This window comes from Mercenaria mercenaria, chromosome 15 (genome assembly GCF_021730395.1).
Source record: "Mercenaria mercenaria strain notata chromosome 15, MADL_Memer_1, whole genome shotgun sequence".
Classification (NCBI taxonomy): Eukaryota; Metazoa; Mollusca; class Bivalvia; order Venerida; family Veneridae; genus Mercenaria; species Mercenaria mercenaria.
Window position 1 is genome coordinate 54,331,827 of NC_069375.1, and position 121,025 is coordinate 54,452,851.

General features: G+C 35.7%; 3 protein-coding genes across 9 annotated transcripts; 2 read left to right on the top strand and 1 right to left on the bottom strand.

Annotated features, from left to right (window-relative positions):
* Positions 1 to 1,670: 1,670 nt before the first annotated feature.
* LOC123554892 (protein-associating with the carboxyl-terminal domain of ezrin-like) lies at positions 1,671 to 28,684 on the top strand. 2 transcript variants are annotated; one of them, XM_045345310.2, is made up of 13 exons: positions 1,671 to 1,934; positions 3,299 to 3,484; positions 7,000 to 7,170; positions 7,756 to 7,855; positions 8,655 to 8,760; positions 10,587 to 10,664; positions 11,268 to 11,407; positions 13,592 to 13,782; positions 14,942 to 15,082; positions 16,411 to 16,508; positions 18,138 to 18,268; positions 22,471 to 23,165; positions 26,269 to 28,684. In XM_045345310.2, the coding sequence occupies exons 1-13, from the start codon at positions 1,767 to 1,769 to the stop codon at positions 26,308 to 26,310; spliced, it is 2,247 nt and encodes a 748-aa protein (XP_045201245.2). In that variant the 5' UTR covers positions 1,671 to 1,766; the 3' UTR covers positions 26,311 to 28,684. The 2 variants fall into 2 exon arrangements, with proteins under 2 accessions (XP_045201245.2, XP_045201253.2); XM_045345318.2 differs by having other exon boundaries at positions 18,141 to 18,268.
* Positions 28,685 to 31,214: 2,530 nt separating this feature from the next.
* LOC123554905 (probable ATP-dependent RNA helicase DDX31) lies at positions 31,215 to 52,722 on the bottom strand. Of its 2 annotated transcripts, XM_053525298.1 has the most exons (19): positions 52,551 to 52,722; positions 48,544 to 48,651; positions 47,768 to 47,919; positions 47,321 to 47,451; positions 46,773 to 46,848; positions 45,034 to 45,145; positions 44,380 to 44,489; positions 43,980 to 44,021; positions 43,278 to 43,342; positions 42,825 to 42,944; positions 42,477 to 42,583; positions 40,884 to 41,140; positions 39,832 to 40,011; positions 39,275 to 39,423; positions 38,324 to 38,425; positions 37,346 to 37,427; positions 35,242 to 35,344; positions 34,613 to 34,802; positions 31,215 to 31,798 (listed from the first exon to the last, which is right to left on the bottom strand). In XM_053525298.1, exons 5-19 carry the CDS (start codon positions 46,773 to 46,775, stop codon positions 31,678 to 31,680), a joined length of 1,743 nt encoding a protein of 580 aa, XP_053381273.1. In that variant the 5' UTR covers positions 46,776 to 46,848; positions 47,321 to 47,451; positions 47,768 to 47,919; positions 48,544 to 48,651; positions 52,551 to 52,722; the 3' UTR covers positions 31,215 to 31,677. The 2 variants fall into 2 exon arrangements, with proteins under 2 accessions (XP_053381273.1, XP_053381272.1); XM_053525297.1 differs by lacking the exon at positions 47,768 to 47,919.
* An 11-nt stretch (positions 52,723 to 52,733) lies between these two features.
* Positions 52,734 to 104,346, top strand: LOC123564877 (uncharacterized). Of its 5 annotated transcripts, none has more exons than XM_053525290.1 (25): positions 52,734 to 53,093; positions 54,176 to 54,356; positions 56,102 to 56,232; positions 59,144 to 59,244; positions 60,683 to 60,777; positions 61,357 to 61,553; positions 62,552 to 62,630; positions 63,112 to 63,217; positions 69,680 to 69,763; positions 70,086 to 70,235; positions 70,779 to 70,895; positions 71,911 to 71,990; positions 72,611 to 72,677; positions 73,445 to 73,641; positions 75,237 to 75,306; positions 77,882 to 78,024; positions 78,477 to 78,546; positions 83,685 to 83,776; positions 84,330 to 84,987; positions 85,348 to 85,501; positions 88,235 to 88,360; positions 92,343 to 92,456; positions 96,726 to 96,952; positions 99,686 to 99,827; positions 100,900 to 104,346. In XM_053525290.1, the coding sequence occupies exons 1-25, from the start codon at positions 52,897 to 52,899 to the stop codon at positions 101,060 to 101,062; spliced, it is 3,741 nt and encodes a 1,246-aa protein (XP_053381265.1). In that variant the 5' UTR covers positions 52,734 to 52,896; the 3' UTR covers positions 101,063 to 104,346. The 5 variants fall into 5 exon arrangements, with proteins under 5 accessions (XP_053381265.1, XP_053381266.1, XP_053381268.1 ...); XM_053525291.1 differs by lacking the exon at positions 92,343 to 92,456 and adding an exon at positions 93,388 to 93,435; XM_053525292.1 differs by lacking the exon at positions 92,343 to 92,456 and having other exon boundaries at positions 52,735 to 53,093.
* Positions 104,347 to 121,025: the final 16,679 nt, after the last annotated feature.

Below are 121,025 nucleotides of genomic sequence, written 5' to 3' on the forward strand. Positions count from 1 at the left end.
CATCGCATGTATGAACATTAATTAATTAAACATACAGATCAAGTTTGTTGATCCATCAAGCTCACAGAAAGGTCATTTACATTTTTATATATTTTAGCTGTAAAACATTCCCCATTTGAAATATTTTACAATGATGCTAGTTTGTGGAAGATCCATTGAGCGGTGCATTAGCAGAAGTTGTTTAACGGTTTTTCTAGTTTTAGTTCAAGAGGCAAGTTAAAGGGTCCGAGCACCCCCGTTTGATTGAAATTGGTAGCTGATTTTACAGTGACAGTACAGACCCAAGTTTGATGGAGGTCCATCAAGCAGTTCTTGACAATCTGTTCATTTTTTTTCATCTCTGTAGTGACCCCTCAAAGGGGCAGATTGACCTATTTAGAAGAAATGTTAGAGAGGACGTTACAGTTATGCTACAAACCAAGTTTGATGAAGATTCAACAAGTTGTTCATGAGAAGAAGATGTTAAAAGAATTTTCTATTATCTCGGGTTTTCCCTTAAAGGGTCAAAGCACTTCCATTTGCGGGAGGAGCCTACAGTGATGCTACCGACCAAGTTTAATGAAGATCAATCAAGTGATTAATGTGGAGAAGTCGATCAATATATTTGTTTTCTATCTGTAGCACTAGTGACCACTAAAATGGTCCAAGCACTCCCTTTGAATAAATCTGGAGAGGATCTTACTGTGATACTACCGACCATGTTTGATGAAGTTCCATAGAGCGATTCACAAGAAATTGTGTAATAATCGTTGGTAAAGGTAAAAGGTAAAGGTAAAGGTAAGCTTTATTTAACATCGCATATAATCCAACATATAACATGAGCTACAAAGCTCTTGTGCGACAAACTAGGTATCCAGTAACAGATACTTACCTGTGCTTATTTTACCTCCTGGTACAACCTTTCAATGCTGAGTGTCAAGCAAGGGAGCTACCAGTACCATTTTTCACATCTTTGGTATGACGTGGACGAGGAAAAAAACCCCAGACCTCCCTCACTTAAAGCAGACACTCTACCACTAGGCTATTGAGGTGAATTGGGTTTTCACACAGCCATATCAGAGTTATGGTCCTCAATGACCTAGTCAAAAAACCTGCATAAAAAGTGCACAGAAGTTTTTGTCGCATGTGTCTCTAAACTTGTTTGACCAAGTATCATGAAATTTTATAGGAATATTATTCAACTTCACATACATTCAACATGTGAAGTTGTGCACCTGGGGTTTTGTTTGAGATTTTGTTCAGTCAAACCAGATTTATGGCCACTGACAGTCAAAACTATGCAGCCCACAAATTTGTGTTAGTTGTATCTCAAATAGTATTTAACCTGAGTGTTGAAATGTTACAATATTGTTATTCAGTATGAGAAACTGTGTTCCTGTGGTTTTGTTAGGGATTTCACTCAGTCAAACTAGACTTATGGCGCTTGATCTTAATATTTGACTTGGAGCCATGCCACTCTGCAGTGAAACTGTGCACCTGGGGTATTTATTTGGGATTTTCCCTAGTTCTTCTCCCATCACATCCCATCCCCACAACAAATTGAACCACATGATCTGATTAAACTATATGACCAGTGTGACTGTAGAGAAAGTAAAAAAAAAAAGCAATATTGGCATCTGCGACCTCAGTTCACCAGCCCACCGATTCCGGGTTCCGATTCCGGGATTTAGTCATCGCCAAACGGTGTGCTGGCTGGCTGTTAATTTTCTATTTGTTGACGTTTGGACAGATCATTTGTAACACTTCAAAAGAAGAATGTAGAAAAAATGGGAGCAGAGAGCAGTATATTAGAAGGCTGTGAGTGGGAAGAAACGTCAACGGATGGTCTTTGGTCATTGACACACGGACATCTTGCTGACGGGACAGAAATCAGCCGTTTTGCAGTTGCAAAAAACGACAGAAATCATCAAAATATTTTAAGAAATTTGATTAAGGTACAAGTACGTTTTGACTGAGATAAAAGAAAAATTATATAATGTATGATATTTCAAAAGCCAGTACCTAGCATTAAGACCCCTTTAATATAACAGAAGTCCTTATTTAAATAGTCCCAACAAATTTGACGCAATCCTAGGAAATATTGCGTAATGTTTTTAGGCTTTTTTTTATGGCAGTGGCTATGAGTCAGATAACTGGACCAGTATACCTGGAGGTCCGATGATCGAACCTCTGGACAATCTGTGTGAGCCTGTCTAGAAGTCCGGTAATCAGTATGAATATTGAGAACGGTAGCCTAGCTATTTACAGAGAGGAAGCTATATTTATCTTTTGAAACAGGAAATTATTTTGGAAGTTTGCGCTTGTTCTTTCGTCATTTTAGATACGTTGTAAATGACAGGAAATGGAAGTATTTATAATTATTTAATCCTGAGAAAAATATGATCGCAAATTCCATAAATTATTGACATTAAGTAGCATTTTGTATGCCGCAGTCAGTTCTAAGCTTTTATCCATTTTGTGTTTTTCTCCCAAATGAAGAATTAAAATGTTTTCTTTCATGATTTTTACATTGATTGTGTGCATAAATTGTTGAATTGGTTTTCCTACTTGAGTAGATAATGATATGCAACTGGAAATTGCTGTTAAAATTTCAAATTCAACATGACTCCAACCTGAGTGAGTGCTATTTATAAATAAAGTATTTACAAAAAAGAATGTGTAATATAATGGCAACTTTATTCACAAGCACAATCCATGTCTTAAATACTAAAGAATACATTAACTTTATCATTTTAATTCATCAGTACCGAGAAAAACAAGAATTTAAATTATTATTATACCAGATTTGTTGAGCGCCCTTTTCATATGGAATATACGTTCAAAGGCGCTAAAATTAATAAAATTAATAAAATTAATAAATTAATAAAAGCCAATTACGGTGTACAAATTGCTATTTAATATTTATCGAATTTGCGATCATACTTTTCCTGGAGTTATAAATACTTCTGTTTCCTGTCACTTAATTACAATGTATTTGAAATGAAGAAAAAAATTCGAGAGCAATTAAATTTTGATATCATCTTTTGTTTTCAAAGATAAAATATAGTCTCTTCCTTGTAAACACTGTTCTCTGTATTCATATTGATTACCGGACCTTTAGACAGCCCACGTCTACACTGCAATATGCGCAAGCGGTAAAACCAATAACTACATGCAAGGTTGGCAAATTATTTCCCGGGGTGGTATTTTCCAAAATAGCAGAAATGGGAAATACTGGGAAATATATACATCACCTTCCCTTTCAAATATAGCAGTATTTGGAAACGTATGCTTTTACCAAAAACAATTTCTATTTCAGAATCTCAGAACTATTCGTCATCCATCGGTTTTGTCGTATGCATGTTCAGAGGAAGGTAGCAGTGGTCCACAACTAGTAACAGAGAAGGCATTACCTCTAGAGACAGTTCTACCATCCTTGTCATCTACTGAGATCTGTGCAGGACTACATACTGTCCTTGAAGTTCTCCAGTTCCTGCATGAAAATGTAGGTCATTTGATGAAATAAGGTTGAATTGTGGGTGTATTGTTAGCTCAGCTGCCATTTTGTTTTATGACCTCTTGACTTGGGCAATTTAGAGGATCTTTAAGAGAATAAGAGGGAGAAAGAATAAAAAAAAACATGTTTTATTGAATAAGTTAATTCAGTTGTAAAGTAAGACTTTTTTGCTCATCAGTTTCTTTAAAATTTTATGGTCTTAGTAATGTAACTGCTTAAGATAACATTAGGGTTTTCCCATTCTATTTTATTCCCAGTTTAACTTTGTTCAGGTTGAGTTATTAGAATATGTGGAGTGTCTAGCATCCATCAATTGCCATTTACTTTTACACCTTTTTCTCTGAAACTAATGGTCAGAATTACATCAAGCGTGGTCTGTAGCATCCTGGCATGGACCATTCTCCCAATTTATATAAATGATTCATCTCCTGGAGATAAAAATACAATTTTTTTTTTTTAACTTCTTCTCAAGAACCACTTTACCACTTACTTTGTTTTCACCAAACTTAGTTTACAGCATCCTTCTATGGATGTCTTTCAAGTTTTTGTTAATCCCCTGCCACGAGTGGTGTGTGTGGGTGGGGTTATAGGAATGGTATCTGTCTGTCCGTAACAATTGTGTTTGCTCCATATAACCTAAACCTCTTGGGTGATTTTCGTGAAACTTGGGTCATATGATCGTCTCTTCAAGACGATATGCAGAACTCATGAGTCAGCCATGTTGACTCAAGGTCAGAACTCAAGGTCAGATGTTTGAGCCTTCCATTTTGTGTCCGCTTTGTATATCCTAAACCCCTTGAAGGATTTTAATATGACTTGGCTGTATTATATATAAAATATATTTAACAACATCAATGCTTCGACCCAATACGTAGATGTCAAAGATTTTATGTTGTTAGCTCACCTGTCACAAAGTGACAAGGTGAGCTTTTGTGATCGTGCGGTGTCTGTCGTCCGTCCGTGCGTCCGTAAACTTTTGCTAGAGGTCACATTTTTCATGGGATCTTTATGAAATTTGGTCAGAATGTTCACCTTGATGATATCTAGGTCAGTTTCGAAACTGGGTCACGTGCCATCAAAAACTAGGTCAGTAGGTCTGAAAATAGAAAAACCTTGTGACCTCTCTAGAGGCCATAATTTTCAATGGATCTTCATGAAAATTGGTCAGAATGTTCATCTTGATGATATCTAGGTTAAGTTCGAAACTGGGTCACGTGCCTTCAAAAACTAGCTCAGTAGGTCTAAAAATAGAAAAACCTTGTGACCTCTCTAGGGGCCATATATTTCACAAGATCTTCATGAAAATTGGTCAGAACGTTCACCTTGATGATATCTAGGTCAAGTTTGAAACTGGGTCACGTGCCTTCAAAAACTAGGTCAGTAGGTCAAATAATAGAAAAACCTTGTGACCTCTCTAAAGGCCATATTTTTCATGGGATCTGTATGAAAGTTGGTCAGAATGTTCATCTTGATGATATCTAGGTCAAGTTTGAAACTGGATCATGTGCGGTCAAAAACTAGGTCAGTAGGTCAAAAAATAGAAAAACCTTGTGACCTATCTAGAGGCCATATATTTCACAAGATCTTCATGAAAATTGGTCAGAACGTTCACCTTGATGATATCTAGGTCAAGTTCGAAAGTGGGTCACGTGCCATCAAAAACTAGGTCAGTAGGTCAAATAATAGAAAAACCTTGTGACTTCTCTAAAGGCCATATTTTTCATGGGATCTGTATGAAAGTTGGTCTGAATGTTCATCTTGATGATATCTAGGTCAAGTTCGAAACTGGGTCATGTGCTGTCAAAAACTAGGTCAGTAGGTCAAATAATAGAAAAACCTTGTGACCTCTCTAAAGGCCATATTTTTCATGGGATCTGTATGAAAGTTGGTCTGAATGTTCATCTTGATGATATCTAGGTCAAGTTCGAAACTGGGTCACGTGCTGTCAAAAACTAGGTCAGTAGGTCTAAAAATAGAAAAACTTTGTGACCTCTCTAGAGGCCATATATTTCATGAAATCTTCATGAAAATTGGTCAGAATGTTCACCTTGATGATATCTAAGTCAAGTTCGAAAGTGGGTCACGTGCCTTTAAAAACTAGGTCAGTAGGTCAAATAATAGAAAAACCTTGTGACCTCCCTAGAGGCCATATTTTCCATGGGATCTGTATGAAAGTTGGTCTGAATGTTCATCTTGAAGATATCTAGGTCAAGTTCAAAAGTGGGTCACATGCGGTAAAAAACTAGGTCAGTAGGTCAAATAATAGAAAACCCTTGTGACCTCTCTAAAGGCCATATTTTCAATGGATCTTCATGAAAGTTGGTCTGAATGTTCATCTTGATGGTATCTAGGTCAAGTTTGAAACAGGTTCATGTGTGGTCAAAAACTAGGTCAGTAGGTCTAAAAATAGAAAAACTTTGTGACCTCTCTAGAGGCCATACTTGTGAATGGATCTCCATAAAAATTGGTCAGAATGTTCATCTTGATGATATCTAGGTCAAGGTCGAAAGTGGGTCACATGCCTTCAAAAACTAGGTCAGTAGGTCAAATAATGAAAAAACGTTGTGATCTCTCGAGGCTATATTTTTCATGGGATCTGTATGAAAGTTGGTCTGAATGTTCATCTTGATGATATCTAGGTCAAGTTTGAAACTGGGTCAACTGCAATCAAAAACTAGGTCAGTAGGTCTTGAAATAGAAAAACCTTGTGACCTCTCTAGAGGCCATACCCTTGAATGGATCTTCATGAAAATTGGTCAGAATGTTCACCTTGATGATATCTAGGTCAAGTTTGAAACTTGGTCACGTGCCTTAAAAAACTAGGTCAATAGGTCAAATAATAGAAAAACCTTGTGACCTCTCTAGAGACCATATTTTTCAATTGATCTTCATGAAAATTGGTCAGAATTTTTATCTTGATAATATCTAGGTCAAGTTCAAAACTGGGTCACATGAGCTCAAAAACTAGGTCACTATGTCAAATAATAGAAAAAACGATGTCATACTCAAAACTGGATCATGTGGGAAGAGGTGAGCGATTCAGGACCATCATGGTCCTCTTGTTTTTCTTGTTTGGTCAGTAAGTTTTATATGCATAGAATTATATTCAAATAACTTACTACAAACTTTCACCTTAAGAAGATTATGTAATATAATATCTAATCATTTAAAGGGGAAAAAATGTATAGGGTCACATTTCTTTTCAAGTCAATAACTTCAGTATAAACCTTCTTACATGTCTTACTGGCAAATGTTGTTGCACTTCCTGTGTCCAGGATATTTTCACTGAGCATACATCAGTGTACTGGTAGCTCATGTTTTGTGAAACTCTTGTTAGCAATATATGGTCATCATGGCCCTTTAGTTTTATTTTGGCTGTTGCATTTGCAACTTTTGGTCAGGCTGGGTTTCTGTAAATTTCAGACCCCAACAATTAAAGTAACGTATGCAAATTAAAGCAACATATGCAAATTCAAGTAACATTTGCAAATGATATTATACAGGTTGGTGCTAGCCATAACAACATGCATATAGGGGCTGTATATGTGACAGCAGATGGAAGCTGGAGGTTAGGTGGATTGGAACATTTGTGCAAATTCTCAGAGGTAACAGACACCTTCCTAGAATCCAGCAAAGCTTACAGACATGAATCTACTTTCGCACCTGAAGAAAAGGTAAATAATTCTATGAATTTGTTTTTTTTTTTTGGTTTTGACCATCATTTGTCGTTTGTCTTCTGCTGTTACATTTTCACCTTTAAAACTAGGTCACTAGGTCACATCTTATAAAGGCTTTGTTAACACTCAAGTGGCCATATATTCTATCTTATCTTCATGAGACTTGGTCAGAATGTTTGTCTTTTTAAAATCTAGGATAATTTGTAATATTGTCACTTGGGAAAAACTAGGTCATTAGGTCAAACCACAGAAATCTTTGTTATCACTTTAGAGGCCTCTTTTTCAACTTGATTATCTTAAATCCTTGTTAGAATGTATGTATAGAATCTAGGTTAAAAGAGGGGTGCCTCATGTCAAAAGAGATTCTTTATTAAAACTGTCTTGATCTATCATGTGTGTGTCGGCTATAGCCTTTATAAAAACCTGGTAATACATATCAGTCGGGCTGATATTTCTGATCACAGGACACTATTAATGTAGATGCCAGACATAACTAATGGTGTTCTAAAGGTTGTTAGTTCAGCTGTTACCACTGAATCCTGAAACAGTCCTCTTCAAGTACGTTTTCAATTTAAATTGCAGGGAGGCAAAATATGTACGGACACCTCATTAGGACATGCGAGGGACATCTATGCTTTCGCTGTCATGACAGAATCTCTTCTAGAACACATGCAGGACTTAGGTACTTTATATCACAAATCCTTTTGAAACATTTTGTGTATGTTATGTCCCCAAATAAAACCCTTGTAATTCTAATTTCTTTATCTGTATTTGATTTAAACTTGTAATATCTATTCATCTTCCACATCATCACCCACATCATATGACACAAGAGCCATATCTCTTGCACTAATATATTATGAATTATGCCCCCTTTTTACATAAAATTTCAGGTTAAAGTTTTGATGCACTTTCACTCTATATTTGTTATTACCAAATGGACTTGATTCAAACTTAAATAGTTGTAGCACATCATAACCCACATCATATGACACAAGGGCCATAAATCTGGCACCAGTAATAGAGCCTTGATATTTGGTATTTGATACCAGGGTTTGACTGTCTACCACAATTGTTCAAAGTATTGCCCTAGGTTCAGAAAAAATGGCTACGCCCCTGAGCGTGACATATATATAGAATAGGTTTATATAAAGTCTTCTTCCCTGAAGCTATAAAGCTAGAGCCTTGATATATAGCATGTGATATAAGGGTTTGACACTCTACTTTAATTGTTCAAGTTATTGCCCTTGGTTCAGAAATGGCTACACCCCTAAGTGTGACATGTAACTCTGCAGTTGTACATTTATGTAATAAAATTGCTCTTGAAGCCTTTTACACAGGTGAGCGCTTTAGGGTCAGTGACCCTCTCGTTTACTATCAGAGTTGCTACATTTTAATTGGTGTACTTACTTCTTGTTGCGGACAGATTCCACACATTTTAAAAGAAACCATTGATTCATATTACATGTGTTTTCTTACAGGGGATCTAACAAAGACATTTGAGCTTAGAATACAGGACGAGTGCCTTCATAGTGACCCTAGGAACAGACCCAAAGCGTGTTCATTACTAACCGATAGACTTTTTAAGTACGTACTTATAAATTATACAGTTTTCTAAGTTTCAAGTTGAAAACAATACATTGTAGCAGTTTTTGTGATAAGACTGTTCAGTACATGTTGTTTTCCATAACAGTGTATATTGTCTTACAGTCCTGTAAAAACATTTTATACTCTGTTTGTTGCCTAGATGTTACCCTTCTGACAGAATTTATTTTTTACAAAGTCAGCAGATCAGATTGTATAATTCTTTGATACCAGTAATAGTTCAAGTTATTATTCTTCATTATGCTTCTCAAAGGGGAAGCATATAGTCGCTGCATTGTTCGTCTATTTGTCTGTCCCTCATGCATTTCTTGTCCCCAGTATTTCTCAGCAATCACTTGTTGAATTTAGCAACCTATAGGAAGCTTCACTTTTAAGAGGACATGACTGTGTACATTTTCTTCATATTCAGGATGGATGATTTTTCACTGAGTTATTGCCCTTTTAGTATTCAACATAGTATACTATAGTAGCATTTCTTCTCTGGAGTATTCATCTGCAACTGCTAGCTAAGCTTCATCAAAATTTCATAGGAAGCTTAACAATGCGCATATTGTCTTCATGTTCTGTTTGGATTATTTTTCACTGAGTTAATGCCCTTTAATTATGTATATTTAATTATTCAACATAAGTATATTTGATTATTCAACGTAAGTATGTAGTACCATTTTTTGTCTGGAGTATTTCTCAGCAACCATCGGATGGAATTCATCAAAACTTTATGGGAAGCTTCTCGCTTAAGAGGAAATTTGCATGTTTTCTTCATGTCCTGGTTGAATGATTTTTCACTGGATTATTGCCCTTTGATTATTCAACATTAGTATACTATAGTACCATTTCTTGCCCGCAGTATTCCTTGGCAACCACTGGCTGGAATTCATATAAAATTCATAGGTTGCTTCACTCCAAGTAGTTCTAGTTTTAATAGTCAGTTACCGGTATCTCACCAGAGAGGACTTATGGTTCACTCGTAGCCACCAGAGATCAGTTTGACATATAAAGTTGGATAGTGTGATAACTTTAAAGATTTTTAATGTACATGGATAGATGGCAAATCATTCAATTGAATATCAAGTGATTCCTTTGGCAGCAAATTCTAGTATAATAACAGATGCTTATGTAGTTGGTTACTTTTATTGCTGGGCTGTAGTTTTGTTTCTGATGAAATAAATGTTAGGTGTTCTCATGTATATGAGACAAGAACTGTTTCTTTTCTCACATAAACTAATGGTTCAGAGTGAGCTGTTTTAGCAGATGATCAAATGTCAGTTGTCCATCATCTTTCATCCACTGTTAATACTTTGGAGGTAACAAAATTGGCAAAATCTGAAACTTGGTCACTATCGAGCTTTGGACAAGATTAATTTGGTAACGGCTTGTTAAAAACTATCGCAAGAGGAAATATGCATATCTTGTACACTCTTTTTCTCAACAACTACATGCTGAAGTCTGTAGAAACTTCTTTTGAATCTTCTCCACAAAGACTATGTATGTGCCCAGTCAGTGAATTCCACTTTAAAATTTATACTTTTATAATGCAATAATCGTATTTTTGGGAGGATCCAGCGATTTTACCAATATTTTGTAGTAGTGTTATCCCTTTTCCACTGTAAGCGCAGGTTTTTTCTTCTTTTAATTCAAATATCAGAAAGGTTTCTTAGCAGATGCTCATTCTATATGGATTCAGCCACTTAATTTACTGATTTTCACTGCTGCTTTAACCTTTAACACTGAAGCATCATTATCGGTGTTATTAGATGAAGATAGTGACATTTATATCCAATGACTATATTTCTAGTTGTTTCTTGCAGCACAGCATTTTTAGAGATAGCCCTGTTTTTGAAGAATATCACATTGAAGAGTGAGGAAGAAAGAACCACATTTTTCAGGTATGTTGCATGTTATCTGGTTTGTATTAACAGTATTGCTGGCTGCCAGCTAAATGTTTAAATTGACAGTGTCCACTCTTTCATATGAGCATTTCAGCGCACATGGTTCATGAATCTACTTTGCATCTTTACAAAATACAAAACAGAGTCATGGAACGTGTACAGTGCATGTCAGCTCACCACAGTTGACAAGTGTGTGAAGTTTCAATCCATTCTCATTAGTTGGTACTGAGCTACCAGAAGTGTACCAAACATTGACAAGCCAAAAATGGGGCATAATTTTGACTTTAGAAAGATAGTTACATTGCCATTGTAATAGATTTACTCATGGGTTGCCATTAATTCATAAAATGATTTTCATTTCCGTACGCCAAATCCAGGCTTTATTCTACATTATTCAAATAAATGACATTACCCCATCACTTCTGGTTTATCAAACGTGCAGAACTACCTTAATAGCTGAACTTTAATATGTGTACATTTCACTGTTTTTTAAAATATTTCTTCTTCTTGGTCACCTTTTACTGGAAATATTTGATTAAGCATCGGAATAGATCTTGTATTGAAATATGTTGACTATTTTGTTGTTCTTTTATGTTGTAGAAAACTGTTGCCAATGCTGCGCAGTCTACCAGAAGAGTTGGTGGCTCGTCGGCTGGTGCCAGGACTACTGTCAAGGTTTGTGTTCATGGACCAGGCTGCTGTTGAAAATGTACTGCCAAGTCTTCTCACACCACGTAAAGGTAAGACAGTCAGTGATAAATCATGTAGAATATCATAAATGTAGGTAATAATGAAGTTTCTTGACCACTTCCTGCAAAATTTGAGAGGGTTGGCACTTACTTGTCCATCTGTCTGTCCTCTTGTCCGTCTGATTTTGTACAGATCTTAAAAAGTGTTTGACCTGGAGTAAAAAAAAACATCAAGGGATTGTCATTCAGCATGTTAGGTTGTGCACCTGATGTTTTAATTGGGATTTCCCCAGAGTTATGGCCCTTGACTTACTTGGAAATATACATAAAGTTTGTGTCATGTGTCTCAAAAATTATTTGACCTAGGATTAAACATTTTAGGAATGTTATTCAGCATATTAAAGTGTTTTTGAGATATCACTCAGCCAGGCCAGAGTTATGGCCCCTGACTTAGCCAAAAAATAGGCATAAAGGGGCATAAAGGTTTATGTCACCTGCATGTCAAAAAGTATTTGACAGTAATATTTGGGATCAGTAAGTGAAAGGTCATCTTGATATCTTGGAAATCAACAATTTTGTGTCCGTATGAAATAGTTGTTTTGGCAGAAACTTCAAAATAGTGCTAAGGAAAATTATTGATTAAACAGTAATACAGTGTTTTAAGTAAAAAAAACTGTTAAAAATTGTAAGTTTTTACAGTGATAACACATTTGGCAGAAATTAAGTGTTTAGCAAATGTATTCTTACTGTGTTTTTAGCTCACCTGTCACAAAGTGACAAGGTGAGCTTTTGTGATCGCACGGTGTCCGTCGTCCGTCCGTGCGTGCGTCCGTGCGTGCGTCCGTAAACTTTTGCTTGTGACCACTCTAGAGGTCACATTTTTCATGGGATCTGTATGAAAGTTGGTCAGAATGTTCATCTTGATGATATCTAGGTCAAGTTCGAAACTGGGTCACGTGCCTTCAAAAACTAGGTCAGTAGGTCTAAAAATAGAAAAACCTTGTGACCTCTCTAGAGGCCATATATTTCACAAGATCTTCATGAAACTTGGTCAGAATGTTCACCTTGATGATATCTAGGTCAAGTTCGAAACTGGGTCACGTGCCATCAAAAACTAGGTCAGTAGGTCTAAAAATAGAAAAACCTTGTGACCTCTCTAGAGGCCATATATTTCACAAGATCTTCATGAAAATTAGTGAGAACGTTCACCTTGATAATATCTAGGTCAAGTTCGAAACTGGGTCACGTGCCATCAAAAACTAGGTCAGTAGGCCAAATAATAGAAAAACCTTGTGACCTCTCTAGAGGCCATATTTTTCATGGGATATGTATGAAAGTTGGTCTGAGTGTTCATCTTGATGATATCTAGGTCAAGTTCGAAACTGGGTCATGTGCGGTCAAAAACTAGGTCAGTAGGTCTAAAAATTGAAAAACCTTGTGACCTCTCTAGAGGCCATATATTTCATGAGATCTTCATGAAAATTAGTCAGAATGTTCACCTTGATGATATCTAGGCCAAGTTCGAAAGTGGGTCATGTGCGATCAAAAACTAGGTCAGTAGGTCAAATAATAGAAAAACCTTGTGACCTCTCTAAAGGCCATATTTTTCATGGGATCTGTATGAAAATTGGTCTGAATGTTCATCTTGATGATATCTAGGTCCAGTTCGAAACAGGGTCATGTGCGGTCAAAAACTAGGTCATTAGGTCTAAAAATAGAAAAACCTTGTGACCTCTCTAGAGACCATACTTGTGAATGGATCTCCATAAAAATTGGTCAGAATGTTCATCTTGATGATATCTAGGTCAAGTTTGAAACTGGATCACATGCCATAAAAAACTAGGTCAGTAGGTCAAATAATAAAAAAACCTTGTGACCTCTCTAGAGGCCATACTTTTCATGGGATCTGTATGAAAGTTGGTCTGAATGTTCATCTTGATGATATCTAAATCAAATTTGAAACTGGGTCAACTGCGGTCAAAAACTAGGTCAGTAGGTCTAAAATTATTAAAATCTTTTGACCTCTCTAGAGACCATATTTTTCAATGGATCTTCATGAAACTGGTCAGAATTTTTATCTTGATAATATCTAGGTCAAGTTCAAAACTGGGTCACATGAGCTCAAAAACTAGGTCACTATGTCAGATAATAGAAAAAATGAAGTCATACTCAAAACTGGGTCATATGGGAAGAGGTGAGCGATTCAGGACCATCATGGTCCTCTTGTTATTACAGATGAGAGCCATCCACGAGAAGAAATCCAGCCATTGTTTTCAGAAAAATTGTTTAAAATGTATGTTGTGCCAAAATTAGTGAAGATTCTGAGTGTACATGACTACCATATTCATATTCTTCTGCTGCAATATTTTCCATACTTCGTGCATCTGATTGACAAGGAAGATCTGGAGTTTGATGTGTTCCCTCAGGTATTGTCATTATAGAAATAATGTCTCCCTTAATAATTGGGAAGAGATATATTGTTCCTTAGTCTAGACAACTACTCGATATGGGTTTGAGCCTTGTTTGGGGACCTTCAGTTCTCCATGTGAGGAAGCCATCCAGCTTAAATCAGTAGTTCTACCATGGTGTTCACTGGTGAACAAATAATGCATGGAGGGGCACCTGGGTTCCTCCTCCACCATTAAAAGATGGAAAAATCGCCATATGACCTATTATTGTTCCACTGGTGTGATGTTAAACTCAACAAAAACAAAAATGTATGTAATATAGGCTATTTAAAAACTGGATTACCCGAGGTAAAAAACTAGGTCAGTAGGTCAGAACCTAGAAAAACCTTGTTAACACTCTAGAGGCCACATTTTCCATCTGATCATGAAAAAAATAGGTTAAATTCAAATCTAATTTAAGTGAGGTTTTAAACTAGGTCACTCAGTACCTTAATTGGCAACATTGACCAACACGGTGCTTGCAGGCACTTATTTGCCCCAAGGTAAACACTTGAGCCAGATAGTGGTATGCATTGGCTATTTTAATTAATTGATGGAAGACTGTATAGTAATAAGGCAGCTCCTAGTAAATATCTGAGTGACATGTAAAATTGCTGCATAAAAGAATGCCCCTTACTTACTTTTTGCTCTCTCTCAGTTATAACTAAATGGATTTGATTGAAACTTAAAATGGTTGTTCCACATTATTAGCCATATGATATGACACATGGTAGAAATACTCCATGAATTATGTCAGATTTATACTTAGTTAATGTAGTAATACACTTTCACTCTATCTCTCTTATTACTTAAAATACATTTGACTCAGATTTAAACTATTGTCCAATATCATCATCCACATTAGAGTCATTAAATCTGTAATAGCAATAGCTTCCTGGGATGTGTCATGTTTCATTATCTAGCCCCGAAATAGTAGAGCATGCTGCCACCTGTAACACCTCTTGTTTTTGTAGTGATTCTACTGATTGTCAGCATTAATCAATGTGTGTTGGCACTACATTCTCAGGCAAACAATTGAATAGGTTCCTTGTGTTTATATTTAAAGGTAATAATAATAATAACTTCCACAATTTACAGTAACATCCCAGCAACATAATTTTCTGATTAAATGTTTCAGGTGCTACTAGGCTTAAGAGATTGTAGTGAGCAGATAGCGTCCCTAAGTTTACACGCTCTTGCTGAAATGGTTCCTGTACTGGGTAGAGATGTAGTGATTGGTGGAAAGTCTAAGAATTATTTCAAAGAAGGAAGACCCAAGGTATGTGTAAAATTGATGAACAACCTTGCAGGTAACTATGAAAAATACCATAATTGCGCAGAAAATGAAGTCATTGAGAAATATGCAAGGAAATATTTATTTTTTTATTTATTTATTGAATGTGTACTTCATTACTAGTCATTTCACCCTGTATCTGAGGCATGATATTAGCAGATGTTAGTGTTAAGTTTCTTTGCCCTAGAATAGGGAAAAAATTACAGTGAAAACGGGTTGACAGTGAAGTGTAATAATTTAAATCATTGAGTATAGCTGGAACTCTATAGACTGCTCCACATGACTGAACCTCTGTAGACTGCTCCATCTGACTGGATCTCTATAAACTGCTCCACATGACTGGATGCCTGTGGACAGCCGAGGACCTCTGTAGACTGCTCGGCTGTCCTACGGGAAACTGGTTCGTGTTTAGACTCCAGTAGTTATAGTTTCTAAAAAAACTTAGGGAAACTAGAGATCTACTTCAGCTTAACAGTTAAAAGACACAAGAAGTGACTTCTAGAAGTTTAGTATAATTCAGCTCATCTAAACTAAAGTTTCATTGTGAGCTATTTGTAAAGGTGGATGGACCAGCATCCGTCATCCTTCATCAAACATATTACATATACATCTCCTCTGAAACTGTCAGAATAACACAAAACATTGTTTGTAGCTTCTGTCCGTATTGTTTAAATGGCTCCAGTTGACTCCACTAGAGCTAAAAATAGAACAACATTTAAACAACTGCTTCAAATGAACTGCTTGGTGGACCTTCCTTAGAGTTGGTCTTTAGCATCATTATAAGGTCCTGTCTCAATTCTGTTCAGTTGGGGACATTTTATAAAATGTTTAAGAAGACGATTATTTCATCCCCATTATCATGACACTGGAGAAAATAGTTACAGCATCTTTCAGTACTGGGACAATGATCATCCAAGATGAGTTTAAATACCAAAAAACATGACTTTATAATATTAAAATTCTGGGATATATGATATTTTTGATAGCAGTTTCTGAATATTAGAACATAATTATTAAAACCTGTGAATATTTTTGCACCATTTTTGCACTCTTGTTTTGAGGGCATTTGGTCAAAGGTCAAGGTTACAGCTTTTAAATTACATACCCACATGTCTCTGACAAGCTGTCACGGCGGTATACATGATTCACAAACAGCCCTTGTTTAGCTATTTGTAATAACAGTAGGATTATTCTTGCAAATTTTCATCACAGTATGTGACCCAAATGTTAACCTGTACACTAGGTCACTGTCTGCTCAACTGGACAATGGTGTATATTTTATTGCAATTATTACACTTTTCCTTTTTTTCCAGACTCACAATCATGATGTGTCTCCTGCACTGAACAATAAACAATCCAATGTTCATGGTGTCTTTGGAAAGATGAAACTTATAGACCTAGTCAAACAAAGGTATCTATAAATTTTTGTAGTTGGTACTCTTCTGTCTGTTTATTAAATGATTCTGCTTGGCTCAATTTAGGGCACACCAGAGCTAAAAATTGCTATATATGACTTCTTTTCTTCACCTGATAGATATTGACCTTATTTGGTCTGTAGCATCCTTGGATAGACATTTCTTAAAGTTCTTCAGATTGTCACACCTAATTGTATTTTTGGTGCCAGAACTAAAAATAAAAAAAGCCATTAAAAGACTATATATATTTAAAGATGTGATAGAACTTTCCATTCTCCAAGTCATTGTTGGTGTTGCACATTGGTTCAAATCTCAATAACCATTGCATGCATTAGATTGAAACTATATAATAGGCTCTTGTCATTAAACTTGCTAAAATAACCAAGGTAGATAACTCTTCATTGAATTCAGTTCAAATTATGCGATTTTTTTACACCTGTTTTGGAAAAACAGACATATTCTATGATGGCATGTGCATCTGTCTGTCTGTCTGTCTGTCTGACATATTTCATGTCCAGAACATAACTATAACAATTCCATATATTGACTTTAATCTTGGGGTATTGATGATTAATTGTATGAAGCAGGTCGGTAGGTTAAAGGTCAAGGTCACAAGAGGAGTTCTTGTCCGGAGCATAACTGAATAACCATTCAAATATTGACTTTTAACTTGGCGTATAGGTAGGTGGCAGCGAGAAGTTGTGCAGAGAGTATGACCCAGATTGGTAGGTTAAAGGTCAAGGTCATACATCAAGTTCCTTAATATTTTGTGTCCAGAGCAAAATTCAATAATCATTCAAGGTATTGATTTCATTCTAGGCATATGGGTAGGCAGGGATGAGATAATGTGCATAGCATATGAACCACATCAATAGGCCAAAGGTCACAGTATGGTCATATCTGTCTCATATTTTGTATTTTATATCTGAAGCACAGCTTCAAAACTGTTCAAGTTATTTACCTTAAACTTGTAACATAGGTGGGTAATGATATGACAATCTGCATTACTCCCAATTCATTCACATTAACCCCCGCCGCCCACCCCCCTCCCCCATCCCAACCTCAACCTAAAAAAATCATTTAAGTTCCTTGTGCTTATATATTCTATCACCGCTGATGTGCAACCCATTCCACACCCCAGCCCCTTACTGCCACATTACATCGACCCTCTGACACACACACACAAATTCTTAAAATTTTACTACCTTCTCTGAAGTAGTGCTTTGGGAGTATATAAGCTCTTGTTGACTTAGGGTTTGCTAAGTTTCTGTGTGTAACTAACTGTTAAGCTGTATCTCAGTAACAACTGTATATATTGGATTTAAGCTTCACACAATGCTTGCAAGTCCTCAAACCTATTGAAATAATATGTTTGTCATGTTAACCTTTACCATGCTAAATTTCTAAAATGGACTGGTCCATCATTCAATTTGGGCAGTACCACTTGTTATTCAAAGGGATGTCACTAAAAATTTACTAAATGAATAATGAACAGTGCAGATCAAGATCAGCTGCACGGATGTACAGGCTGATCTTGGTCTGCACTGGCCACAAAGGTAGAACCCTCAGCCACACCAGGCTAAAGGTTAAAGAAAATGGCATCTAAAAATTTCACGTATTTTCAGCAGCAAAAGCATTACTTCTGAGAAAAAAAATGATGATGCTTCTGATAGAAAGTGGAAAGAAAAGGAACAAAGAAGAGAAGAAATGAGAAGAAGAAGAGAAGAAAGAAAATTAAGCAGGGAGAAAGCTAAAAGTAAATAGAATTTGTATAGAAAACTGAACACCATTAAAAATGCAAGTTTAATATGATGTTGTTTCAGTTAAGTAAAATGTGTTTGATATTTAAATCAGTTTTGAAAAAATACGAGGAGTGTTCGATATGAATTGCTTATTGTCCTCTAGCTCGATATCCACGTGGGGCACGATAAAAACCAATACCTACCTGTATAGGGTTATTCAATACCTACACAACGGTGTATAAATGTACATGTTAGACTAAGTGTAAGACATAAAATTTGCCATTTGAATACACGCAATCATTGACCACTGTAGTAAAAATGGTTGGTAGAAGCGTCGACAAGAAAGATGAAATACGGGCTTACATCAAAGCTCGCTCAAAACTTGGTTGTTCTTTGAAGCAGCTGATGACTGAACTTTCTACTGCTTATGGACCTTCTTGTGTGTCTTATGACACAGTTCAGCGGTGGAAAAAGAAATTTGAGTCTGGTGTAGAGTCCATCAAAAATGCACCGAAATCAGGTAGGCCAAAATCTGCATCTCGTAAAGAAATCGTTTCCAAAATAAAGGAATCATTGAAGGAGATGCCAGATTTACAGTTCGTGATATTGCACGAAAGGTAGGCATATCACTATCAACGGTTCACCTATTTTGAAGAAGCATTTGAAAGTCAGAAAGATTTCTGCTAGATGGGTGCCATATCTGTTGACTGATGAGCAAAAGAGTCAACGGGTTAAAGTGGCCAAAAAGCTGCTTCAAATGTTTCCAAAATATGACAAAAAGCAGTTTGCCAATGTTGTCACAGGTGATGAAACCTGGGTCCATTATTTTGAGCCCGTCAGAAAGGTTAGCAATAAGATCTGGGCCACTAAACACAGCAAACGCCCAATAATTGCCAAACGTTCTTTGAGTGCAAAGAAGGTTTTGTATGCAATCTTCTTCTCTGGTGAAGGAGTCGCAATAAAAGTGCCGGTGAAAAAGGACAAAAGCATCACAGGAAAGTACTACAAAGACGTAGTACTGAAGAAACTGAAAAAGTATTATCAGAAACGACGCCCTGCCACTGCTTTTAAACATGTCCGGTCTTCTACATGACAATGCCCCCGCTCATACCTCCGCAATAGTTATGGCGTTTTTGAAGAAAGAAAAAGTAACTGTTTTGCCTCACCCCCCTTATTCCCCAGACCTTGCCCCATGTGATTAGCCCACCATCATCAGATGGTGGGCTATTAAAATCACTGCATTCCCTCCGTCCGTTAACAATTTCTCGTTATCGCATCTCCTCAGAAACTACTGGGGGGATTTTGACCAAACTTTGTCAGAATGATGTACTGGTACCCTAGTTGTGTCCCTCTGAAAGTCAGACTGGTTCAACAATTTATGAGTGAGTTATTGCCCTTTGTTTATTTCTATAATTTACATAGATTTATATAGGGAAAAACTTTGAAAACCTTCTTGTCCAAAACCACAGAGCCTAGGGCTTTGATATTTGGTATGAAGTATTATCTAGTGGTCCTCTACCAAGATGATTCAAATTATTTCTCTGGGGTCAAATGTGGCCCCGCCCTGGGGGTCACATGGTTTATATAGACTTGTATAGAGAAAAACTTTGAAAAACCTCTTGTCCAAAACTACAGGGCCTAGGGCTTTGATATTTTGTATGTGACATCATCTAGTGGTCTTCAACTAAGATAGTTCAAATTATACCCCTAGGGTCAAATATGGCCCCACCCTGGGGGTCATATGGTTTACATAGGGAAAAACTTTGAAAATCTTCTTGTCAAACCACAAAGCCTAGGGCTTTGATACTTGTAATGTAGCATCATCTAGTGGTTCTCTACCAAGTTTGTTCGAATTATCCCCCTAGGGTCAAATATGGCCCCGCCCCGGAAGTCACATTGTTCATATAGACTTATATAGGGAAAAGCTTTTAAAATCTTCTTGTCAATAACTACAACATTCAAATTTGGACATGTATATTTTTGAGTGGCAAGATGAACCTTGACATGAGTTGACCTTGATTTTGACCTAGTGACCTACTTTCACATTTCTGTAGCTACAGCCTTCAAATTTGGACCACATGCATAGTTTTGTGCACTTGAAAAAACTTTGACCTTGATTTTGACCTAGTGACCTACTTTCACATTTTTGATGGTACAGGTATCAAATTTGGACCATATGCATAGTTCCGTGTTTCAAAATGAAATTTGAGATTGATTTTGACCTAGTGACCTACTTTCACATTTTTGAAGGTACAGTCTTCAAATTTGGACCACATGCATAGTTTTGTGTTCTGAAATGAAATTTGACCTTGATTTTGACCCAGTGACCTACTTTCTCATTTCTCAAGCTACAGCCTTCAAATTTGGACCACATACATGGTTTTATGTACCGAAACAAACTTTGACCTTTACATTGACCTAGTGACCTACTTTCACATTTTTGAAGTTACAAGCTTCAAATTTGGACCACATGCATAGTTCTGTATTCTGAAATAAAATTTGACCTTGATTTTGACCTAGTGACCTACTTTCACATTTCTCAAGCTACAGCCTTCAAATTTGGACCACATGCATAGTTTTGTGTACCGAAATGAACTTTGACCTTAAGATTGACCTAGTGACCTACTTTCACATTTCTGTAGCTACAGGCTTCAAATTTAGACCACATGCATAGGATTGTGTACCAAAACAAACTTTGACCTTGACATTGACCTTGTGACCTACTTTCACATTTTTGAAGGTACAGGCTTCAGATTTGGACCACATGCATAGATTTGTGTTCTGAAGTGAAATTTGACCCTTGATTTTGACCTAGTGACCTACTTGCACATTTCTCAAGCTAAGCCTTCAAATTTGGACCACTTGCATAGTTTTGTTTACCAAATTAAACTTTGACCTTAAGATTGATCTAGTGACCTACTTTCACATTTCTCAAGCTACAGCTTTCGAATTTGGACCACATGCACAGTGTTGTGTACGGAAATGAAATTTGACCTTGAGCTAGTCAGTAAGTCTTGAAATTTGGAACACTCCAAAATGGCACATTGGTGGGCGCCAAGATCACTCTGTGATCTCTTGTTTCTTTTTGTTTTCGAAATTGAAATCATTCCTTGCTGGGCGGAAATACCAGTCCCGACAGGCACTTGAATCTGCCATTCATCAGTACCTTATTACTGTGCCCAAATCAGCGTACCGTGAAGAAGTGGATACATCGGCTGAAACTTTGCATTTCTAGCCACGGGGAGTACTTCAAGGGGATGAAATGAGCCCTTTTGGGCTAACTTGAAATTTGAAGTCTCCAGATAGAAATAAGCAATTCATTTCGAACATCCCTCGTAACAGCAAGATACTGTCTGAATTTACATTAACAATTCGAGAGCCATTGGTGATAATTATTTTGTAGTACAGTAAGTACAGTGTATATGTCACATTGTCTTATAGTTTAACCATTGTGAGCCTCTACCATGAGTATCTAAAATGATGACGTAGATTGGAAATGGTGTTTGTCAGATGGCTGTTTGATCCTGACATGAAGGTTCTGAAAGTCTCATTATATCAGTTACTTAAATTTAAATGAAAATATGCAGTTAATACCTATATGTAAGCACGCATGTGATTTTCACTTCATGCATGTTATGTTTCAATTGTTCAATAAAAAAATGTTTTGGATTGCATAAATGATTCTTTGAAAGATTTCTTACGGATGAATAACAATGAAAATAAATTTAATATATATGGAAGGGAAAAATGAAGAAGTGGAAAAAAACTTGTGTTTATACTATTTTGTGCCCATCCCCAGCTTTATGTAAAACTTGATTTGAAGGATTCCGATAAAACATTGTTATAATGTTAACTGTTGTTAGGAAATGTTAGCCTTAGTACTTACATAATCTTTATTTTGTAGGATGTTTGTTTGCAAATGGCAAAGATCCATTTTATCCCCTCCCCCACCACCACTTCATGTGGTATATAGTAATGGCAGTGTCAGTCTGTCAGTTTGTTAGTTCATTAGTCCCTGTTTCATGTCTGGTCTGTAACTTTGTCATTCATGGATGGATTTCAAAAAGACATTACACAAATGATCAGTATGACATGACAACCGGACCTGTCACAAGCAGGAACCTTAAATAATTTCCTTTTACTTTTTGAATGTCTCCATTTTGTAACATTTCTGTTCTGATTTATGTTTTTGTAAAGTTTGTTTTTTGTATTATAGAGATGCATAAAGAAGAAGTTGAGGAGACAGTTTCTGAGGTGGCAGCTGAAACATCAGTTAGCTTACAATCTGTAAAAACACCAGATATTATACACACAACTGATGAAAGGATTGGAAAATTGTCTGATATTATTAAAGATTCCACTAACTCAGATGGTTCAACAACAAATTGTAATTTAGAAGAGGATGCAGTAGTGGAGACAGCTGGTTGGTCGGGTTGGAGTGAGGAGGAGGGCCATTCTGACTTTAGTGAAGAAATTGAGAGGGAATTAGCAAACATGGATTCTTCTTTATCACCGAGTAAAAACGATCATCCGAAAATTTCAACACATTCCGAGGGTAACACCATGAACATAGTGACAGATCAGCATTTACAAGCTCTGTCTGTAAATGGTAACAAGTTTGATGGTGATGAACTTGCTAAAGTCACAAAACATGTCACATTGAGCTCAAAAGGAAACAATTATGCCAAAAGTCAGAAAAAATTGGGTGCTGAATTTGATATCATGGATCTTGACATAAAAGTTTCTAAGAAAAATGAGGATCCTTTAGATTTTTTTGCAGACATGGCTCCTAAAATAGAAACAACAAAGGCAATTTCATTGAATAATTTGGCTGATGGTGATGTTAGAAGCAATGCACGTTCAACAGAAGTGAAACAGTTAAGTCTAGAAGTGAAAGAAACAGATACAGTAGTAAGTATATATTAACCTTTAGCATGCTAAATAAATTGTCGTCTGCTGGAAATTTCGTCTGCTAAAATTGTAAAGTTCATTCAATTTGCACCAAAATTGGAAGAAATATTGTCAGAGTAGCAAACAGCTTGGAACCTGCTGATCTGGTTCCAAGCTGTTTGCAAAGGCTGTTAAATTCGCCAGCAGCAGGCTAAGGGTTAAGATAGTGTGTTCCAGGTTGTAATGCATGTTTGGTAATCAGTTAATCTTCTTTCTCCATTTAACCAAGAGTAAAATGTAGATCTAGATTATTGAAACATTGTTTGTGTGTGATTGGATGATCCAGCATCCATTGTACTGAGTCAACTTTTTTTATGCCCCACAAAATTGTGTGTGTGAGGAGGGGGGAGGGGCACTTAGGCTTGCCCTTGTCCATCCATCTGTCTATCCAAATTTGTGTTGTTCATATCTCAAAAAGTATTTGACCCGAAGTCATCAAACTTTACTTGGTTGTTATTCAGCATGGAAAGTTGTGCACCAGGGATTTTAATTTGAGTCTCACACAGCCAGACCAGAGTTATGGCTCTTGACTTAGTCAAAAATATGCATAAATAGGGCCTAAGTTTGTGTCGCATGTATCTCAAAAAGTATTTGTCACTTGGATTTTGAGAGAGATATACATTTCTTGGTTTTCAGGGGAAGGGGTAGTTATCCTGATATAGGTACATGAAATTTTTTTAAAATCTCTGAAATTACTTGCTCTGTTTCAAAAAAGTTTCACAGCAAAGTTCCTTAGGTGACCCTCTACTGAATGCATTAAAATCATTCTTTTTCTTTAAAAACATGGCTGACAAGTCTAGTTTTCTCTATATGACTATATTGAAAATTTTCTTTAGTTTAACCTCTAGTCAAATTTCAAAATAATTTCAAAGAAGTGTTTCACGGGTGACACATTACCAAATTCCTTTAAGCCATGGTCCTCTTTCAAAGTTTCACACTCCAGCCTGTTTAAGCTAATATTATGAAACCGAAGCGATTGATCCAGGGCCATGATATCTAGGACCATCATGGCCCTCTTGTTTCTTGTTTCCTAGTCTTCATAGAATGGCTTCCTGTAGACAGTACCTGTGATAGGCTAACATGGCAGGCATGAGCAGTTTAACAAACAGCTCTTGTTTTACTTCAAGTATAATTCTACTAAACACGAGGACCATGATGGTCCTGAATCGCTCACCTATCCCCACATGACCCAGTGTTGAACTGAGTATGACGTCGTTATTTCTATTATTTGACATAGTGACCTAGTTTTTGAGCACATGACCTAGATATCATCAAGATAAAAAATTTCGACCAATTTTCATGAAGATCCATTGAAAAATATGACCTCTAGAGGTCACAAGGTTTTTCTATTATTTGACCGAACGACCTAGTTTTTGAAAGCATGTGACCCACTTTTGAACTTGACCTAGATATCATCAAGGTGAACATTCTCACCAATTTTCATGAAGATCTCATGAAAAATATGGCCTCTAGAGAGGTCACAAGGTTTTTCTATTTTTCGACCTACTGACCTAGTTTTTGACTGCACATGACCCACTTTCGAACTTGACCTAGATGTCATCAAGCTGAACACTCTCACCAATTTTCATGAAGATCCATTGAGAAATATGGCCTCTAGAGAGGTCACAAGGTTTTTCTATTTTTAGACCTACTGACCTAGTTTTTTACCGCACGTGACCCAGTTTCGAACTTGACCTAGATATCATCAAGATAAACGTTCTGATCAATTTTCATGAAGATCTCTTGAAAAATATGGCCTGTAGAGAGGTCACAAGGTTTTTCTATTTTTAGATCTACTGACCTAGTTATTGACCGCACATGACCCAGTTTTGAACTTGACCTAAATATCATCAAGTTGAACATTCTGACTAATTTTCATAAAGATCCCATGAAAAATATGGCCTCTAGAGAGGTCAAAGTTTTTCTATTTTCAGACCTACTGACCTAGTTTTTGACCGCACGTGACCCAGTTTCGAACTTGACCTAGATATCATCAAGGTGAACATTCTGACCAATTTTCATGAAGATCCATTGAGAAATATGGCCTCTAGAGAGGTCACAAGGTTTTTCTATTTTTAGACCTACTGACCTAGTTTTTGACCGCATGTGACCCAGTTTCGAACTTGACCTAGATATCATCAAGGTGAACATTCTGACCAATTTTCATGAAGATCAATTAAGAAATATGGCCTCTAGAGAGGTCACAAGGTTTTTCTATTTTTAGACCTACTGACCTAGTTTTTGACCCCACGTGACCCAGTTTCAAACTTGCCCTAGATATCATCAAGGTGAACATTCTGACTAATTTTCATGAAGATCTCATGAAAAATATGGCCTTTAGAGAGGTCACAAGGTTTTTCTATTTTCAGACCTACTGACCTAGAGTTTGACCGCATGTGACCCAGTTTTGAATTTGATCTAGATATCATCAAGATGAACCTTCTGACTAATTTTCATGAAGATCCATTTAAAAATATGGCCTCTAGAGAGGTCACAAGGTTTTTCTATTTTTTAACCTACTGACCTAGTTTTTGACCCCACGTGACCCAGTTTCAAACGTGACCTAGATATCATCAAGGTGAACATTCTGACCAATTTTCATGAAGATCCAATGAGAAATATGGCCTCTAGAGAGGTCACAAGGTTTTTCTATTTTTAGACCTACTGACTTAGTTTTTGACCCCATGTGACCCAGTTTTGAACTTGACCTAGATATCATCAAGGTGAACATTCTGACAAATTTTCATGAAGATCTCATGAAAAATATGGCCTCTAGAGAGGTCACAAGGTTTTTCTATTTTTAGACCTACTGACCTAGTTTTTGACCACATGTGACCCAGTTTCAAACTTGACCGAGATATCATCATTATGAACATTCTGACCAACTTTCATAAAGATCCCATGAAAAATGTGACCTCTAGAGTGGTCACAAGCAAAAGTTTACGCACGGACTGACGGACACACGCACGGACGACGGACGCCACGCGATCACAAAAGCTCACCTTGTCACTTTGTGACAGGTGAGCTAAAAAAATGAACATGTCTGTTATCTGATGTATTTCAGGATGTAGATGATGGTGGTGGTTGGGCTGAAGATGACTGGTAATAACCTCTCCACATCAGCAACACTTTCATCCCTTGTACCAGAATCTCCTAGATGCTAGTTACCATCTTGAAGGATACTTGTAAAGACATAAATAACCTCGACATTTTCATGCTCATGTAAATTTAGATGACTTGTAGCAACATGTATCATTTGTAGATTTAATCTTTAGATTTTGTCAGAAGAGATTGAAGCAGACTTTTTAGCTCACCTGAGCAGGAAGTGCTGCTCATGGTGAGCTTCTAAGATCGTTGAATGTTAATTTATGCTTCCCCATTCTTGGAGCATTTAAATACTTTCACAGACTTCTTCCTTGGGTCATTCTCTACCAAATTCCTTCCTATAATTTTTTTCAGTGTTGTGTACAAAATTCTTTCAGTTTATTCTGTTTCATAGGAAAAAATGGCTGCCAGGAGGCAGGGCTATGTTTCCTAATATGGCTATATTGGAAACTCAAAGTCTTCTACATTGAAACTGCTGGCTCAGTTTTAAAATAATTTCACAGCAATTTTTTTTGGGTGACCCTCAACTAAATTCCTGCTAATCATTCTGTTTAATTAAAAAATATGGCTGTTGGGGGTCATGGCATGCTTTCTTCATATGGTTTTATAGTGAAGTTTGTAAATATTCTCATGTGAAACCTGCTATGCGTGACCTTTACCTTGGACCTAGTGACATGATATACACATCATCTTGATGAGGTTAACATTTTATGAAAATTATTGTAAAGTAGATACTTAGCAGACTTGATGGACAGATGCACCAACAGAGGGATATCCGTAACTCAGATATAGACCCCGTACTGTTTGTGTCTGCGGATGTAATATAATTGCACAGAAATATTTTTTGGGCGACCTTCTGTCAAAACTGTTCCAATTATATTATATTATATTATACTATTCTTGTTTTGGAAATAGTCATGGCTGAGGGTTAAAAACAATAAAACCATCAAACCCCATCTTCTTCCATAGCACTGGTCCAATTGTGAAATGGTTTCACTGAAATATTTTTGATAATCTACTGTAACGTTAAACCCTATCAAAATAATTCAAAAGAAAAGTTTTTTTGTAAGATTCTCTGCCAATATTATTACCTGTTTAGTTGTGCTGGTGTCAAAGATTTCAAATGTCTGCATAGGATGCATATGTGTCTTTTAATATATGTACATATAAAAAAATCATGTACCTCTTTATTTTATCTCCGCATTTATCCTAATGATTATTAGGTCTATGAAGACAAATTGAATGTTTATGAAGGGAAAACTATTATACTGCACTATTTTATTTATGCTATCTCGCAACAGGTTTATTACATTGAAGCAGGTCTGTATAAACATGTTTATTATTTGATAATTGATATATATATGAACTTTTGTTCAAACAATGATCTGTCAGTAAATGAATATAAATATCTTGTAAACACGGCATTCAGGTTCACTGTATTAAATATCAGATATGTTTATTATATTTGTGGGGCGTTATGTTAAAAAAAATTTATTGTTAATCATTGTTGTAGATTTTTATTGCCCTACTGGTTGAAAACTAGTTTTAGGGACAAAAGATCTGCACCTCATCTGTCTCAGTCTCCCATTTCATTGCATTTTTGCTGGTGTAACTGTCTGACCTAGGGTCATGAAACATTCCAGCCCCCCCCCCCCCCCCGTCTTGCAAATCTTCACCCATCCTAGAAATTTAGCCTTCTTCTCATAGTATTTGACAATGCACGTCTGTTTATCTGTCTTTGACAACTATCCACTCCTACCCCCTTGCATCCACATTGCTACTTTGATCTTTGGAGTAGGCACTTTGGTTTGGTCTTGCACACAGAAATATTACTTTGTTCATCTCGAAGTTACTGTCAGGATCTGTAGCACCTTTACAAAGTTATTTCCATACTTATTCAGATGGTTCCGCTTGACTGATTTTAGGGGCTGCAAGATCTCAAAAAAAAAAAGAAAAAAAAAAAAGATGTTATAATGAATTAATTCCTAGATTATCATCCCTGACTGCCTGCCCCCACTTTTTTTTTTTAAAAGAAAAAGGAAATGTCCCAAAAATGGTTCCATATTTATGTGAAGGTGTCGCAAAATAAAGGTCTCGAGTTAAAACTCACGCCACTCTTCAAAATTGAGAGCATTGTTGCCACAAACTACTTTCATTATGGTTTTAGTAATTGCTGAGGTTTTTCAAAACTCTCTAACTTTCATATATACAGACAGTAGCATTAGACTATTAAGATGGTTGTTCAGAATTGCAGTCGCCTTACCAGTAGGAGGGCTTTATATTGTATTTGTTACTTAGGCAATAATACATGTTCCTTATTGTTCAGACAGCTGGGTAATTAAAATAAAGTATGCAATAAAGCTTAAAAAGTAAAACTAAGATTTCCTTTTTTTATGCCCACTGTGAGAAGGAACTATTGAAACAATTGCAGACTGTCATTCAAGGTCCCTCTTGTTTGGTTTAATTTACACCAACACAATTATAGGTCATATGACAACTTTCCTGCGTTTGATGGTGCAAGAAGATACCCTACGTGTATTATTTTATCACTGGCGGGCACCTGGGTAGAACCAACAACCTGTAAGACAACTGAGTATGCTTCCTCATATCAAGAATTCAATGTCCCAAGCAAGGTTCAAACCCACTTTGGTGAGAGGCAGGTTATTCAAGGAGGTAGTATACCTCGTCACCTGGGTAGATTCAAATAAACTGAACCTTAGCAATTCATTGTATTTAGTGTAATTAAATGTTTTATCTGCAACCTTCTCAAGTTAGTCTCTGTCCCTTCAAGTACAATTTTTATCCAGGTTTGAAGTACATGATCCACCAAAGGTATGTTATATTTAAAGAATTAAACACTTTTCAGTTAAAATTCCGATTCACTGTTGTCTGTACAAGTCTGCATAGTTGATTTTTTACCAGTATGTGCATTAGCTTTGTAATACAAGCTTGAAATGTATGTCGCAAGGTTTGTGTTACCAAGGTAATGCATTTTCTCTCATTTTAAAACAACTATGTATGACAAGCGTTTTAGGTTTTTTTTCGACGGCTTCAGTGCCATTCTGTCTCTGGCCAAAATGAAATATTAGGGTTATATAATAAGCTGAATACCAATCACTTGGCACGGTACCCTATTTATCTTGACATTTAAAGTAACCATGGCAACAGAGATGTTTAAAATATCTTGCTTTATAGACTTGTAAAATTATTTCTGCAAATAATGGCTATTTAAAAATAACAAATAAACAAGAGGGCCATGAAGGCCCTGTATCGCTCACCTGACCTATTGACCTAAAGATCATCAAGATTAACATTCTGACCAAGTTTCATCAAGATATGTTCATAAATGTGGCCTCTACAGTGTTAACTAGCTTTTCGTTTGATTTGACCCCGTGACCTAGTTTCTGACCCAACATGACCCAGATTCGAACTTGACCTAAAGATCATCAAGTTTAACATTCTAAGTTTCATGAAGATACAGTCATAAATGTGGCCTCTAGAGTGTTAACAAGCTTTTCCTTTGATTTGCCCCCATGACCTAATTCTTGACCCAACATGACCCAGAATCGAACTTGACCTAAAGATCATCAAGTTTAATATTCTGACTAAGTTTCATGAAGATATAGTCATAAATGTGGCCTCTACAGTGTTAACAAGCTTTTCCTTTGATTTAACCCAGTGACCTAGTTTTTGACCCCAGCTGACCCAGGTTTAAACTTGACCTAAAGAGCATCAAGATAAACATTCTGACCAAGTTTCATTAAGATATGGTCATAAATGTGGCCTCTACAGTGTTAACTAGCTTTTCCTTTGATTTGACCAGGTGACCTAGTTTTTAATCCTACATGACCCAGATTCAAACCGGACCTTAAGATCATCAATATTAACATTCTGACCAAGTTTCATGAAGATATAGTCATAAATGCGGCCTCTACAGTGTTAACAAGCTTTTCCTTTGATTTGACCTGGTGACCTAGTTTTTGACCCCAAATGACCCAATATCAAATTCGTCCAAGACTTTTTTAAGGATAACATTCTGACTAAGTTTCATTAAGATTGGGCCAAAACTGTGACCTCTAGAGTGTTAACAAGCTTTTCCTTTGATTTGACCTGGTGACCTAGTTTTTGACCCCAGATGAATCAATATCGAACTCGTCCAAGACTATGGAGGGTAACATTCTGACCAAGTTTCGTTAAGAATGGGTCAAAATTGTGACCTCTAGAGTGTTAACAAGCTTTTCCTTTGATTTGACCTGGTGACCTAGTTTTTGACCCCAGATGACCCAATATCGAACTCAGCCAAGATTTTATGAAGGGTAACATTCTGACCAAGTTTCATTAAGATTGGGCCAAAAATTTGACCTCTAGTGTTAACAGTCAAATTGTTGACGACGGCCGGACGCCGGACACAGGGTGATCACTAAAGCTCACCTTTGAGCACTTTGTGCCCTGTTGAGCTAAAAAAAAAATGCTCGGAATTACATAAGCTATTAATTTTGCGCAGTAACTGACCTGTAACGTCATGACATCAGTTGAAGGCAACAATGTTTTTTAGCGTTTCTGCAGTAATTTATTCATTTTATCAGCATTATTAAACCATTAAGCATCAGATCTGAAACAGGAGAAGAATAAATGTACATACACATTTAGTGTGTTGTAAATGTAATTGTAAATCCTCGTGTTGGCTTCCAGTTGGGCTTGTGTTAAGGTATACTACCTCTTCAATCAGTCAGCCAATGGACGCTTGTTTCTACAATTTAGTGCAACTTTTACCTGGCTGACCAGTATGACTGAAAACAGTAAAACTGTTGACAACACATGACTGACAATGATGGGCACAGGATAATCTAGCAAGAACACTAGGTCTCGCGTGAAAAGGGAAGACAATTAATTAAACACACAATATATTATAATAAATTTATTTCAAAGATAACTTGGTGATAACATTTATTTCAAATAACAACAAAATACATTCTGCATGCTCAGGGCAGAATGTCGAGCCCACCAGCACCTTCGGCCTCTAAGTGTGACCCTTGCCTTAGACCTAGGGACCTGGTTCTTGTGCATGACACTCCGTTTCATAATGGTGAACATTCATGCAAAGTTACATTAAAATCCCACCATGCATGAAAAAGAAATGCTCTGGACAAACTTCAGTTTGACCTTTGACCTACAACTGTGACCTTGCGCATGGCACTCCTTCTCATTGGGGTAAACATTCATGCCAAATATAAACATGATTGGTTTATGCATGTCAAAGTTATGGTCTGGACAAAATCGCACGGGCGCACGCACGTACATACACTGACCCACCATAAGTTACAACTATATCGAGCTCAACACAAGCAGGCTCGACAAAAAATAAAACTCAGTGCCTTTTCTTGACATTTTTCTGTCTTTTTCTATTTGAAACTTTCTTATCTTTGGTGAAAACTAGAGGACTTTTATATTCTGAGACTGTATCCAGCTTTTTCATCTTCATTTTTGATCTGAAAAAAATGCGTAAAACATTTCTTCTGTTATAAAATGAAAGCATCTACACAATGTTACTGTTTAAGTAGAATTTCAGTTCTCTCAAAGTAAACTGCTCCGAAATCTAGGGAGAAGCATAAGGCTAAGTCAAACAAGAGGACCATGATGATCCTGAATCGCTCACCTCTTCCCACATGATCCAGTTTTGAGTATGACGTCGTTTTTTCTATTATTTGACATAGTGACCTAGTTTTTGAGCTCATGTGACCCAGTTTTGAACTTGACCTAGATATTATCAAGATAAAAATTCTGACAAATTTTCATGAAGATCCATTGAAAAATATGGTCTCTAGAGAGATCACAAGGTTTTTCTATTATTTGACCTATTGACCTAGTTTTTTAAGGCACGTGACCCAGTTTCAAACTTGACCTAGATATCATCAAGGTGAACATTCTGAACAATTTTCATGAAGATCCATTCAAGGGTATGGCCTCTAGAGAGGTCACACGGTTTTTCTATTTCAAGACCTACTGACCTAGTTTTTGATCACAGTTGACCCAGTTTCGAACTTGACCTAGATATCATCAAGATAAACATTCAGACCAACTTTCATACAGATCCCATGAAAAAAATGGCCTCTAGAGAGGTCACAACGTTTTTTCATTATTTGACCTACTGAGCTACTTCTTGATGGCACGTGACCCACTTTCGAACTTGACCTAGATATCATCAAGATGAACATTCTGACCAATTTTTATAGAGATCTATTCACAAGTATGGCCTCTAGAGAGGTCACAAGGTTTTTCTATTTTTAGACCTACTGACCTAGTTTTTGACCGCACATGACCCTGTTTCGAACTTGGCCTAGATATCATCAAGATGAACATTCAGACCAACTTTCATGAAGATCCGTTGAAAAATATGGCCTTTAGAGAGGTCACAAGGTTTTTCTATTATTTGACCTACTGACCTACTTTTTGATGGCACGTGACCCACTTTCAAACTTGACTAGATGTCATCAAGATGAACATTCAGACCAACTTTCATACAGATCCCATGAAAAATATGGCCTCTTAGAGAGGTCACAAGGTTTTTCTATTATTTAACCTACTGACCTACTTTTTGATGGCATGTGACCCACTTTCGAACTTGACCTAGATATCATCAAGGTGAACATTCTGACCAATTTTCATGAAGATTTCATGAAATATATGGCCTCTAGAGACGTCAAAAGGTTTTTCTATTTTTAGACCTACTGACCTAGTTTTTGACCGCAGTTGACCAAGTTTCGAACTTGACCAACTTTCATACAGATCCCATGAAAAAAATGGCCTCTAGAGAGGTCACAACGTTTTTTCATTATTTGACCTACTGAGCTACTTCTTGATGGCACGTGACCCACTTTCGAACTTGACCTAGATATCATCAAGATGAACATTCTGACCAATTTTTATAGAGATCTATTCACAAGTATGGCCTCTAGAGAGGTCACAAGGTTTTTCTATTTTTAGACCTACTGACCTAGTTTTTGACCGCACATGACCCTGTTTCGAACTTGGCCTAGATATCATCAAGATGAACATTTAGACCAACTTTCATACAGATCCCATGAAAAATTTGGCCTTTAGAGAGGTCACAAGGTTTTTCTATTATTTGACCTATTGACCTAGTTTTTGATGGCACGTGACCCAGTTTCAAACTTGACCTAGATATCAACAAGGTGAACATTCTGAACAATTTTCATGAAGATCCATTCAAGGGTATGGCCTCTAGAGAGGTCACAAGGTTTTTCTATTTTTAGACCTACTGACCTAGTTTTTGACCACACGTGACCCAGTTTCGAACTTGACCTAGATATCATCAAGATAAACATTCAGAGCAACTTTCATACAGATCCCATGAAAAATATGGCCTTTAGAGAGGTCACAAGGTTTTTCTATTATTTGACCTACTGACCTAGTTTTTAATGGCACGTGACCCAGTTTCGAACTTGACCTAGATATCATCAAGGAGAACGTTCTGACCAACTTTCATAAAGATCTTGTGAAATATATGGCCTCTAGAGAGGTCACAAGGTTTTTCTATTTTTAGACCTACTGACCTAGTTTTTGAAAGCAAGTGACCCAGTTTCGAACTTGACCTAGATATCATCAAGGTGAACATTCTGACCAATTTTCATGAAGATCCATTGAAAATTATGGCCTCTAGAGAGGTCACAAGGTTTTTCTATTTTTAGACCTACTGACCTAATTTTTGATGGCACGTGACCCAGTTTCGAACTTGACCTAGATATCATCAAGATGAACATTCTGACCAACTTTCATAAAGATCCCACGAAAAATGTGACCTCTAGAGAGGTCACAAGCAAAAGTTTACGGACGCACACACGCACGGACGCATGCACGGACTGACGGACGGACGACGGACGCCGGACACTGCGCAATCACAAAAGCTCACCTTGTCACTTTGTGACAGGTGAGCTAAAAAGGTTTAAGCAACTTTTTAACGACAACTGCTCCGTCACAAGTCTTGAATAATAATAACAGTTGTTAGAAGGCGGGTTGATCGACTATTCTAGAATGTTTGGAATCTAAGAAACGATATAAGATAACCTTTTCATACAAACATTTGGACAAAGATCTATGATGTGTCCTCTAAAGTGTTAACAAAGTTTTCTTTTATAAAGGTGCAATCAACAATGTCTGTCTAGCCATTACTGGTGTATTAATATTTCTGTCCAAATTTTTCTTCCTTTTCCTTGGAACAATATTTTTTATTACTTCATTTTATGAATCAGTCTGTAAGTAATAAGTCTAAAACGGAGATGTACCTGTGATCCTGTTCTGTATGTTTACGTTTTCTACTGCCAGAATTCAAGCCACTAACATGTCCAATATGTGACGGTGCTTCCCTCAAACCAAATGTCTTGGCAGTATGGCCAAGATGAAGATTTCGTATCTGGAATACTGACTTCAGGTTATGTGGGTATGTGGCATAAGCACGTATTGTTGACTGAAAGGCTGTACAACAAAAAAGAATTGTCAGAAAATAGAAAATCTTTATTTAAGTTTGACCAAGTTTTATGAATATCCTTTAAGCTGTTACTGTTTTGTTCTACTTTTCTTCAGCTCAGGTAGCTACTATGCACAGAGCAGAGAACCATTTGAACAAGAAAGATGTCAAAACAAGGATGGTAAGAATCTATCAAGTGGTTCATGACGAGAGCTTTTTTATTTTACGTTTTGGTGATCTATGTGTGCAGCAGTAAACATACTTGTATGAACAACATACTAAAACAACGGGTCTGTCTCAAAAATTTAACTCTATAGGCAATAGCTATATGCACTTCAATATGACAATAATTTCACTGACACAGGGGCATGTTAAAAATTATTAAACAGATCGCTATGACAGTCACTGTAGTTATTTTATAAGATGGACCTGTATATAAAGTAATACCTCTCTTTGCAAGGCTATCCATATCATTTCCATTCTTCACATACAATTCACAGCAGTTCTGTAGATAGGTTGCTGCCTCTTCTACTGTTCTTGGAGCTTGTCTCTGGTGAATATACCACAAGTCAAATTACATAAACAATACCATAAACTAAATTAAATAAACAGACTGCAAAACATTGAGGCATTAACATACAGGCATTTTCAGCTACTATACATGCATAAATTGAGGAAAAAAACTTACCAGCTGATACCAACACATTACAAACATGTTGATACACCCTTTGAAGCACTTTGTATGGTAGCCATCTGCACAATCATTGCCAAAACTTATGGAATTACATGAGAACCTATATTCTGACTAAGAATCTATGTTCTGGACCAAGACTTAGGTTTTCTGAGGACCTAGGTTTTCAAGTCCCAAATGAAACATAACAAGAGGGTCATTGACCTTAAAGCGCTCACCTGTGTATAAGGATTTAAGTGTGCTTGTATAACGTAATGGTACAAGTATTGATAGGTTTCTTCCATGTTAGCCGTCACACACATTCTTTTACCTAGGGCAATAGTAAGACAGTAAAACTCTGATATCATGCGCCAAAAATCAAGGCTCTAGCCGTTATTGATTCAGAGAAGAAGAGTTTCAAAGTTTTTTATATAAAAGTCTATAGTAAGTACATGTCACATACAGGGGCGTGGCCATTTTTGACCTTAGGGCAATAATTTAGTCTATTATGGTAGAGAGTTAAACCCTCATATCAAAACTCAAGAGAAAAAACTTTTAGTGTGGTAGCTGAAAACCTATTTTCAACCAAAATCCATTCAGTGGTTTTGGATGAGATTTTGTTTAAAGAAATTGTTGATGAAAAATGACCACCCGCTCTGGCTGCCATGTTTTTTAACGAATCAGAATAATTTGAACAATGTTGGTAGAGGGTCACCCCTATATACATATTGTGTAAAGTGGCCACGCCCTCTGGCAGCAATATTTTTTGACAAATCAAAATAATTTGAACAATCTTGGTAGAGGGTCGCACAAGGACCATTTGTGTGAAATTATATTAAAATTGGGCCAGCAGTTTCACACAAGAAAATTGTTATAATTTCCACTATATACATTTAGGGAAAACTGACCACGCCCCCTGGCGGCCATGATTTTTGACAAATCAGTATAAGTTGAACATTCTTGGTAGAGGGTGACAGAAGGACCATTTGTGTAAAATTATTTTAAAATCGGACCATTGGTTTAGGAGGAGATGTTATTTGAAAGTATTTCTATTTTTAGCTCTGGCCTATGTACAACCAAGCAGAACCGTTTGAACAATTTTGGAAGAGGACCACTCAAGGAACATCCAGACCAAGTTTCATCAAAATCCATTCAGTGGTTTTGGAGGAGATGTCGTTTAAACACAATTGTTGATGACGGACGAGTTGACCAATGGATGGACACAGCGTGATCACAATACCTTACCATTAGCACATTTGTGCTCAGGTGAGCTAAAAATTTAAAAGGTCAAATATTCTTCACAACTTTTAAGCACTTTACTGCTATATAACAATCCTCTAAAGTTTTGTAACTCTACGTCAAGTACATTTAAAGATACATGGAACATAAACGTTTATTCTTTTGACTTAGCCAAGAACTCTGGCAAAGTTTATAACTCTGGCAGAGTGAAATATAAAAAAAACTTGGGCGCACAAATTCAAATGCTGGATAATACTCCTACATAATTTCATGAATCTAAGTAAAATATATTTTATGATATATGCAACACAAATTTTAAACCACTTTGTGTATTTTTCAATAGATCAAGTACCATAAATCCAGTTTGGTTGAGTGAAATCCCAAACAGAAAACCAGGTGCCCCTAAAATCAGTCAAGCAGAACCATTTGAACAAGTTTAGAGAAGGACCACCCAACATTCTAATGGTTTCAGAGGAGCTGTCATTTAATGAAAACATTGATGGATGGACAGCTTATGGACTTAACATGAACGATCACATCAGCTCACCTTGACCACTTTGTGAGGAGCTTAAAATGACAAACCCCATAAATATGATTGTATGTTTAAACCTTTAGGTATCTTAACAGTAAGAACTAATATACCTGTGTTTCTTCTACACCTGGAAGACTGGGCAGTAATTTTGTTACATCTTCTAGTACCATACCAAGCTTTAACTCTTCAATACTGAAACAATTAATAATAAAGTTGATCATTCAATCAAATAGGTACAAATTATAACACATGAAGGAGCTTCAATGATCTTGTTATCTTACAAGAGGGCCATGATGGCCCTAGATTGCTAGCCTTAGTTTCACATTTCAAACATGTTTCTTTCAGGTGATGATTTAGCAATTTTGGTAAAATCAGTCAAGCACAGTCATTTGCAAATAATTGGGAAATAACCTAACAAGGATACTACAGGCCAAGTTTGTGTGATCCCAGCAGCAGATCATGAGAAACAGTCCTTCTATGGTTTTTCTATTTAAAGCTTCAACATCCAGTTAATTTAGTCACACACAAACCTATTGTAAAAATCTGAGAAAGGACATTATAAAGATGCTACTAACCAAGTTTGGTGATCCATCAAATAGTTCATGAGAAGAAATTGTACACAGGTTACTGATAATACTATTTGTAGCTCTGGCGGCCCAAATCAGTCAAATGTGAAAATCCAAACAGTTTTTTTACAGGAACTTACAAGGAAGCTACAGATAAGCTTGGTGACTATCCATCAAGCCGTTTATGCGAAGTTGTTTAACTGTTACTTTATTTTTTGCTATGTCGGCCTCAAAAATCATTCAAGCTGAATTACATGAATTAATTAAAGAGAAGACCTTACAACGATGCTACAGATCAAGTTTGGTGATGATACATCAAGTGGTTCATGAGAAGAAGTCCTTTAAAGGTCAAATGCTAATGCAAGATGAAGGACGATGATCAATAATCGCATCACCATGATGATAGCTAACCCCCGAGCCATAGGTTCAGGTGACTTAATAAATTTATCACTGTTAAATCCAATCTTCTGTTTACTGTCTTACAATTTTTATATATTTATATAAATGAACAATAAATAATACCTAATGTTGTTTCCATTTAGATGTTGCACAAACTCTATTTCTGATGGCAAAAGAAACATGACAGTGCTACCAGTTGTTCCAGCTCTAGCAGTTCTACCAACCCTACAAGAAAACAGAAACAATTCCAAACAAACAATATTCACTGGCTTAACTATATATGCATATATGGACATGCATATACTTAATTTTGCCAATTTCTTTTGTCCGACATTATCTTTCCTACCAAAAATACTAACTCTCTGGCTAGTCTGTGTACCAAAACTTTGTACTTTTTAACTGTCAAAACAGGAATGTATGTACTTATACCATCTGTATTTTCATACAAGAGACCCTAAAAGGACCCAAGTGCCACCCTTTGCACAAATTTGGGAAATGATCTAACAATAATGCTACACACCAAATTTCATGAAGTTTCAATAAAATTATGAGAGGACCTTAAAATGATCATACAGATCAAACCTGATGAAGACTCATGCCATTCATGAGGAGAAGTCTTTCTATCTAAAGTATTTCTACCTTTAGCTCTAGCAGCCCCTAAAAGAGGCTGAGTGCACCCATTTAAATAAAACTGGGAGAGGAACTTACAATAATGCTACACACAAAGTTTGATGTAAATCCAAAATGTGGCTGATGTCAATAAGTTTTTAATGGTATTTCTAATCTGAGCTCTAGTGGCCGCCCCTAAAAAAGGTTAAATGCCCCCATTTGAACAAACCTGAGAAGAGGACCTCATAATGATCCTACAGATCATGTTTGATGAAGATCCATCAAGCAGTTCATAATTAGTTGTTTAAAACTGTTGCTTTTTTTTCAGCTCTAGTACCCGTAAAAGGGGCCAAGTGTCCCTATTTGATCAAAATTGGGAAAGGACATTATAATAGTGCTACAGACCAAGCTTAATGCAGATTCATCAAGTGGTTCATAAGAAGAAAAGAATAAGCAAGTTATTACCTGTGAACATACTCTGTGACACCAGCAGGGCAAGTATATTGTATCACCCACTGTACAAATGGCAGATGTAGACCTCTGGCAGCAACATCTGTACACAGCATTACACCAGACTTGGCACTGCAGAAATCATGAAATGTTGCTGTTCTATCCTGAAGTTATATCAAATTAGGCTCCTAACTCACTGAGATTTCTCTCTTCTCACAAGAATGACATCAACATTGCTTGACAAATGCCAACTGACAATACTTGATACAATAAACTATAAAGTCAAACAAGAGGCCTAGTAAGTCCCTGACATGAAGCAGACTGAGTTTGGTGAACATTCTTGCAGCAGTTCTTTAAAAGTTATTTTCGAGTTCTTTTCCAAATTTGCTCTGAAGGATCAAAAATCATTAGGAGAAAGTTCATTATAAAAAGTTACTTGCGATGAAGAGTTGTTTTTTTTCAATTTGCAAGTGTGGTGGCCCCTGCACCAAAACTAAATACCCCTAAGCCATATTCCTCGAAGGGGGGCATAAAAAGCTTTTCTATCTGAGTAAATATAAATCAACCGATACCTTCTGTGTCATGTCACCATGCAGATGGTATACATCTAGACTGGTTCTATTTTCTGAATCTGAATCTTCCACATCACTTCCAGTACTAGGATATTTACTGAGATGCTGAACCAGTCTGTACAAAAATTCCACACCATCCTGTGTTGATGTAAATACAATCATCTTCTTTTGTAGTTCTCTCTGTAATTTAAACATTCTTATTTAACAATATACTGGCTGGGAACCAGCAGCTTGAAAAAAATCTGTGTTTTTCCTTCATTATTTTCTGGACGGAGCAAACAAAAAATAGGAGGTGCGCAAGTTTATATCATGATAAAAACTCATGCAAGTTTTCATCAATTTATATCAATTACTTTTTGAGCTAAACACGTCACAAGGTGATAATGTACGTTTTTTACTACATCAGGGGCAATAACTCTGGAAATAGGTGGCGGAGGCAGATGAAAAATAGAAGGTGCGCAAGTTCATATCATGATAAAGACTCATGCAAGGTTTCATCAATCTATATCAAATACTTTTTGAGCTAGGCGCGTCAAAAGGTGAAAATGTGCATTTTTGACTATTTCAGGGGCCATAACTCTGGAAATGGGAGGCGGAGCCAAACGAAAAATGGGATGTGCGCAAGTTCATATCATGATAAAGACTCCTGCAAGGTTTCATCAATTTATATCAAACACTTTTTGAGCTAGGCACATAACAAACTTTGGAGGCACGGACGTCTGTCTGGACAAGACCAAATATATATGCCATCCCCCCCCCCACTCATGGGCAGCAAAAAAAGATATGTAGTATTGCTATTGTACATGTAGGAGCATTCATGGGTAAAAGGGTATATTGTATTCATACTTTGCGTACAAGAATGATAAGGGGTAAATTATACCTTACATGTAGCAATTGTCCATAGGTAGCAGGATACCTTATGTTTAGGAATGATCACAGGATATGAAATATTCATTCCATGCATGCAGGGATGATCACAGGAAAAAGGGCATGAACCATTCATACAATACATATAGAATGATCACAGGTAAAGTTATATTCAGTACTGTTACCTTGCATTTTGTGAGTATCAGTGTCAGCAACACAACAAGTCGTAGTTTACATGGTGTTACTACAAAATACTGTTTCAAACTTTTGGGTAATGCAAACACTTCTTTGTTTTCTTGTTTAGATAGGTCCTCCACTGTTGTGTGATGTTTGCCAGAAGCATTGCTAGATGATTTAACTGACAATGGATTATCTGGGCTACTTTCTGTGATGGAAACTTTCTGTGGATTATTTAATGACATACCAGCCAACTTTTCAACACCTGTAAAGAAAAGATATCTAAAAATAACTTTTTTACAATCAGTTTAACTTCAAATTCTTGGAAAATACTTCGATTTGCCAAAATATGAATGGTCTATTTAATCAATTCTTATTTCTTTAAAAAAAATGGGCAATTAAAATTGACTTAATAAATTTCAGCAATTTGGACCAATCTGCTGAACAGAAAGGATCAAAAGGGAAGGTAGAAACCCTGCATCAGTATAAGACTGCGGCCTTCAACCATTCACATGAGTATATGGCCAAGTAATTTTCATGAAGATCCAGTCAAAAATGAGATTTTTGGAGTGCTAAATGTTTTTCTTTGATAAATATGACATAGTTAGTTTATAAACCAATACCACCCAGTTTCCAACAATACTTAAAGCTCACTGCGATGCACTTTGCTTATACACATAACTTCTGTAATGTAGACACAAACACTAACATTGATATAAAGGGGGACAACAATAGCTCTATTTCTTGAAAATTACAAACAGTCCAACTAAGTAATAAGATCATAATAAACAAGAGCTCGTCGAACACAAAATGCCCCCCTTGATGCATTCAGTAATTGCACAAGGAACAGAAATTATTTGCTCACTGTAAACAAAAGTTCTACTGTTCTGGTTAAATGTGACATTGACCTTTGACCTATTGACCTCAAAATCAACAGGGGTCATCTCCTGTTCATGATCTACTTCCCTATCAAGTTTAGTGATCCTAGGCCCAAGCGTTCTCAGGGTATCGTCTAGAAAGGGTTTAACTGTTCCGGGTCAATGTGACCTTGACCTTTAGCCTACAGATTTCAAAATCTATAGGGGTCATTTATAGGTCATGACCAACCTCCCTATCAAGTTTCATGATCCTATGCCCAAGCATTCTCAAGTTATTGTCTGGAAACGGTTTAAATGTTCCTGATCACTGTAACCTTGACCTTTGACCTACTGACCTTAAAATCAATAGGGGTCATCTGCTGGTCATGATGAACCTCACTATCATCTTTCATGATCCTTGGCCCAAGCGTTCTCAAGTTATCGTCCAGAAACCATTTTAACTGTTCCTGGCCAATCTGACCTTGAACTTTGACCAAATGACCTCAAAATCAAAAGGGGTCATCTGCAGGTGATGACCAACCTTCCTATCAACTTCCATGATCCTAGGCCCAAGCATTCTTGAGTTATCATCGAGAAACAGATTGGTCTACATACAGACCGACCGATAGACAGACCGACCGACCGACTGACCGACAGACATCTGCAAAACAATATCGAAGGGAGGCATAATGAAGTATCTAGAGGGACTATAAGTCAAGCCGGAAATGTTAAAATGAAGCATACCTTGAGATAATGTTGCTGAGAGAAGTACCGTCTGTCTTTCCAAGCTCTGTTTATTTATAGCTTGTACTATTTTAGAAACTTTTTCTTCAAACCCAAGATCGAACAACCTGAAGACAAACAAAATATTACATGTAACCAGGAAACATTTTTACTAGAAGAGTACACATCTACTGACTTGTATGTGACTTCAGGTTCCTAAACAGTACTTGCACTAAGGTTGAGACTAAAACCTATCAAAATAGAGATTTACTAAATCTTACACAATTATAGGTCATATGGCGACTTTCCAGCTTTGATGGTGGAGGAAGACACCAAATGTTGATCTAGAAATGTTAGCAAACAGCTTACCTATCAGCCTCATCCAGCACTAGCCATTTTATCTTGTCTAGTAGCAGACTCTGTGTATTTTCTATGTGATCTAGGAGTCGACCTGGAGTGGCCACCAATATATTTATACCCTTCCGTAACCTGATATACAAAAATATTGCCACTGCATAACAACTTGATATTACTGAGTTAGGGTTTTCAGTTTTAAACCTATAAGTGAGCATAAATTTGAAAGATGAGAGGTTTTAACCATTTGCAGACTAATATATGCTTAAAATAATCATTTCGTGTTTGAACTGCTTGGAGACAAATATGGCATAAAACAATACTAATCTTATATTTAGTAAATTAATCTACTGCAATGTTAAAATTTCTAAATCATTGTTAGTTGCTCTCAGATAAACTAAATTGGGTCTAAAATATAACTACACTGACAAGTAGGGAAGACTTCATCCTTTATCAAGCTGACCTTACCTTGCCTTTTCTGCCTTTCTTTTTTCCCCACCCATGATGCATCCTGGCACTAACCAAGTGAATGGCTGAAACAAACATTAACAAGAAGGTTATCATAGCATTATATCACTCCGGTTACATAACTAATATGGTAATGTTAATTTTAATGAAGTGAAAAAGGTTTAATGTTTTCTTCATTTCTTCATAGTTTTGTTGATCCCTTAATACATTTTCCATGCATATCTACATTTCATGGTGATCCTGTGTAAGAAGTGTTACTGAAATGCCTTTAAAATTGTGGAAGAAGGTTGTCTATGTCTAGGGACATTTACTCTGCAATGTTTTAAACAGGCCCAGAAAAATATCAAGTCACCAATATCTACACTTCAAGGGGACCATATCTATATAATTCTTATATCTGTTATTTCAAGCAATCTGACTGGTTTAGCCAAGACATGCACACTTAGATGAACCCCTTGTTGATCATTTTTGTATTTATGCGCATATTTCAGAGCTGTGTCAATGCTGAAACCAATTTCAAATTAATTTCCCTAAAGTCCTTAGTTAGTATCATAATGATTATGACTTTTAACATTTTTTTCTTAAACAAACTATTAGATTTAAATAAAATTAATCTCATTTAAAAACAATCACGTGTATTGCCATACAAAACACTTTATAAAAACTTTAAGAACTTTCAGATGACTGCTTGTGCATTCTTACCTTTAACAACTTGACAAATACATCATAACTTTGCAAAGCCAACTGAAACAGAGATGTACATAATCATGCTTAAAGCTGTCTAAAGCAATACCTTTTACTGTATCCAATTATCATCCACTCTGTTTAAACAATTATATAACGATAATGATAAATCAGACTTGCTACAAAATTTTCACATAATTAAAAATTTAAGAATTTAGGAATTTGGAGGAAAAGAGTATGCTAATCGGAGAATTTCCTTTTTCAAAGTTTTTTTTTTTTGTGAATTTTAGCAAGATGTGCAAAAAGTAGAAAATTTTAAGAATTATAGAGCCACTTGGAAGGCTGCTATCTGCAAGATACTTCAATAAAATGGTGTGTTTTGTCACCTATCTCTAAGATATTGCAACAAAATAGTTACCTCTCGAGTTGGCACTATGATAATGGCTAAGCATCCATCAGATCTCTTAAGTTTTGGAGACAGCGTGCATAACTTCTCTACAATAGGTATCACATATGCCATGGTTTTACCTGAATAAAATCATCAACAAAAAATTAAAACAGGTCTGTAACTAACTAATGTACACTAATTTTCAGTGCAAGTATATAATTATATGTATATCCGTATATATGTACCACATTAGTTGTTTTTCCTGATGCCTTCAATGTCTTAAGACTTCAAGCTCATGTGAATGAACTGGTGACAATTTCTTCTTGTAAAATATATGTATTTAGCCTACATTGCCTACATTGTAATTGTATTTTGCTATAAGCATTTTACTGATAAAGTAAGTTTATCTGGAGGCTGAAAATGTCTGTGATCACAAAATAGCCTGTTTAAATGTTTGCCTTTTATATTTCTAGTTTATGGTTTCAGATGGTTGGACAACACCAAAACTATATTCCTCCGCCTTCGGTGCAGGATGATAAACATTTGTCAACTGGTTCATGAGAAGAAGTTGTGACAGTTAACTATGGATGCCAGAGCATCAACCTATACTCATAACTCAACCTTGAACCCTTGTTTCAGGTGAGCTAAAACTTCGTCAAATCTGCTGAAATATTCTTTTCTCACCTGAGCCAGTTTGTGATTTAACCAGCAGATCACGGCCACTGACAAGAAGTGGTATCGTCTGGTGTTGAACAGCTGTCATTTTGGTAAAACCTAATTTCTCTAGATTACTTTTCTGAAAATAGTGGAAAGACTGTCAGAGATATCAAACTTCATTTAAAAAAACACAACTTTTCATTATATTATGTATTACTTCTAAATAGTTCTTTCAAGCTAAGATTTTGCTTTGAAATTGCAAACTGAAACTAAAAGTAAAACTGCAAAACTTACAAATTACAAACATGTATGCTCCCATGATGGGTTGTCCCGTTTTCAGTCCCCTGAATACAATGACCTTGACCTTTGACTTCCTTACCCCAAAAAGAATAGAGGTTACATACTGCCTTAAGTTAAATAATACTATTAAGTTTGAAGGTTCAGGGTCAAATGGTTCTTAAGTCACCGGGCCGTAACCATTTTTAAGGTTCAGACCTCTGTGACCCCGATCTTTGACCCCAAAAACCATAGGGTCATCAGCCTAAAAATGCTAGCAAGTTTGAATGTTCTGGGTCAAGTGGTTCTCAAGTTACCAAGCAGACACAGTTCCAAATGTTTAGGCCCTTGTGGCCTTGACCTTAAACCTATCTATACCAGAAACGATACAGGACATCTACTTCAAAAGCCCAATCATGCTATCAAAGTTGAAGGTACTGGGTCAAGTGGTTCTCCAGTGAAAATCGTTTTCAAGGTGCAAGCCTACCCATGTGGCCTTGACCTTTGACCTATTGGTCCCAAAAACTATGAGGGTCCTCTACTTCATACATCAAATCATGCTATCAAGTTTGAAGGTTCTGGGTCAAGTGGTTCTACAGTTATTGAGTGGAAACAGTTTTAAAGGTTCAGGCCCTTGTGACCATGACCTTTGACCTATTAACAAAAACAATAAGGTTCATCTACTTCATAAATTCAATCATGCTACCATGTTTGAAGGTTCTAGGTCAAGTGGTTTTCAAGTTAGTGATAACAGTAATGCTACAGACAAAGTTTAATGAAAAATGATCAAGCAGTTCATGAGAAAAAGTTGTTTAAAGTTATTTCTACTTTCAACTGTAGTAGCCCCTAAAAGGAGTCTAGGCCCTCCCCACCACCACACACACACTTTGATCAATTTTGGAGAGGACCTTACAATGATCTTTCAGACCAAGTTTGATGAAGGTCATCCATAAAATTCAAGAGGAGAAATTCTTGAAAGGTATTTATATACATAGTATTTAGCTCCAGTGGCCCCAATTTTAAGAAAGTTAGGTTCATGAAAATAGTTAAATATATTTCAGTTGAATTTTTAGCTCAAGTTGGGCCCAGCTCCCCCATTTGTATAAATTTTAGATAGGACCTTATATCAATGCTACATACCAAGTTTGAAGTTCTATCAAGCGGTTCATGAGGAGAAGTTGTTTAAACAATTTTCTATTTTTATCTTTAAAAGAGGTAACTGGAACCATCTGATCAAACTTGAGACAGGACCTCGCCAGGATGCTACAGACCAAGTTGGTGAATTCTGACCAGTAGTTTCAGAGGAGAAAAGGTTTATGTAAATTGTAGATGATGGACACTGGACTAACCATCTATACCAACAGCTCAGTTCAGGTGAGCTAAAAAGAAAAAGGCCAGTTACAAGATTTTGGAATGATATATGATATATCTGGTATGTCAGCACTGCAGAATGATAACATACCTTTATTTATCAACTGATATAAACTTACCATATATGGGTGTAAAGGTGCATCCTGAAAACAGTCTGATGAAAATAAATCTTCCTTCACCTGGGTAACATGGCAACTGAAATGAATTCCTATATATTCTTAAAGGTAAACTAATTTCGATATTAATCAAGAGCAGTCTAATGGAAACGTTAATGAAATACACATGCTTAAACTTTTTACCATTTAAAAAAAAAAAATACAATACACTTTTAACTTGCCATAACTTACTACATAATTATATATCTTTATTTAGATGGGAAACACATGTCATATTGTCCATTCACTGTACTTTCTATAGAAGCAAAGATCTAACATATTTTGCATCAATTGATTGCCGGTTTGAAAATACATAAATAAAGATTTTATTATCATTATCATCCTAATGCAGATCCCCACAAATAAATATCAAAGAATCAAAGAACTGATACTCCACTGCCAACTGATTTGCCAGCAACCAGTTAATGGGTCTGATGTATCCATACACTGAACAGAAATTTTAATGACTATTTCAGTGAAAAAGTGTGCTTAACAAAAACTGGTTAATATACCTTTTAACAGCTGGGATATCTGGATTGTGGGAGAACAAGGATGAGATCACAATTCCTGACTTTTTATGTTTTTCAAGTTTTTGTTCTGTATTATACTCTGTCAACTTCCTGCTTTCTTCACCTTGCACTGACTATAATAACACATAAAAACTCTGCACATCAAAATGAACTCTCTTCTATCCAAAGAAGTATAAAATACACAGAATGGCAACTGGCTGTAATCTCGCGTGATCTCGTGTCAGAGCGTGAATCGGCATTATCTTAGTAAAAACAAACATCGGTGAGCATGGAGTTACAATTTATACCTTTAAAACTACATTTGAAATACATGTTAGCTTCTAAAACAACATTAGTTTAATGTGAAATAGTCTTAAGACACAAAGTACACGTTTCTTACCATCAAAAGAAGCGTGGTCATACAGTGATAATTAATTTATTATAATTTACCGATGAATAATTTCTTTCGCATACAAAATGGCACGTGGAGAACGCATCACTTCCGGTAAACGAGATCTCATTCAGTTGTCACGTTTTTTTTGGCGAGATTTGCTCTATATGCCTTTCAAGTTGCCGATCTTTTTTATAGCTCTTTGTTCTATCTAAATATAATTTAAACCTAAAATACTTAGAAATGAATTACCCCTGTCAATCTAGGACACCTGTATTTTAATGAGTTAAAAGATGTAGTTAATAATCATAAATATTTAAGAGACTTGAGTTATTTTTGCTTATTTTGCTTTTCTGATTAATTGGCAAAAATAACTCCTCCTGTATTAACTTTTCAGAACAAATGTACAGCTTATAGGAAGATTAAACTTATTTTACATAATTTTGGTCTGATATTACATTTAACCAGACAGAACAAAACTCTAGCTGAATTATGAACACACGGCAAACATCAGGGTCCCTAACTCAAGTCTCATTAGAACTGCATGGTGTAACAATTCTCATTAGAACTGCATGGTGTAACAGTTCTAGCAACTGGTTCAGACCTAGGGTGAAAAAGCAGCAATGACTGTAATTAGTAATTGACAATGATTACTTACAGACTGATTATGCTTAATGAATATTTAACCTGTAATTCTAATTACATTCTGCTTACAAAATTGTATCTGAAATAAATGTTGATAAAACATCAAGAAACTTTGATCATCTTATTCACAGTCATCAACTGTAACAGAAGGCAAGGTAGGCACAGATACAGTCATTTGTAGCATGATTACCTGGGTAACACTGTTATCATGTTCTGCAGACTGATGTTCTGGTACATAAGATGTTCCATGCTTCTTTTTGAACTCCTTCAATGACTTTCTTGCTTTAATTCTTTGACCCTTAAACATAAATTCTTAAGAGTGAATGTACATCAACCAAAATGTGTACAAAAGAATACAGCCAAGAATTACATGCAATATGTCCCAATCTAAAAATGAAGAAGTGGCCTAAGTTAAAAATTCAGCGGGTATTGAAGAAAAGAATCAGCCAGAGGATTAGCAGATTTTTCTGGTAGGTCGTCCACTGGACAACTGCATTTTCCCAGTACAAATCAGTAATGCAATGACTTTATGAATTAATCAGACCATACTGGCTAATATAATCGTACAAAGCTGCCATTCTGTCATACATAAGGGGTGATAAATGGGCCGAAGTGACAATCCTGAAAAAACTGTCTACCTATCTCATAGTCATACTGAAAACCAACCTACCCTGCCACTTTTAAAGTCTTAACATTATGCTTGGCTAGGGGTTTGGTAACTTGATCTCTTGACCCAGCGTCTAGAAGTCTGGTAATCAATATACATGTACTGTTGTGTACTGGATTACAAGACTTTTAGTGTATTATGATAATTGCTGGAGAAAAGGTATATGATTAGATGTCATAAAGTTGCCATTATTTTGTTGCTGTTTTTAGCAGATATTTTTCTTTATAAAATAGCTCTCATTTTGGGGATGGAGACATACTGAATATGAAAATTTAACACCGATTTATGTAAGTCACTGTTATTTACTCAAGCAGTAAAATGAATTTAACAATTTATGAGCACAATCCAAGTCTTAGATAAATTATTAAAAGCGTAAGTTAAAAGCTATTTTAATATTTCAATCCTGATATATAAACACAAAATTGAGCAAAGCTTCCATTACAGCAAATTGCTGATTACTATCAATAATTTATCGCATTCGCATCAAGATTTTCTAGGGATTAAAAGATATAAATTAAAACTTCTGTTTTCTGTCACTTTCAGATATTTTAAACCACGAAAATACGAGAGCAATTTTTTAAAATCATCTCCTGTTTTTGACAGACAAATTATTGAAAGTGAAAAGAATCTTGGAATTCATCTTCAATATGATCTGAAATTTAAACAAGAGGGCCATAATGACTCTATATCGCTCACCTGTTATCACTGCACTTCAGGACAAGAAAGTCAAAAAATCGTAATCAAGATCAATCAAAAGAATCATGAGTAAATATAGTTGAAATTTTCTTAAAGGTACAGATATGTCAAAATACACCTAAAAATTGGAGGTACCATCCATGTTGTACCACAGAAAAGTGGTCTCGGTTTTTCCCTGCGGCCAATAATAAAGAAGTTACTAAATAAGCTATTTATAGTAACATAAAATAAAGTAACCCCTGGGGCTGGGTCAATTTGACCCTGGGGGGGGGGGGGGTCAAGATTTGAAATTTTTTTGTAGAGGTCCACAAGGCAATGCTGCATGTCAAATATCTAAGCTCTTCTGGTTTATTTTTAGAAAATTTTGAAGATTTTTCTATGTAAAATCAAGTAACCCCATGGATAGGGGTCAATTTGACCCCGGGGGTCATAATTTGAATAAATTTAGTAGAGGTTCATTAGGCAATGCTGCATGTCAAATATATAAGCTCTAGGGCTTCCGGTTTTTCAGAAGAAGATTTTTTAAGATTCTCTTATGTAAAATCAAGTGACCCCTGGGGCTGGGTCAATTTTGACCCTGGGGTCATGATTTGAATAATTTTAGTAGAGGTCCATTAGGCAATGCTGCATGTCAAATATATAAGCTCTAGGGCTTCCGGTTTTTCAGAAAAAGATTTTTTAAGATTCTCTTATGTAAAATCAAGTGACCCCTGGGGCGGGGTCAATTTTGACCCTGGGGTCATGATTTGAACAAATTTGGTAGAGGTCCACTAGGCAATGCTTCACACCAAATATCTAAGCTCTAGGCTTCTGGTTTTTGAGAAGAAGATTTTTAAAGTTTTTCCTTTCGGTTGCCATGGCAACCAGAGTTCTGCATGGAATTCAATTCTTTGAATAATTTTGAAAGGGGGCCACCCAAAGATCATTCCTGTGAAGTTTGGTGTAATTCTGCCCAGTGGTTTTCAAGAAGAAGATTTTTTTACAAATTGTTGACCCATGACGGACGACAGACATCAAGCAGTCACAACAGCTCACCTTGTCACTTCGTGACAGATGAGCTAAAAACATATTTATAAGCCTTGAGCTTAATCGTGCAAACAATCTTGTAGGTCTCATTTAACAATCTTTTTCTTATCTGAACAGAGAAACATTATTGATTCTATACAAGAGGCCTGTATCTAAAAGGATTTCTCTCTATCTGTTCTGGGGGCTTTATCTCACTCTGTCCCTAGGGGTCAGATCATTCTGTGTCTGTACTAGTAGAGGATGAATTTCACACCCTGTGCGGCTGCATTTGCTATATGTAAAGCACCTTTGAACATGTTTATCATGAAAAGGGTGCTATATAAATCTGGTATAATAATAATAACGCTTGTTAGACCCATCTTGGATTATGGAAACACTGTGTGGTACCCGACACTGAAAAAAGACATTTGGATAATTGAAAATGTTCAGCGCAGAATTACCAAGATACTGCCTTTCTTACGAAGACAGACTAAAACAACTGAAATTGTCCACATTACTGTATAGAAGAAACCATATGGACTTAATACAAAATTCAAAAACATTGAAAATATTGATGACATTCCTATATGGATGGTATGTTTGAATCGTGTACTGTGATTTATCCTCCATCATTTTGGTCCTACAAAGTTTTGACTTTTAGATAGGCCCCAACACAAATATATAACAATCTGCATGAACATCGAATTATTTTGACCAAGATATCATGGTGATTCTAGATTTAATACTGGTCACTAACATTTATTAATCAATCATCATTAATTACTTTATTGTTTAAATTCATTTAACATCGTAAGTGTAACATTAAACGGGTAGAATACATTAATCGACGTAGAAGATGAAAGACGAGTACCAGAACTCCAGGAGATTCTACAAGACCAATACAACAGGCTGGTAACATTGCCCGATTGGGCTTTCGGCATAAAAACTAATATTACTTGAAAAATAATGAAGATAATTCTTTCAAACTTGGTCCATTTATTAAGCATAACATATGATGCATGTTAACACAGAAATAACTTTGTTGCCTTCAGTTTTGTTAGAATTACTTCCCTTTTTCAGATTTTTCAGATGATGCATAATTTTTGAAGCCCCAAAAAAATTAGTTTTTAATGCAATGTTTAAACGGAAAAGGGTTCAATGGCTTTCTATTGCTCTGAACTTGTGCGCCAATACCTTTATTCTATATATTTAGGGTGAATAATTTGTTTCTAGTGCAGATGTATATGAACACTTTTTTACAGCTAACATTTTTTTACTATGTTGTAAGTGAAAGCACAGTAAAATGTATACATTCCTGTACAAGCGCAATAATTTAGAGCATAAAAAAGCCATTGAACCCTTTTTTGTTTTAAACTTAGCATTAAAACATATGTTTTTGAACTTCAAAAATTATGCGTCATAAAATTCTGAAAAGGAGAAATAGTACTATCAAAACTGAAGGCAACCAAGTCATTTTAATTTTAATTTGTATCATATGTAATGCTTAATAAATGGACCATGTTTGAAAGAAATATCTTCATTATTTTTCAAGAAATATTAGTTTTATTGTCGAAAATTTATTACCCTGTCAACAAAAAAGGAAAGCCCGATCGGGCAATGTTACCAGCCTGTACAAGTATTACTGTATTTTACATCATAATTATATTAATCATTTTCTAGCAAAGTTCGACAAAAAGTATCAAAAGAGGTGCCGAAAAATGGGAGACGAAATGATCAATTTGAAATCGTCACGGGGGACGAAATGACCAAAATGTGGACGAGTTGACTGGGGACGAGTTGACTAGGGGACTGTAAATCTAGTATAATACCCTGTTTCCTTTAATACGGTTTCTAGAGTCCAGCTGAGACGATATCTTGCTTGATATATTGATATTCAAACTGATATTTGAATCAATATCGTCTGACATCTTCATTATTTACTATTGCTTTCGTTTTACGATTCTCGCATGGCACCTGGGGCGAATATTCGTACCCACCTATCTCGCGAGATCACGTTTCGTCTGCCATGTTTGGTTACAAGGACGCCAAATTAATGTAAACATGTGAGAATATGTAGTGAAAATGCCCTTTTGTCAACTTTCAAAATAATGTTTGAAGCCATCTGTATTTGCCAAACCTTAAAATCTCAGAAGATTTGCAGTAAAATAATAGAAGATGCCATGTTCATGGCAGAAAGAAGATTACTTTTCCATGTTGATGTGCAACGACAAGAGGTCGTTCACAGCTCTGGAAATGTTGGTAGACGATCTTCATGCAGACAAAGAGAGAACTGTTAATACATTTCTTTGCCATTCAGGATCAGAAGATTTCCTCTGGGGCCTAGTCCGACTCCTTGGTAATGACACGCCAAGGTAAGAGTTGTTGATGAGAAGTGCAAATTAAGGAACAGGTGCTTGCAGTTAGTTTATAAGATACTAATTCATTTTAATCTGATTGTGATGGAAGTTTCAAACTTACTTGAACCACTTGCAATTCCGCCAGAAACCAGTATTGTCATATGAGAGGGTGTGGTCATGCCCCGGTGCCCCAGTGGGGCTCAACCTAATGGCCCCTGGGTTGATGGGCCAACACTTAACCACTAGACCTGGAGAGGTATACTTCAAAGCAAAAGAAAAACTATGTATATTTATACATCAATTAAATTATATCAGTTAAAAATGACATGTATGAATTAACCTAAAAAGCTATAAATGACTATTATCCTCATCAGTCTTGGTCTAGAGCTAAAAGTATCCTTTAAACAACTTCTTCCCATGAACAACTTGACATGATGATGTCTTAATCTTATGTGCAAGAACTACTCTGCCCCTTCATTTTTGAGTTATCTCCCTTTATCGAATGTTCTTGTCCAGGACGTAACGAGGGAATGCATGCAAATAGAACACAGTTATAGGACATTCAGAAGAAGTGCAATGATCGTTATCTACCCCTCCTACTGTTTGAATTATCTCCCTTTATCAAATGTCCTTCCTGATTTTGTGTCCGGTCTGTAAGTTTTTTGTTGTTTTTTTTGGATGGATTTGACCAAACATTTACGCAGATCTATATTACTTATCAGCTACCAATTCCATTCAGATGAAGCAGTATAGGGACATGCACTTTTTTTAAAAGTAGTCTCATTTTTTTGCTCTCAGTTTTGAATTTTCACCCCTGATTACCCACCTGAAGAGTGAAAAATCCTCTCCAAAAATGGTGGGAACACTGCTGTATATTTGCCTAAATGATTTTAAAAACTTATCTGTCGCTCAGCTATTATCTATTTTCTATGAAAAGATGCAAGCAGCACAATAATATTTTTATGTGATAGTACCCAAATATATTGGATGTTATGCTAATTTTTGGAATACATTGATGAAATATCTTTCCATTAATTTCATACATGTAGGTTCTTTTATAATCAGTTGTCACTGCATGAACTTTTAATTTTGAGCAGAGTTGCTGGAAATGCTGCATACATTCTGGGAACCCTGGCAGAGTCAGAATTTGGATGTACACGTGTGTTATCTTTGGTACAGCATGGTTCGAGTGAAAAAATTCTGCAAGACCTGACACGCATGTTAACATTTGATGATTCTGAAAGTGTAATGAATGCAGCTGGTACAATGGGAACTTTGGTATGATGCTATGAGTTGTCAGATATTTGCAGATAATTGTTTTCTATTAATCAGATCAAACTCGAGAACTTCCTCTAGCTTGCTTTTGGGGTTATACCTAAGCAAAAAGACCTTTGGATAAAAAATTGTGATCACTCACCGTCCATCTGCCATTTCCTTTAAATAAAAACTTCTCTGAAAATGTTTGACCAAAGTTGATAAAACTTGGTATTGATGTTTCTGGATTGACCATTTTGTTTTCGATGCACCTCTGATTGATTAATACATAGTCCGTTTCAGTGACACATGTACACTGCACTGACACTATTGTCTAAACAAGCAGGTGATATTACATCAAAAGTTTTGTGTTTTAACCTTTGACTCTTTAAATTGAAAATAATTTCGGAAAAAGAGATATATACTTACTGTAAAATCATTTAATTTCCTGGGAATTGAATTTCGTGGTTTTGGTCAAAACGGCAATTTCATAGGGATATGAATTCGTGGATTTCAACTTTTGAACATAAAATGAATTGGAATTTTATTTGTTCATTGGGATTAAATTCTTGAATTCACTCAACCACAAAATCCACAAAAATTAGTCACCTACGAATATTAATGATTTCACGGTATATCATTAAAAGAGCTTTTTCATCAAGCTAATTAAAAGTTATTTCTTTAGCTCAATTGGTAGTGTTGGATTTTCATTCTTGTGGACTGGATCGAGTTCGAAGCCAGGAGCAGGAAGGTTTTGTTTTTACATCTTTCATTTCACCTATATCTGATGCAACTGTTTTGGCACTTTTTGAATTTCTTTGAAGTCAAACAGAGCTTAAATACCTAATGCATAAAATCTTTACTACACAAATAAAGGTACATTTTATAGACAGTGATTTAAGAATTTTATTAGCTATTATTTCTTTTCTTAGAATATCGTAATGCAAAACAAAATAAATAATAGCTAACATGGTTTGATTCAAAGAAATTACTGGAATGTTATAAGTTTAATGAAAGTGAAACTATTCATATATTCTTTAAATTCTTAAATGGCTGTCAATAAAATGATTCTCTGACATGGCATAAATCTTTTCTGGCTTTTTTTTTTATGGATGGTGTCAAAGGTCATACCTTTGGGCATATATTGCTCCACATTGTGGTGTTTTTGTTTTTTGATATTGTTTATTTTTAAAATTGTTTTGGAAGCATCATTATGTAATTAATGTAGTGTTTGCTGAATAAATTGTTCAATATATTACTATTCACAGGCATGTTTTCCACATTTTAACACCGTATGGCAGTTCTTATGTGTAGTAGTTGTTTGTGGTTGGTTCTTGCTTTGTCTTCTATAACTGATTTTGTGTTTTACTCAAGTTTTGTGCTAGAGATTCACTGTATTGCATTATTTATCTTTCTTCTTCCAAAATGGTTCAACTCTATATTCTAATGATTTTGAAGTACCAAATTACACCCTATTAAGTCGTCTGTCTAAGCTAAACAAGTACTATTGGTGGTTAGAATTTAAGGTTGGTTGGACCACTAGACATATTACTGTTATTTTTAGGCCTTGATGAACTGCTTAATAGATATTCTCCATTCTTGATTAGTAGAAAGGTTTAAAGGTTAAAGTTCTCCTCAGGTGAGCGACTTAGGGTCATTTGAGGACTCAGATTTTGTTTATTTTAGGGAGTATTCTCAAGCCTTATTCCAGATAATGTCTTGCACCTATGATTCCAGGAATTTTTCATGATTTTTACTTTTTTGGCTAGGCTGAAAGTCATGAGGGCAGAGAATGGATACTGAATGAAAAATGTCTGCCACAAACCTTAGACCATGTAACAGCCCTGCTACACTCAGAAAATCTCTGGACTGCAAGTAATGCTGCATTAGTATTAGCCAGGTAAGGAGATATTATTATACTTATTTTCTCTTCTTCATTGCTCATTGTACCCCCAAATTTAAAGTGTATGGTTTACACATTTTCGTCTGTCTCAGTGACAATATTGTCCATTTCATCTCTTCTTAAAAAATTTCTTTTAATGAACTGCTTGATGGATCTTCATCAAACTTGAACTGTAGTATCATCATACAGTCCTATCACAAATTCGTTTAAATAAGGGAGCTAATGGCCCCTTTTAGGATCCACTAGAGCTAAAAATAGAAATACATTTTCATGACTTCTTCTCATGAACTGCTTGAATCATTGCCAAACTTGATCTGTAGCATCATTGTAAGGTCCTCTCCCAATTTTGTTCAAATGGGGGTACATGGCCCCTGTTAGGGTCATTAGAGCTAAAAATAGTAAAATCTTTAAACAACATTTTCTCATAAACTGCTTGATATATCTTCATCAAACTTTTAAGTTTTTGTACTACTTTTGGGCAAAAGTGAACCTTCACCTTTTTGAGGGGTCACCTCTCCCTCCAGCAGATTTAGGGAGAAGGAAGAAGGAGAGAGACTTGTAGTATTAGGAACCAGCTTCAGCACAATAATAACATTATTACATATGATATTTATGAAAAATCTTTGAAACATGTGATGTATTGGCAAAAGATATCGGTTTCAATGATTTGTTTAAATAATTACTGTGCAACTTTTCTTGAAAAAGAATTTTAGATTACAGCGAGTACTGGTATAATTCCAGCACAGTGTTTTATTGGAGTTGTAGAGTGCAACATATCCCATTATTGTATGTTTTTAAGTGAATTATCGAAATTTAAGAGTGAAATATATCTGGTAGTTTCACTGGTAAGAAACTATAAAATGGATAAATTCAGTTAACACCCCTTACAGAAGAAAAAGGCCTGCTGCGTACTCTTGCTGTGTACATACAGCGTATATGATGCGTACATGATGTGTACTGAAATCAAGGGCTTTAGATAGTACGCAGGATATACACTGCACATACACCGATAGTACGTTTGTAGTACACTTTTGACATGCAAATGAGCTCTGCCGCGTACTACTTGCTGCGTACATGATGTGGACTACATAGTACACAGGATGTACGCTGGAGGAATTTAGTATGCGGGAAATAGTACGCAGCATGTATGGGGCACATACACTTTTCACATGCAAATGAGCCTGCGGTGTACTACCCCTGCGGCGTACATGCTGTGTACTCCTGTGGCGTACATGCTGTGTACTCCTGCGGCGTACATGCTGTGTACTCCTGGCCCAAGTCCTGCGGCGTACATGCTGTGTACTCCTGCTGCATACATGCTGTGTACTCTTGTGGCAAAACTGCTGTGATAATGTAAATTCCTTACCCCACCAACTTTTGTATGCAAATGCTGAGCATTTGGACAGAAAAAAACAGAAAAAAGATAAGTGACGTGCATCAATAAGTATTTACCCTTACCAAAATAATGTAGATTGATGTTATCAAATAAATTAGTATGCTTTTCTTCATCCACTTTTCAATGAAATAAATCAATTTTTGTAGCATGTAATTTGGTGACCCTTTTAAAGAAAATGGCGTAACTGCATCAAGGGGAAACAACTTTAATGCAACTAAATATAAGTGTTATGATTTATTATAGACGATGTGTGCATAGTATGTATTTATTTCGATTAAAATCCATCTGAGAACAATCTAGGACTGGAATTATATAAGCATTTATACACTTTTATGTCCGTAAAAAGTAGCGCGCCAAAAAATTTTGGATTGATTTTTTCCAATGGGGCGAGCGCAATTAGCCAAAAACGTTCTGAAAATATACGAGCGGCAAATCCGATGAACAACTTTTTAATCTGGTGAGGCCTTAATGAGTTAACATAATGAGCATTAAAGCCTTTATAAAACATGATAGAATGGTGTTTTGCTTAAGAGTATTCAAATAACAGTGAGAGCTATTAATTCTTCTCATTAGGGTGCTGTTGAGGCATTATCTTGGTAATTATTTCATGTATTACAAAATGTAATGCAACAAAGTTCAAATAAGGCTTTTCAATTATCCAAGTTAGAAAGCTCCAGGATTAATTCAAAATGAAAAAGAATATATTTTTACACTGCATGCAAGGTGCAGCTCAGAAATCACTAAGATGTAAGCTTCACAAATGAACATTGCAAATAGTAAATGGCAAATTTTCATTGTTCAGAATACCGGTAATCTGAACTATTCTATGCTATTAAGATAAAAGTTACTCGGAAATCAAGTTCTTGCTTCCAAAAAAAAAAAAAAAATGTACAAATCCTTCCTGCATGAAGTGTACTTCAGACTTTTACCTAAAAAAATTCAAAGTATAAACACCAAAAGAAAATGAACAAGTCCCTCTCGCATATATAAAGTTTACTTCAGACTTTAACTTATAAAAAAAAACTGAGTATAAATGCCAAAAGAAATTGTACAAGTCTTTCCCGCGTATATGAAGTGTACTGCACAAATTTCAAAGTATCTGCGGTGTACATGCAGTGTACTATTTTCTTGTACAAGTCCCTCCTGCGTACATGCAGTGTACTCCTTAAATTTTCAGAGTCTGTGCTGCGTACTTGAAGTGTACTAGTGACCTCCTGCGTACATACTCGTCGAAATAGTATGCGGCATGTACGCGGCATGCGGTGTATGTAAAATGTACTCCTCTGGAGTACTACTGTGTTCGCGGCATATACACAGCAAATACGCAGCATGTACGCCACAGAGGCTTGCTTCTGTAAGGGACATGAAATAAAAAGAAAATTTGTTTGTTTTACATGTAAGATTGAAATATCTTTCACTCACGAACACCATATCTCAAATTTTCACCTGTGGTAGCACTGGCTAGGATAGACGTAAGTTTGTAGATTTTACAAGGAAGATTTTGTTTTGCAGGTTGAGTATATCTGAGTATGGTTGTACCAGAATGTTGGAGCATGAACACTCCCAGCATATATTATCTAAACTTATACTGTCCCTTGGAATAGATGAAGCAGGTCAGTATATATAATTAGGAATATTTCAAAACATGATAGTAATCAGAGTTAACACCTGTCTATTTATCTCCTGTGTTTCAAATCAGTAAGTGAAGAAGCTTTGGCACAGGAATCTCAAACTTGGTAGGCAGGAAAGTTGTAACAGGCAAATGACCTTCTGTGGTTTGCAGGTTGATTGTCAAGGTCATGTTGACATTGATTTGAAAAGTGGTTTCTGATAGCTAACTGAAGAATACCAGGCCTGCAGTTGTTTTGGGGTCCACTAGGTCAATGGGCAAGGTCACAGTGACCTTGAGCTAAAAATTGATTTTGATCTATAACTGAAAAAAGCTTCAGTATATGGTAACCAAGCATTATAGGTTTATTGCCTGATGTATATGGCACCTGTTGTTTTGGGATTCAGTAGGTCGGCGGCCAAGGTCACAGTTACCTTGAGATTGAAAACTGTATCTGCCCAGTAAATAAAGAATGCCATGGCATACAGTTATTGAACTTCATAGGATTATTTCCTGTGGTCAGTAGGTCAAAGATCAAAGCCACAGTGGTATTTTGAATGAAAATGATTTCCACTTAATAACTAAAGAGCTTTGGCTTACATTCATCATACTTCATAGGATGGTTGCCTGTGGTCACTGGATGACCACGCTTGTTATAGGGGTAAGGAGGTCAAAGTACTAGGTCAGAATGACCTTATGACTGAAAATGGTTTCAGCTCAAAAACTAAGAAATGCTTTGACCTACTGTCCACACACTTCATTGGATGATTGCCAGTGATCTTTTATCCAGAATTCAAGCATTCATCAGGAAATTGACAAGCATTTATAAGGATAATGTATATATTTTATATGCTGTAAAATTGTCATGTAAAACAGCTCGTTCTTTCAATGATTTGATAGCATCCAAATTTCAGAAAATCAGATAAACTCTTAAATATTAAGTATGATTCAATCAAGTGCTTTTACTGTGATATTTCTCATATGTCTGGACCAAACAGGAAATGAAAATCCCCTTGTTAGATTGAAGTCTGTCATAGAATGTTTTTGCAGAAGAGTAGTCTGCTGGGTATACATTGTAAACCTGTCCACTTATTGATGCCAGAATGGATTGCTCAACAGAAAAATAGTGTTCACTGAATAACTTAAGTTAATAGGATAAAGAGAAATCAAATAAATCTTAGGCTAAAGGAAGCTTATATCAATGCTAAGGAGGGGTCAAAATCACTGATACTAAAGAGAAAACAGTGTCCATTCATAACTTGACCAGTAGGTTGCACATGGAGCAGATTTGGTTGGCATACCGATTAGTAGAACATTCTTGGTTTGGTCAGATTATGTTTGGCATGGGGTAAATATTAGGTAAGAGTTGATGTAAATTATCGTCTTTTAATACCATGCCTGTAGAAAGCTAATAGCTTATGGGTTATTTCTGTATTTTGAAGGTCGTGGTATGAATGCAGCATTTGCAATTGGTCGTTTGTGTGACATGGACCAGGGTAGAAAACGTCTCCTACAGCTTACTGATAGTGAACGTATGGTATGTGAAAACCAGTATTTAACAAGAAATAATACTACCCTCATTTGAGATGTGATTTTTCATTCGGCTTCGTGAAAATTGAGATATGGTAGTTTTTTTTTTGGTTAAAGTAGGAATACTAGAATTTGTACAAAATCTTTTTTTTTCTATGTCATTAAATCATATAAAGCAGATCATGGACAAATTTTAGATAGAAAGGCTCTAAAGTTCTCCAGAATTAGTTATAACAGATAAAACAAATGTTTATACACACAGGGATGTTTCCAAGTGTTTATATGCACACAAGAATGTTTCCAAGTGTTTGTATTTCAAAGTTTGTCTTATTATTATCAGCCAAATTATATTTATCAGTATACAAGGAGAAAGTACAAATAAATCATATTTCTGTGTTTAAGTTCAACAAAAGCCATTGTATGCACTGGATATAAATAATTGTTGAAGATGTTTGTACCTTTTTTAGGCTGAAATAATTAGGTAGATAAATACTAAATGAGACAATGACAATCTATCTTACCTTTTGAAAAATCGTACTAAAGATTGTTGATAACCTTAATATAAATGCTGTTTTTTGTTCTTCAGATATCTTGTCTGGCCAAGATGTTAAGCTGCAATGATACAGGTGCCAGTAAAAATGCTTGCTTTGCACTCAGTTGCCTAGCAACAAATAGTGAAGGTCACTCACGTTTGCTCAGCAATATCCATTCAGAAGAGATACTACGTACATTATCAAATCTACTTAATGCTGAGGATGCAGAGACAGGCTGGTTTGCTGCAATGTATGTTCACAGTTTATCTGGCCTCATTTTTAAGGCACATATTTATAGCTTTTTGAGAAGGGCAAAAATGTTACCTTAGCTTTTATGTTGAGAAGACAAAATGTTTTGCATCACTTGCTTGATTCAGCTGTTTATAGATAAGGTCATAGAGTTCCCATCTTACATGACTCATACGGTTTGATTTAGTAGTTGTGTACCCCACAACTACTAAATCAACCCGTATGAGTCATGTAAGGGAACTAATAACATTTTCTTATATATACATAGAGAGAGAGAGAGAGCTATGCGCACTACAAAGCTGTCAAATAATAGATGTGCATTGAAGCAGGCATGAGGTTGATTACTTGAAAAAATAACCAGTTAATGATTATTTTCCTTTTAAGGGCCAGCTGGAGCTAAAATTAGAAATATTTTTAAGCAACTTATTCTCATGAACTACTTGATAGATCTCCATCAAACTTGGCCTATATCATCATTATAAGGTCCGCTCTAAAATCTGTTGAGATGGATTTGCTTGACCCCTTTTATAGGCATGTACAGGTAAAAATAGAAAAACCTTTTATCAGCTTCTTCCCATGAACATCTCAAGACTAACTTTGACAAGGGATATGTTCTTTTTCACTTTAAGTCTTTCACTTTAGCCTTATTTAAGAAATAATTTATAGCAAAAGAGTGTTTTAACACTATTTATGCACGATGGGCGTAATAATTGCACAGTCGAAATTATTTGTATGACGTATTACCGCCCGAGTGTATAAATAGTGTTAAAACACTCTCTTGCTATAAATTATTTTGTTTCTAATATGTCCTTAATCTAAAACAGTGGATAAAATATAGAAGCGCTCTTTCTTGGTTGCAACAAAAACTTTACATCACCGTACGTTAACGTGAAGTCATTTAGCGTAAGAGTGTTTTAACAGAGACAAGCATAGAATTTACCATGTTTTGCCAAATCTCATTATCAGTGCAATGTTTAAAGTGAATCTTTTTTTTTTCAGGACCTTAAGAACACTTGCTAGTCAGCCCAAAGGTTGTCTTCGTTTACGGGAGCATCCCCATGTAATTCCTAGTCTAAAAGTAAGTAAAAATTCTATTAATATGTTGTCACTTTTAATATGAGAAATACATATTGCTTTCCATAGACAATGGTTATTACCCCTTACTGGTCCTAAAACTTGCTTTTTGGACTGTAAGATAGAATTTTACAAGGTTAAATATATTGACAAAGCTACTGATGGGAAGAGCGGAGTCTCTGCTATCCATATGTGTATGCATCGAAGTATGAGGTAAATGCCTAGAAATATGAGAAAAAAAAATTAAAAAATTTAGGTCATATGACTGTGTTATCTTGTTTTGCAGGTAACATAGATAGTTGACATTTCCATAGCATTGACATACCTTGGATAGGATTGAGGTTGACAGACATGTTCACTCACCAATTTACATTCTATAAACAGTTTTTTCCCTTTAGTTAATGGGGTTTAGGGTAAGTATCTAATTTGTGATGTAGCCTACATGATAGCATAAATAACATGTTCTTGCGCTGTTCTGTTCACAGAGTGTTGAAGTGAAAGAAGATGTGAATGCAGATCTTAAAGAAGAAGCAATAATTACTCTAGAAATACTCAAACGTCTCCCTAAACCTAGCCCTCCAAACATTATTGGTGAGTACTCTACTTACTACATATATAGGAAAAAACTTTAGAAATCTTCTTGTCTGAAAGTTCAAGGCCTTTGATATTTGGTACTGTGAAATCATTAATATTCGTAGGGGGCTAATTTTCGTGGTTGAGTCAATCCACGAAATTTAATCCCAACAAACAAGTAAAATTACCATTCGTTATATGTTCGAAAGTTGAAATCCACAAATTCATATCCCCACGAAATTGCCATTTTGACCAAAACCACAAAATTTCATGGCTACGAAATTAAATGATTTCACAGAATGTAGCATTGCCTAGTGGTTCTCTAACAAGATTGTTCAAATTATGCCCTGGGGTTAAAAGGAGGCCCCACCCCATGGTCACTTGTTATATGAGTTATTAGGAAAAAATACTAAATATTATCTGATCATATTTCCTAGACTGTTAATTATAATTACCTGATGACCCCAAGTAGGGGGTCACTTGACTGTGACCTTGACCTACTGACCTATTTTCTGGTTTTTAAAGATACAGCCTTGACATTTGGATGACATATTCAGTTTTGCACACCAATTTAAAACTGACTTTCAGTGACCATGAATATGACCCACTTTCTTAATATTGTAGCAGCAGTTTGACATTTGAAACATGTAGTTTATATTACTCAAGTGAGCAATCCAGGGTCATTATGACCCTCTTGTATAGATAATTATGGTAATTTGATGATGCATTAAACAGAGGATAATACATGAATGTCTTTTTAGCTGAGCTGAACTTTGTTGGTAAAGGTGGATGGTCCAGCTTCTATCATCCGTCATTCATTGTCCTGCATCAACATTTTTACTTCTTCTCTAAATCTGTTGGTCAGATTTACACCATTCTTGCTTAGCAGCATCCTGGCACGGGTCACTATCAAGTTTTATGATGGATCCTCATCAGACTTGATCTGTATCATCATTGTTAGGTCCTCTCTTTATTGTACACCCCGAACAACAAAGTTGAAAGGGGAGGTATACTGGTTTCAGGTTGTCCGTCTGTCCGTAGACGCAATCTTGTGCAATCTTGTGCGCGCTTTATCTCCTGAACCCATGCACATATTTTAATGAAACTTAAAGAAGTGATCAGTAGTAATCCCAGATGTGCATGATACATGTTAGGTTCTTTCAGAAAACAGTCCTGCAGAGTTATGGGACTTTGTTTTTTTGTTAATATCCTATATACATACAGTCTGCATATGCAGTCTTGTGCACGCCTTATCTCCCAAAAACTAGCACAAAATTTAAGAAACTTCACACAAGTGATCAGTACCAACCCTAGTTGTGCATGGTGCATGTTACGTTCTTTTAGATAAATATTCTGCAGAGTTATGGGACTTTGTTTTTTGTTACTATACTATATACATTGAGTCTGCATATGCAATCTTGTTCACTCCTAATCTCCCAAACCATTGCACACAATTTAATGAAACCACACAAGTGATCAGTACCAACCTTACTTGTGCATGGTGCATGTTAGGTTCTTTCTGAAAAATATCCTGCAGAGTTATTGGACTTTTTTTTAGCTCACCTGAGCAATGCTCAGGTGAGTTTTTCTGATCGCTCGATGTCCGGCGTCCGTCGTCCGTCGTCTGTCGTCTGTCGTCCGTCGTCTGTCAACATTTAGCTTGTGTATGCGATAGAGGCTGTATTTTTCAATTAATCTTCATGAATATTGGTCAGAATGATAACCTTGATGAAATCTAGGCCGAGTTCGAAAATGGGTCATCTCGGGTCAAAAACTAGGTCATTAGGTCAAATCAAAGAAAAACCTTGTGTATGCGATAGAGACTGTATTTTTCATTTAATCTTCATGAATATTGGTCAGAATGATAACTTTGATGAAATCTAGGCCGAGTTCGAAAATGGGTCATCTCGGGTCAAAAACTAGGTCATTAGGTCAAATCAAAGAAAAACCTTGTGTATGCGATAGAGGTGGTATTTTTCAATTAATCTTCATGAATATTGGTCAGAATGATAACCTTGATGAAATCTAAGCCGAGTTCGAAAATGGGTCATCTCGGGTCAAAAACTAGGTCACTAGGTCAAATCAAAGAAAAACCTTGTGTATGCGATAGAGGCTGTATTTTTCAATTCTTCTTCATGAATATTGGTCAGAATGATAACCTTGATGAAATCTAGGCCTAGTTCGAAAATGGGTCATCTCGGGTCAAAAACTAGGTCACTAGGTCAAATCAAAGAAAAACCTTGTGTATGCGATAGAGGCGGTATTTTTCAATTGATCTTCATGAATTTTGGTCAGAATGATTGCCTTGATGAAATCTAGGCCAAGTTCGAAAATGGGTCATCTCGGGTCAAAAACTAGGTCACTAGGTCAAATCAAAGAAAAACCTTGTGTATGCGATAGAGGCGGTATTTTTCAATTGATCTTCATGAATTTTGGTCAGAATGATTACCTTGATGAAATCTAGGCCGAGTTCGAAAATGGGTCATCTGGGGTAAAAAACTAGGTCACTAGGTCATATCACCTAAAAACCTTGTGTATGCGATAGAGGCTGTATTTTCAATTGATCTTCATGAATTTTGGTCAGAATGATTGCCTTGATGAAATTTAGACCAAGTTCGAAAATGGGTCATCTGGGGTCAAAAACTAGGTCACTAGGTCAAATCAAAGAAAAACCTTGTGTATGCAATAGAGGCTGTATTTTTCAACTGATCTTCATGAAATTTAGCCAGAATGATTACCTTGATAAAATCTAGGCTGATTTCGAAAATGGGTCATCTGGGGTCAAAAACTAGGTCACTAGGTCAACTCGAAGAAAAACATTGTGTATGCAATAGAGGATGTATTTTTCAATTGATCTTCATGAAATTTGGTCAGAGTGATTGCCTTGATAAAAAAAGTCGGTTTTGAATATGGGTTATCTGAGGTCAAAAAGTAGGTCATTAGGTCAAATTAAAGAAAAATCTTGTGTATGCGATAGAAGCTGTTTTTTTCAGTTGATATTTATGAAATTTGGTCAGGTTGATTGCCTTAATGAAATCTAGGTCGAATTTGAATATGGGTCATCTGAGGTCAAAAACTAGGTCACTTGGTCAAATCAAAGAAAAAACTTCTGTATGGATAGAGGTGTATTTTTCATTGATCTTCATGAATTTGGTCAAAGTGATTGCCTTGATAAAAATAGGTCGGTTTTGAAATGGGTCATCTAGGTCAAAAACTAGGTCATTTCATAAGAAAAATGCTTGTTTATGCGATAGAAGCATTTTTTCGGTAATCTTATGAAATTGGTCAGATATTGCTTCCATGAAATCACTAGGTCAATTCGAAAGGGTCCATGACAAAATCCCGGACTAGACGTCCCCATGGGCTCGAACATCGAACTACGATCAGCGACGCTTAAACTCTGAGGCCACGGTGACCGGAGGCTGTATTTTTCAGTTGATCTTCATGAATTTTGGTCAAAATGATTGCCTTGATAAAATCTAGGTCGAGTTTGAACATGGGTCATCTAGGGTCAAAAACTAGGTCATATCTAAGAAAATGCTTGTTTTATCGCAAGAGACCAATTTTTTGGTCCAATCTTAATGAAAATTGGTCAGAATATTTGTTTCCATGAAATCACTAGGTCAAACATGTTTTACACTGTTATGGAGTGTTTCTTAGGTGAGCGACCTAGGGCCATCTTGGCCCTCTTGTTTTGTTACTATACTATATGCATAGATTCTATATACGTACAGTCCACAGACTAACGCAATCTTGTGCGCGTCAAATTGCAATGTACTGTGTCAGTGCATGCGGGGGTTACATTCATCACCTTCAGTGATAGCTCTGGTTTTGTTCAAATGGGGGCACTTGGTCCATTTTAGGGGCCACCAGAACTAACAATAAAGATGTAAATAATTTCTATTCATGTACAACTTGATGGTTAAGCTACTCTTCCAAAGATTTACAAATGAGGCATTTGGCCCATTTTAGGGGCTCGAAGAGCTAAAACTTGAAAATCTATTGAATAGTTTTGTGGATCTTCATTAAACTTGGTCTGTAGCATCATGTTAGGTCATCTCCCTGGTTTGTTAAGTAGGGAGCACTTGACCCTTTTAGGGGGCTGCTATACCTAAAAGTAGAAAAACCTGTTAAATAATTCTCCTTATGAACAGCTTGATGGATCTTTATCAAACTATATATATGAATCATTTTGGGTCTTCTCTGCTGTTTCTTTAAATAGGGGTACTTTGCCCCTAAGGACCATTAGAGGTAATCATAAAAAAAAACCTTAAACAACTCCTCATGGACCACGTGAATGGCACTATCATATTTTTTTAGCTCACCTGTCACATAGTGACAAGGTGAGCTTTTGTGATCACCCTTCGTCCGTCGTCCGTCGTCAGTCTGTCTGGCGTCAACAATTTCGTGTCTGCACAATAGTGGTTTCGTTTATGATTTTATTTTAACCAAACTTGCACACAACTTGTATCACCATAAGATCACGGTTCCTTTCTTGAACTGGCCAGATCCCATTATGGGTTCCAGAGTTATGGCCCCTGAAAGGGCCAAAATTAGCTATTTTGACCTTGTCTGCACAATAGCAGCTTTATTTATGATTTGATTTTTACCAAACTGGCACACAACTTGTATCACCATAAGATCTTGGTTCCTTTCTTGAACTGGCCAGATTCCTTTATGGGTTCCAGAGTTATGGCCCCTGAAAGGGCCAGAATTAGTTATTTTGATCTTGTCTGCACAATAGCAGCTTCATTTATGATTTTATTTTAACCAAACTTGCACACAACTTGTATCACCACAAGATCTTGCTTCGTTTCTTCAACTGGCCAGATTCCATCATAGGTTCCAGAGTTATGGCCCCTTAAAGGTCCAAAATTGGCTATTTTGGCTTTTGCAGCCATATAGAGACTTCATTTATGGTTTTATTTGATACAAACTTTCAAAATGTCTTCAACAACAATAAATCTTGGATTCCATGACAAATCAGATCCAATCATAGGTTCCAGAGTTATTTTATATCTGATTACCTCCCCTGATTGTAATCAAAATGGATTTTCATCAGTAAGTACTAACAGGACTTATTTGAAATTTCATTATTGTTATTAGCTGGACTGAGACAATCAGGGTAGATAATATGGACTGTTTTGATGTCAAATTACCTCCCTTTATTTCAAATTAAAATTGTTATATCTCCATAACTAATGAAGATACTGATCTGAAATTTCATTTATGTCAACAGATTTATTTGGCAGATCCTTCTTTTGTCCACTTACAATATTTTTTTTTTTTAATTACTTCCCTTTTACGTTAGCTTATTTTTAGTAACTTTTTTATTATTGGCCGTAGGGAAAACACGAGACCAGTTTTCTGTGGTACAACATGGATGGGACTTCCAATTTTTAGGTGTATTTTAACATATCTACATCTTGTAAGATTTTTTTTTCTTTTTGGTTAAATTTCTTCCCTTTGTTGTTCCTGTCCTTTGGACTTAGATATTTTTTCTGAGGACCTTCTTGTCCTCAAGTGCAATGAAAACAGGTGAGTGATATAGGGTAATCATGGCCCTCTTGTTTTTAAATAGGGGCACTTGGCCCCAGGTTGGGGCCATTAGATCTAAAGATAGAAAACCTTTCACTGACTTCTTCTTATAGTCCACTTGATGTGTCTTCATCTTAAGTTTGTATGTAGAATCATTTTAAGGTTTGTGTGGCATGTTTTGCTTAAAGGTGAAAGTCTGAACATGTTTTTTGTGGGGGGGGGGGGGATTTAATCGTGTCCCGCATCCCTCCCTTCCCCACAAAAAAAAAGAAAAAGAAAAACTTTTGTCTTGTGTTTCTTGATGATGTTCTGTAGTATTCATTCCCCCTACCCCAACTTCATCTCCCCAGATAACTCACTCCTACCAAAGGTAATATTATATAAATATCATATGGCAGCCTGTGTGACATTTATATTGTCAACCCGAGGGTAGAATGTCCCCCGAGTTAAAAGCTAAGTGGTGACATTCTGTTTCGAGGGTTGACAATATCAGTGTTACACACGCTGTCATATGATATTTATTTTATTATACCGAACAAAATTTAGTAAATAAAAAGTTTTAAAATGTTTTTAATTAATTTAATTCAACTGTTTCATCTTTAGTGCAGTAATCGCCTGTGTACACATTGAATAGTGACATCACTACTATATGTCACTACAAGGGAGGCAATCATATGGCTAAAACTTGAAGCAGTTAATTGCCCTTATATGACATTCAAAATATCAGCGTGGTCACATGACCTGACAGACACTTTCGTTTGGTCATGTGTCAGAAAGGTTGAAAATGTTTTGATAGTCAAAATATCTTTTTCTCAGGTAATGGGATTTTATCATTGTAGACAAAACAGAGGTATAATAAAAAAGTTTAGACTTGCATTTTCAACAAGTAACATATAACAGTACAGTGACATCTAGCTGTCATAACTATATTGTTTGTTTCAGCAATATCATGTAGTGTGATCAAGGTCACCTGGGATCCTGTAGTCACTAAAAGTGGTTTCCAAGTGCGATATCAGCTATTTGATGGTAAGTGAATTCTAACTTACGTAAAAAACAAAATTCCCTGTGAAGGAACTAGTAATACAGAACAATTCCATTTTGTCTTGATTGTATAGATGCAAATCAGTGATCATTTATTAATAGGAACACAGGCACTTTGTCGGTTTTGCTGTAAACAACCAGTTACCTGCAACTTGATGCTTTTACCTAGTGTGGCACCAAATAGTTTTTCATAGTCCATCTTGCCTTCCATGATAAAGTTTGTCATGGCATATTCAATGTCAAACAAGTTATGTCAGGTGAGCAATTCAGGAGCATGATAACCCTCATAGTGACATTACTGTTTCAGGTACAAAATGTGTGTACACTGGAAAACAGTGTGAATGTGAAGTGGTTGGCCTTCAGCCAAATACCCCCTACATCTACAAACTACGTGCCTACACAGAGGGGGATGAGAGCCCTTTTAGTGATGTTGTCTCCCTTATCACTGAAGAATCTGGTAAGTACTGCCATAGTGTACAGGTTAGACACAACTAAGTTTGTTTAACTCATGCCTCTGGGGTCAAAATTGGCTCTGCCTAAGGGCCTCATGACTGTATAAGAAAAACTTTAATAGTTTCTGTGATAATTTTTGTCAAAAGTTTAATTTGCTACATAAAGTGTAATTTTATACTCACCGCCCCTCTCATTTATTGTAACCAGCTGTAAAATATTTGTTGATGTTCAAGTGTACTGTATTATAATACCTGCACCCTTAATTGATAATGCAAATATGGCCATATATTGCATACTTATACACCCTTGAATGTGTAAAATCACGAACTTGTGCTTTTCATACACTGTATGATATGTTAAAACCACCAACTGGACTATAAGCAACATTTACCCATTTAAGGCAGGCGAGCGGTGCCTTCTTGTTACTTAGATCCTATATGCTGGATACTTTCCTTTATCAGGCATTGACATCATTGAGTGTACTTCCTTCTGGTAGCTCTAGTACTTACTGTAACATTTACTTACATGAAAGTATATTTGTTGACAGTTCCAGGACCACCACAGAGTGTTCGTATTTTAGGAGCTACAATAACTCAACTCAAGATAGGCTGGGATCCTCCGGCAGAGATAAATGGCACACTCAAAGGATATTATATATTTGTTGGTATGACTTTATTCTTAATACTCCATTCAAACATAGTACTTTTAGGGACAATGCTGAGGGACTGTTTTATAGGGTGTGAGTGTCATTTGTCCGATTCCAGCAGAGCTGCGTGTACTGGTCAAATCCAGGAAATGGTAATTGAGCATAGTAAGCTGTGAGAACTTTTAGTTTGTTAAATAGAAAGGTTTGACAAGTTTTAGGCTTACTGTATGATCTTTATGCTGTGGTGTCAAAGATGAATAGTGTTGGAACTGTCTGTCTGTCAAACTTACTTCTGTACTGAGCTTCAGTTTCCATTTCAAATGAAACTTAGTATACATCATCAACTTTTGGGGAATTTCAGGTAGTTCTGCACTTTCAGATCAAAATTTTTCTACAATGAAGAATTAGATCGAACCCTGATTTTTCTAAACATCAGAATAGACTTAGAAAATTCAGCAAATGAGACATGGTTGTGTGATTGATTTTTTGCTAAAATAATTTGAAAATTTTTGACATAATGGGCATCTGTAGGAAAATCACAATTTTTATAACATCTTCATGAATAGAAATTTTTCTACCATTTAGATTTTAATGAAACTTCTCACAACTGTAAATAAACATATGGTTTAAAGTGTGGTGAAATATAATATGCAGTGTACTTGTTTTTGAGATACTTTTCCATGTTTAAAGAGATCCACTCATTGCATACTGATTTTAAGACATTTGGAATAATTTAACATATCAAACATTTTGATATATTATATTTCTAGAAAGAGAAAAAAAAGCAAAAAGATGGCAGTATATTATAAAAGAGTCATTATAACAGTAGTTAGATCTGGAATGTTGTGTTCAGCCTTCCTGGATTTTGCCATACGGGATCACAAGAAGATACGCGCACAGGCAAATCAGCCCGAGCCAAACACAGCATCCCCAATCAAACTGCTGTTATAATAAACCTATTATATCCGTCACAGCAAGTTGATCAGCTACATATGTAGTTCTAGTCCTGTATTGAATTGTTTTATCATTGCAGATGATAAAGAAGTTCAGCAATCAATGGATAACAGTGTAATACTGACTGGACTCACAGCTAACACCAATTATGATATTGAGGTAATTAGTATCCATTGCCAAAGGCAGAAGGGTATTTTTTTTTGCATTGTTCATCCGTCTGTGCAGACCCAAATGGGAGAAATGTTAACTGCTATAAGGATATGCCACCCTGCAAGTTTTAGTCAGATTGTTTGAAAAAAAGATTTATGGTCCTTATATAGAACATTAGGGTTTTATTTCATTCCCTGACCTTTTGGAGTCATATCTCAGACATGGTCAAAAGGATTTTAATAAAACATGGTAGAATTGTTAATAGCTAGAGCGAAATGCGGCAATACAAGTTTCAGTTGGATTGCTTGCCTTTATATTTGTATCTGTAGTGCATTATTTACAGGTTAAATTTCCTTTTCTGAAACCAGTCTTCAAGTTGTACATATGTAACTTTCTTGGAGACTTGAGGTACGCATTCTGGTCATTTTGGTCAAGGTCACTGTTAATACAAATAGAAAATTTTGTCTGCTTAGTAACTTCTGTTAGGAATAAAATATTGTGACGAAACCTTGAATTTAAGAAGCTTGTCAGTCTATCATCCATGATTGGTTTGGTTTTACTCCATGCTCAAGTTATTGAGTGTAGTTTCTGCTGTAAGAACTAGAAATTGTTGATGTTGACTGTTTAAGGTGTGTGCTACTACAGCAAAAGGTCGAGGAGAGAAGGCAGGTACTACAGGGACAACTTCAGAAATCGGTAGGCATTTACTGTTTATTATATATTTTACATAAATGTCAATGTAGACATTTTCACTGTATGATATATTATGTATATTCATATGTTGGAAGTTATATTGATTTTGTCTTTGTGTGTCTATCCATCACAAGTTTAACCTTTATGCAGCTATATTTCTAAAATGGACTGGTCCATCATTCAATTTAGACAGTACAACTTGCTATTCAAAGGGGTTTTCACTGAAAATTTACTTGCTAAATAACAAATAGTGCAGATTAATGCGACCTTAATCAAACTGCATGGTATGCATGCTGATCTTGGTCTGCACTGGTCGCAAAGGCAAAATGACATTGCTGCAGCAAGGTGAAAGTCAAGTAGTCATCTGACATTACTTGTTGGATTTCAACCTGGGCTTACTATCTTAAACAAATATATTTTAAAGTTATACAATATTTGTAAAGGGTTTGCAAGGTATTCATAATGGATATTTTCGATATTTCGAAAGCCGCCTTATTTATGACATTTCGTAATGTCCGTGTAAGTTAAGGTTAAACTATTTTAGTGCTTTGTTTCAGCATTTAAACATTCTGTTTAGTTCATTTATTATGCATTTCATTTCAGAGTGTTGGATGTCAGATGTTGAAAACCTGGTTTTGTGGCTTTGTTGACTTTCTTGTAATTATGATAATCTCTTGCATACAAACAGGTCGATTTGAAATAGAACAAATAAAATTTGATATTGTGAAAATAGTACCATGTAAGGAAATTTGTTTGATATGTTTCTGTAGGTGCACATGCTCCCTCTAAGCCCCATGTAAATGTGATTGGAAGGAATGAGTTGTATGTGTCATGGGTTGCGCCTGAGGTACCTCTTGGACGATTGAACAGATATGACGTGATTATGAATGACAAGATTATCTACTCAGGAAATGATCTGAACTTACCAGTACGCAGACTGGTACCAGACACAGAATATAATTTTGTGGTGAGTATCCTATACTATACAAGTTTTCACACTTTTGAAAGGATGAGTAATATTCTCATACCTCTGTTTTGTCAGGATTGTTTTACAGTGATGAACTTTCAGCTGGACTACTTGAAGCAGCAGTTGCATCCACATCCACACCTTGGTCTTCTATCAAGTTTGATCAAATGTTTCAGCTTAGGACCTTTCAGGGGCCGCAAGAGCTAAAATTAGTGGTCTGTACCATCATTATAAGGTCTTCTAGCAACTTTGTTCAAATGGGGACTTGTTCCTTTTTGTAGGGCTGCTAGAACTTAAAATAGAAATACCTTTAAACAAATTCTTCTTAGGAACCTCTGTATGCATCAAGCTTGGTTTATAGCATCATTATAAGGTCTCCCAAACTTGTTAGAATAAAGGTACTTGACACCCTTTGCAAGGCCACTCTAGTTCAATATAGAATACCTCTAAACTATGTCTCATGAATCGCTGGATGCATTTTCATCAAACTTAGTTTTTAGCAACAATATAAGGTCCTCTTCCAATTTTATGCTAATGGGGGGTGGGGGCTTTGATCCTCTTAAGGACCGTTAAAGTAAAATAAAAACCAGTTGAAAGAGACCTTCTAAAACATCCCCAGCCATATCCATTTCTCTGTATGTGATTTTTAGCTCGAAGAATAGGGGAGCTATCCTACTTGCCCCGCCGTGGGCGTGAGCGTTAGCGTGAGCATCACACAAATGTTAAAGTTTGCGTACAACCCCAAATATTTTCAAAGTCCATTGAGATATTGCTTTGATATTTTACATACCTGTTTACCATCATGACCCCAGTCTGTAAAAAGGAGGCGGCAACTCTATCAAGCATTTTGACTGAATTGTGGCCCCTTTTTGACTTAGAATATGTTTATTGTAATGTTGAAGTTTTACTCATAGCTTATATTATACTATCAAGCACTGAGAATAGTCGAGTGCGCTGTCAACTGACAGCTCTTGTTCTGAAAAACTGTTTAGTGTTAGTCATCTGTCACATTAATTTATGTAATTAATTTTTGCTGCCTCTGGAACATGACACCTGCAGCATATTATGGTCCTTTTCCAAAGTTGCACCCACTCTAACCTGTTAAAGCTCTGAAATTCAGGTTAGTTTTCTAGGGCCATCATGGCCATGTTGTTTTATTAAATCTGTTGCTTATTCTTGATATTTCTTGTTAAAAATAGGGCTCTTATGTATACACACCCCCCCCCCCCCATTTGCAATATGAAATGCACTAGGTGGCATTAACTTAGGGGAATAATTATGGTATGTCCAGTTGGCTTAGCCCACAAGTTCCAACCTATTGAACTCTTGACTATTGCTTGGTAAGCCACTTTCAAGATGTTTGAGTCCTTTGAGTTTCTTAACTTGATATTTGGCAGATAGGCAGCATGTACAGTTTTGACAACAGGCATGAAAAAACACATGTTTAGTTCCATGTTAAAGGCATTTGCCAGGTTTTTCAGAATAATATGATACTTAACCTTTAGGCTGCAGGGGCTCCTTATATGTAATGTTTATAACACAACATTTGGCTGTCCTTAGTATACGATAGACTAAGATGGAAAAAATTATTTTAGATTGTTGCATTGACAAGTGAGGGGAAATTTGAGAGCAAAGCAACAAAGAAAAGAACAGCAAAAGATGAATGTAAGTTAACTCACACATATATCATCACACTTTCATATGATCATCAGACTTACCTGTAGATCATCAGACTTACCTGTAGATCATCAGACTTACCTGTAGATCATCAGACTTATCTATACATCATTAGGCTTATCTTTAGATCATCAGACTTACCTATAGATCATCTGACTTACCTATAGATCATCAGACTTACCTTTAGATCATCAGACTTACCTATACATCATCAGACTTATCTTTAGATCATCAGACTTATCTATACATCATCAGACTTACTGTAGATCATCAGACTTATCTATACATCATCAGACTTATCTTTAGATCATCAGACTTATCTATACATCATCAGACTTACTGTAGATCATCAGACTTATCTATACATCATCAGACTTACTGTAGATCATCAGACTTATCTATACATCATTAGGCTTACCTTTAGATCATCGGACTTACCTATACATCATCAGACTTATCTTTAGATCATCAGACTTACCTATACATCATCAGACTTACCTTTAGATCATCAGACTTATCTATACATCATTAGGCTTACCTTTAGATCATCAGACTTATCTATACATCATCAGACTTATCTTTAGATCATCAGACTTATCTATACATCATCAGACTTATCTTTAGATCATCAGACTTATCTATACATCATCAGACTTACTGTAGATCATCAGACTTATCTATACATCATTAGGCTTACCTTTAGATCATCGGACTTACCTATACATCATCAGACTTATCTTTAGATCATCAGACTTACCTATACATCATCAGACTTACCTTTAGATCATCAGACTTATCTATACATCATTAGGCTTACCTTTAGATCATCAGACTTATCTATACATCATCAGACTTATCTTTAGATAATAAGACTTATCTTTAGATCATCAGACTTATCTATACATCATCAGACTTACTGTAGATCATCAGACTTATCTATTCATCATTAGGCTTACCTTTAGATCATTAGACTTATCTATACATCATCAGACTTACTGTAGATCATCAGACTTATCTATACATCATTAGGCTTACCTTTAGATCATCAGACTTATCTATACATCATCAGACTTACCTTTAGATCATCGGACTTACCTATACATCATCAGACTTATCTTTAGATCATCAGACTTATCTGTACATCATCAGACTTACCTTTAGATCATCAGACTTATCTATACATCATTAGGCTTACCTTTAGATCATCAGACTTATCTATACATCATCAGACTTATCTTTAGACCATCAGACTTATCTATACATCATCAGACTTATCTTTAGATCATCAGACTTATCTATACATCATTAGGCTTACCTTTAGATCATCGGACTTACCTATACATCATCAGACTTACTGTAGATCATCAGACTTATCTATACATTATCAGACTTACTGAAGATCATCAGACTTACTGTAGGTCATCAGACTTATCTATACATCATCAGACTTACCTTTAGATCATCAGACTTATCTATACATCATCAGACTTACTGTAGATCATCAGACTTATCTGTATATCATCAGACTTATCTGTATATCATCAGACTTACCTTTAGATCATCGGACTTATCTATACATCATCAGACTTACTGTAGGTCATCAGACTTATCTATACATCATCAGACTTTTCCTGTAGATCATAAGACTTACTGTAGATCATCAGACTTATCTATACATCATCAGACTTATCTATACATCATCAGACTTACTTACCTGTAGATCATCAGACTTACCTGTAGATCATCAGACTTGTCTATACATCATCAGACATTTTCCTGTAGATCGTCAGACTTACCTGTAGATCATCAGACTTACCTATACATCATCAGACATTTTTCTATAGATCATCAGACTTACCTGTTGATCATCAGACTAACCTGCAGATCATCAGACTTAAGTATAGATAATCAGACTTACCTGTAGATCATCAGACTGAGCAAGTCTACAAATTTATTGAACAACCCTCATAAATCTTTAAGCATAACTCTGGGTCATAAGAATATTTAAAGAGATACCTATAGATCTTAAATATATCTTTAGATCATCAAACATCGGACATATATCTATATCATCAGAATATCTCATCAGACATACAGATCATCAGACATATCTATATATAGGTGCAAGTGCTTTCCTCCCCAACTCTGCCCCACCCCCAATTTTGAACCCCCCAAAATGTTTTTTTTCTCAGAAGTAACAGCAAATAAAGGAAAAAAAGGCTAATTTGAGAGAGCATTTAGATGTGCTGATAAGGATTTTGATGTGACATCTATTGTCAATAAAGGGAAGAACATTTTCTTTTTTTTTTTGTTTTTTTTTTTGTGGGGTGGGGGGGGGGGGGTCAAAAATCATCAGTGAAAATATAGGTAGGTTTACATGGAAAGACTAAAACACTTAAATTTAATGATATTCAGGAAGGGTTTTGATAGCTTGGACATATTTGAGGATTACTCTTCAAAATTGCATTCTATACCACAATTGTATAAAACCCACGTGTAACATTATAAGGTAAATGCAGGTCAAATGCCACTGTTTTATGAGAAATGTTTCTTAAATATATAGATGATCAAGCCAGACCCCCACTTTACCAACCTCCAAAGAAGGAGAGCAATGAAGAAGGAACAAAAACTCCAACAGGACAGCCAAGTCAGAAACGACGCAAGTCTAGTGCAACAAGAATATCAAGTGCTAAACAGCCTGTAAAGGTATACCTTTGTTAACAGTAGATTTTAAGACTATTTTTTGTAAGTTAGATATGTGCAGATTTTGACTGTGTAGATGTAAGAGTTTTATTTTAGACTATTTCATGGGTTTTCCATTAATAATAAAACAACATTGACTGTTCATCAAAGGGATGAAAGGTGACAACAATACACTAATGTTGTTCTCGACAACTGACAGAGACATGGTTAAAATAACTTGAAGATTGAAAAGTCCTAGCCATGACTTGAGCCTACAGCTTTATTCATGTGTACATCACATGCAAAACACCCGATGACTCTACCAGTTGCTCCACATTTCCATAAATGAAAAAGTTACTATATTTAGCATTAAAAATAATTATATGTGAGGATGCGCATTCAGGTTATCATACAAACTAGACCTCATTGAATTCCCCAGCCACTGATGAAGTTTGTATATATTGAATATTTTATAGAGGACAGGCACAGCGAAAGAGAGAGTGAAAAGTAGCTCCAGTATGAATCAGGAATCAAGGCCTGACTCAGGTATGTGTTTCATAGTTCTGCTGTACCTTTACCATAATGTGCTGATGATGAAAGTTCAGAGTGTATGTCAATGAATAACAACAGTTGTTTTTGCAGTGGGATGTCAGAAGGCATCCAAAGACTTTTTGTTGTCATATGCAATTTAAGGAAGATTGGTAACTTTCTTAATTATATCAGAAGTGTAGGAATTCAGTTTAAGCCGAACATAGCATATAACTGAGGTATATACTCTTTTAATAATATATTTAGTCATATACACAGAATGCAAAATAGTCCAGGATCTTATAAAATAACTGTTTTATTTTTGGAATGAAAGAAAGGTTGATATTCAAACATTTTTGTTCAGCATTGCAAAACTGTAAAAAGTAGATCTTGGGAATAGAGAATTGCTAAAAATAGGCTTTGGTCTAATAAATATGTTCATTTGAATACATTGTGTATTGAACATGTTTTACAAGAATGACTTGTAGTTACTTTAGTGATATGAAATCACTGCAGAACTACTGGCACCAGACTAGAAAGAAAATGCCATGGTACATGTTATACTCTACCCCTAGGTCTACTATAAGAACCACTGTATGCATGAATGGGAAAATATACTAACCCATTTCAGTCGCTGATTTCTCACCTTATATGGGTATTATGCATATTGAACAAGTGATAATTTTTCTTCCATCATGCACCAGTTACATTGTCTCATATTTTACCAGTTGATATGTAGTGGAACTGAAAATATAAAAGTTTATACACAATTGTACATGTTAATTGTCAGTATTTAGAATGATTCTGCGACTTGTTTAAGTAAATGGCACCAGTTAAGAGAGTAACATGGAAAAATAGGCAAAATTTCTACACCCCTCTTCAGTTATGAAAGCCATATAATTTTGAATGTTCAGTCAATTTTCAAAAAGATAATTCAAAGTCATATATTGTTTCTGATGTTTCAGACCTTATTGGTAACACATTCTTACAAAATGTGATCAGTGAAATTGTATTGAAAGCAAGATGTTATAAGATTGTTTTTGATTTTATTACCAATATCAAATTCATACAGAATTCTTCCTGTTGAACATATGGAAGCACTTCTTCTCATGAAACTTTTTTTTGTGTTGTAAATGTTGGTTATCTGTCAGAAAAACTGGTTTCATTTTTACATTTCAGGATATGATGTCAAGTAATTATTTGAACTCATTGCTACTTGTTCATTGCTTTTCATACTAGTACAATTTCATTTTGATAGCACTGTTATTATACATATTGTCTGATTGGGCAGTTGTTCATTTATGTTCTTTTAATTTAAAACTTGCACGACAATTTATTGTTATTGTAAGTGTTCACTTCCTAACACTGAAATGGCATGTATTCATATTATGAACATGCATGCATCTGATTCCCTTAACAAAGAGAAAAATGATATCTTACTGTTAGACAAAATGAGAATAATACTTAGTAATGGGATTATACTTATTTTTTTGTATATCAATGTCTACAGAAGCCCCAGGATTTGTGGGGTTCAGTTTCAGCCACTAACATATCCAAGGGCTTCTGCAGACTTAGATACACAAACAAAAATGCATTGTTGCTGTTCTTGCATAAAAAACATGACACAAAGACTAATTGTATTGTTTTCACTGGTGATAACTTTTCGATTCTGATACAATTTTTAGCTCGACTATTCGAAGAATAGTCTAGCTATTCTACTCACCCTGGCGTCGGCGTCGGCGTCACACCTTGGTTAAGTTTTTGCATGCAAGTACATACAGCTTTCATGTAAAGGTATATAGCTTTGAAACTTATTTATTCTTTTTCTAGGTCAATTACCAACCTCACTGGGTCAAGTTCCATAACTCTAACATGTATTTTGAGCAAATCATGCCCCCTTTTGGACTTAGAAAATTCTGGTTAAAGTTTTACATGCAAGTTACTATCTCCAAAACTAATGCAGATATTGAATTGAAACTTCACATGTGTCTTCGGGGTTATAAAACTAGTTGATAGCACCAAGGCCCATAACTCTGACCTTCATTTTGGCCAAATTATGCCCCCTTTTGGACTTAGAAAATTCTGGTTAAAGTTTTGCGTGCAAGTACATACAGCTATTACTAAAAGGCATATAGATTTGAAACTTATTTTTTCTTTTTTTAGATCAATTACCTACCTCACTGGGTCAAGTCCCATAACTCTGACATGTATTTTGGCCGAATTATGCCCCCTTTTGGACTTAGAAAATCCTGGTTGAAGTTTTACATGCAAGTTACTATCTCCAAAACTAATGCAGATATTAAATTGAAACTTCACATGTGTCTTCGAGGTTTTAAAACTAGTTGATGGAATCAAGTCCCATAACTCTGACATGTATTATGGGCAAATTATGCCCCCTTTTGGACTTAGAAAATCCTGGTTAAAGTTTTGCGTGCAAGTACATACAGCTATTACTAAAAGGCATATAGATTTAAAACTTATTTTTTCTTTTTCTAGATCAATTACCTACCTCACTGGGTCAAGTCCCATAACTCTGACATGTATTTTGGCCAAATTATGCCCCCTTTTGGACTTAGAAAATCCTGGTTAAAGTTTTACATGCAAGTTACTATCTCCAAAACTAATGCAGATGTTAAATTGAAACTCCACATGTGTCTTCGGGGTTATAAAACTAGCTGATAGAATCAAGTCCCATAACTCTGACATGTATTTTGGGCAAATTATGCCTCCTTTTGGACTTAGAAAATCCTGGTTAAAGTTTTACATGCAAGTTACTATCTCCAAAACTAATGCAGATATTGAATTGAAACTTCACATGTGTCTTCGGGGTTATAAAACTAGTAGATAGAATCAAGTCCCATAACTCTGACATGTATTTTGGGCAAATTATGCCCCTTTTTGGACTTAGAAAATCCTGGTTAAAGTTTTGCGTGCAAGTACATACAGCTATTACCAAAAGGCATACAGCTTTGAAACTTATTTATTCTTTTTCTAGGTCAATTACCAACCTCACTGGGTCAAGTTCCATAACTCCTAACATGTATTTTGAGCAAATTATGCCCTCTTTTGGACTTAGAAAATTCTGGTTAAAGTTTTACATTCAAGTTACTATCTCCAAAACTAATGCAGATATTGAATTGAAACTTAACACGTTTCTTCGGGGTTATAAAACTAGTTGATAGCATCAAGTCCCATAACTCTGATATGCATTTTGGTCAAATTATGTCCCCTTTCAAACTTAAAACTCTTTTGAGTAATAATTTCCTGCTTCTGTGACATATTTCGAATAGTCGAGCTTGGCTGTCTTACGGACAGCTCTTGTTATTTATCATTCTGTTTTTCTTTGGATTGGTCAATATGTTTTAAATATCCATAATCAGGGCACACAAATCAACAACACTACCAAAAGCATGTATTCAATCTTTTTAGTAGATCATTTTCATTTCTTGTTATTACCAACACTACATCAACTATATAATTACATGTCACATAAAAATTTTGTAATCAGGAATGCAATTTCAATTTACATTGAGTTATTTTGAGTATGAACAGTTATTTTGAGTACGAACAGTTATTTTGAGTATGAACAGTTATTTTGAGTATGAACAGTTATTTTGAGTATAGTTATTTTGAGTATGAACAGTTATTTTGAGTACAAACAGTTATTTTGAGTATAGTTATTTTGAGTATGAACAGTTATTTTGAGTATGAACAGTTATTTTGAGTATAGTTATTTTGAGTATGAACAGTTATTTTGAGTATGAACAGTTATTTTGAGTACGAACAGTTATTTTGAGTATAGTTATTTGAGTATGAACAGTTATTTTGAGTATGAACACTTATTTTGAGTACGAACAGTTATTTTGAGTATATTTATTTTGAGTATGAACAGTTATTTTGAGTATGAACAGTTATTTTGAGTATGAACAGTTATCTTGAGTATGAACAGTTATTTTGAGTATGAACAGTTAATTTTGAGTATGAACAGATTTTTTAGTATGAACAGTTATTTTGAGTATGAACAGTTTATTTTGAGTATGAACAGTTATTTTGAGTATGAACGAGTATGAACATATTAACCTGCTTTCAAGATTTATATGAAAATACTGTAAGAAATTAAATAAAACTTACTGATACTTCCCAATATTGTTGATTCCCTAAAATAGCCGCCCAGGTTACTTACAATTCAGTATATTCATGGTATATTCGTGGTTATTGGCAAAAATTGAAACTTTGCTGCATTCAAAAGGGAGTAAATGCAGTGGTAGCTCTGTAGGGGAGATGACAGTACGTTTAGGTTTGGTAACTGATGTTATTGATTTGACTGCATCTTTAATGCTACAAAAAGAAGTTATTATGGAAGAAACAAGATGCAGGCACCATATGTACATCTCAGCAGGAATAAATATTTGTCCCTGACACCCAGGGTCATCAAACTTCAGATGATTGTTATTCAGCATGTGAAGTTGTGCACTTGGTGTTTAATAGATATCACACACAGTAAGACTAGTTATGGCCTTTGACTTAGTCAAAATATGCATTAACGGCCTAAAAGTTTGTGTCTGACCTGGAGTCATGAAGCTTTATAAGACTGTTGGTCAGCAAATGAAGTTTTAAACCTGGCATTTATTTGGAATTTAACCATTCCCTTTTTACACCCAACCCGCCTGCAAAAAAAAAGAGAAAAAAATGTTTATATAACTTTCAGTTTCATTTATACTTTTGTATTATGTTTTTTTATTAATACCCACCTTCCCCCACCAACCCCAGACCTCAACCCAAGGTAATTTGAAAGCTTACTTAGTCTTGTATTGCCAACAAGTAACATACAACTGTACAATGACAGTACTAGTAAGTGGAGACATCAGTGTGCTATGGGCACTAACTATAGTAAAACAGAGATAAATGTGCCATGAATGCAGTGATATTACTTCTGAATTAACCCTTGTAGGTTGCATATACTGAAAAAGACTGATTTTTTTCTGAGTTTATTTAAATTTAGCTTTTCTGCCTCCATTATCCAGAAAGTTTCTTTGATACTCCTTGTATTAATCAAACATTTAGTAACTTGAACAGTGATGGAAAACAATTTCTTTCATCTTGCATTTGATGTACTGCTGTGACCAGATTTACAAGTATTATATTGTAACTTACAGTAGCCAGTAGTGTATTGTCTGCTCAGGAATCAGCACAAATAGCACAAGTAGAAGACAAACCTCCTGATCTACAACTGCAGCAAACAGAAGCTGTAAGTCACTAATCCGTCAAAGCTTGAATGATATAAACAATCTTCATTTAACCTTTACCCTGCTATATTTCTATAATGGACTGGTCTATCGTTCAATTTTAGCAGTAGCATTTATTATTTTTGAAGGGGTGTTCACTGCAAATCCGAACAGCAAACAGTGCAGGTTAAGGTTTCCTTACAGTGATAATGAAGTTCATGAAATGCTTAGTTGGAACATTTTGCGTTTTGCCTGTGGAAACAATGTTTACAGATATTGTCAAGAATAAATTGTAAATAAACCCTTAGATGATTGTTGGTGGTATACAGACAAATTTGTGTTATGACTGGTTACAATAGGCTGCTTGATTAGATCACCTCTGTATGGAAAAGACAGAAAATAAGTAATATCTTATTTGTCATATGTATTGTAATAATAAAAATCAGTTTTAAATCTTAAAATTTTTGGGAAAAAAAGATTGCATTGTTGTAGATTTTAAGATTACATGAATAGTTGCAGGTCATATAAGAATATTATGTCTGAATTTGATTTTATTGCAATATACAACTTTTTCAGAACCCAGTTACCCAAAGTACAACAAACCCTTCCACAGGTTCCACAGGGAAACCTGTTGCTGAAGTGAAATATGAACCTCATAAGTCAATACCTAAGCCAAAAACCCCTCGAACTATGACACATCCAGAACGTACTATACCTAGTGCTAAACCTAGGCCAGTTGCCTTAAGCACCGTGTCCATGCAAAATAATAGTAAACATTCTGAAAGCCCTGTCGCTAATCCAAAACCTGTAGATGCCAGTGTGACAGGAAAGAAAGTTGGAGGGAAAACAGATAAAGACTTGCCTTCAATAAACAGTGGCTTAAAGATTGAAAGATCTAAAACAACAATAAATGTTCGAGAATTAGGAAAGGGAAAGTACTCTAGTGCATCAAAAACTGGAAATGAAAACAGACTGCAAGATAGGGCAGACAGGGAAAGGCCAGGCTCCTTGAAATATACTAGTGAAAAATCGAAAGCTATCATAAATGACAGAGATACAAATGGTGTAACAGTTGGTAGAGATAATAGAACTTCAAAGTTAACAGAAAATAGTGTTAATTCTTATTCAAGAGAGAAAGACAGACATTTAACTAATGATACGAGGGAAAGGTCAAGTAAAGTTCGCGGGTCATCTGACAGAATTAGAAATAAAGATGCTCAAAAGGGATCGAAAGGTAAGGACACAAAATATTTTACAATACAGGATGAGTGTCTTGTATCATTCTTTAATGTCTTCATAATTCCTGTATTATATTTTTTACAGAAGTTTCTCTATAGAGTATTTTTATGCCCCCTGAAGGTGGGCATTTTAAAATCGCACTGTCCGTCCATCCGTGTAAATTCTTGTCTGGGCTGAAACTATGCCATCCATAAAGGGATTCTGAAAAAAAAAACTTGGCATAAATGTTCACCATAATGAGATGTTGTGTCATGCGCAGGACTATGAAGAATTTCTTAATCACTGGAACTTGGCTGTAATAAAGGAAAGATAAGTTTTATGCAGATTATAGAGTTCAGTATGTTTGATATTACAGAAGCAAACTTGCCAAAACCAGCACCTCCTAGTCAAAAATATCTGGAAGGTCATGTTCATAGTGAATCACCATGGGGTCAGCGGACCATTCCAAGTCCAAGATCCTCCAAGGATGGTGCTATGATGGATTCAGTCTGGCTGTCTCAGGTTAAAAGGTAATTTTATTTACGTTAATACCTTTAGCCTTATTCTGAAACTTAAATTAAGTAAACAATTCAGGAAGCATTTAATTTTTTGATCTTCATAAACTCTTAACAGAATGTTTGTCTCTTTGAAAATTAAAGATAAAACATGGGAGGGGAGAACAACACGTCAAAAACACCAGAATGGTTGTTAAGACTATTTATTATATGATGAACCGGTTTCGGTCTGCTAAGACCTTCATCAGGATACATTTCAATAGAAAAATACTGACTGAAGTACTAAAAATGTTGTATCAGTTTGTGACGTTTGTTACTATTTATAGAACATTTGTTACTATTTATATCTAGTGATCTGGCAAGCTGCCAAGTTTAGAGTATGGGCAATTACCAAGACTGTTCCTGTCAAAAATTCAACATTTTTTCCTACACAGAAAATAAGTTAATTTACTGTATTTGAAACTTAAGTCTTGTTCAAATCTGGGTCACCTGAGATAAAAAACTATGCCACTTGGCCAAGTCATTGAAAAACTTGATTTTTGATCTACTGATTTACATAAAACATGGTCAAAATGTTTGTCTCTATCAAATTAAGACCAAATAAGATACAATGTTATCTTGGGTAAGAACTAGACTATGTTCAAGTGAGCGATACAGGGCCTTCAGTGCCCTCTTATTTTATCCATTTGTTCAAGCAAGATGTGTAGTAATAGTATTTTTAAATTGCAATACAATAAAATAATCACCATCGGTTTAAGTGGGACAGTATACTGTTGACCACTAAGTATGATTACTATAGATCCACATAAGAGAATCTAACAATGCATGCAAGTAAATACTGTTCTTCAGTGTAAATGTATAAAGAGAAGAGCTTTTAAGAATTTTACTGTGTAACTTTCTTGGACAACTTGTATATGTCAGTTTTGGTGCACAAACTTTTATTTGTGCACATACAGTTTCAAGTTTATTTTCACATCAGAGCATATAATATGTATGTGATGACAACAGTCAGGTACCATATGCTGGTTTATCATCAGATGTTACTGTTCCAAAAAGTTACACATGTGCAGTCACAAGTATGAGATTCATGTCTGTTATACAAAGTAATAAATTTTATATATTTGTTAGCCGGAAGTGTAAGGTAAATATCGTGCTTGTAGCTTGACAACACCTGGCCGAACATTGTCACACAGAATAAATAAATAGTTTAAACAAAAGTTTTACAATTATCTAATGGCATTTATTTGTAGGTATTTTTGCAACCGTTGTCTAAGTAAATAGTTTAAAAATCAGGATATTAAAGATTCTGTTGATACCATATCTAGATCATAAGTTGTCAATAAATATTGATATTAATATAACAATAAGAAAACTATAAACTGTAAGAAATTCTATAAGATGAAAGAAACATATTTTTTGAAAAAAATGATGAGTTATTGTCGTCACTTGATCGGCGTCGGCGTTGCCTGGTTAAGTTTTATGTTTAGGTCAGCTTTTCTCCTAAACTATCAAAGGTATTGCTTTGAAACTTGCAACACTTGTTCACCATCAGAAGCTGACCCTGTACAGCAAGAAACATAATTCCATCCTGCTTTTTGCAAGAATTATGGCCTCTTTTGGATTTAGAAAATATCAGATTTCTTGGTTAAGTTTTATGTTTAGGTCAACTTTTCTCCTAAACTGTCAAGGCTATTGCTTTGAAACTTGCATCAGTAGTTCACCATCATAAGCTGACCCTGTACATTAAGAAACATAACTCTATCCTGCTTTTTGCAAGAATTATGGCCACTTTTGGACTTAGAAAATCAGATTTCTTGGTTAAGTTTTATGTTTAGGTCAGCTTTTCTCATAAACTATCAAGGCTATTGCTTTGAAACTTGCAACAGTTGTTCACCATCATAAGGTGACGCTGTACATTAAGAAACATAACTATGTCCTGCTTTTTGCAAGAATTATTGCCCCTTTTGGACTTAGAAAATCAGTTTTCTTGGTTAAGTTTTATGTTTAGGTCAGCTTTTCTCATAAACTGTGAAAGATATTGCTTTAAAATTTGCAGCACTTGTTCACCATCATAAGCTGACCCTGTACAGCAAGAAACATATCTCTGTCCTGCTTTTTGCAAGAATTATGGCCCCTTTTGGACTTAGAAAATATCAGATTTGTTGGTTAAGTTTTATGTTTAGCTAAACTTTTCTCGTAAACTATCAAAGCTATTGCTTTGAAACTTTTAACAGTTGTTCACCATCATAAGCTGACTCTGTACATCAAGAAACATAACTCCATTCTGCTTTTTGCAAGAATTATGGCCCTTTTTGGACTTAGAAAATCATGGGTATGACAATTTTTCTATTATACAAAAAATTCAGATGAGCGTCAGCACCTGCAAGGCGGTGCTCTTGTTGTATAAGTGATCTAGTATAAATCCTTCATTAGATATTTGAGATACGCCTAGTGTTGTATTATGTGTTAATATTGTTTAATGGAAAATAATAGATAAATGAGTTGTCGAAGTAAAGATCACAGCAAACTTAATGCCTTAGTGTATGAGTCTACTATGAGGGACCATCATGCGGGGCATATGTGTCTTACAAACAGCTCTTGTTTAATTTCTGTTGTTAAGTTATCAATCTCTAGATTAAAAAAATGTATGCTTTATCAACAGCTCTTTTATTAGTTTGTTATTGGTGTACAGGATATTTGAAATTAATTGCCTGTTATAAATATGATAATGCTGTTTTTTTCTTGCAGTGTATCCGAGAGTTACACCCATCCTTTTGCTCACACTAATGCCATATCCAACCCTGCTGACAGCACATACTTTATTGATCCCTCACAGTTTTTACACAGGACTAACACTTATATATCTTCACACAGGTAATGTTCTAGCACCAGCTAAAATAACATTCTGTTCTGTTTTTTTGAAAAGTAATTTTCTACATAGCCATCCAACTGTTCACTGTATTTTCATATCTTTCACATGCCTGGTAATCCCACTAATGACTCGGCTGCCTGAGATGTTAGTGATATCCCTAGTTAAGCAGTAGCGGTACACAAAAGCAGGTAAGAAGTTTGTATGTATTTTATGCCCCCCCCCCCTCACCATTAGAAATGGGGGTTTGGGCATATAGTGCTGATATGTGCTGAAAGTCACGTCCGCTGTATAACCTTGTTACGCATTGTTTGGTTTTGAAATAAATGACAGATATAACCACCATAAAAAGAGGATATGTCACATGCAAATTCTAGACCCTTAGCTCAAAGGTGAAGGTCAAATTTAAATGTTAAACACCTAAGGCCATTTTTCTTGGTCACTCTATAGCTTTTAAGTGGATGCATGGATGTTTAAATATTATGTCACAAACGACCACCATATTAAGTTACACAAACAGCCCCTAGCTCAAAGTTCAAGGTTGCACTTGAAGGTCAAGGATTTAAGGTCATTTTTCTTTTCCACTCTATAACTTTTTTATGCATGCATGAAGATTTAAACAACTTGGCACATGCACTCACCATAACTAACAGATGTATTGCTTGCAAAAATCAGAATTCTAGCTGCTGACCTGATTTTAAATAACTACACACAAATGGTCCTTGTGTGACCCACTACCAAGAATGTTTGATAGTCCCCAACGTCTTCCTCCCCCACCCCCAAGTCCCAACATTGACAAAACAAATGCTTTGGAATGGTTAGTTGCAAACACACCACTGTAGAGCTTAAAGCAGTTAATTATATGTAAACACTCACTCTTTTTCCCCCAGCATGTTTCAAATTTACAGGACAAAGTAAATAAAAGTTATAACAAACAGGTCAAACTGTTGTATGGTCTATTGTACCTTTTGTAATGACACAAACGGACAAGTTGCATTTCAGATTCTGGTCAGGGCCTAACTTTTAAGATGATAACTGGTAAGGATCAAGTTGTAAGTCAAGTAAGCAAGCTGTAAGTCAGGAGAATTAAATTTCATCCCAGAGAGCCTGTTAAATGTACAGCAGTGCCTTGTCTTAAATGATAACTATAAATTGCCTATACTACATGCTATGGTATAAAATTTACTGTCTGAATATTTAGATGAATTTCTTACTTGATGTCAGTGTTGTGTACCGCTACAGGGGATACTGCTGACAAGTGATCAGATGGCCGAGTCATCAGTGTAAATCTGCATGCCTGTTTCAGCTGAAGGTGAAATTGACATGGTTAGCATTTCTACATGGCATAAGTGATACCTGCCAAGTGTTAGAAAGTCAAATTAATGTACTGTTACTCCAACGTTGTTTCATATAGGTCTTCATTTCTGTAGGGCTTAATGAGTCCATAAATACTCTTAAATGTATGAATTAAAAATGAAAAATTAAACATGTAAATTTTAAGTTATTATAAATACACAATGTATGTTGAATATGCATGAGGCCTTGTATAACTGATGATATCATCATGTAGATAGAATTTTTCAGTGTTTATTATAAATATATTAAAATTATGATGCATGCAGTAAGTCAGGTTATCTGTGTTCCATATACATATGTCTTGATTGAAACATATGTCAAATTTCATCAGTATTGTGACAGAGTATATGCATGCTGTGCCACACTTGCTGTGGTGCTGATTGCATGCTGTATAGTATAGACATGCTGAGCCACACCTGCTGAGGTGCTGTTTTGTGCTGTATAGTATAGACATGCTGAGCCACACCTGCTGTGGCGCTGTTTTGTGCTGTATAGTATAGACATGCTGAGCCACACCTGCTGTGGCGCTGTTTTGTGCTGTATAGTATAGACATGCTGATCCACATTTGCTGTGGTGCTGATTGTGTGATGTGTAGTAAAGTCATGCTCAGCCACACATGCTCTAATGCTTTTTTGTGCTGTGTAGTATAAATATGCTGAGCCATGTTTTTTATGATGCTGATTGCGTGCTGTGTAGTAAAGGCATGCTAAGCCACACTTTATGTGCTGCTGATTGCATGCTATTAAGTGTAGACATGCTGTGCCAAGCTTGCTATATCGCTGATTGCTTGCTGTGTAGTATAGGCATGCAGAGCCACCTTGCTGTGACACTGATTGTGTGCTGTGCAGTATAGACATGCTGAGCCGCTGCTGTGGCTGTTTGTGCTGTCAGTATAGACATGTGAGCACCTGCTGTGGTGCTGTGTGCTGTAGTATAGACATGCTGAGTCCACTGCTGTGGGCTGATTGGTGTGTGAGTATCATGCTAGCCCTGTGCTGTGCTGTGTAGTTAGACATGCTGAGCCGCGCTTGCTGTGGTGCCTGATTGCGTGCTGTGCAGTATAGACATGCTGAGCCACGCTTGCTGTGGTGCTGATTGCGTGCTGTGCAGTATAGACATGCTGAGCCCGCTGTGCTGATTGTGTGTAGTATAGACATGCTGAGCCGTTGCTGTGGCTGTGTGCTGTCAGTATGACATGCTGAGCCGCGCTTGCTGTGGTGCTGATTGCGTGCTGTGCAGTATAGACATGCTGAGCCACGCTTGCTGTGGTGCTGATTGCGTGCTGTGCAGTATAGACATGCTGAGCCGCGCTTGCTGTGGTGCTGATTGCGTGCTGTGCAGTATAGACATGCTGAGCGCGCTTGCTGTGGTGCTGATTGCGTGCTGTGCAGTAAGGACATGCTGAGCCACGCTTGCTGTGGTGCTGATTGTGTGTTGTGTAGTATAGACATGCTGAGCCACGCTTGGTGTGGTGCTGATTGCTTGTTGTGTAGTATAGACATGCTGAGCCATGCTTGGTGTGGTGCTGATTGCTTACTGCGTAGTATAGACATGCTGAGCCATGCTTGGTGTGGTGCTGATTGTGTGCTGTGTAGTATAGAGATGCTGAGCCATGCTTGGTGTGGTGCTGATTGCTTACTGTGTAGTGTAGACATGCTGAGCCATGCTTGGTGTTGTGCTGATTGTGTGCTGTGTAGTATTGACATGCTTAGCCATACTTGGTGTGTGCTGATTGTGTGCTGTGTAGTATTGACATGCTTAGTCATACTTGGTGTGGTGCTGATTGCTTAATGTGTAGTATAGACATGCTGTGCAACACTTGCTGTGGTGCTGATTGCATGTTGTGTAGTATAGACATTCTGTGCAACACTTGCTGTGGTGCTGATTGCTTACTGTGTAGTATAGACATTCTGTGCAACACTTGCTGTGGTGCTGATTGCTTACTGTGTAGTATAGGCATGCTGTGCAACACTTGGTGTGGTGCTGATTGCATGTTATGTAGTATAGACATGCTGAGCCATGCTTGGTGTGGTGCTGATTGCTTACTGTGTAGTATAGACATGCTGAGCCACACTTGCTGTGGTGCTGATTGCATGTTGTGTAGTATAGACATGCTGAGCCATGCTTGGTGTGGTGCTGATTGCTTACTGTGTAGTATAGACATGCTGTGCAACACTTGCTGTGGTGCTGATTGCATGTTGTGTAGTATAGACATGCTGAGCCATGCTTGGTGTGGTGCTGATTGCTTACTGTGTAGTATAGGCATGCTGAGCCACAACTGCTGCAATGCCAACTGTGTGTTGTGTAGTAAAGACATGCTGAGCCACACTTGCTGTGGTGCTGATTGCATGTTGTGTAGTATAGACATGCTGAGCCATGCTTGGTGTGGTGCTGATTGTTTACTGTGTAGTATAGGCATGCTGAGCCACAACTGCTGCAACGCCAATTGCATGTTGTGTAGTAAAGACATGCTGAGCCACACTTGCTGTGGTGCTGATTGCGTGCTGTGTAGATTAGGCATGCTGTGCCATATTTGTTATGGTGCTTATTACATGCTGTGTAATATAGATATGCTGGTTTTATCCCTTTCATTTTGTGTTATAAACTGAACTCTGATCCAATCCCCACAGGCGTCATCTCTTAGAGCCATTAAAGAAGTTCAGTGAAACTAAACTCTGTGTATTAAGTGAGGAGCGTTCACATGTTCCACTGAGACATGTAGAACACTTGTGTCAGAGAAGCAGGTATATGCATGCATCAGAGTGCCATATCTTAATCAGATATCTTACAAGACCATATTCTTTCTCATATATTCCTAACAAGAATACAAAACTTATAAAAATTGTTTCATAAAAACATCAGTCCTTATTCTAATTATTTTTGTTGCTTTCATTTAACATTTGTCATTTGGTAAGTAGTAATTTAAAAAAGTGTTGTAATATTATTGTTTAATTAAATGGAAGAATATGTTCATGGAAATTCAGCTAGCTACTTCCATTTTGCTGAAGAAAGCCTTTGAAAAAGTACAAGAGGGAGCGTATTCTGTCATTAATAGGCTTCTGTAGAAAATACCTTACAGAACAGCGCTGATAAGTCTGGCAAGAAGGAGACTGACAACATAGATTTATTTTAATTGCATAAGAATTAATGCAGATAGCCAATGTTAAATTATACCTTAACATGTATAATGGCTTTTTTCAGAACTGTTATAACAAGAGCTATCATTAATATTATTCATATATATTTTATTCACTAAGTTTTCAGTAAGATTGTCTTGCTTAGTAATTATCTAGAACTCCTGTCTATTAAAGTCTTTTAATGAATTTCCATTCTTTATGAAAACATAATTGGTTAGTACTTCTAACAGTGCTTTGATATGCAATTAACTAACTGCAGTATTTTCAGCAGATAAACTGTTGTAATCAGTCTTTATCTGTTGTCCTTTGTCTTTTCTAATCTGTTGTAAATCAACAGTGCTTCAAACAATATTTTCTCTCAAACTTTTCTGCAAATTTCATTCAAACTTCATAGGCATTTTCTTAAGGATTTGATGGATGTCAGGTGTACCATTTCAGGGGTGTATGAGTTTGTCACATTTCTTGTTTTATTATTTTTTTAATACTTCATGCTACAACATTGATATAATTATGCTGTTATATTATTTTTACTTTGTAGACAAAAAACGATCAAGCCATTTGTAGTACGGAAAGATTCCGACTCAAGGCTGGTACCTATATGATTGTGATGTCTATAATGTTTCTAATATGGTAGAAGGGATACCTAATTATTACCAATATTAACCTTGAGCCTGTTGGCGGCGAGTGATTCTGCCTCTGCGAACAGTGCAGACCAAGATCAGCCTGCACATCCGTGCAGTCTGATCATGGTCTGCACTGTTCGCTATTCAGTCAGTAAATTTTCAGTGAACACCCCTTCAAATATTAAATGGTATTGCCCGAATTGAAAGATGGACCAGTCCATTTTAGAAATTTAGTAGGCTGAAGGTTAATACAGTGGAATGCTTGCTTATAACCAGTTAGCAGTAAATTAATATGTCAAAAGTCCTGATGTGCAACAAAACTTTATTCTTATATCAGCTCTTCCTAACTGTCTGCAAATCCAGGTTTAGCTGTATATAGGGTGACATCTTACAGTGGGCTATTTGGTTTGTCTGTTGCAAAAATAGTTTGGGGTGAACTACTTCCACAGTTTAAAAGAGATTTCTGAGAAACTTCATACAGTCATGTAGAAATCTTGACTGTATGTAGAAATCTGACCTAATTACAGTATGTTTGCAAATGTCCATATATTTCTCAGAAACAGATATATCTGTAATATTTTAACCAAAAGTGCTTACTTCTGACCATTTAATATTTTCATTAAAAAGACAATTTTGTGATCAAGGAAATGTAACTCTTCTTGTACATGTAGAGCAGAAACATCAAAGGGACAGAAAATATTGGATATTTCCTATTTTGTGTGAATTTTGTTTTACATTGAAACAGTAATCTGAAATGCTAAACGAGGGTCAGTTATATTGTTCGCTAAAATATAGGACATCTTGAATAGTCTGTTAACCTTAAAATATTTGCAGTAACAGAATGCAGTTGTTTAAGCTCTGACCCGTACTTGAACCGAGGACCTCTCACATCTAAGGTAGACAGTCTGCCACTTGGCTATAGCTAGGCAGTGTAAGTGCAGCCTTATTCTTGAACTGACTACATTACATGAACTGGAACAATTCTTTGACAATTATATGTTCCAACTACTCCAGATTATCATTGTAATGACTTAGTTAGCTAACAGCAATTTTGGAGTAAAGAAAACATTTAATCTAATTTTTCAAACATTTTTAATCCCAAATTTCTCTTGACATGTTTTTTAGAAAATTAACGTACTAACTGATATTACTGACTGAAATATAACTTACACCAAATCTTTTATACTTGTTCTTTTAGCAGCAGGCTAAAATTTTTGTGCCTCCCAAAAGCATTTAGAATAGCCCTTGTCTGCCTGTCTTTCCAAATTTGTGGTGCATATCTCAAAAGTTATTTTGCCAAGAGTCATCAAACCTCAAAGGATTGCTATTCAGCATGTGAAGTTGTGCAGACGTGTGTAATTGGGATCTCACTGCAGCCAGATCAGAGTTACGGCCATTGACTTAGTCAAAAATATGCAAAAAAGGGCCTTAAAGTTTGTGTCATATATCTCTAAAAGTATTTGACTTAAGGATTACGAAACATTACATAATTATGGGATTTCATTCAGCCAGTCCAGAGTTCACAAAACATTTTTCAGTCTCAGCTGAGTTTGAGTTTGAAATTTTATTTCTCATTTATATCTTAATAACATGTTTAAGACTAAATTTTAAGTTAATAACTGTTTTAAAGTGACTATTCAGTATTAAAGCTCGCTCTCATTTGGAATTCAAGCTTGAAGTTTTATTGAAATAGATATTAAAATTTCAAACTCAAACTCAGCTGAGACCAAAAAATGTTTTGTGAACACGGGGCCTGGCCCTTGACACACTGAAAATTACACAAAAAGTGCTTAAAAGTTAGTGTTGCTTTATATCTGAAAAAATGTTTCACATAGAGTCATGAAACCATGTAGGAATATTATTCAGCATGTGAATTTGTGCACATGAGGTTTATTTTTATTTCACTCTGCAAGACCAGAGTTATGGCCCTTGATTTAGTCAAAAATATGCATTTTGGCCGTAAAGGTTTGTGTCCCATCTATCTAAAAATGTACTTGGCCTAGAGTCATCAACATGAGATTGTAGTATAGCATGTGAAGTTGTGTACATTATGTTCTCTTTGGGTTTTCACTCAGCCAGTCCCAAGTTGTGGCCCTTGATTTAGTCAAAAATATGCATTTTGGCCGTAAAGGTTTGTGTCCCATCTATCTAAATATGTACTTGGCCTAGATTCATCAACATGAGATTGTAGAATAACATGTGAAGTTGTGTACATTATGTTTTCTTTGGGTTTTCACTCAGCCAGTCCCAAGTTGTGGTCCTTGAGTTAGTGAAAAATACACCAAAAGTTTAGTGTTGCATATATCAGGAAAAAAAATTCACCTAGTCATGAAACCATGTACTGTACAGTGACTGGAAGTGGAGTGCAACAGTATCCTAAGGACACGCATCTAGTTTTTAATGCATTACTTACTTACAAGTGTTTTCACATATATGCCAAATCAAAAATAGAAAAGAAACCTGAAAAAAGTTTTTGAGCTGATTTTAATCTTGGGGGGAAAAAATGTCATTTTTTCCTTAGGTTTATCAACATTTTCTTTGCTGTGCAAAAATTGTCAGAAGTCATCCAAAATCCTTATGCAGTGCACAAAAAGTTTATGGTCTTCTCTGTTGATAAATCACATTTACCAATTTCATTCCCCAGCAGCATTGTTGGAAAATATTCAGCAATAATATATCATGTAACATCATCCATATCATGATCATTTTACATATATTTCTATAAATGTAATATGCACTACACATTTTCAATGAAAATTTAGCAACTGTTCTCTAGCCATTCTGAAATGATACAAAAAATAGCTTTTTAGTTTCAATGTTTATGTGAAACAGCCTTTACATGTGTGTCTTCAAAGTTTATTGTACATTAAATGTATCGTAACTAACTTTATTCTGCAAGATATTACACATTAAAGCATGTCCTCGGTTCTTCTAAATGTACGGCCTCTATATTTGTTTCTGGCTACACAATTTTCAATGTAACTACTGATGTCTCGTTTCATACTTTATTCTTTGATAATAACACAAAAAAACTTTTTTTAGGGAAAAAGTTTACAGAGAAGTTAAAATATCAGAAATACGCAGTATTCCAGGAATATGTGATTGTTTTCCTATATTCTATGTGAGATCTTGCTTCAGAATGCATGCTTGTGGTGGTATTTGCTGATTTATTTATAAAACAATGGTACTTTTATGATGTAAATAAGGTTTTAAAATATAGTAAGTAAAGATCAGTGTGATACTCTGTTTTCAGACCCATGGGAAGAAGGTCTCTAGAAAAACTGCAAAAGGCAAGCCCAGGGTTAAAAGTCCCGATGCCCTCCAAATCGGGCCAGTCAGTTAACTTTGACTTTGATATTCCTGACACTTCATCCAAACTTGCAAACAAATTCATCCCAATGCAGCTTCGTACTCAACCATCAAATCTTGGTATTGGTCAACTTCAGCGTGTCAATACTACACTGATGGGTGATTTAACTGGTAAGTTAATGTTGGAAGCAATTTGAGCTCAACTGTGAATGAGCTCAAATTTAAATATTGTTAGGAAATGTGCGCAGTGTAGTCCTGCAATGAGGAAACATGACCTACATGAATTTCATTTTATCAGTCACATGTCTGCTAATGCATACTGAACAAAGCTTCTAACTAAACTCTTTGGGATCATGGGATGACCTCACATGGCAAGTTTCATAACTCTAGCTTATATTTTAGCAAAATTATGCCCCTTTTTTTCAACTTAGAAAATTTTGCTAAAGCTTTCGTATGTAAACTAGTATTAGATGGAAGGGCTTCATATAGTCAAGTGCACTGTCATAAGACAGCTCTTGTTTTCCTTGCCCAGTCAGTAGCTTGACAAACACTGACCAGAAAAAGATGATGTGTGCAAGCAAGACACTTGCCCCTCATCGGTGTGGGTTCGAGCCTCACTCGGGGTATTGAATTCTTCATGTGAGGAAGCTATCCAGCTGGCTTACAGAAGGTCTGTGGTTCTACCCAGGTGCCTGCTTGTGATGAAATAATGCATATTCTAGCTGAAAGGTCAATGTTAATTTGACAGGGTCAGTTTTGTTTCTTCTTCCAGCAAGGGATTTTGGTATTACTTGGAATAAATGTTTCCCATAACAATGTGTCCTTCAAAAATACAAAGTCATAGGTTAAAGGTCTCATTTGGCAATTTTACGTAAGTTTTCTTGTTCAGTCTATGCATACGTGTATATTCAACTAGGCATAATCATTCAACATAACAAAAGGATGTGTTGTATCAGCCTAAGTAAATTTCCATATTTCTATTGGTGCATGTCCAAACGAATTACATTCCCTTACAGAAGAAAAAGGCCTGCTGCGTACTCTTGCTGTGCACATACAGCGTATATGATGCGTACATGATGTGTACTGAAATCAAGGGCTTTAAATACTACGCAGGATATACACCGCACATACACCGATAGTACGTTTGTAGTACACTTTTGACATGCAAATGAGCTCTGCCGCGTACTACTTGCTGCGTACATGCTGTGGACTACATAGTACACAGGATGTACGCTGGAGGAATTTAGTATGCGGGAAATAGTACGCAGCATGTACGCGGCACATACACTTTTCACATGCAAATGAGCCTGCGGTGTACTATCCCTGCGGCGTACATGCTGTGTACTCCTGCGGCGTACATGCTGTGTACTCCTGGCCCGAGTCCTGCGGCGTACATGCTGTGTACTCCTGCTGCATACATGCTGTGTACTCTTGTGGCGAAACTGCTGTGATAATGTAAATTCCTTACCCCACCAACTTTCGTATGCAAATGCTGATCATTTGGACAGAAAAAAAACAGAAAAAAGATAAGTGACATGCATCAATAAGTATTTACCCTTACCAAAATAATGTAGATTGATGTTATCAAAAAAATTAGTATGCTTTTCTTCATCCACTTTTCAATGAAATAAATCAATTTTTGTAGCATGTAATTTGGTAAACATTTGAAGAAAATGGCGTAACTGCATCAAGGGGAAACAACTTTAATGCAACTAAATATAAGTGTTTTGATTTATTATAGACAATGTTTGCGTAGTATGTATTTATTTTGATTAAAATCCGTCTGAGAACAATCTAGGACTGGAATCATATAAGCATTTATACACTTTTACGTCCGTAAAAAGTAGCGCACCAAAAAATTTTGGATTGATTTTTTCCAATGGGGCGAGCGCAATTAGCCAAAAACGTTCTGAAAATATATGAGCGGCAAATCCGATGAACAACTTTTTAATCTGGTGAGGCCTTAATGAGTTAACATAATGAGCATTAAAGCCTTTATAAAACATGATAGAATGGTGTTTTGCTTAAGAGTATTCAAATAACAGTGAGAGCTATTAATTCTTCTCATTCGGGCGCTGTTGAGGCATTATCTTGGTAATTATTTCATGTATTACAAAATGTAATGCAACGAAGTTCAAATAAGGCTTTTCAATTATCCAAGTCAGAAAGCTCCAGGATTAATTCAAAATGAAAAAGAATGTATTTTTACACTGCATGCAAGGTGCAGCTCAGAAATCACTAAGATGTAAGCTTCACAAATGAACATTGCAAATAGTTTGTGAAATTTTCAAGGTTCAGAATACCGGTAATCTGAACTATTCTATGCTATTAAGATAAAAGTTACTCGGAAATCAAGTTCTTGCTTCCAAAAAAAAACAAAATATACAAATCCTTCCTGCATGAAGTGTACTTCAGACTTTTACCTAAAAATGTATAAACACCAAAAGAAAATGAACAAGTCCCTCCCGCGTATATGAAGTTTACTTCAGACTTTAACTTATAAAAAAAAAACTAAGTATAAATGCCAAAAGAAATTGTACAAGTCTTTCCCGCGTATATGAAGTGTACTGCACAAATTTCAAAGTATCTGCAGTGTACTATTTTCTTGTACAAGTCCCTCCTGCGTACATGCTGTGTACTCGTCGAAATAGTACGCGGCAAGTACGCGGCATGCGGTGTATGTAAAATGTACTCCTCTGGCGTACTACTGTGTTCGCGGCATATACACAGCAAATACGCAGCATGTACGCCACAGAGGCTTGTTTCTGTAAGGGTTGTACTTCCCTGTAATGCTAACAGTACATTTGACAGATTGTAAGGTTATACTGCAGTTGTGATGATAAATCCCTGACAGGTTTGGAACTCTTTATTGCATGACAATACTTCATTTGTTTGTTATTTCAGGTGACAACAGTATATCATTTCGTCGTGTGGAAGCTCTTACTCGTTCACATACTCAAACAGATTTCAAACCTCAGGCTCAGTTTCAGATTCCTGCCGAAAACCGGAGAGACGTGGTTGTACAACAACATAAAGACAAAGACAGGTATCGTACAACTAGATGTTTTACACAGAAAGCTATTACCTCCCCTACCCTGAAATCTTCAAAATGTTTTGTACCCCACATCATTTGAGTGGGAGGGCAATATTGGAAGCACTTGTGTCTTTCAGTCCTGTCCGTCCCAAAACATATAAGACAGTAACATTGACTCCTCCAAAGGGAATTGGATAGACATTGTAAAGCTTAAGACATATATCTAATTTGAATAATTATTAAATTATCTCCTTTTTTAGCCCAGCCAAGCACAGAGTACTATTCTGACAACCCTACATGTATGTCCGTCAGCATTTATCATGCATCATCAACAATTTGACTGTTAACACTAGAAGTCACAGTTTAAGCCTTATCATAATGAAACTTTTACAGAACATTATACTCAGTAAATTACCTAAAATCTCGGACAAGTTCTTAAGTAGGTCATCTAGGCAAAAAAAAAACAACTAGGTATAGGTAATAGTAAAAAATTGTTAACACTCTTAAGGCCACATTTTATGTTTGATCTTCTTTAGGCTTTATCAGAATATTTGTTTCTATGAAACCTAGGCCAAGATTAAAACTGATAATCTGAGGTAAAAAACTAGGTCAGTAGATCAGATCATAGAAAAGCCTTGTTACAGAGGCCACAATTGTTTAATCTTTTAAAGTTTTTTCAGAATGTTTTGTCTCTACAATCTAAGTCAGGTTAAAAAAAAAGGGTTACAGAAGGTCTTAAACTATAGGTCAAATCATAGAAAAACATCATAAACACTTTAGAGGCAAAGTTTAATTCTTGATGTTCATAAAACTCAGTCAGAATGTTTTTTCTCATTGAAGTCTAAGTCACCTTCAAAACTTGTTTACCTGAGGTTTTAACTGGTAATATTATCATCTTGGCATAACTGTATAAGTTCTCGCTGTCAGAATAGATTCTTACAGTGTCTTTGGTTGCCTTTGTCGTATTGATATTACTGGGTAGTTGCTGTACATTTTCAATTGTTACTCTACATACTTCACTGTCATTGTTTCCAATTTCTTGTCATTGACTTAACATTGTTAAAGAGATATTGTTTCATTGTAGGCCAACAAGAAAGATGAGTGGATCCCCAGGGAAGTCCCATAAACTTGGAGGTTCTGCTTTAAGCTCCAGTCAGAGAAACAAGGAACCAGACTCTATGTTGCTACAGCAATCCTGGGGTCTCAACAGCTCCCCAGATCTTGGAGCTCTTCAGAATGTGAGATAATACAATGAGAAAGAACTCCTGATTTTGTGATTGCTGTCTCCATAATAGTGCAAGGAATATTTGAAAAGTGCATGCTTTAAATGTAATACAAGGTTGCTGATTAATCAGTGTTTCAGTGTGCAATTAGAGCTTTACCAAAATTGGTATTTCTAGGATTTTAAATTAAATTGTTTTACTAAACCTTTAGATGCCAGTAGGACATTTATAAAATAAATTGACTATTTTGGTGTCTGACCTGTTCTTATATATCAGAGTAAATTTTTAGATATTCTGTTGAAATGAAAAAGAGGCATTGAGGTCATTGTATATTTCTGTTGGCATTATTAAAGAAATAAATCATGGTTTAGTAGTTTATATTTATGGAAATACCAAGACCTTTGAGTGGTTTTTTGTCTGATTTATCAGGGTGCATTCACCTTAGTGGTTAAATATCTGAGTGTCTGAATAATGAACCATGGTGAATTAGACAAGAACACCTTGGTTATTGTCATTCTTACATCCTCATTGAAACATTTTTGATAAAAATTATGCTGGATTTCATTTATCCAAGTAGTCATAAACTAGATGTCATGTTGCAGTTTGACGTTATAATGCTCCCTTACAAGTCAGGTGTCAACCTTTGTTTATCGCAGATATACATAGCTTGATCTTTTTTTTGTTTTATTGACAATAAAATCAACCCATGTAAAAATTGGGTATGAAATATGTGGTGTGTTCAAAGTATTAGTTTTGTTCAAATGTTTTAGCATTGCCCCTATAAGGGGCTATCAGAGATAAAAATAGAAAAACTTGTAAATGACTGCTCCTTGTGAACTGTTTGAAGGATCTTTATTAAACTTGGTCTGTAGCATTATTGTAAGGTCTCCTTCCAATGTTTTTCAAATAAGGCACTAGATCCTGTAAGGGGCAGACAGAGCTTAAAATAGAAATACCTTTAAACGACTTCTTTTCATGAATCGCTTGACGGATCTGCATCAGACTTGGTCCGTAAGATCATTGTAAGGTCCTCTCGAAATTTTGTTCAAATGGGGGAGCTTGGCCACTTTTAGGAATGACTGGAGCTTAAAATAGAAATGTCCTTAAACAACTTCATTTCATGAACCACTTGATGCATATTCATCAAATTTGGTCTATAGCTTAAATTAGGGCGCTTTGCCCCTTTTATTGGCTAGAAGAGCTAAAATTACAAGTACCTTTAAACAACTAATCATGAATTAAACTTGACCTGTAGCATTGTTGTGTTCAAATGGGGCTACCCTACCTCTTACAGGGGCCACTAGAATGAAAAATAGATATACCTTTGATTTATTTGACATTGTTTGAAAGATCTTCACCAAACTTGGTCTGTAGCATCATTCTAAGGTCCTCTTTCAAACCAGTTTAGTGGAGGCACCTGGCCTCTAGAGGTTATTACAGAAACACCTTTAAACAACTTTTTGCCCATGTCTGTCTGTACTTTTTTCCATCAGGAACACGGTTGATCTACAGCTCATAGTCAGAAGATAACGCATTTCATTAGAGTTCATGCAGTAAAATACAACTCTGATAATTGTGGCAAACAAAATGGTTTGTACGAAGATGTGTTTGAATTAATGTTTTGATTGATGTAACATGATGATTAATTATTATGATGGCATTTAAATGTTTCGTCCATAGATTTCATAATTGTCTGTTATTCTAAACATCTTTCGAATGTTTATAGATATTGAATGTTTTCATTTTTAAGCCAAAATATATTTTTTTATAGGAAAATGTATTTTTTCAGCTGTGATATTTATTATCAGGAAGTTCAAATTATGTTCCTTGAATTTAGCTTGTTTGTATGTGTACATCCTTATTCCATATTTTTTTTTTAAATTTTATTATTCCTTAATTTATTCTAATTTAATATGCCTAAATGGACACATTATGTAGATGGTGCAGTTGGTCTGTTTTTTCATTTGTCCATCCATTTGTTTGTAAATTTGCTTCAGCCTTTGACCATCAAACCTGAAGTGCACTTTGTTCATTGGCAGTGCATTACCCTTATTGGGTTTTAGGTCATTGGGACAAAGATCAAGGTCATAGAGACTATTAATACAAAAATTGTTTTAGTCAAAGGTCATGGTCACTATAATGTGATCAGATGGACAGATCATATGATGATTCTGGTCATCCATCCATGTTTTAGTTTTTACTCGACATTAGCTTCAGAATTTGCACATTGCTTGTACATATCCTGCTGCACACAATGATGCTCTTGTACAGCATTTTGTTCAAGGTTTCATATGAAAGTGCATGCCTGAATGTGCTCCTCCAAAGGCCATTAACAACTTTAGCTAGTTCTGCATATAACAATTCTACACTATAGAGCAATTGCAAAAAGTCAAGATACACTAAGAAACTGTACAGGCAGATGGTCCATCATCCATTGTCCACAATTTACATAAACATCTCTGAACTTCTGGTCAGTACACTATCCCAAACTTAGTCAGAAGCACCCTGGCAAGGTCCCCTCTCAAGGTTTTTTTTTCAAATGGTTCCGCTTGACACCTTTTAGAGCCCACTAGAGGTAAAAACAGAAAAAACAAACTTTGAATGACTTCTGCTCATGAATCCCTCAAAGGATCTACATCAAACTTGGTCTTTAGCATCATTATGACGTCCTCTCTCAACTTCGGCACTTAACCCCTTTCTCGGGCAACTGGAGCTAAAATAGAAAAGTCTTTACATAACTTGTTCTCATGAACCACTCCCTTGATCAGTCAAATAATTTAAAGGCCTCCTTCAAATTTATTCAAATGGGCACTCTGCTGTATTAAAATGTGGTGAGGACTATAATTAATCCTTTTGTCCTTTTTGTCCAGTATATAGGTTTTTGTACCAGTACATCTCAGTACACAAGATTATTGCATATGAAGGCTTTGTACATACTGAATAGGTTTATTTAAAAAAGGACACCTGTTTGTTTCAGTGTTCATTTGAATATTTAATATAATTTTATGAATGAACAACATAATTATGCAATATTTTTACGAGTGGCTTAGAAATGTGCAGATTTCTTTACATTTATTTATGATAGAGCATATATCTTATGTGTGTTGTGTTTGTATTTATATACATTTGTGTCATTGTTGTGCCCCCCCATGAATGGTGGGGGCATATAGATTTGATCTTGTCTGTCCGTCCGAAGTTCGTGACCCGCCTAGCTCGAAAAGTATTTAATATAAATTGATGAAACCTTGCATGAGTCTTTATCATGATATGAACTTGCGCACATCCTATTTTTCGTCTGGCTCCGCCCCTATTTTCAGAGTTATGGCTCCTGAAATAGTCAAAAATGCACATTTTTACCTTGTGACACGCCTAGCTCAGAAAGTATTTGATATAGATTCATGAAACCTTGCGTGAGTCTTAATCATGATATGAACTTGCGCACCTTCTATTTTTCATCTGGCTCCGCCCCCTATTTTCAGAGTAATGGCCCCTAAAATAGTCAAAAATGCACATTTTCACCTTGTGACATACCTAGCTCAGAATGTATTTGATATAGATTCATGAAACCTTACACGAGTCTTAATCATGATATGAACTTGCGCACCTCCTATTTTTCATCTGGCTCCGCCCCCTATTTTCAGAGTTATGGTCCCTGAAATAGTCAAAAATGCACATTTTCACCTTGTGACATTCCTAGCACATAATGTATTTGATATAGGTTCATGAAACCTTACATGAGTCTTAATCATGATATGAACTTGCACACCTCCTATTTTTCGTTTGGCTCCGCCCCCTTTTTTTAGAGTTATGGCCCCTGAAATAGTCAAAATTGCACATTTTCAACTTGTGACACATCTAGCTCAAAAAGTATTTGATATAGATTCATGAAACCATGCATGAGTCTTAATCATGATATGAACCTGCACACCTTCTATTTTTCAATTGGGTCCGCCCCCTATTTTCAGAGTTATAGCCCCTGAAATAGTCAAAAATGCACATTTTCACGTTGTGACATGCCTAGCTCAGAAAGTATTTGATATAGGTTCATGAAACCTTGCATGAGTCTTAATCATGATATGAACTTGCGCACCTCTTATTTTTCAATTGGGTCCGCCCCCTATTTTTAGAGTTATGGTCCCTGAAATAGTCAAAAATATACATTTTTACTATGTGACGCACCTAGCTCATAAAGTATTTAATATAAATGGTTGAAAACTTGCATAAGTCTTTATCATGATATAAACTTGCACACCTCTAATTTTTTGGCTGGCTCCACCCCCTATTTTTAAAGTTATGGCCCCTGAAATAGTAAAAAAATGTACCTTTTCACCTAATTATGTGCCTAGCTGAAAAGGTATTAGATGTAAATTCAGGAAACCTTGCTGGAGTCTTTAACGTGATGTGACCTGGCACACTTGGCATTCTTCTTGAGAATCTAAGCACTTATTACAGAGTTATGGCTCTTGAAATAGCCAAAATAGTGGATTTTTTGTGTGATGCTCATAGCTCAAAAAGTATAGGGCCTAGAATAATGAATCCTTTTCATAAAATGTTTGTTGAGGCTATACCCCATTAAGATTGCAAACATTTGAATTATTGCCCCTTAATTGTGACAAATGAACCAGTGGGGGCCACACCCTGTGTCCTACAGACACATTCTAGTTTAAGTATAATTTTTTAAAGAGTTTCTAGTTATTTATAATTCATGTTTTTTCCCACTGAAGTCTAGTCCAGTGAAAAATAAAACCAGTATTTTCTCTGCTTTATATTCCAGTGTTTCACTCTAAAACATAAAATGAATGGAGGCTATGAACTGAAATCTTCAAGTTGCAAGTGATGGAGCATAGGGGCTGACCAAAACTTTTCACTATTGAAGATTCCTGCTCATAGTCTCAACCTGATTCATTGTTTTCATGCACCTCTAAAATTAGACCAGCATGTTCATACCACTGCTCATGTATATGTCATACGAGTGAAATTTAAAAAAATACGTCTACAGAAGGATTTGTTAAAAAATTAGGGTGAACATTTAAACCAAACTGTCTTTCTGTGTTTTACTGCAAAAAACAGTCACTAAATATGTCAGTTTTATGCATAATGTCTCAACCTGTCATAGCATATGTATTATTTTATGTGTATATGCCTATAATAAAACATTGAGATATATTCCATTTTCTTCTCTCTTTTTTCCATTTTACCTCATTTTATAGCATATAATTGTACTGAAAAACACTATAATTAAGATTATTATAGGTGTAAATTCTGATGCTTATGCTTGAAGAAATGTTCATAGAAGTCGAGAGTAATAGAGTGCAAACACAGCTGGGTATTAAAAAATCTTGAGTTTAAATTGCTACATAAGACTGGATGACATGGCAACTTCTTACAGCTTAAGTTTGCTTCATGTAGCCTGTAAATGGCATTTAATGTTAGAAGATACATGAATCAGCAAATCAACTAACCCTTATATCCATTAAAAGTGCTGTGCATCTACAACCTTTCAGCTGTGGTTTCACAAAGGATGCAACTAACCATCTAGTTGATTCACAACTATTACATATGAATTGTGCTAAGTTTATAAAGCACTAAGAATTAGATGATGAACAGTCAACTAACTTGTGTGAAAGTAAACAATGCTAGAGGTACAGTAGTCTAAGAATTCAATATATATGTTATAAAGAATATCTAATCACAGAAGAAAACTACTGGCTGGAAGCTGATGCATGGTCATTCCAGGTTTAATAATTATTCCATGTTAGATAATGATCTTTAAAAGGGACGTAACTTCTGAAAAAAAAAGTGGCATGAATGACCTCTCATCAAAATGCAAATGAAAAATCCTCAAATGACAAGAATATTTATATCAAAGATAAGGCAGTATTAAAGAAAGACTCCCTTGAAAATTAAAATGTAGTCATCGAAGGGAAAAACCAAGCTATTCTAGGAAATGACCTTTCACTGAAGGAGCATAAAAAGGGAAATAACTTTGACAGAAAAAAATGGTAATAATCTCATGAAAATATAAATGGCCTATATTAATTTAAGAAAAAATTGATCATGTCCCTTAAAATTGCAAAGGTGAACATCTGTCAAAGGGAAATGAAAATTAAGGCAAACTGAAAAGACTGACCTGCTTTGAAAATACAATGGCGTAAAATCTTCAAAGGGAAATAACTTCTATGAGAAAAAGTGGCCTCAATAATTTACATACATTTTACAAAAAAAGTCTATGGCTTTGTCAAAGAGAAAGTAATTTGACATAAAACAACAGGCAATGAATGACCTCCCTTAAAGACTCGCCACAAAAATAACTTTCCTTTTTCCGTGATGGTAATTATACATGGTTTGCATCAAAGAAGTATAAAATATTTTATAGCTCTTTGTTTGCATCAAAAAGTATCTGGTTACAAATTGACAGTGACATAAATAAGGCCAACACAATGTTTTTAATGTCTTGATATATTATTAACTTATTGTGGTAGCTAGTAAGCGCAGTACTTGATGTATTATTTTAAGGTGTGTTTAGACCAACCTTACTAAGGTAAGATAGTTGTTATTCTATGTTCTTAAAACTACTCGGGTATTCTGAATCAGTCTAAAATGCGGGCCACTCTAAACGTTTTACAGCTGATGACAACAATTACTTCAACAAAATTAAGAAAATGGTTATGTTTGTAATCTTTAAGCATCTGTGCATATTAAACAACCGTAGGTTATATCATTTACCTATTTTTCAAGCGATAAATACAGTTTAAGTATGTTGTATACTGACTTTTGCCGAGAAAATATAGTGCTGCTCTATTCAAGAGACTCTTACTTAATTGTCAGGTGATGTGCACAGATAAATAATACATGGACATGGAGTACAATATATACTTATCACTCTATAGATATATAAATATTTTAACATTACATATAAAAAGTTGTTTATATTAAATATGGGGTATTCCGAATCGCTGTACTTATGTCTGTTCTGTTCTATTAAATAGCCGAGGTCACGGGGGTTCGGGAAAATCTGAATGTTTCGCAAAGTAAGTGATATTTCAAAATTTAGATAAGTTTTTTATTGGCAGTTAAATGATTTCATTCACGAATGTTAAGCATTAGTCCAATTTTAATTTTCAAAATCCCGTAACGAGAGAAAACTAAGTTTGCACATGATAGTATTATCAGAAGTCATTGGGGAGAAAAATAGTCATTTAACCATTAGTCACTGTGTAGGTGTTCTTATTTTTTTATTGAATTAATTATTATATATGCAAAGTACTACTGAATGCAGTGTTGTAAAATCATCGAAGGAAAATACTTGTACAGGACAAAAATGCGATGAAATGTGAATGCCTTAATCACGAAGGAACAATATGTATAAAATCATCAGTAAACTGACACACAAATAATGGTATGAGTGTGCACCTTCCGTGGTGAAGCAAGGCTAGACTACCAAAGGTTATAATTCAGACTGTAAAAAAAGCGGCAATAATGACCACCCATCAAAATGCAAATGACCTCCAATCCCCTAAGATCATCAAAGAGCAAGAATATTTTTTTATCAAAGATAAGACAGTAAGAATGACCTCCCTTGAAAGTACTCATCAAATGGACCGATTTGATGGATGGACAGACAGTGCAAGTGGTGAACAGCTAACAAAGGGAATGAACTTTCACTTAGATTTTCCCAATAATAGCATCTGTTCAAACTTTGTACATGCGCACAGTTAGAAACAGAAAAAACGCAAAAACAATCATAGGTCACCGTGCTTGTTTAGGAGTTATCTGCCCCTTAAAACTGGGGTTTTCTTCAAATTTGCATAACTCTGAACACGCATATGGCGATCTTCGTTTTTTTTATTTATCTGTTTCTAACATGACACTGTATTCAAATACAAAGTTTGAACAAATTCAATTATTGGGAATATAGATTTATTCGGGCCTCGTCGCATTAGTAAATCACGAAATTAATTAGCATTCAGGTTTTATCTGTTTTTATGATAAACGATAATCCCCAAGAATTATTGCTTTCATGTTAAATGCTTCCCCAGCGGCGAGTGGCTGTGATAAAAGTAAATCCAATTGTATTATAAGCATTAAAGAAAGGAAAGAAAAATAGATGTTATCGAAAGGAATTAACAAAATTACCGTTCTTACTTCATTTATTATTTTGTGTATATAAAGTCATACACGCGGATTAAGTTTTATCGAATTTAGAAATTATTTCACTCCCGTTGAGTAAATATTGATTCATTATGTTTATTGAATTTGATTTAAATGTTCATTCCATTTGTATACATACACTCTTAAATCGTCTGTCGGTGGGGGTGAAGTGAGAAGAACGTTATACATGTGGTCGAATAAAGCTTTTTTCTCCCTGCAGGATGGAACCAAAGTTGGTTGGGTTTTTTTTTGTACTGAATATATTAACAGCATACGTTTTTGTTATACTGAAGCTAATCTACTGCAGTGTTATTGCCTCTTTTTGTGTGTTTTTTTTTTCATCAAGACTGTGAAATCAAAAAAAAAAAAACATTATCCAAAGTAACGTCTTGCACATCTTAACAGCAAACATTTTAAGTCCAATTTTATTATAATTGTTCATCTCTACGGGCCTTCCGTTACCCAGCATACTGAAGCTTTCTATCAATTTTAACAGCACTATCACAGGAATATGTGGATAGATACCTTTTATTCCTCCATTATTGGAGAGTACAACATATTTACAGCAGAACATAAACAAAAATATATACAAAGACAAATATAAACAACATAATAAATAAGCATTTAAACATATGTATACATGTAATAATAGAGTATGCTTAAATAGCATTACTGCGCAGAATATTTTATTTCGCTGAACCACGCGAGTATGCATGCTTTTCTTCTATGAAATATGTATCCTCATAAACATATGTAAGCATTACACTAACTTTATTTTGAATTTATCTATTTTGTTGGAGTTAACGTCGCACTGATACAATTATAGGTCATATGGCGACTTTCCAGCTTTTATGGTTGAGGAAGACCCCAGGTGCCCCTCTGTGCATTATTTCATCACGAGCGGGCACCTGGGTAGAACCACCAACCTTCTGTAAGCCAGCTGGATGGCTTGCTCACATGAAGAATTCAACGCCCCGAGTGAGGCTCGAACCCACATTGATGAGAGGCAAGTGATTTGAAGTCAGTGACCTTAACCACTTGGCCATGGAGGCCCCTACAGTTTTGACTGAAACAAACAATGTTTAATAAGTAAAGATAGTGTTTATCCATTGTCTTAATACCAGTGCCTACTTCAAGTTTGGGGAAGTTACCCAGCGCTAGAGAGGGCTCACCTATTGCCCAATATCAAAGCCGACAAGAACTTTGTGGAACCAACAATAGATGGGGTTCGTCAGTTGCCAAGTACTTTAGTTAGGAAGTGACCAAACACCTATTGTCAAGTATCAATGTCCTTCTAAACGAGATTTTCTTATTCATGTGATCAATAAATCTCATGTATAAACGAACGTCGAACGTGCATAAACAAAATGACGTCATGACGTTTTCAGAGGCCTATTAAATGAAAGATTTCCCATTTGAAATATAACTTTTGTTGTTGTTGTTTTTGTTTGTCGTTATATTTGCAAAATTCTTTTTAGAAGATCGACACGGGGGTATTATTAAAGGATGATTTCAACTGTGTCTTTATCTGGGAAGTTGTATTCAGCTCTTCAGAGTCTTGTAGAATTTAGCAGACCTATATCACTCGGCGACTTTGCAGTTTTAATTGTTGGAGGAAGACTCTCTGACATTTTATTGGAGATAATTAAGGGCGGGTACCGGCATACAGCCTACGGAGGCCCCAGTCAATATCTGTTTCAAAAACAGTGTTTTTGATTTGTGCATACATTTTAATCTAATGTTTAAATGGCAATAAAGACACATTATGATTTACTATGTAAATGTAGGCCTATATGTGATTTAGACGAGTAGAATTTTTTGAAATTCTGTTTTTGTGTATTCGCAAATTTTGTTGGTCGAACCTCAAATGTTATTAAAGTGGGATTATAGATTTAAGATTTAAACAACTGCGGCGTAGTAAGACAGAATTCAGTTTCCACAAAGCAAGTATTCACGCTCTTCTTTCATGTCGTCAACTAAAGATAAACATTTCAAAGTACAGTTGCGCTTATCAAATTTGGATTTGCATTTTAAATCTTCAATTTAATTTCGATTGTTGATTTAAATGCGGCTAAAACTTGTCGAGGACGTAGAAATGTGATTAATACTTAACGAGACACTTTCAGGTTTTTATCTTACATTAAAATCACTACGGACTTGAGATTAGTTTCAAAACAAAAACAACTTAAGTTCATTGTTGCTGTGATATAAGTTGGTCTTTGTCGAAAAATTTACGAAGAAATATTTCCAATGAGTGATAGTTCACTGTGTTAATCTGCAGCTACAGGAATGAAGGAAGGAAATCGGCCAAAATCTGCTCCTGCGGGAAACTTTACAATTCACATGCCGCTACGCAAAATTTCAGCGGGGCCTGGAAAGGATAATAATGGTGCAATCACTAAAAACTACGTTAACACACTGGAAGAGAGAATGAACAAATTTCATACAACAGGACGCATGCTGCATCGCATGAAAGAACGCCGACGAACGGAGGCGGAAATTGTCGTGAACGAGACACCGTCGGGTCTACTTGCAATGGAACATCCGACAAGAAAAGTGAGTCATGTGGAACTTGAAAATGTTGTTGCTAGGGTGTCCCGGCCGACGGCTTCGTATTCAGCCAGAATTTCTTCAAATCGTAGGATAAATGCGAAGGATATATATGTGCCGCCGAAAGTGGTCCAAATAGAATATTTCAACATCGAACATGAACGATTTAAAGGTAACCGGTCTTTGAATGATAGAGCAATAAAAGCCCTTGTCAATAGACTATCAAATTTCGACGCCGAACGCCGCCCGCCGGAATCGAAACGTAGCCAGACGCCTGATGTGAAACAGCGGTTGGGTTCAGTGGCAAGTTATCGTTGGTTAGGCATTAAAAACTGCTGAAAAGGCTTTTGTCTAGTGCTGTTCTTTTAACTTATTGTAACTGTAAACAATATAATAATAAGGATGTCATGATAAAAATGGCCTTCTGGCGAGTCTGGTTGATCTACTCATTGCTTACATCTGTTTGAAGAAAATAATTTTGAAACGATCTTTGGATTTATCTTAGGCACAGATTAACATGAATTGCTACTTGTCTTCAAAGTGGCAATGTATACTGAACAACTCGCATATATAGATTGATAAACCGGTGATAAGAGATGAAATAGCTGCATTGTGTGAAGATTACTATTGACACTTACTGACAAATATTGTAATATAAATGAATACACAATGAATACAAATATTGCGTAGCTATGAGTCATCAATCTAGTAATATTGTTGAGATTATTAGTTCTCTACTTAATGAAAACCAGTTTCGGGGACTATAAGATTGTGCTCATTTGTACGTGCATCGTTCAGCTCTTTCCGGTGTCTAGTCAATAAATATGTCATTCGTTAGGTGATTTTAATATTTCTTATTATTTATATGTTACACATAATAAGAAAACCACTAGCTCAGAGGTCAACGAGGCCTTTTCGTCCAGTCAGGGATTTTGATATTCAGCCGAATAAATGTAATAAGACGATGTATCAAGCACAACTTTCAGACCCCTAACTCTATAATGCTTCCTTTTACAGAAAACATTCTTACCGATATTGGCAATAAATTTTATATATTCAGTTTTATAGACATAGTTTAAAAGATTGAGACATTTGAAAGTCGTAAATGGTGTATTTTCAAAACAGAAAATGATTAAATAATAAAAACATTCAGTATAAATATGGAGAGACTTTTTACGGCCGCTTAACTGCTGTTTTGATAGTAAATTTGGAAGCATAAAGGGAAGGCAATCAAAACATGAATAGGATTTATTCTGTTTATGAGAGGTATTGATATGCGTGTCACCTCTCATCCACTAGCACTAGCTTAAGTGGAAAAAGTGGACACCATGATCGCAAATAGCTAAGAAAATAATGATTTCATGTGTAAGGACGAATTGACCTTTTGCGGCCGTAAATGCTGAATACTGAATCAAGTATGAAGACAGGAATTTTAAGTACGGAGAAATTCTGTTAAAGCATCTGTTATTTGTGACTATCTCTAAGATTTTTAGTTAGTGAGTTGTTTCCAAAGTGATATCCAGTCTATAAGAATCTTTTCTGCATATTGTAGTAATATCTCTGTTAGAAGTTACTAGTCCTGTTATTTCATGTGTACTATCTCTGTTAAGTATCTTAAGTACAGTAGTGATTACCCCCAGATTTTGCTAAATAATTATTTATTCTGTTTTACATATAATTTGGTAATATTATAAATTAAATATGATTTTAGTTTTAAAACAGTTCAAAATTAAAAACCAAAACGAAAAGAAGGTGACCGCGTCAGCAATCGAACCCGGACCACCGCGGCAATAAGTAAGTTTTCCCCTGTCGCTACCATTAGCGTGCTACCAATAGCGCTATGGGGGATTTAGCGTTCAGTGCAACTAAAATATACATAGTTATAGGCCTAATCGAGGCAATTTACTTCGGGTAAAGCGTTACAAGCGCTTTTCAATTTTCATCGTAAAAATTAGTAAAAACAACTAATTCTCGTGTGTTTCCGTTAGTAATTAAGTTTCAAAGCATTCTTAAGAAATATAGCATTAATTTCAAGATATCTAACAATTTTTTTTGTCGATCTGGAGGCCAGAGCCTGGTTATTTCCATCGTACTGTTTCAGCTGATTTTAAGTTAGAAATGACTGATGATTGTATATGCGATTGTACTTTGGAAGCTTCATTATAATATGATATGCCGCCACTTGTGTTACTTTTTTCGTATTAAGATAATTTGTTATCTTAGCTTTAGGGCTATTTTCGGCCTTTACGTTCATACTTTGGCGAAATCATTTCTTAAAATATTATTTCTGTTCAAAGAAGGTGGATTTTGAAGTTCTTCCAAATATACAGGGTTTTATTCGTTGACATTATTCATGTAGCAACGTTATTTATTATTTCACAGTTTTGTTTACAGTTTAAAACACTTGTTTTCGTAAAGGCAAAACAGTTAAAACTTCAACAACAAAAAAAGTGAAATATAGATCTATAACTCATACATTATCTGTTGACAGTATCTTGACAACACTGAAAGCTATCTATAAATTACCGCTTTTTTTTTCTTTGTCGAGATTAACGAGTTATTCCTTAACTCCATAAGAGTCCATTGTCCGTATGTATTGAAAAAGGAAGTAAAATAAGAACATATATCGCATATAATCAGCTGCATTAGTTATTAAACGGTTAAACTGATGGGTCCAAAATTTCAGAATTCTAACATATTGTTTCAGCGAAAAAAAATCAGCCATTACTTTAATTAATTTACTAAATAACATTTTCTGATTAGAATTTTGCATCTTTTTGTTCACAGTTGAATGCACGTACTAGTTAGTAAAAATGCTCGTGAGGACGGCATTTGATTTCCTGAAATCTGAATAATTTTTCTCTAGAGATAACGCTAATAGGAGTTACATTGCTTTGGTGGTACAGAAATAATTTGTGGTGTGTGTGTGTGGGGGGGGGGGGGGGGGGGGGGGGGGGGGGGGGAGGGGGTCACCAGGCATATATAACGGGTTTTTGTCAAGAAGCCTAACTTTTTATACATATGAGTTAAAATGTTAAATAATTCAGTGAGGAAGGAATTGGAATCACAGAAATAATTGATTTCATTCTTACAATATAGATATAATCTATGTCACCTGTTGGTAGTTTATGTCACTCCAACACAGCATACGAAAATTTGGCTTATTTGATGAGAGAGCTGATCTGTTTTAAGTTAATAGTAGTTTTTTATATATTTTTTCTTAATACGAATAGGATCTTGATGCATGAAATCTAATAAAAAAAATAGTACCATGATATAATTTGAGCCGTGCCATGGGAAAACCAACATAGTGGGTATGCGACCAGCATGGATCCAGACCAGCCTGCGCATCCGCACAGTCTGGTCAGGATCCATGCTGTTCGCTAATAGTTTCTCCAATTCCAATAGGCTTTAAAAGCGAACAGCATGGAACCTGACCAGACTGCGCGGATGCGCAGGCTGGTCTGGATCCATGCTGGTCGCATACCCACTATGTTGGTTTTCTCATGGCGCGGCTCATTTAATCGTTCCGTTCATTTTGGTGTGCTATAGAACATACATTTTCATATGGAAGAAAACCTGGCTAAAGCAAGACACCGTGTCCTTAAAAGCATATAAGCGGAATTCATAGCATACCTCGTCTTAGTAGTGAGCTTCTTAAGAAATGTCTTAAAATTCCAGCAAGAGATTGTTGACAAAAAAGTGCGTACAAAATGTCAAGTTTTTTTTTTATAAAGTTTCGCTGAATATCAGACAGGGCTTGATGAGGAATACCACCCCCTAGACAAGAATTGCGCAATGACTAATCAAAGGGCAATAACTCAGTGATAATATGCGCATCTCTTCTTGGAGGTGAAGCAGAATTCTAGAACGTGAGTGGTTGCTGAGAAATACTATAGACAAGAAATGGTACAATGATATAAAAATGCCGAATAATGAAAGGGCAATAACTCTGTGAAAATCTGAAGACATTGTGTGCATTTCCTGTAGAGATTGAAGCTTCCTATGAATTTTCGCTGAAATCTAGCCAATGGTTACTGAGAAATACTCCGGACAAGGATGGCGCTGTAGCTTACTTTTGGTAAATAATCAAAGTGCCATAACTCAGTGAAAAATTGTTTGACCGGAAAATGAAGAAACTATGCTCATTTACTCTTGGCCGTAAACTTCCTATGAAGTTTCATTGAATTTCAGCGAGTAGCTGCACAGGAATATTACGAACAAGAAATGGTTCTATAGTATACTTATTTTGAATAACCAGGGCAATAGCCCAGACAAAAATATGAAGATAGTATCTGCATCTTCTTTTGATAGTATTCCCATTAGTTTCGATGAATTCCAGCCAGTGTTGCTGAGAAATACTGTTAATAAGAATTGCGGGACAGACGGACGGAAGGGCGAAGCAGCGGCTACATTCTTCCCCATTATTGGAGTGTAAAAACGACTTAATAAATAGATATTATCTTATGCTGTTATAAAAGCGCTAACCGTATCTCTGTACCTGTACTATTCAGTTTTAGCCTTTAAAAAGTTATATTCCATTACGCACATTAAGCTTAAGTATGCAACACATATATCTTTAGTCAAAATAATTTAGAAATACTTAAAAAAAACTCAAATATATTGCCAGTGTTTGAAAAAATATACTTTAATAATGATTTACAGCTTGAACACTATTTATACACTCGGGCGGTTTTATGGTCGACCAGCTTGAACACTATTTATACACTCGGGCGGTTTTATGGTCGTACAACTTGAACACTATTTATACACTCGGGCGGTTATACGTCGTACAACTTGAACGCTATTTGTACACTCGGGCGGTTATACGTCGTACAACTTGAACGCTATTTGTACACTCGGGCGGTTATACGTCGTACAACTTGAACGCTATTTGTACACTCGGGCGGTTATACGTCGTACAACTTGAATACTATTTATACACTCGGGCGGTTATACGTCGTACAACTTGAACACTATTTATACACTCGGGCGGTTATAGTACAACTTGAACACTATTTATACACTCGGGCGGTTATACGTCGTACAACTTGAACACTATTTATACACTCGGGTGGTATACGTCGTACAACTTGAACGCTATTTATACACTCGGGCGGTTATACGTCGTACAACTTGAACGCTATTTATACACATGGGCGGTTATATGGTCGTACAGCTTGAACACTATTTATACACTCGGGCGGTTATACGTCGTACAACTTGAACACTATTTATACACTCGGGCGGTTATACGTCGTAAAACTTGAACACTATTTATACACTCGGGCGGTTATACGTCGTACAACTTGTCAAAATCATTTAGAAATACTTAAAAAAAACTCAATTATTTTGCCACTGTTTGAAAATATACTTTAATAATGACTAAAAGCTTGAACACAATTTATACACTCGGGCGGTTTTATGGTCGTACAACTTGAACACTATTTATACATTCGGGCGGTTATACGTCGTACACTTTGAACACTATTTATACAAACGGGTGGTTATACGTCGTACAACTTGAACAGTATTTATACACTTGGGCGCTTATACGTCGTACGGAATAATACGAAATAATTCTGCGCCCTCGTGAAATTATTACGTACGACGTATAAGCGGCCGAGTATATAAATAGTGTTAAAACATGGTTTTGCTATAAATTGTTTCTTAATTAGACCCAAATTCTTATTTGACTCAAATATTAACACATGAATAATATTTTTATAGTACATTGTATCTGTCAACATGTTTTTGTGTATAAACGTCGCTGGGTGTTGTGGATTTAAAATATTACACATCCAAAATCAAAGAATATATCTGTAACTACAAATAATAATAATAAAAAAAACTGTGAAAGTACGCACACAGTAAGGTTTATATTTTAGTAAGTTCTTTTGATGAGGATTTTCTACATCAAAATTTTGAAATTAAAAACTAAACGATTTTAGTGACAGATGTGCATTGGATATATTTAAGTCAATGTACACACAACTCGCGCATAATTTATAAATAACATTTTCGCAGCATATTACTAGTAGCAAAGGCAATTCCTCCGCCCCATCAGCTTTCTGAAAGCTTGATCCCAATACGTAGCAGCAGACGCCTCTTTGCGGGTTGCATTGATTAAGAAAGTCAGCATTTTTTTTTTGACACACAGGTTTATTTACATGATGAACAGTAGTAAAAGTCAATTCATATTTTTTATTCTTCCAAGAATGTTCTGTGTAACATTAGCCTAACCATTCGACCTTTCCAAATCTTCCATACTTCTTAACCCTCCAACACCCTTTCTCTAACCCGATCTGTATATCTGCCCTGTTGTATTCTTTACCTTTTCTGTAATTTCACCCCTGAACTCCTCTCTCTCTCTCTCTCTCTCTCTCTCTCTCTCCCCCCCCCCCCCTCTCTCTCTCTCTCTCTCCCCCCCCCCTCTCTCTCTCTTTTCCGCATTCCAGTCCTTTCCAGAGTATTTATATCTTCTGAACTGCATGGTAATATGTTCACAAGTATTTTCAAATGTTAAGAGCAATTTTCAAAAAAAAAATCCATTAGATGCATACAATGTATTTAACCGTAAAACAGATGTAGAAGCAATAATTTTTTACGTAAATAAGTTACTAGTACTGAAACAAACAAAAAATGAATCAAGGTAAACTCTAAAAAATAAATTTTTAAACATAAAAATTCGATTGTGATTCACTCTGGTAAGTAGTTAAAACATAATTTTGCTGACAAGGTTAACAAAGTACACTGTGTATTAAATTAACATTCTGAGCAAATAATGAAAGTTCCATCGAAAACAAAATTAAAAAAAGTCAAAGAAATCAATTTCTGCTGAGAATTTCGCGGTATTTGACCTGTTGTAATAGTAAATAAGATCATTAAACTTAATAAATCATTAAACAAAAACTTGATAGAAGAAATATTCAGCCGTTACGCAATTTGCTATAGAAGTATTTTTAAAATATCAACAATGACTTGAGCATATAGACAAAATGATAAGTATTTCTAAGAGTTATTGGAATCTTCTACACAAAACAATAACAGAAATAAATGAAATCTGACCTACGCGCTATCATTGTGTTACACCACTATCCTAATCAATCGAGAATATATAATAATAAAGATTCTCAGATGTTATTTGATATTATATTGCACATATAAATATTTTTCCATCCATATATAATGGAACGTCATAAGAAAACTATGATTAATTATTCTCAATTGTAGAAATTGATCACGTACTGATATTTCAAATTCTTATCTAAACTAAACTTAAGTCTTAATATTCAAAGATACTGCCTATTCAGCAATATGATTAACCCTTATCCTGCTGAATTTCTATAATGAACTTGTACATCTTGCAATTTGGACAGTACCATAGGTTTATACTAATTTGTTTTAGCTCGATTGTGATGAAAGCTTTAAGCTTATTGGAACCACTCTCGAGTCCGCTTCCTGGAAAAAACCAATTCTGGTGTCATATGAGAAGTCATGGTCGTGACCCCAGTGAGGGTTATACGTCGCAAGAATAAATTTCTCGGGCTACATCCTCGTAAAATTAATCTTTTTCGTGTATTAATAACGCTAAAGCACGATTTTTCTGCATATAATTTCTTATAATTGTGGTATGTTATATTTAAAGTTTTCCTAGCTTAGAAATTATAGTATTTGGGGTAATACTTCCGGCAGCTCTGAGAATAACTTATTTTGAACTCAGTATGTGTATGTATTTTATGCTAAGCATATGGTTAGTTGTGACAATCCGCTCACGAGATCTTTGAAATACAAAACCACATTAGCTGAGCAAGTCCAAAAGTATAGCAGTAAGCCATGATTTTGTTTTCCTATTGCTATTCTGTAAATGCCACCAGAACCTTGACACGATCCCAACTGTTTCCATCAGTACAATTTATTAATGTTGATAAAATATCAAGAAATAAACAAGAAGGCATGTGCTCCAAAACATAGACTCGAAAACCCTTGTTTCCACGAATTTTCATTTGAAACAAACACATGTTGATAAAATACCAAGAAATGATCATGAAGGCATTTCTTCTAGAATGTTGATACATGTAGTTGCAGTATCAACTGATTCATTGAGGTAATATTTGCACTCGCAATTATACAAAAAAAAATACTATTCCAGGTCATCAGAAGAACGGACAAGCGTGCCTGTACTAAATGTAGTTCTACTAATGACATTTCACCGTGAAAATGAAAAAAAAATCCATTCCACGACATTCAGAACTGAGGTCTGTGTGGTATTTTTTGCAGTGTAGGAATAACTGATCGGTTAATTTAGACACCACTAACCAATATAATTGAGCCGCGCCATGAGAAAACCCAAAATAGTGCGTTTGCGGCCAGCATGGTTAAAGAACAGCCTGCGCATCCGCGCAGTCTGGTCAGGATCCATGCACTTCGCTAACGGTTTCTCTTATTGCAATTTACTATTTTTAGGCTTTGAAAGCGAAGAGCATGGATCCTGACCAGACTGTGCGGATGCGCAGGCTGGTATGGATCCATGCTTGTCGCAAACACGCTATGTTGGTTTTCTAATGGCGCGGCTCATATAATGTAGGCATTTGTTTCACTTCTTCGTTTTCAGTCTTTTAAATATTTTCGACCCGAAAAAATCACTAGTCGTTTTCTTAAATAGTTGCATGTACCAAAACCTTTGCTTTTATCAGAACTACATTACTGTACATCAACTTGATTTAGAGACAAGGCTTAGAAAATCATATTTGTAGTACCTAGGTCCAGTTTCGTGTAGGCCAAGTACCAGCAAACACATTTTTTCTAGGAAATGATTACTGAAAATTGAATTTCTTAAAATAATATATATTCCTTATATTGTGATATTATCTATAGATTTTCTATTGACGCATTAAAATACTTTTTAATTAATATATTTTATTTGAAGTTTCATTGCTCGCAGCCTTATGACAGCTGAAGTACTGCTAATACGGGTATTACATGTAGCTAACATGACGGTCCAAAAATGTTTTTAAATCAACTTAAGATAATTTTAACTAAGCCAAGCGTGTCATTTCTGTTGTAAAACCTGTCAACGAGGCGGTAAATACAATTTACAGTGAAGAGAAATTAAGAGAAATGGGTCGAAATTAAAGTTCGAAAGAACTCTTAATGTTTGTGCGATTATACATCAGTGGACAAATATTCTTCGTGCGGCAGTAATTGGTCATTGACAAGCAAAATGGAATATGGTTTTAAACTTGACTGCAAAATACCCCGACGTTTGGACGGAGTTAACAGTGAA

What these genes read in the sequence shown, in the direction of transcription:
- LOC123554892 (XM_045345310.2), top strand. Translation starts at nt 1,767, where the DNA reads ATGGGAGCAGAGAGCAGTATATTAGAAGGCTGTGAGTGGGAAGAAACG. An exon ending in TCTTCTCACACCACGTAAAG is followed by an intron (nt 11,408 to 13,591) that starts GTAAGACAGTCA and finishes TTGTTATTACAG; the next exon opens with ATGAGAGCCATCCACGAGAA. An exon ending in TCAAAGAAGGAAGACCCAAG is followed by an intron (nt 15,083 to 16,410) that starts GTATGTGTAAAA and finishes CTTTTTTTCCAG; the next exon opens with ACTCACAATCATGATGTGTC.
- LOC123554905 (XM_053525297.1), bottom strand. Translation starts at nt 52,655, where the DNA reads ATGAAGATGTCAGACGATATTGATTCAAATATCAGTTTGAATATCAAT. An exon ending in ATGGTGACATGACACAGAAG is followed by an intron (nt 39,424 to 39,831) that starts GTATCGGTTGAT and finishes ATATAACTTCAG; the next exon opens with GATAGAACAGCAACATTTCA. An exon ending in CATACAGAACAGGATCACAG is followed by an intron (nt 31,799 to 34,612) that starts GTACATCTCCGT and finishes CATTTTTTTCAG; the next exon opens with ATCAAAAATGAAGATGAAAA.
- LOC123564877 (XM_053525290.1), top strand. Translation starts at nt 52,897, where the DNA reads ATGCCATGTTCATGGCAGAAAGAAGATTACTTTTCCATGTTGATGTGC. An exon ending in TTACTGATAGTGAACGTATG is followed by an intron (nt 60,778 to 61,356) that starts GTATGTGAAAAC and finishes TTTGTTCTTCAG; the next exon opens with ATATCTTGTCTGGCCAAGAT. An exon ending in ACTTATATATCTTCACACAG is followed by an intron (nt 88,361 to 92,342) that starts GTAATGTTCTAG and finishes CAATCCCCACAG; the next exon opens with GCGTCATCTCTTAGAGCCAT.